The sequence below is a fragment of the Leuresthes tenuis genome, unplaced genomic scaffold, assembly GCF_036924035.1.
Source record: "Leuresthes tenuis unplaced genomic scaffold, fLeuTen1.0.hap1 SCAF_6, whole genome shotgun sequence".
Taxonomy (NCBI): domain Eukaryota; kingdom Metazoa; phylum Chordata; class Actinopteri; order Atheriniformes; family Atherinopsidae; genus Leuresthes; species Leuresthes tenuis.
The window spans coordinates 10,963,838-11,092,587 of NW_027325360.1; the positions used below are offsets into that span (position 1 = coordinate 10,963,838).

Genomic DNA, 128,750 nt, shown 5'->3' on the forward strand with positions numbered 1-128,750 from the left:
ATCTTTTGGGATGGTTTTGCAAATGAAAGAAAAAGCACATTCTTGGGTTGTCATAGAGGACGTAATAATTGCTCCGTTGTAAATTTTAAGACAGTAATTTGTAAAACACACGCCCACTTTGGATCTAAACTCTGTTTCTTTTTTAAGTTTTATGACTTGTTGGCATCGCCCTGTGTCGGAGGAACAAGTCCCTTTTATTGTTTTGCTTATCACATTTTTTACATTTCAGTCACTGCTGAGAACTGTAGAAAACTGTAGAACTGGATGACCACAATGCAGGAGGCAGGCAAAAGGAAACGAATAATCGTATTTACTAAATCAGAGTAAGTACAGAGTCCGAAAACAAAGCAAAGCAAAGCATGGTAGACTTTGATTTTGAAGAAACAAGAAAATGCATGAAGAAATAACAAAACATAAGGACAGAATAATGACAAAAGAAGCCCTGCTTCAAGTTCCAAAACACAAAATCCAAATAGCTTGTAGAACAGGAGCATGCAAATGAACAGCTACTAACACAAAGCAATGACAATCTGGAGGAGAACGTCAGAAACGGGGGAGTAAATGTATAGTGAGCAAATGACTATGACTGGGTGAGTATTACGGGAGCAGAACATTTCACTCATCAACTAAACACAAAGCAGCTGAGAGGGAAGCAAACGTGGGAAGAAATACAAACATTGCAGAAGGAAGAACTAGTTTCAAAATGACACAGGCAGTAAAGCCAATAAACACCTGATTTATGGGGTCTAAAAGACAAAGTAGGACAAAAATGAGGAACATGAAAACACACAACAAAAACCCATTATGCACGACAGTGTTCACGATTGAGCTTCAACAGCAATTTTGTCCTATGGGTTACAAATCCATACTATTCATACATAAACCCCACATCCCGAAAAAAGCTGGGACAATGTGCAAAATGTGAATCATTGAACAGAATTCAATGATTTGGCAATCTCATCAACAAAATGTTTTATTCACCATGAAACAATAATGTCACACATTTTACTATTCCATTAAAAAGGAATTGCTTAACCTCGGCCCATCTTTACCCCTGAGAGACTCTGCCTCTCTAAGGTGCACTCTTTATACCCAATCAGGACCTGGCCTGTTGCCAATTCACCAAAGTAATTGCGGTAATTGTTCCTCCGGCTGTCTCTTTTTAGTACCACTTACTTTTCCAGCCTTTTGTTGGCCCTGTCCCAACATCATCATTATTCATTATCATACAGTATCAAAAGAACATAGGTGAGATGATGCGATGTGAAAAGGAACTTGAGCCAAAATAAAGGCGTCTCTTTGACGATCACGTGGATTTCTTTTGAACACTCATTCCTTCAGCTCAAACTGAATTTTAGACATTCCTCTCCATGATCGGTGAATCTGTGATGCGAGAGCTTCTGAGGAACAAAGGCGTACGATCAGAGGTGTGTCTGCGGTAACTCAGGAGAGGTCGGACCACCGGCAGTGCACGCGAGCTGCTGTTTAATGACGATGGTCAAAAGAGGTCTGTGGGTGGTAGTGGACAAAGAGCGAGTTTAGCTGATAAGCAATCTGTGTGTGCTTCTGCTAAAAAGGCTGAGTGAGCTTTGTTATGTTGTGCCAGTACAAGTAAGTGATAAAACTCTGAAACTAGTAACTTCTTGATGAACTTGCCTTCATTGACCCTTTAATGTCCGCATAAGGAATGCAGCAGAACGATGTTTCTTTGATGTTTTTTCTTTTTCATTCCCTTGAGGCAACAATAAGAATATTTAGTCCTTTCAGCAAATAGTTGAGCTGATGAAATGAACATATAACATCACATCATATCCTATATTTTAGCATTATATATCTTAACCAAGTGATTGAGGCAGTTCACGTGCGTTTTACATCCAAAAATACTAGATAACATACAGTAAACTCACTAAAAGCTATGCTCTATTAAATGGTAGAGCAGGACATTAAGGTTTAAGAGGAGAATTTTAAAGTTTATATGGTCAATCTCAGCAAAGACAGACATGCTCGTTGTGTACTCGTATCATAAGGAATGATAAAAAATGGATCCTCAGCCTGAACTCTTTTTTTTTCCTTTTTGGAAGTTGACTGTGAAAAATTCAAAGAATGCCTGCAGAAATCACAACAAACAATCAGATTTTACAGCTGTGATAAGTGAGCAACCAATCCACCATCTAAGAAATAATCTTTAAAACGGAAATATAAAAAAGCAAGTTTGTGGTTGATGGATTGAAATTGCTCCACCACTGACAAAATCATTGTGCGTGCAGGGAAGTGGCCCACTCCCTAGATGTTCTCACTTGTTTATTGTAATTAGAGCTATAAATGAAGCTCTCTGATGGGGGATGGGAGAATGCACACTGGCCCACAACCACGAAAAAAAAATGCATGTTGTGTGTGTATCTTGGAGAGCAGCCAGAGAGGTGGGGGTGGGAGGGCAGTCAGCGTTTTTCAGACAACATGAATGAGGCCCCACCGGAGTGAGCTTCCTGTGTGAGGGCTATAAAAACAAAACCGGGGCTAAAGAATGCAGAGTGCTCCCACATTCCTGAACATTCTACCAGGTACGGGACGCATAGCATGTCCTCCACTCTTTCCTTGAAAAAGAAATGGGAAAATGCACTGACGTAGATATATTTTCGGGGTCAAAGTAGTACAAGTATTTAAATTGTCCATGAGTAAAGACTGACAGCACAGCTGGTGGTTCTGTTGTCATCATTAGATCCCACAATGTCAACGTGTTGCACTGGACAAATACACAAATGAAGTTTTTGTTCTCTAGTGAATTGCATGTGGGTCAAACAGCAAATGTGGGAGATGGACAACAATGCGCTAAAACAAATTTTGTGACCCTTATTGTGACAGCAGCCCCTAAAACAATAAAGGCTATCGCATAGTGAGAGTCATGTTTTTAGACCTAGTTTTGGCGTCGACTCAACATCCTTGCAACCTGGTAAAGTAGGGAAAGACCGAGTAGGGGAAATTGTGCTTTCTAACATGTGGTTAACGTGGTCAATGTTGAGAAATGGTCTATTTGAATGCAAAACATTTTCATTCCATAGCTCAAAGCAGATTATTTTATGACTAAATGTCACCAAGCAGCTACGCACAAAGTTAGTGCAAAACTAACACAAACTAAAGTGGGAGAATAGTAGAAAAAATAATGATGACTGAAAATTAAATTAACAGTCATACTTATAGTGGGTAAGATGGAAAGAATTCATTTCATGGATGACAGCCCAAGACTTATTGTCTTGTTACCTCTAAGTCTGGACTGTCAGCCATGTCTTTTTGTGTTTCCACAGTCACATGACATCAACACAGTAGAAAGGAAGAGACCAAGAGAAGTAAGCATCTTGCAAAGATTTTGATAATAAGGTTTTACCTGATAAGATAATGGGTATAATATTTTACTGAGAGGACTCAGGAAGATTTGAAAAAACTAAGAATGTCCATAAAATCTGGTCCAGATTCCGAACACTGTTGCACATTCACACAGATTCTTCAAGTGAGATGCATTCTCACAACTAGAAATACTCTCGAGTGGCACATGGAGCATACAGGATGCAAAAAATGAGACATAAATGACTGTTGATGGTGCTCCCGCTCCAATAGAACCGCATAACCTCATTTTGTCGACTCTTTGTGCTACAAATTAGGACAGGGAATCCTTTCATACTAGATTTAAATGTGCTGTATGAAGCAAGTGGATCTAAACCTAAACCTGACCAAGTAGTTTTAGTTCTTAAGCCTAACTGTAGTGAACTACAATCTAAAACTGGTCTTGAGCCTTTGCTGTGACGATTCAAAGTACCTTGGTTTACCAGCGACCCCTCCAAACTCCCTGCGGTCCATTTCTACTTGGTTGCTGACGTGCACGCGGAAAACTGTGGGCTTTATTGGTACGTGCGGTTGGGTTCAGGTATGCATAAAAGAATGAAAAGCAAAGTGCAGACAAGCAGAGAAAAGCAGGAAGCACTGGTCGTTATCAGCATGCATATTTACACACTCCTGGGAGAGGTACCTGCTTTATTCACGTGTTTTAAGACTATGTAGCTGTCTGGTTAGATGCCCCAAAAAGTCAGGTGTGCCTAATGTGGGCATTTACATCCTGGCAAAACGCCCCTCCAGCAAAAGGCTTGATGTTTTTTTTAGCTGAATGGGTGTGACTGTGCCAGGATCCTGATTCTAATCAAATGGTACCAAAGAAATCATTGTTTGTTGTGTTTCTCCTGCTATTTCAATCCATGGCCACCAAAGCAGACTGTATATACTACTATATTAATTCTAAATCAAACTAAGCCCGGGGATTTTTTCTCTCCCTCTCTCTCTCTCTCTTTTTTTTTTTTTTTAGATAAAGAAAATGTGATCTTTGCCCAAAATAATGTTTATAAGCAGGGTGTAGCTTGTCAGAGTCTTTTCCAGTACAAGTGGCCTCACCCGCGGGAGTGGGCAGGGTGCTGTAGTGCTGAGGTCAGTCGATGATCTCATGGGAGCTGCTGACCGAGCCCACATGGCTGTCTAATCACACTTCCTGCAAGACCAAGATGTTCTTGTAATGCCACTGTATTAAAGCTAAATAAAACACCGCACATACATTTACACCCAATCTGCATGTTGCCTCACAGGAGGAGACGCTTACTTTACTTAATGAGAAAGAGTGACAAGATAACTTAGGTAAAACAACAAATGGACATAATCGTGAAAATAGCTTATGTTCACTTCACTGACTTTTATTGAGTTTGTGTTGATCGTAATGCTTCCAGACTGGGAGCAACACGAGTGCTTGTTTGACTAAATGAACAGGTGAGGAATGACACGCGGCGGCACATACTGTATTCTGAGTCCACGTTTAGTTTCTTTTAGCAACATGTCAGATGACATCAACCAAAGAAGACAGGGGACTGATGTTATCTTTGTTTTAAAAGGGAGGAACACGTTTAACTTCATATGACCGACCATGATCATATCCTCCTGCATCAGCAGATACTCACACCAACCACACTTTCCACTTCGAAGAACACAGGTCTCATAGACAAAAACCAATAAAGTTTTGACCACACGAAGACGCAGTGCTGAACGTGACTTAACAAGTGGAATTTGGTTTGTGTGTTATTTCCTCCATCTGGGATTTTTTGTAAAATCAGACACGTTGAAGTGGTGATTATTGGCTCTACTTTGAGTATTCACTTCAAACCAATATAAATGTGAAGAAGATTAAGAAAAGAGGAAACCTTAATGAAAAATCCACAGGGGACACGCTTAACACAAGTCTCAGGGGAGGCCAGAAGCGTTTCATACATGCTTCCTCTCAGTGATCCGCACATTGTTTTTCATGAAAAGATTGCTCTGCTGGGACTGTAACGTAGAACCATTGGCCTTGTGTTTTTTTGTTTTTTTTCTCATTTGAGACAGAAAATCAGGCTAAAACAGCGCCTCGGTGCTTAGAATTCCCCTCTGCACCTGAATCTGTCAGCTGTGTCATGGCAGGTTCTCCCCTCTTCCACAGCACAGGATCAAAGGCCAGTAAAGGCCAGGCTGTAATTGAAAACAGATCCAGCCAGAATCCCCCTTCAGCAGGAATATGCTGAGTGCAGGCAAACGCCTCACATTCCAAAAGCATGAACGAGGAGGGGGAAAAAAAAATTAAACAGACATAACACTTAAACTTTTTCCTCTGCTGTACCTGCATAGACACAGAGAGGAGACGGTCATGAAGTACATGATTATTTTGGTCTGAGCGCCTACACACAACTGACCTGAATGTTACTGTTTTATATCAGTTAAATAACTAAAATTCCTGGCATTATTGGGCATTTTGATCAAAGAACTGATGAGATGTAAGAGTTAGAATTAAGCCTGAGCCAACACACAATGTATAATTCACGTGCTTCTCTTAAATGGATACTTGAAGTGATACATTTGCCTTCATTTGCTCACTATTATATGATACTGGCTTTGAGTTTATGCTCGCTGATCCTTATTGAAACCTCAATGAACCAGAAATATTTGAAATATCTCACAGGAGTCAAAAGTGTCTCACATTATTTTTAAGTTGCAAAGGAGAATATTTCTTATTTCTAACAATCACAATCAAACTGTTTAGAAGGACCACGGTGAATTCCAGGCACATCCAAGACCAAACATTGCCACAGAAGGGAACACAATGTTGAAAAAATGAAAAAGAATAGAGAGCCGGGGTACAGATCGAGGCACAGAACCGCTAATGAGAGCTGTCATGGGCGCCTGACTCCAACAACAGTGGGCTGCTTGCAAAAATCTAAAGCTGAACAACAACGGGGCGACTGAAACAGAAGTTATCAGTGGAAACAACAAGACAACAAAACTTTTTTTGCTCTAAGACTGAAGTTTGCGCAGTACCATGGAGAGGCCTGATAAACATTAGGAGCACATTCTTTGGTCAGATGAGGCAATGAATTTTAAAACTCAGATAGAGTCCAAACAAAAACGAATATTCCAGCATGATAACAATCCAAAGCATATGGCCAGTGTCAGAGTTTCTCCAGTAAAAAAAAAAGAAAGAAGAAAATTGTGACCTGGCTAAATATGTTTCCTAACTTGAATCCAATGTAACACCAGAGAGCAAACAGACAAAGGATTTCAAGCCACATGCACGAACCTCAAGTTTCATACGAAATATCGTCCAGCCATCTAAAACAACCCATTTCCTTTTAACAGAAATCCTGTTTGGTTTTGTACTTCCTTTTTTGATACAGGAATACTACGAAACGAAATATGACGGATGAAATCTTTGCAGTTTGCCTCAGGGCATTTCCTGCCATTATAATGTAACAGGCTTTAATCTGCTGAGGCAATGAGGGGAAGTCAGGGTCAAACTCACTCTGGAGTGAAGTGTGAAATTATGTCCTGAGAGCGTAAGAGCTCTTAAGAGGGAGGTGATGATTTGTGTCTGTAAACTATGTTAAGTGACACACAGGGTACCAAGGTCTGCACGGGGATTTTGCCTGTCTGATTCAGTCCTTTTATAATCGATGCGGTCAAATGCAGCATCAGTGCTTGCTCATAAGAAGGAGAACCACCGTTCACTCAACTACTGTTCTGCCTCTCAGCACCAACCGCTGAACAAACCCCGACTCTTATGAAAACAGAAAAGTTACTCACAAACAAAAACAACCAAGCGCACGCTGCTTCTTTGCAAGGATGAAGGTAGGTACCACCATATTTTCCTCATTTGTGGGGCGTCACAAAGCTAACTGCTAAGGTACAGGATGTTTCTGGGTTACATTCGGTGCATTCCAGAGAGCCGCTGCAAGTCCAAAAGGAAGCGAGCCAAGTCTCATGGGAGCAGTGATAACGTTCGAGGACATCTGATGTTTCTCATTAGCACTGAAATGTGTATGACTCTCTTGTTTACACGCATTTTTCAGAACAAATCCAACAGAAAACCTTGTATGCTCCCTGTTTTTCACTCATTAGCTCACAGGCTACCCTGCGGAATCTTGAAGGTATTTCCAGTGCTTGTCTTGTGGTTGCTCGTCTCAGACACTTGACAGACGTTTGCGTCTGTGGAATGTGACCTGCTGCTGACACTGTTCTGGCTCATGAATAATCAAAGTTTCTTGTCAGATAAACGGTGATAAGAACAGCCCTTTTTTTCCCAACTTAAAATAAGTGCACTGCACTGAAGATGATGGCCTAACTTCGTACTGTCTTCAAACAGTTAAGCCCACCTGCACAATGAAAATTATACTAAAATGTTATCAATCAAGTTGAGGTTAATATGAAAAGTGGAAATAATATCATGTTGATTTCAACCTTTCACAGCAAACTAACTCAAGTAGCAGTCATAAGGTTCACAATTTAGAGCAACCAAAGCTTCAGGCCGGGAAGAACAATATTGTGAAAATAGGAGCACCCATTTCCTCGGGCTTTGGCAGTATCCACGCAAGAACCGAGGGATAAGAATTCAAAAGGCTATACATCTTATGTAGAAAATGAAAAGTAAAGACTAGAATAGAAGAAATGAAAACTGGAGGGCAAAATGAGACCGCAGACAAAGCTATTATCAACAATGACAGCAGTGTCACCTCACGGGTGGCAGGCTGTCAGAAATAAAGACTGAAACATCTCAACAAATATGGTATTTATTGTCATGAGTCAGGGGAATAAAACAGTTTGAAAATTGCACAATTCGCTTTGCATGACCTGTTGTTGTTGTGCGTTTTGTAACGTTTAAAAAACTGCAGAAAGAGTTGCTCTGACAGTTGGTAAAGATTAGTGACCTCAGGCCAAACACTTTGGTGCTGCAGTGGCTTTTCAGAAATATCAACATGGAACAGTTGTGTCATATTTCCAGAGAAATTTCTTAATACTTACCTGACAAATTTGAGAAAACCACCATGAAAAAAGCACTTTTACGTGCAATCCTTTGACCATTTTGTCTATTCACCTATTGGATGAATGGTGGAGACATTTACGTTTCCTTAAAAATTAATTGTATCCTACAAACACTGATGATTAAATAACTTTCCATTTAGCAGCTAAAATAAAACCCATCGTCACAACTTTCCTCCGCCGTGGTTTAAATCTGCAGTACAGAGTTATTTCTTTTACTCGTCATCTGAGGCGAACGAACGTGAGAAAACCGAAGCTTCAGCTCTGTCTTCAGCTCCACTAATTTGGATGGACTTGCAGGGTTTACAGGGTGACAAACAACAGTGTCGTGTGAAGAGGAACTGTCCTCATGAGAAATAAACATGTTTTCCTTAAGTTAATAACTACACTGTTACTCTAGTGAAATCAAACCCACAAGAGCACACCAATGACAAATAAAAAAATAAGGAACATTTTCAGTTGCATCCACCGTCTGCTGTTAAGTTTTAAACAACCACTTGGGACGCTAAAACGGACTGTTATCGCGTTGTTGTGAGAAAACTGTGACCTGTGAGGTCAGCTAGACTATATCGCAAACATTTTTGCGCCTAACCCTAACCAACAACGACTAACAGCAAAGTTCAAAAGTGAGAAAGCTTTTATCAGGTCAAATGAAGCTCAGACTGTTCTGCAGGATGACAGCCCAATGTGTAACACCAACCTCCACCCCGCCAGGTTTCTGTGCAAGCATTTTAAAAAGTTCTGAGATAGTTTCATGAAATGTAAATTGTAGGGAACATTTTTGGAGACCAGAAAGCATAGTAACTTTACAGTTTGGGGCCTAAATTGTGAAGCTACCATGCTTTACATTGACACATTTTGGTGTGCGACTGCATCGGTTATGGTAGCATTGCGTGTGATTCTAGTAATTTACTTTTTCTTATAAAGTGCCTTCATCTCAGCTATACGGTTCTGTCATAACCCTTCAGATATTTGTAATTTTCTGTATTCTGGTTTTAAGCAGTAGCAGATAAGCACACGTTCTCAAGTTGGGAGGTCTTGAGGAAATTACGAGGACAAATAACCAACATTTACTTCACTAATGGTGCTCACATACAAAGTGTTTAATGCTGTGGTTGAACCTGCTGCAGTTATCGTCTTTCCAGCATTACTGACGATGTCAAACTGGATTGTTGTCTTGCGAAAATTCTTGACAATGTAAGCGCCATCAAGATAGTAAACAGAAGCCAACATGTATGGGAAACATTTCTCATACAATCTGACATTCTGTGCAGGACGAAAATCTAACCTCCGATAACCTCTTTGTTAGAAATGGTGGCGGTGATGATGGCTAATGAAAAGCTGTTATTCTGACCTTTTTCTGTTCTCTACGTGTTCACTGTCATCCTCCCTGACATTTTTAACATTGACCAGATGTCCCAGATGGCTGTGCTGAGCTCTGTGCTGTCAGCAGATCTGTGAGCAGAGCATGAAACACAGACACGGAGCACCAGTCCTCCAGGGACGCAGCCAAGGAAACCTGCAGAATACAGTTAGCTGTCTTTGTCTTTTTAGCATTGTAAAATAGATCAGTGGCTACACTACATTAGTTGCATGACCTCTACTTATTTGACTTGTGTTTGAAGTACTTTTTGATCTTCCCCCTACTCTTTTTTCTTAGAAACACTCTGGACTGAAGCGATCAGTCACAGGCAAATTAAATGACCAAAAACAAAAGATGTGAATAGAATATGTTTACATGTTTTCATGTGTAAAAACACATTCATTTACAAAAAAATCACAAGAGGACTGAACTCTGTAGCATGTGCATAGCACCTACATCCATTAAGGTCTAGCTGAGCATATACATGCAGAATGATTAGCTCTCCAGATATATTATCTGGGTGTATTAGTCCAGTTTTGAGAACTTCAGTTTCACACAATTTTGCTTGGACAAACATGTTTGCTTTTGGTCAAATTGTCACATCAATTTGTGACAATCTGTGACACTTCTTCTGGTGTCATTGTGTCAAATGTCCCGACGAACTTTTCTGGCCGAGAATAATTCCTTTTTGTTGTGGACATGATATCACCTCTTCCTGTTTTTGACAAAACACACAGAGTCAGCCAACATTTTTCTGTGGAGGATGAATTTATTTTGCATCTCTGCTTCTACATTAATATCTTTATAATGCATCCAGCATTATAAAGGTTAAAAACATCAGTATAGTTGATCTGTTAAGAACTGTGCTATCAAAATGACTGCATCATTAAAACCGGTGAGGGACCTTATACCCTCTAACAGCTCCTGCCCCTGAACGCTACGCCAAAACTGAGCCTGGGAAACTGGGAAAGTTTTGCCAGCACAAATTCAGGTAGAACATGGAGCAGGCGTTCATTACACTTGTCCATTAAATTCTACATGCTTAAATCAGCACTAGCGCTTGCTGTGCACGGGGTGAAGAGAGGATTCTAATTGTCAAAGCAGGTAATCCCTGATTCTGATGCCGTTACACTGTGTTAAAAATCAATCCCGGAGCCACTTAGAAAACAAACGGCACAATCGAATAATATAATTTCCCATAAAAACACTGCCCTTGTTGAAAGCACAGTGATCTTTTTACCCCAAGGCTGCAAAGATTGTAAAAACAAATAGAATATATTTCAACATAAAAAGTACATAGAGCTTTTAGTTACTAGTAACGACCATAGAAACATAATCAGAAGGCACAGTGAGACAGTGGTGACAGAGGCTGCTCAGTGAGGAGACTGTAAACATTCTGTCCTGTTTGTCAGAGAGAAATATTCCTGGAGGAGGCTGAGTGTGACAAGAAGGCAGCGCGTTGGCCACATGAGTATCACTGCTCCTGGAGTGGCAGTCACTTCAGCGGTCATTTAGAAACTGAAGCGCTGTAAGGCTAAACTCTTGCACCAGATGTGTAAGCAGCAGTAAATGCAGGGTTCCCTCTCTGCAGGTCATAACATGATTTGATTTAATCCACCCATGCCCCAAACCAAGAGGTGAACCATCATTATTACTGATTTTCCTGAAATGTTTGTTTGTGTTAAAAATTGGTCTAACTTTATAAAAGTCCACTCCTTAACAAGGACATCCAGTGCCTAAAAAATATGTCCAACAAACAAAGAAATATGGATTTTTTTTTCAATTTCATAATTACTGAGGTGTTCTTCTACTTGAAAATCCCGCCCTGCAGCATTCATCAGTATGTAGTACTGGCAGTTGTTTGCCAAAAATACCACTGTCTAGCCATGGAAAGTGCGTGGTCATTCATCACGAGGGATACAACCAATAGGATGAGACAACTGATCCATTATGCATTGTCATATTTCTGCAGAGCCTCTTCTAGCTTGCCTGTGATTTTTTGGAAGAAGGCAATCTGCTGCTGGAGATAGTGCCGCATCTGTGCCTTGAAGTCTCGCACACGGATCTGGTGGAAATGCTGGATCTCAGCCAGCGTGGCAAAGGAGATGATGTTGCAGCGGTCGTTGATGCCCTCTGCCTGTGCCCGGTCCATCTTGCCCTCCTCCACATGCTTTTGGCTCTCTTTCACCTTTGTCAGGGCTCCTGTTTGGAGGTGAAAAAAGAGCATGAATTAAGATTTACTTATACTAATTGGTCTATAGTCACATATACAGAGGTAACACACACAAAAAACTACTTAATGGGAGTTATGAGTCCATAAAAAGGCAGTCGAAAGGCAACATCCAGATACCAATCTAAAAAAACACAACATGAAAAACAACTTTCAAGTGGCATTCATGTTTTTAAACTACTTTTTAAGTAATGTAAAGCTAATTCGGTACTGTAAACACAGTTCTTACTTACGTTATACAGTATGATATGATTTTGTGAAGAATGAAGGTTAAAGGACTGCAGACCTATCACGAGAACTGTAATCACTAGAGTAACTACAGCCAGCGCTTGGTGGACTGTGTTGAGGATCACCATCAACACCTGCCTAATTTTGAACCTCAGTTTTATAAATCCTTCACCAGGAACAGCTGGGATTGGCAGGTTTCCTCTGTGATAACTTATCATTGCTAGATTCACCTTATCTCATTCCTACTAGTATTCTCATCTTCAACCAGTGTCTGATGCTGCAAGACACGCCCACCTGAAAGTAAACTGCTCAATTTCAAAAGGTTGGTAACTTAGTTCCAAGCTGGAAGGTGATCAAAATATCTAATATCTGCAGAGTATGTTTGTGATTCGGCTCAGTTATAACAACTCCATTCCTTTTATTGTGTACTAGTGCAGTTTATTGGAGCTGATCTGAGATCTGTCAATTAGCCTTCCGCAGTGTCTCAAGCTAGAAAAGCTGTTTTTTTCTGATGATTTTGAAACCTATTCTTATTTACCATTTTAATTGTTCACCTTTGGCTGGCAGGGTTAATGACAATTTTTTCTTTAATGCAGAAAACTCAAAACACATTTTTTTCCAAGGCACTGGGACCAAAATGCAGAATGACTTTTGAGTATGACCACTTTGCTCCAAACTCCCTGGGAACTGCAGCCACATCTGTATCTAAAGTTAGAGAATGTGAGGGCCCCCGACTCTAAAAATATCTATGACATTATGTCACTTGAAAGCCTTCTCAAACCATTTAGGGCTATTCTGATCAGTGTTCTGATAACAACAACCAAGGCTGTGGGCAATTTTGAGAACATATAACAACATTAGCGACTGCCTCCAAAATGTCAGCATGTAGAGCTTATCAGCTCCCTTAATACTCATTTCTAGGATAAGCAGCATTTGTTATTTTGAAGGGTTAAATGTCATCACGTAATAAAACAAAAGATGTAGCAACTAATCAGAGGGCAGGGAATTTCAGAAGTTCACATTCAAAGCAAACAACATCTGCTGCATAACACACTGGTGAACGTCTATCGCAGAATATTTTCTCTTGTTATATTGAAAGACAAGAAAGCTGAAATCCAACCTCAGGCATACATGTCCAAATATGTAACTGGGTTCTCTAAGAATTAAGCGTCCCAAGCAAGTGAACGGGGCTACAGTTTTCCTTGGGACATTCAGCTTTATTTCAGGTTATTCAGCACAGATAATATAAGACGAAATCATCTTATCCTGCAGAAAGCTTTCTTAACTAACCATGACAATGCAACCATTTAAATTTTGTTTCATTATAGCCTTCAATTCCTAATATGAAAATAAGTTAATCAGGCATTGTTCTCCATTCTGTTCAGCAGCAAGGCTCTTGTTTTTTATAAGTTTGGAAAGATTTTAATTTAAGGAATCCAACTACATTTTTTTTTCAGGTTCAATAAATACTCAGTACTCAAAAATAGTCGGTGAGTGATTGTTTTACAGTAATCATGATTTCATATTTCATCGCTGTGATTAAGCTTTTTACAATTCCTGAGCAGGTCTCAAAAGTAGCTTCACCTCCTAAAACCTCCTAGAAAAAGGTGCCATTTCATGAGGCACGTAGAAGCCAACCTTAAAAACAACTGGGAATACTGTTTAAAACATAATGACGTGTTCCGACCATCAAGTTCAAGATGAGCTCCTATTTTTCACATGTCCCACCTTCAACATCTCATGTGTTTTCCGTGTTCTATTCTGAATGAAATGTTGGTTTCTAAAATGTGTAAATCATTACATCGTGTAGCTGTTTCTTTACTGTTTTGGAACTGGAGTTGTAGAAGAAGAAGACTGTTCTTCCCTACATGACCTAGAAATCAGGGACTCATTGTTTAAAAAAAAAATTACAAATAATTTCTATTATATAACTGGCACCGATTTTGTAGACTTTCAAAGTTCAGTATAAGCAATTAGCTCAATGATTCTTTCATGTTATCTCATTGAAGCATGTCTGCAAAATAAATGGTGACTGATTCATTTGAATCACTTCTTGAATTTAGCCTTCTTTTTTTTTTTTAAATCTACAGCCGCTGTAGCAGAGAAAAGCACCGTTATAACACATCTGACAGCGCAAATCATATTTTAGAACTCCTGGTAGTCACACTCAAACTGAGAGTATCTGTAGCCTGTTCTGAACTGTCACACAGCAAAGAAGTGCCACTGTCGTCACTGTGGTGGACTCTTGTGGTGAAGGAGGACAGAGATGGTGGTTTATAACCTTCGCGCTTTTTGCTATCTGCAGAATAAACCCTGAGTCGTTCTGGTGTAAATCTAAAACATGTGCTATCCAGACAGATGGTTAGATGGGAGCAGAAGGCATGGTCACAACACCAGAGGCTCATATCTGATGAAACTGCTGACGTTTTCTGGACGACTGAAGCAAGAAATATTTTGAGCAATAAGTATTTGGTTGTAAAGCAGCAGAAAGTGGCAGGAAGTGACAGATAGGCTGGCGATAGGCAAACTGGTCAGGATGACAACATGCAAGCTAATGTATGTCATTTACATAACTTGGTGTTTTCTGTGACTCTTTGACTTTGTTCTTGTCAAAACTAACTCTCCAACATGCAGCTAGTTTTCTTTACACAAAATAGAGGAAGTTGTTTTTTCACCTCTACTGCCCTTGCTACATAGGAAACAGCAAGCATTTCTGAAAAGATACCCAATATTTATATTGACAATTTCTCATTTAGTTTTTATGTGTTTTCATTTATGTGACTTTTTGATTCTGTCTTTCAGGTGTTTTTTTTTAAAGTTTTTTTACATTTTACATTTGACAAATAGGAAAAACCTTTGTAGTTTAATTGATTGTGTAAATAATTACTGTTCCTATTTGATCTAGTTCAGTCGTTAGTTTGCTCAATACTGGGAAACACGGATAGCCACTGCTGACGTTCAACATAGGAACATGAAGTCACTGATCGTTGCCACTTATATGTTGTAATTGTTTGAAATACACATTAAGCAAGACTACGAAAATGTCTTGGAAGGTGTGACTAGCTGATGGTCAAATGCAATCCACCTGGATTTGTGTGGAGAGGAAATTTGTGCCTGCAAGGCATGAAGCAAAACTTCCTGTATTAGCATGTGAAATGTTTTCTGAGTCACCAGCCCTCCTGAAACTCCGACCCAGACAGCTTGTTTTCTGAAAGCAACCACAGAGGACTTAGTGATCGAACCCACCACCCTTTCGGCTTCCCCTTACAGTTCACAGGAACACCTTCTGACTGCTCTTTTTCCTAGTCAAGCACACTTTGTAGACAACATTTACAGAGGATATTTTTTCTCTTCAACCTGTCCCTCAGAATCTATCCAGTTTACCTTCTGGTTGTGGCTCCCTCAGTCTTGCAGATCTTTGAAATGAACGTTGATGTAAAACAGACCTTGAAATTGGCCGAAAGAGGGCAAAGAGAACAGCAGGACAAGTGCTGAAAAGATCAAACGGAAACCAACACAGATGTCCAATGACCTGAATGAAAAATCCCAAAGGTGTTTACTGTAAAGGTCTCTGGCTTCCTGTGTTTTGAAAACCCACCAAGAGAATAAGGAGGAATAATTGTTACCATAAAGACTTTATGAGAGGGGCAGAGTCGCCTGAAGATAGTGTCAGCAAACTGTAACGTGCACATCATTTTCACAGCTGATGCAAGTAAACCTCACAGCCATGCTGTTAGAATACAACTACTAATGACTAATATTACTACTGCAGTTTCAGAAAAGCTCATATGCTATATTTCACACTGATGCATTGCTTTCTCTATGAAAGACCAGAAAATACAGAAAAATGTCCATAAAATTATCTTAGAGTTAAGCCTTCATAATCTGAACCACAGTTCGTAAGTGGATGCCATTTGTTTTAAAAAGCAACAAATTCAAACATTGAAATCAACAAGTTGAAACTAACAAATAGGTTGGTTGAGTTAATTTTTGCGAATATATATCTTTTCTCATGATGGCCCAATACTAATTAGGCTCTTTCACTTGGCCCGATCTCTTCAGTTTTGTCGAGGTAAGGGATATATGACCTCAAAAGGTTGAGGTCATATATCCCTTTAACTGTGGTGTTGAGGGTCGTGTGGATGGCTGGATGGCCACAACCTGTTGATTCCCAAAAGACAAGGGGCCACTATCCTCTGCTAACTGCAGGGTATAGCCATGGGGAGGAATCTCGATTTGGTCTAAAAGTAAGCGTCTCCATTCATTCACCTGATATCCAAACCTTCCAGTAAGACACTGAGGTATTCCAAATCCAGCTGAGACATTATCTTTCCTGGTCAAACATGCCTAAAACACATCCTTAACTGATGCCCAAACCAACCAAGTAGCTTTACTCTGAGATCTGCTTGGATAAACTGATCTCTAAAAGTGTCTCTAACAGTAAGCCCTGACATCCTTCTGAAGAAGCTCAATTCGACATCATCTTTTTTCTTTTGGTCACTAACCGCAGCTAACATCTATAGGAGAATTTAGAAAATATCAGAAAAGCAGAAAGCCAACATTATGCATCCTTACTGAAATACATTCATATTTACCTTTTTTGTTGGTAGGATTTTGGTTTCCAGATTCTGTAAAGCTTAAAATCATTTCAGCAATTTTAACAGCTCAGTTATATCAGTAAATAAATAACAAAACAATGCAACAAGTATGGTAATTAAAAGATTGATTCAAGATTTCATCCTCATAGACCCTTTTATGAGGCTTAATTGCATCTGACATCTTTCAGTGAAACCCTCACTTCTGCTTCTGTCCTCTTTGGCTTCCAGCTGCCGATCGTCTATGAGATAGACAAGTATTTCAGTCATATAAATCTAAAGGCTTTCAGGACATAAAGCCACTAATTATAGCCCAAACCCAGCTTCATCGATACTGACAAACATGGCTTACATTGTAGCACAAAGCAACACACTATATAGGAAAAAGTGTCGATAATGGCCTGCACTGAAGTCTTGCCTGGGTGTACTGAGGTGGCAATGAGCCCTTGTGGGCTCACTGGAGGCTGTCGTTTCAGCTCTTACATAATCCCTTGTTACACAACACCAAGTTAGCATCATCACTCCACTACCTCTATCTTCCACTTGTGTGGTGGGGGGGAGTTTTAAATACACTGTAACGTTATATCAGACAGACCTGCAGCATTTCAACAGAAGTGGGAGGATGACTCATTAGGAAAATCTAACAATCTTGTAAATTGGTACTTCCTTTTACTTTTAACCCAACTTATTGGCTTTACATATAATGATGGAATTAGTCTTCTGCATGCAGCATGTAAGTTTGCAGTTCTTTTTATCAGCCTTATGTCTGAGCATTTTGATCATCGAGGAAGAAAAAAACATTAACTGAATGCAAACTGATAGGAGTGAGTAATGATCTAATAAAGTTAAAGAGCTTGTTCCTGACTGTAGCTAGAGCAGAATCAACAGATATTTTTTATTATAAGAAGCGCTTAAATGTCCTTTAATGTCCCAAATGTAGCATATCAACTATTAGAATATCATGTTCACACTATATTTTAAGCTGCTGGATCACACTTTATAATAAACTTTAAGCTTAAAAAGACAAATTCACATTTTTCTTGCCTCACGTATCAGTAGCTGTACTGTAGCGTCTTTGGCAGTAGGTCAAATCACATTTATCTACCCTACTATCTTGGAATTGGTAGTAAAGTGGACATTTAACACATCCCGCACCTTCTTGCCTATTTCTCCAGTGCTCAAAATACAAGATACATTCAACCCTAGTGCTGTCAATGTCTAAATACCAGTTTGAGATAAAAATAAAGGGTGTAAAGACCTTTTGAAAGCAAAGCAAATCAATAGCACGAGCTAGCATAGTCTCTGTGAAGCTGCACACTCATGGCTAATGGTGTCCCTGCAGAGGTGGAGATCAATAAGTCCCTCTGCTCACATTTCACTGGCAACCAGGACAACCTGCCTGGTGTCTGCAGTCCTTATGAGACTGACATAGAACGCTCAAAATGTAATCCAGCTATCAATAAGTCGGATATACAGCTGCTTTGACATGTTTCCTTTTTTCACCACAGGGAGCAGCTGTGATATGACTGCAAGACCACCTCCAGGGACATTCTAACAGTTGCCAGGTTTTCACCATTCTTTGCCCGGAGGATTCAAAGCCATGAAAATTGCTCTCCCTATTGAACAGATAAACAGTCTTTATGTCCGAACTAACAGCGAGTTTCTGTGCACCCACTTCGGCTGAGGAAATGTGTACTTTGGTTTACGACAACTAAGGATGTGGCCAAATGTCTGGCCAGGTGCATAAGTGAGTGCAGAGAGCAATAAGCCTCACTGTGCAAAAGGGGACTGACACTTGAGTGGACATTTCGTTTGCATGTAATCCAGCTACAGATGGGGCCGAGCTACAAACTGTGACATACGAGACTTAGAAGAAGGCAAAGAACACAAAAACAGAAACAAATCCAGAACATTTGTCAAGTGGTGAATGAGAATTAAAACACTAAAACAAGTAGACAACATGAACAAACTTTAGTTTTTAAATGCGTTTAACTCTCTGGACCTCAAACAAATCCCATCTTGCTGTCAATGTGGCATTATATGTTTATAAGCTATTGCAGGGTGAATTTATCTTTTTCGCTTCCATTTTTCCTATAAATAGACGGGATTTGTGAATGTTTCCTCCCTTGCAAAAGATCCAGGGAGAAGGAATGCACAAATGTAAGCAAATAAAAACTCTCTGAACTTGACTGAAAATAGAGGGACTGAACAGCCTAAGACCATTAAGAACAAGATGTCATCAAAGTATTTTCTTATACACTATGTGCCAAGTGGCTCTCGTCATCTCAGTTTCCAGCCTATCATTGTGTGCGTTTCTTTTTTTCTTTACATTATGCCAGCAGCAAGGTCTTCCAAATCTCTTTTATCTGTGGAATTAGGCTGGGCTTATCGCACCAGACTGTGTAAATGGCTTTGTCACCCTATTTGGGTTGTGTGTGGCCTACGTGGCAAACTTGATTTGAGCTGACTGGGAAGTTTGTGTCCCACTGCAGCCTAAACACAGCCTGTTCTATTTCCCCCTGCTCAGTCTATTGTGGCGTGAATGGATCCAGTGTCTGTGGGGACCAAAGCAAGATGTCCACAGGCACCGTCACCAGCATGAAGCAAAACTTAACTAGTGTGGCTACATTAAGCATTAGAAGGGCCTCAGAGTTGCAAATAGAAGGATAAATTTGCAAGACACAGCAGAGCACAACTGGGAACAACACATGCAATGGGAAGGAGTAAATGCAAGCATACACTGGCCCATGTCCTGTATCCTACACAGCATATCTTCTGGTCTAATATAAGAGCTGAAAATGATACCACAAAGGTACATATTTGGGCACATGTAGATACTCAAAAAAGCTGTTAGTCAGGTTTAACTTGCAGGGACGGGGAATGGTTTGGTTTAGTTGCATGTTTTCTTTTATATTTTGTATGGATGTCTGAGCAGATAATATCACAGTTGAATGCTACCTTCATTCTCAATGCATACTGGGTAATGAAAAACATTCCTTCTGCTTAGTTATTAAAGTTTAGTTTTGCACATAACATAATCATTCACCCATCCATCCATCCATCTTCTAAGCCCGCTTAATCCAATTCAGAGTTGCAAGGGGGCTGGAGCCTGTTCAGGCTGCCATTGGGCGAGCGGCAGGCTGCACCCTGGACACATGCAGGTCTGGTCGCCAGTCCATCAAGGGGCCAACAGAGAGGCAAATGAAACAGACAATGATGCAAGCAAACTCCTATGGACTATTTAGAAACACCAATTAACCTAACATGCGTGTTTTTTGATTGGTCGGAGAATGTGGAAAGAACCCACTCATACACGGGGAGCCAGGCAAACGTCACACAGGAAGGCTTCAGCTGGGATTCCAACCAGGAACCCCTCTGCTGTGAGGCAAGACACTGCAAACCACCACACCACCGTGCAGCCCATAACATAATGAAATGGACAAGAATTACCCACTGACAGAAAACAGTGTGCTCACATGGATCATAAAACCTTACAGATAGTTGAAAACAAGAGCACCACAAGGCTCAGCTTTAATCCCCAACTGCATTATCTGGCTGCGTTAGTCCAATTTCTCATCCCGTGGGATTTCATCCTATTGCGGTTGGACGACCGTATTCACAAGCACTTTAAAATGATAGTTTTGGTTAGACTAACACAATAACAAGTTATTTTTCTAGTGTCATGGAAACATGCGAAGTGCTGCAACAGTATGAACATTTGGGCATAATAGAGTAACAGCTCCCGTTATGAGTACAAGTGAACAAGTTGTGAGCAGAATCAAATGTTGGGTAAATGTTTGACACATAATAAATAAATAAATCTCTCCGTTTAAACATTTTAAAACCATGGCATTGTTCTCTCACACAAAGACGACTGCCCGGCCACCTGAACAAACATATTACACAGTAAACACTTCCTACCCAAGTTTTTCAGAGTTTTCTTATGGAGCAACTCTGCAGATATTTTGTGCAAAATATTTACACTCTATGGCTCTAGTTTGCCACTATCACAAAATTTTAGTGGACCATTAACTTTCATAATATTCACAATTAACACCACAACCTTTTCGGCTCATTTTCTACGAGTATAGCTCCTGTTTCAGGCCAAAGGTGCACACAGTTAGGCTGTGGTAATTGTGATTAAAGATGTTAAAGTCAACAAATGCTTATCAATATCCTGTCTGCCAAAGATTAGAATGCAGTATCTTGAGATAAACAGCTGGTATCATTAAACCACTGCAGAGAAACGGAGAGGAAAAGGTGTATATTTTCTATTTCTTTAAATCTTTACCCAGATGTTACGGCTTTTGAATTTTTTTATCCAGCTGTTTATATTTTGCCAAATGGAAGTGACTTTAATGATCGTGGAAAATGGTCGCAGGCAAATCAAATTATTCCGATCGGGTGATTATGTATTATTGTGACTGGCCTACCCTTCGATCAGTTTGTCCAATAAACCAAATTAAAAGTGGTCTGCCAGACCTGTTACTGCAAATCATTTCAATAGCAACTTGCTTTTGAGCAGCGAGCAAATACCTTGAACACAACACGCAGAACTAAAAGCTCCACATCTCTCAATTCATCCACGAGGAATGGAACACACTGGATAATCAAACATGGTGTCATAATTTAGGGTCGTCAACTTGCCAGAGAGAGCAGATTGTGCAGACCGCACAATCTTATTTACTTTGTCTGGGCTGCTTCTAACCACTATTGAACAGCCACATGTCTGCAGATGAGAGCTGAAGGCTTTGTGAAGGAAGTCCTCCTGGATACACCAAATTTACATGTTGCACTTGTTTTCTGTTTAATAAAATAAAATATGTTACGACTAGGTATTTCAGAGGAAGTAAGCAGCTGTTGCAAACTCTCAGATAGATAGCATGTCCCCTCTGAGCAGTTCCACAAAGCTTTTCCTTGCCTCTCACAAGCGAGTGGCACTTTGCCACACAGTGATAACAATGAGGGGGTCGGGTGTTATGTAGGAGGATGGCCCAGATTAGTTTAACAATCTTGTTTGTCGGTGCAACGGTGGCCATTTATGATGGATTATCCTCCCAGTCTTGTTTTGTGGAGAAGTAAGGCAGGACATTACATGTGTCAACACCTTAAAAAAAATGAAGACGCAAACAAATGGGCACCTCCCAGTTCAGCCAAACAGTGGCAGCAACCAGTTTCCAAAGGCAAACACACCTATTTGTTTGACAAATTGACATAAGCCTCGTTGTAAGCTGCCTGCTGCCAGCAAACACCTCCTTCAACTAATTGTTTGCATGAGATTTGTCCCCAAGCGTCGGTCTGGGATTTCAACTTGTCAGCTTATTACCTGAGGAGCTCAGTTTAGTTTAGGTTTATGCTGACTCTATATAGCCTACTTAATTCACAATTGCCTTGCCCTGTGTTTAATAATTCAGTAATAGTCCAAAAAAAATGCAAGCAGCTGATTATAATAGACTGGGCCCTTATCTGTGATTCCTGACATTTGGAAAACATGTATTTGACATAAGAAAGCCTCCTCAAAGAAACTGACAAATCAGTGAGAGCAAAAAGCTGAAAAATATCTGAGTATTGTTAGTTTACCTTTCTGGACATGGATGATGTCTGGGTAGTTTGCCAGGTGCCCTTGGTAAAGAGCTAACAAATCCATGATTGGGTCAAGATCCTTGCTGGGCTGCTCAGAAAAAAGCTCTCCAATTGCTTCGTATGCGTCTCCCGTGAAGCAGATAGCCTGGTTGAGTCCTACAGAGTATGCCTGCTGATCCATCTCAAAAGCTTGGCTCAGGACCTTAAAAGACATCCCCACCTTTTGATACTCCTTCTTAAAGCCACCGATCTGCTTGCGCGCAAACTCGTTGACGGTGGCGTTGAGCTGCAAGGTGCCGTCGTCCATTCTCTTGGTGAAAGTCTTGAATCCGTCTATTTTGCTCTCGACCTCCTGGAAGTCGAGCGGAGCGGGTGGAGGGCTGATGGTGAGGAAAAAGTTGGCTCCGACCATGTCGTCCTTCTCCGCCTTTCTTTTCCCCTGCTTCCAGGCTTTCTCGTCTGCGCTGTTGCAGGTGAGGAAGTGCTGGAAAACATCGCACCTGGCCAGGACAGGGTGGCTGGTCATATGGTTCATCCACCATATGAGGCCTTTCCTTCTCTTGGAGATGAAGTCTTCCTCAAAGCGCCCTGTGGCCTGCTTCTCTGGGATGTGTGGCACTGAGATGACGGGAAACTTCTCCACCAGGCGAGCATACAGCCAGTCGAAGTGCTTGTACCTCCTGTTCACCGGGTTCTGTGTGTGAGTGGGTGTCAGCTTGTAGGACATGTAGCTTTTCATGCCCTTGAACTTAGTTTGTTTCGTGGGGTCGTCGATCGCGCAGATGAATGGGTAAGGGTTCTCCTGCCACTCTGGACCATACTGTCCCATCACCACACAGATCTTATCTCCATCTTTAACAAACCCCGACGCCTCCCCAAGCACAAACGCCTCTCCTCCGGACTTCACAAAGGTCGAGAACCTGTTCAGGTTTCTGCTGACTGTGGCTGAACTCTTTGCTTGCTGTGCGTTCCCTCTAGCCATTGAGGATGTTGACACTCTGTATGTGGAGGGCCCATTGCCTTCAAAGTCACGATACCTTCCTCCCACAGTCCCTGGTTCGTCTGCCACAGTGGAGCTGTCATCCCAGTCATCATCCCAGTCATCATCGCTGCCTTGGCTGGGCTGCTGATAAGTGTTCAGCTGCTGCTGCTGCTGCTGCTGTTGCAGCGGAACTGAGAACGTATTCAAACCCGGAGGAGGTGGTTTAGAAGAATTTTCAACTTTGGGAATATAAGAACCGTCAAACCCTCCTGATGGGATGTTGGCGTATCGCGAGTCCTTGTAAGAGTCCCCAGATGTGCTGCTGTTGTTGTTGAGCGTGGACGCGGCGTCGCTCTTCAGGATCTCCACATAAGAAGCGGGGAACAGTCCTCTTTCTCCTCTGCTGTTCGTCCCCTCGAACCAGCCCTCGATGTCCTGTTCGCTGTACAAAGTTAGGATTTCATTCTCCTTCACCGACACCTCCCCCGGGTTCTCAGAGTTGAAGTCGTACAGCGCTCTGGCTCTGAGCGCCATGATTCGCAACAGCTGGATGGGAGAGCTGGACAGCGGGCTCACTTAAGGCTGGCTGGCCGGAGCAGGAGAGAAGCGCGACGGGCGAGCTCAGTCAGCTCACCCCAAAACGACTCCTAAAACTCAGCGTGCAAACTTCTTACAGCCCGTCAAGATCCTGACTGCACCCCTCTCTGCTCCGTCCCGCTCTTGCACAAAACAGAGAGAAAGCTGCGGTGGTTTAGGTCCAGAGGTTACAGTCCGTGGACATGGGCTGACGGTATTTTTCTGCTACACTGTGAGCCTGAGCTCCTCTTCAGCCTCACTCTGCTCTCTCAGGTCGGACTCTTCTGCCTTTGAGCGCTGCGCAGCAACAGCGCGTCAAGCAGGCCGAGTAATCGAGGGAGGAGCGACGACGTGCTGCAATCCACCCAGACAGCATTAATCAAGCGTCTGAGATTGACCCGATGAAGCTTCTCCAGATCTATTGGGTGCTTCATAGCCCTAATAAACATTTCAGAGCAAACACATAAGCCTGCCAGGGAGAAGAATAGCTTTTTATGAGCTGTGGCCATGGCAGCGCGTCATTACAGGCCGCTAATGCTAACAATGCCAATGACTTCTTGTACTTTTCACTCGACTTCATACACATGTCACAAATAATTTACTTTAGATAAAGATTAAACATAAAAAGGCTATGATTAACCCCCTAAATACAAAGAAAGTTTCAGCTCCACATCCACCACATTCAACATAAGGTAATCCATGACACAGTGACTGAATGATTGACCAGAGAAAGGATTCACCCAGCTGTGTTTCTACAGCAGTTTTGTGGAAATACTCACATTTCTATTATTAAAACTCTTATTTGTAAATGTTTTCTGATATGTAGATCTTATAGCTTTAAAGACAGCTATTAATGTTTAATACACAACATTCTTTATGTAATTTTGCTTATTTTGTATGGCATTTGTGACGATCTCTTTCATAACATTCTTTTTTGGTCACTGCTCAGTCGAACAAGTCATCAGATGCCTCCAGGTGACACTGACGGGAGTTTTATGTCCAGTTGAACCAAAATGCCTGCAGTTCCTGCCACATCTGTTGACACCGTAAAGTCTGAATGTTTTAAGAAAATGTTAAAGCACTCTCCTGACCCCAACCCACTAATCATTTCTAATAGCTCAAATAGCAAGAGAAAATGCGTTGACAATAAGTATCGGTATACGTCTAATGCTTTGATGGCTTTAGTTAAATGGATGTGATGCAGTTTGAAATATTTCCCTGTGGAATTTTACTGTGCCATCATCCTAAAATCAGCAGGCTGGTCAAACTTGTGAAGCAAGTTTTTACCGTTTTCCAATAAGACTGTAACTGTTATACTGGATTTCAGATGAACTTGGGTTGTTGCCAACCATTTTTCGTCATCCAACACTCTAAAGGAATGCCATCTACAAAATGTTGACATCATACTTGAGCCATAGACTCAGCTTGATACTTGCATTGACTGGCTGACTCGCTTACTGTCTGTATATATATTAAGCCACGAGCAATTGCATCAGTTGTTTATAACCACCCATCTAAATAATACACAAATAAACCTGTTAAATAGGTGTGCAGGCAGCCGCTGTGTCTCACTGCAGTAACAAATTTATCACTGATGTTTTATTTGTCATCAGATTGGCTCAACATGTGCTAAATTAATCTCTGCTTGCAAGTGCGACATATGTTATTTTGTTATGCAAACCAAGTAAGTATATTTAATCTGAATGCTGGTCAGCTTAGGTCAGATTTTGCCTCAAGCAGAAACTCTTTAATAAGACAGGAAATGTCTCCTAGTAGTCTAAATATTTAAAAGCCTTTTCAGTGGGAGGGCACACACTTTTAGTCTGACCGCAAAAAAACCATATTCCCTACCCAGTTTGATATGAGGCCCAAATAGCTAAAAATGAACTAAGAGCAACATGTAATGTTCTTTGAAAGTACTTACATAAGTGGTTGCAGAATGAAGGTGAGTCTTATTTTTGTTTTTGCCTGTCCTCTTCAACCGGATATAAAGTACTTTTTTGCATTGATGCTTTGAGTTTCATTTGATCATTTACATAGCGTAAAATGCACAGTTGATGGTTTTAATGCAGCTTTTGAGCTGGTTGCTTACAAAATCTGCAATGAAAACCTGTTTTATGGGAGTGGAAGGACTAATTAACCCGTTCTTGACTGCTTTCTGTTCATTTTTCATTTTCATTTGTCAATTTATTTTGAGGAAGCATCAAATTCCTTATATTACTTGATTTTCTTTAAATATAACCACAGGATGTAGATCAGCATATCTGTGTGTATTTTAACAACAGAATAATGCACAATTAACAGCAAATTAACGCCTATGATTAGGTTCAGTGGGTTAGTCTGGTAGATACTGCCACCTAGTGGCTATTTTCTGTTTCAGTAGAAGCATGCAAAATTCTTAGAACTACGTACAAATAACATTAAAAAATGATCAAAATTTTAGAATAAAGGCATGGTTTGATTTGGAATATTGGTTAATTTGTAAAAGACAGTTTCTTGGATGTATTAAAGTGTGCATTTGTCCATAATCTTCCGAAAATGTATTCAGATTAAGCATTCTTGTTGCTCTCAATGGGAAATGCGGCCACATATGTGTTAACATTATTATGTGAATCATGAGGATGAGGGTGGTTGCAGCTCAGGTAGTTGAGGAGGTTGGCCCAAAATCAGAAGGTTCATGGTCAAAGGTGCCTACTTTCTGTATGCTCAAGTTTCCCCAAAACATCGAACCACCCAATAACTCCTGATATGTATGAGTGTGAGTGTATATATGTGTGTGTGTGTAAAATGTTTGTAAAAAGCCTCCTCCAAATGAATTGGGTCTATCACGGTTACTCAGCCACGGTGTTTCTTCAGGCCAGCAGAGGTCCCTGCTCTCACATTTCACTACATCAGATGTGCCAACTACAAGACAACTAAGCGAATGTTTAAAATACTGTGAATTCAAATGCATGTCATTACTTCTGCACCTTTCAGCTCTCTCTGCAGGACACCCAGTTCACCTTCTGCTTGACTGATTTCAGGGAGATTGCCTGATGAAATATTGAGGGCAGTTTCCAGGGAACAGTCAGGTCTACAGAGAGGTTTCTGTGGACACTGTTGAAGGAGGTGTATGCCACACTAGCATCGTGTTAATCAGGCTGACACACATCAGCAAATATGAGTACCTTATTCTACTTCTACTTATCCAATCCACCTTCCTGGGGCTGGACCAGCAGTGCTTTTCACTTTGATCAGTAATTGCACTTACTTTATCTAATTTAATTAATCATGAACTGCATAATATTTATCACAGCATGTAGCACTGAAGCCGTATAGTTCTGTGGAAAAGAAAAATGCAGCTGCATGGATGTGTAGGCTACAAATCCGACTTTTGGGGGTTGGTTGGCTTTCTTTAAATGAATATCAAAAATTGTAATTCAGTGGCAAACATTTTAAATTGTTCACTATCTTGACGCACAAATGTATTACTTTTCAATAATAAATAAAGGGGTGTTGTATGTGAATACCACGATATAAGTACAAAAAATGTATAGTTTTAAGATACATCCTTGCGAGTTTGAAAAACTTCACAGCTCCACTACATTTAAAGTATAAACATACTTTTGTAGTCCAGTACATTTTTGACAGCTATCTGACTTTGCTGGCTGTGATAATAGACACAATAACGATGGACATAAGACGTTGCTGCTAAACCGAGGCAAAATCAAGATGTTGCTTAGACAATGTCTTTTGCCAATTACCCATTATATTATAGAGCACTAACATGGCTTAAATAAGGCCACTCACTCTTCTAGACGGTCTTACTTTTTATCTACATATTAAGGCTACACTGGCTATTACATGACGTTGATGGATGTCAGGAAGTCCTCTTCCTCAACGATAATAATAATCACGACGAAAAAAATCCACACTCTGAAACTCAGCAGTCAGATGATCGGGAATACTAAAGTTTTTTTTTTGTTTGTTTTTTTAAAAAACAAAAAAACAAACAGATGTTCAAACAGAAAACCGTTTTAACGATCATTCCCTCTCTTAATGAAGAATGAAAATAGCCACCATGTGTTTGGTCATGTGACCACGCTGCGTGCGCAAAACGACGTGCGTGACGTAACGTGGAAGCCTTCGTTAGTTTCCTCAACCAAACACTCAACTGATATTGTGTGATAAAACTGGAAGTCAGCCGGCGGAAGACGAGCAGTTTAATCAGAGAAAGAAGACACGAACACTGCGGTGCTTCTCGCTGTAAACAAACTCCGTCGCCTCTGTACTCAAACTTGGCTCACAAGCGAATAAGTCGGCGAAAATTCTTGCTTTTAAAGCCAAAGAAGGAGCCTGTTTTTCTTTTCTTTTTCTTTTTTTTTTTTTTTTACCTTGCTGTGGCTGTCTGGAGGCGGGGAATACAAAGCGACGTGTGCTAAAACCCATCAATTTTGGATTCATTGAAGCAAAACGGGATTACTACAAAGCTAGGTCGTGCTGCTGTGACTGGTCACCGATAGTACATGGATTATCTGGTGAGTAAACGAATCGAAGTGCAGCGGTTTTGCCTCTGCCAGTCAAACCCTGGTTTCAAGGTTCGTATTCCAGGCTCGATATTGTTGTCAGGTGTGTGACTATTGACAACTTGGGTTAGGTGTGCTGTCTTCTTGGGTGCAGTACCCCTTGTTTCATGCTAATGTGTCAGGTGAAGCCTGTAGCTCTTCCCTCATCAGTGTTGTGTGAGTAGGTCTAACTGGTTGACCCAGACCCCGATCTGTTAACATGTAAACCACAGTAAGTTGTTACATATCTACAAAACGAAGGTGTTTTTTTTCCCCCTCAAAATGCAATGCTGTCTCTTATCGGGTTATGTGGAATCAAGATGTCATGGCACTGGTTTGACATATGAAATCCCTCTCTTATTATTTAAGACACATGAACAAACGACTGATTTGAAATCAGGCCAGTGCTCCAGCTTCAGGCCGGGAGGCCTTTGCCCACATTAGAGATTTTGATGGGTGCTGCTAAAACGGAGCAACAATGGAGAGGAAGCTGTAACTGAAGGCTTTCCCTGGGAATTTATAAAGCCAGAGGAAAAAGTGTACACAGACGTTGTGCTGTCATCTCACAAGGGGGACAGGGGGACATTGTGAAGTGCAAAGGAACTTGCCCACCCAGTGTTATCAGCTTGTTTATACTTGGGCCTCCCAAGATGTGAGACCTAAGGAAAACTTTGAACTTTGCCTTCACTGTGACAGTTCTAGAGTCAGAATTACAAAGTCCTGTCCGGTAACTGCTGTACGATGTGGCCATGCGTGGATTCTTGCGTGAGAGTAATAAATCTGATGGAGGACCAAAGTGGTAGATTCATGGCTAACTTTGAGTTACTCTGTAAACTCTGTCAGAAGTGAATGGAAAATTGTTGACACTAAAGAGTAAACCCCAGAGCGGACACTGTCAAAAACGGCACCCATGTGACACGAAGTGAATGTAAGCACTTTCACCATATAGCCTCTTATTTTTCTGCTCGTTGTGGAAAGGGCAATTTGAATTTCTCCTCCACCCAATAAACCACGGCTTCTCACATATTTCGGGTCAATGATATGCAAAGCATATCAAATCTCTATATGTGCATTGAATGGACGTAACATTTTAGAGTTGACATGTTTGGGGGATTCAAGGTTTTCCGTGACAGTTTTGTGTGGACAGCACAGCTGTAACTCTGTGGACTGTTGGAGCAGAGCGCTTGTACGTTCCCTGAGGTCAGCCACTCAGTAGGCGCTGGGCCTCTATTCCTGCTGTGCAACACTGGAGATGTGGTGCAAAACTTGGACCACAACTATGTCTCTCCAATTCCCATGAACCAGACAGAGCATGTTGATAAGTGTTCAATAAGTAATAATAGCCTTCTGTCCCGTTCATGCTTTTAGCTGGGGCTTTAGAGCGAGTTTGTCTTAGAAAGGAAGCCAGGATTAAGTGGGATGGAAGGAGGTTATTATTGCACATTACTGGGCATTAACTGTGGTTGGACTTATGACAGTAGCTGAGATCTGATCTGTGGTGGATTCTCTTTCAACTGGGAGGTGGGGCATGCCGAAGGGACTGAACTCCTGCATGGTCAGCGCAGTGTTAAAAAAGACCATTCAAATCTGCAGCACAGAGAGAGGAATTTGGTTCTGTCTGTTGCCATGGTACAGCCTTACCAAATTACAGCTGCACCGTGTGGCCATCTCTCGGGCCCTAACCTGTTGGAGATTCAATCAGGCAAGACAGTGACAGAAATGAAGACAAGGCACTTGGTGAGTACACAACCAAGGCTGTAGTCACGACATCATTTCCTTTCCTGTTAAACCGTCATGCTTTATGCATCATTTGTGCTCATTCCTGTGTTTAGTAGGTTAAGTTACAGCCTGTAGACTATTCATCAACATTTAGACAGTATTTACTTTGGACTACAATCGAATAATAAGACCCTCAAAATTATACTTGTCTTTTTGAAAGACAGACGTCTGATGTTTAAAAGAAAAGAAAGGTTGTTTTTTTTCTTTTTTCTTTTTTCTTTTTATGGAATTCGAATTATGCCAACGACCCAGTGACAACAACTGCCAGGCATTGGCCTCAAGCCATGGTAATGATGGGAAAACCTACAGAGCCTCATCTGCTAATAAACTGGCCCACTTCTTAATTTATCTGGGTGATGCTTGGAAACAATAATCAGGATCACCGAGGGAAAATGAACTGAATTGTAATTCAATTTAAAATTTCAAGTGTTATGTAATGAGTCTGCTTATGCAACTAGTAACTGAATCTTTATGTACCAATTTGATTCTATTAGTTTTTAAATGCTTTTCGGGTTTCACAGGGAGTTGTTGAATTATTTTGGCATTGTTCTTCCAGTGAAATGACATCTGTTGTGAAAAGATCCAAGTTAATGAATAACATTTGGATTAAACATGACTAGTTACGGGGGAAATGCAAGCTAATGTTCAAACCTTTTTTCCTTGTGTAGATTATTCATAGAGAGACACTTTTGCTGAAACTGCAGTTGAGAAATGATTTTCTAAAAGCAGTTATTGTGCACAACATGAGCAGAATGGAAAATCTCCTTTGAGCAACTTTGAAAGCGGATATTTAATGATACATTTTTCTGATGAATATCTTTATAAAGAGATCATAGAAGATACTGGCGTGCTCTTTTTCAGTATGTTTGCTAGGTTGTCATATTCTTTCCTTTTTTATATAATGGATGTAGTGGTGCTCTGTGAGATATTCAGAATTTATGATATACCCTTAACCCAATCTGTACTTTTCCACCACTTTCTCTCTGACCTGTTTGGAGAGATCCTTGGCCTTCATTGTACTACATGCTTATTGGTGTTGCTCAGGCTGCCCCCGACTAAAACTATTCTTGGTCAACCAGTAGTCTCAGTTAAAAGCAAATAGTTGCACTTTTGCAGTAGAAAAATTTAGGGTTTTCTATATGAATGTTGGCTGCAGAACACATTGAATCAATACATAATCATGTATGGAGGAATACGTGTTAAATCACACTGTTGCCAACTGACTTTGAGACTTTTTCAGACCCTTTTAGTCACGTTTTTTACTTTTCAAAAAAAGCACCTACCAAAAATATGGCAACGTTTGTCCGAAACACAGAGGGAGCACAGAGGGTGAGGCTCTGTGTCGGTGCAGCACATAATGATCAAATGAGATAATGATCATATGAAGCTAATTCAATGAACAAGGAGCCAGGCGACAACTGACGAGGATGTGAATGCGAGTGAGGGAGAAGAAAATGAAGGTCTTCTTTCACCCATAAACGAGTATATGCACATTTAACTGTTGTGCTGCAGATTCAGGGGCCTCTCACAATTGGAGGGGTGTATTCTGAGTTCCTGCAGGTAGGACTCAAAAGTTGTGATTATGGGACCTCTGGAGGTAATTTGCAGCACAAGATCTTATTTAAGGGCTTTGTATCCCGAGAGATGATTACATACACACGGTATTTATTTATTTTTTACTTGTAAATTTTACACTTTTTTGTGTTGGTCTTTTTTTCCAAAAATATAGACAAAATGTAAGAAAATGGCAAAACTGCAAAGACGGGTGGATACTGTTACGAAACACTGTATCTCCCTTGACTGACATCAGTTTTTCCCACACAACCAAGTTGATAGCTACGGACATGCGACCGAGAGGTAGTCGAAATGATGTCTACGTGTAGGGGAAAGCTGGCATCCAGGAACATGTCGTTTTAACCAACCATGTGTGTGTTGCTCTGTGTAGGCACACAGCGATGAGGCACTGAGGCCTCTCTGTTTGGTCTGTTACCAAACGGGAACAGTGGCAGCCTAATAAGGACATCTTATGTTAGAAGGCACAACCACTGAGTGAAAAATCATAATTTGTTCCAGAGCTATCGATGTATTTTCCCAAAATCAAAAATTCTAGTTTTTGCCTTGCAAAAATCAGCAGAAAATATAATAACATACGTATCTGCTGGACGACTTCTTGTGTAGGAGTCATCGTTGCTTTCCTTTCCTCAAGGTGTTTTGTGTAGGCTTTCCACCCATGGGTGTAAATTACCACCCAAATATATTTATGAGCAGATACATTTATTTATTTATTTTTTTTAATATCCAAAGTACTGAAATCTACTACTATCAACTTTTTAAAATGTGTAAATGTATGTTTTTCTCTAGTGATTGCTCACCTTCTGGTAAAAGTTGTGTGCTAACTTATGGCTCTGCGATTTTTAGAGACGATAACAATAAGTGATGCGTTTCTTGGTATTTTCTACAAGTATTGAACATTGTTATGATAATATTACAGAAACTATTTTGAGTACTTAACCAAAATTACATTTAAGTAGTAAACAATCAGGTTCAAACACTAATTTGTTATATGGCAGTTGAAGGAATGAAGGGAATGACGGGTGCAGGGTTTCCCAGACAATATTATTACTTGTATGGCCACCTGAATGTGTTTGTCCATCCACTTGCATAGTTTTATTTTTCACAGTCCAAAGTCGTGAAATCTGTTCCTGTACGTGCATTGCTTCAGTTCAGCCTCCTGTCCCTCTTTCTCACACACTGTACATCAGCCCCCTGTTTAATGCTATCGCACCGGATGAAGACGCAGTCATGGAGGGAATCTTTGCTTTTGCCAGCAACTTTTAAACCGCAATAAGCACATTGAGAGATAGCATTGTCACATACCCCTTTCAGTCTTTGATGTAGAGTACGGCCCGATCTTATATCTTTGTTTGAAAAGGTATCAAACTATACTAAAACATTGATAAACCATCCAGCACTGTCTTGATTAAACAGGAGTCTGCTTGTATTTTGGGTGATCACCTGTATTTCAGAGTATGTTTCTTGCTCAAGGGCACACAGCAGGCCGTGACAGATTTCCATCCTACATGCATAACACAGGGGAATGAGAGATGCTTAAATTAATTAGCTTGGAGCAGGTGTGCTGCCAGGCTGATGTTACTTTTCCTCTCAGCATCCCCCATCTGACCATGTCACACATCTCGCTGATACAGGCAGAGAGCTCTGCCAGATTCTTTTCAGAGCCAAACAAAAACGATCTATTGGATACACGTAAGATATTTCATCAGTGTGTATACTTTTTTATTGGCGGTTAGATAAAAGTTTAATCATTTACTTAACCCTGTGACCAAATCAGCTTTCCACAGCTTTGAATGCTGTGAATTGATATTTATCTAAACTTAGTTGGAGTTGACCAGGGTTCTACAAACCTGCCCTCTTACTAAAAGTGCATAACCAGTGCTAATAATACCCTTCTGAGCACAACAGCATTCTTGAACCCCTGGGAGTTTTTTTTTTTTTTTTTCACTTTGTAATAAACATGTTTTTTGCATCTGCTGGTTCGCTGAGTGCAGTGGTTTCCTTGTCTGTTGAGAGTGGTAATGAGCCAGCATCTTGAGCTGGTGCCACATCAGTGTTACTGTTGAAGGTAATGGGGTTTTATGATGCTATGGACTGAGCACAAGCACTCTTAAGTTCTTTTTCATATTGACATCCATATAAGTTCATGGACCATTGCTTTAAAGAGGCCTTTTAAGAGCTGTTTTTAAAAAAAAAAAATTTAATTCTCTTTGTGGGGTCCTCATTTGAACTGAAAATAGCAATTCTAAGCAAACGCTTTGGTGTTAAACCTAATGAAAAGTGGCTACAAAATGTTGTCTTTCCTTTTTTTTCTTCAGCACAGATCTAAAACAATAGCTGTAAACACCAGTGAGCTAAACTGCTGTTATTTCTTTTTTTATCACGAGCACATTTCCGCTGTAAATAAAAATGGTTAGCATGAGCTGAAATATTACGTTCTAATTGTATCTAAAAGAGTGTGAACCATCCATTGTGGAAGTTTAGTGCTGCACAATTGGGTTTAATGCATCAAGGGCCTCACTGCCTCCAACTGAGGGACTGTCATTATTGCTTCCTTCCTCGCAGCAGAGCTGGAGCCCTTTCTCTGTTCTCTGTCCATGCACTCAGAGTAGCACTCTCTCAGCGGGAAGCCTGGCACTCTCAGAGTGGATGGACACAACCGCCCTGCCCCTCTCTCTGCACAGAGGGTGGGTGGGGCAGGCTGGTTGGCCTGCAGAAAGGGTTGTGAAGACAGCGTTTATTTTTCTAGGCTTGAGGCAAATAAGTCTGATCTATTGAGGAGTTCTGCTGACACTTGTTTTTCGACAAACAAAACTATGTTTCTTTTGCTAACAAATCTTCCTATTTGCCCTTTTTTCCATTGTTTTGTGCACATGCACAGCCTGCACGGCATTATTTACAGACTCCTTGTGTGAATAAAGTGGAATATAAAACAATAACTGCTTAATGTTCACAATAGAGTACATTATATAGTGTCTCAGAGAGCCTTCTCTTTTAGGTTAGTCATGGAAAATGAGATTTCCTTTTGTTCCAAGCATTAGAAAAAGCTGAGATAGTTTGCCCTCCATGACAATGAGCATTGTACACATGCACATTATAGTGTTGATGTTGAACTTATTCTCCCGCTCAGCCTCCTGTTCGGTTTATTTCAACAGAAAGTGGAGGTGTAACCAAAAAAACCCCAAAAACAGACAATTATGAAGTTCAATCCGCTGTACGATAATAATCTGTATGAATTTGGCGTCTGACTTTTGCTGCTATAATAGAAATAAATGAATATTAAACCTTCTAACTGCATTATGTTGGCAGGTGGTGACCACAACTATTACTAAACCCGCTGAGATGACAAACAAGCAATTTGAACATGACTCACAGTTCTCAGGGAGACATCCCACAAAAACGTCCAGCAACATCTATTGAAATCCCTATGACCGCTACAGGCTTGAGTGGTCAAGCCTTTCATCTTCCTCCATGCAGAAAGCATTGGTTTTCATACCTGATAAAGCTGTGTATACAGTACGGACATAGTGTGTGGGTGTGTAATGGTGACTAATCCAATTTTCAGTCTTATTCTGGATCTCTTGTTGTCAGTGAGCCCTTAATCTCTGTGGAGAGAGAGATCCTCACAGTCTTAAGCTAGTCTCTGTCTGCTGATCCTTGTTGTTGTTAGTTTTTTTTTTTTTCTTTTCTTATCTTTCAATGAATGAATATGGGGAGTAAAGAGTAAAGACAAGGTCTTCCTCATTTAAACGCTTACAAAAGCTGTAAAATTTCAGGTTTAAAATTAGCTCGAGGCTATTGACAGCTGACTGTTAGACACTGAAGGGCTGGACTCATGTTGTTGATCTGGCACTGTTGTGCTCAGCTACCCCCTGATCCTCCTCCATCCATTCATTTACTCCTGAGGCTTGGGTTGTTTGTTGCCGGGGGTTACGCTTGTAGTTGAGCACAATGTCGGAGCACATGCAGCTCTACCTCGCCTTGTGCAGAATCGGGCTTTACACGGTAAGGAAAAGCAGATAAGCTCCGTTCTCTTTGTTTGATTAACAGCCGGGGTGTGCTGTGCGGGGTTGAATACTCGTATGTATGTGCTCGGTTGAACACTGGAAGTTTCACCAGGGTTTAATCTTTCCCTGTTGCGTTTTTAGACAGATACTGATGAAGCAACAGTAGCTTGTTCCTTCACTGATGGTTGGTCCTCATGCTGAGTTTGATTTGATTAGTTCTCGGTAATAATATTCAGAGGGGAAAAGGTGGTCGTAACACAAGCATCATTTATGGTCCCTGTCTTCAGCAGCTCATAGCAGCTGGCTTTAGACAGCCTCATTATTGTCACTTTATCTATGAATATTTAGCTAAGAGGCCACAATGGAACTATTGTTGGAGTTTTTCGTTTTACTCCTACAGTTCAGTTTGTGTTTTTTGTTTTTAATCAAGCTTCGGATCGAATGTTTTGTAACGCACAGTTTCTAAAAGGTTTTTGATTGGTTGAAATGTAACTAGAGCGGATGACGTATTGTATATCGTCAGGTTCCCCCGTTATACTCTGACCAGCCGCTCTTATCTTTTTCTATGTCCATGAACAGAGATGCATCATTTAAATAGAAGCGCTTGACAGTTATCGTTTCTTTAGTGTACGATGGGCACTTGGTGTTGTGTCTCGTGTGTGACTCATCGTTTTAGTCATAAATAAATCCAGTGTATGACTGAAACATTCATCTGCTTTATTCTGCTGGGAGTATAGCAGATGGGTGATAGTTCTGTTGGAAGTGAAGCCAGCAGAAGGTGTTTACAATAGTCACAACTATACTGTTTCCTGTACTGCTGCGAAATTATAGACAAATTATTGGGAACCGGGCCTACTTGGACGGTGTAACCTAACATTCTTTGGACGTGCAGCTTTACATCGGTGCATTTGAGTTTCAAGTGAAGTTTTCCTCTGTGCTTAACTAACGCTACCTGTGAGTTCATAAGTCAGTGTGCGTCCTTCTCTGGGAGCCATCAGTGCTCATACAGAGTTGACAGAAATGGAGTAATTCTAGTGAGCGTAGATGGAATATTGTAGAATATGTTTATTTTTTTATTAACTGCTTTAATTAGTGCTGCTGTTTGCTCACATCACATGTTGATGAAATTATTCAGCCAATGAACTAAAAAATGATTTTCTAAGGTGTAATTCTCAGGGTTTTATCAATGATGTGTATGGAACCAGGCTGCTGTTTTCATTCCAAGGCCCCGGCCACTGTGTCATCCTCAACTCTGTGCTTCTTTGTTAGATCATTGCCTTGTTACACCCTGGTACTGTTGGATTTTCTTAGCTCAACAAAGTCACGATTGCTATTATACAGTGAACGTGTCCATTTTTAGTGGCCTTTGCTTCTACTTGACTCACCTCTCTTTATTTTCTTCCTTTACGTTGGCCTGATTTTACCAAAGCTTCACTTTGGCTTTGCCGTCTAAGCTTATTTGCAGTTCTGACCTGATTCTGTATGAACAACAGAAGTTTGCTTTCGTTACGACTGTGTTTGATTTGGGTTTCTTGTGTTCTTGTAGTTGTTTTCTGTAAAGTCCCTCGACCACTCTGTGGTTACAGAGGTAACACCGTGTTCAACTCTGGCCAACCCTGTACGTAATTTACCAACTGTATGAATCATCGCCGTGTTTGCTGTTCCTGTGATGTCAAAATACCACAAAGTGGGTTGTTGGCTGAATTGACCTGATTCTCAATCCAAATATGGTACTATAATAGTTTTTTTTTTTTTATTTTTCATTACTGAAGACAGACGGTTTAATTTTCCACAGAGCACAGTAGACCTGTTGCTGCTCCTCCATTTCCAATCCAATCCAACTTTATTTATATAGCGCTTTGAATCAGAAGTGCCATACACATATATAAGACACAAGTGAAACATAAAAGCATAGAAATAAGACCAAATTAAAAACAATAAAAAGTCACAGAAAAAGTCAACGCCTCAGACTGAATTAAAAGCCAATGAGAAAAAATGTGTTTTAAGAGAGGACATAAAAACATTAAGTGAGTCAGCCTGCCTGATGTGCAAAGGTAGTTCCTTGCACAGTTGTGGGCAGATCAGACAGATACTGTGGGGCAAGGCCGTGAAGACATTTAAAAACTCAAAGAAGACTTTTAAAACCAACTCTAAAACGAACTGGAAGCCAGTGAAGCATTGCCAGAACTGGAGTAACGTGCTCACGTTTTTTTTGTACCGGTTAGAAACCGAGCAGCAGCGTTCTGAACCAGCTGTGGACGAGCAAGTGATGCCTGACTGAAAGCATAAGAATAATGCGCATTGCAGTAGTCTAAACGAGTCGTGATAAAAGCATGGATTAAAGTCTGAAAGTGATGCAAAGAAAGAAACGGTTTAGTCAGGTGTTGACTTAACAAGCCCGAGTCAACAGGTACTGAATATGGCTGCTGTCTGGTATTTTTGGTCTTAAAAGGGTTGATTCGGTACTGAAGCGTTGCACCTGCTGCAGCTCTTGCCATGTGCTATTATAAAACATTCTCAGCATTTAACTTGAAACCTGCCTTTTTAGTACTTCTTCACAAGAGGTTTGCTTCTCTTGTGCCGATCGTTACAATGTTGACAAAATGCAGCCACATTGCAGTGGTTGCACTCTTTGTCACAACACAAGTTCTGCAGTTGAAAAGAAAATATCGGTATTTTCCACTGGCCCAGCATGGAGTTGTATAATGAAGACGACTCACATGATCCAAAATAAAGAGGCCGTCTTTTCGATGCTCAGTTTCCAGCTTATTTAGCTTTGTGGAAGATAATCTAAGGCACGACAGAACACGACTCATTTCTGCTGTTAGTTAGACATTTGATTTAACTGCCATTCAGCAACTGCACAGAGAATCAAATGAGGTATGAAGCACATCTGTCTGATTCAGCAAATGATTGATGAGGGCGTGCGTTTGCTTTCCAAGGTTAATTCAAAGCAGCATGCTGTCATGTAAAATGAATAAAAGTCTTCATGAGTTTTTAAAATTTGGGAAAACAAGATACAAAAGCTCTGTTTTAAATTCTGTACAAAGTGGTTACATTAGCACGTGTGTTTGATATTACAACAGGATTTTTCTGGGTTATAAGAAAGGTCTTTAAGGGCTAAGTTCCATTGGACTTTATATGTGACCACATGCTGAGGGTAGCACCACGTCTGCTCTTTGGACCCTTAACCATTAAGAGTCTTAAGTGATTGTATTAGCCTTTTTGTGCTCTTCTCATTATGTTATTAATGGAGTGGAAAATGGTTGCTCTGACCCGCAGGCCTAGACTTTATCATTCAGTTTAAGACTCTCAAGCCTGCTTAATTAGGAAAGAAACCATAAAGTGTGCACGCTGGCATGACCGACTAGAAGTTAAAAGGCCCATTCAAGCCCCATAGAAGGTGGCCCTCCACCTGAGACCTGAATCAGCAGGCAGATTCTGCAACATCAAAGCAGAACAGGCAGAAATCAGACGTGCAGAACCAACATTTTATCGGCGCAATTAAGGATCAGGATGGAGTCTTTATAGGAAGCATTAGATAAACGAGTCCAATCATTTCAGGTCACAGCACACATTACTTTATTCACTGCAACCACTGAAAAAATGCAGCCGAGCAATGCATCGAAAGTTTGAAAGTTTGAAATGCTCTGTCTTAGGAGTGTTGACTGTCCTGGAGCCTGTGGTGCGGAGCTGTTTAGTCATCTTAAAGGGAACATTTGATGGGAAAATCACTTTTTTTGTGTGCTTGTGATTATACATTTGGGTGTCTGAGGTCACTTCCAACAAAAAAAAACAAACAGAAAATACACACCTTTGACATCTTCTGTTGGGTCCCATCTGTCTGAAAATGGGATATTCAGTCGGCTGTTCAGAGTCGCTGGGAAAAAGCTGGTCACTCTACAGTTATCCAGCCTCGGCCCTCTGTGATGATGATGCTACGTTGTCTGCTTTTCTATTAACATTAAATCTCATCATTAGTTTGAACATATATTGAAGAAATAAATGAGCTAATAGCGCTCCACCATCACTGTTCAGTGATGTGTATCCTGATAAGGAAATCTGGCGTCTAATTTATCATTCTTTGAATTTTTACCAATCAGTCTTAAAAACAACAAAAAAAAAAAGATTTCCCATTTGTCACTGAATGCACCATCAGTAAAGACCATTAAAAAAAGAAAAATGTGTAAAATATTGGCCTCGTGAGCAACAGTTCTTAATGTTGGTTGCTAAGAACGTGAAGAAAACTCAGACCGACCAACAGCTGTTACACTCTGTGGTTACAGGTTTTTACAACTTGGGTTGTTCAACACAAGACTTGCAAAGAGATGCTGCCTAAAGGATTTAGGTGGTCCAACTGCAGACAAGGCAAACGTTAATATTTGAGAATAAAACATTTTGGGTCAGTTTAGCATGCAGCCTGAGCTCTCAGACTATTTACTATATGCCTTCTCTTACCTTAAAAATGTACTCTTAGCTTCACTGACTATAACAGATCGAAATAAATGCAGATCCCAAGGAGGAAAGAGGCAGATTGGAGTGGAGTGGGTCACTGCGTCCTAAAATGATTTGTTTGAATAGAAAAGAAACTGGAGCTGCTGTTTTCTCTCTGTTATTTGTAAGCATGTCACAGACATTAGATTAAGACCTCAGGAGATGGTTATCGTCTTGTGAAACGGGGCATAATATGTCTCATTTAAGCTGTAATGTACTGTCCATATACTATATTACCAATGACAGTAGAACTGGCATAATAAAGAGGAAAGTGGTTACAGAGAGTAGTCAAGCAGGCGGTCTTTCATGATTTATCAGTCTGTTTACCCCATTAAGTTAAAGTTATTGTACCCGATAAACCACATTTTATACTTTGTATCAGCTAATGAATATAATTTATAACAAAAAAGTGAAAAAATAAAAACACCCCGCCCAAACATTTCACTTTCAACTGAAAAATGATGCACAGTGATGTGCAAAGTGATCCACCTAAGCTGTGTTCAACCTGGAAATATCTGCTGGGCACGTCTACCTCTTTTAGAAAATGGTACCGAGTGCCAGTGTGTCACTATTATTTTACTGCCGCCTGTCATAAGTTTGCTGCTGAAGACTGTGTTTGACGCATGAATTGGTTTTGTCTTTTGCTTCTCTAAAAGCTTCGTTGTCTCCTCCTCTGCTGTGTGGCTTCATATGGCCGACCGTTTCCTTTCGCTTAATGTTATCTTTGTCCTCAGCGATTGTGTTCTCGCTGCTTTTTTTTGTTGTTTTGCTCAGAAGTTTGCCTTTGAGACACGACCACCGTGTTGTAAAGCGGTTCTTTATATTTCTCAGGCAGTGCATGTATGATTTTTGGCAGTACTGTCATGATGGCAGCTACAGGCTTTGCTCGCGTTTTGCTCCTTTAATGTTGAGACGAATTCAGGCAGAAGCTTGATGGCAAGATGCAATAATTATTACATTAACAGCTTTTAGCGCATTCAGAATCATACTAATCGGTTTGACCTATGCTCTGACTATTTTTAATACTTGGTTCATCTTTATAGTAACGCATCTGTTGAAGTTAAATCCAGCCTTTAACATCTTTGACCTGCGGTAGCAGCTGCCACACGATGCCAAATGGCTTCAAAGTTCATACACCCCACATTTCAAGTTAAGCACATATTACAAGTTCCTGCTTTATAGCAGAACACCTTCATGTCCATAAGCAAGACGGCAAATCCCAGTTTAATTTGCACCTTACAACTGGAACTTTTTCATTGTACAACTAAAGTTGAAGTGCAGATGGGTGGCAGTATTTTCTGCTTTATCTTACATGAGCGATGGCAGAGGAATCTTTCTCTGGAGCTGCACTCCAGTCCCAGGGGTGCCGTGTGTGGAGGCTGAAGGAGGCCTGCTGGATGTTCTTTATGTTGTGCAAACATGACGGTGATTTTCACAGCATGCTTTTTCCATCAGGTTCTGTCTCCTCTGCGTCCCATACGGAGCTGGGAGAACATCTCTCTCTCTCTCTGTCGTAAAGTGCTGACGTCAGCAGCCTGCCTCAACGCACAGCTTTCTGGGCACAGTTGCATTATCTTATCAGTTCACATCCATTTCTTGTTTTGGTATGTATTTTTAACTATGAATTAGTCTGAACCCTAAATAGTTTAGTGAGAAAAATCCAAAATCAGTTTTTAAAGGAAATCCCAAAAGGTGTTTATAGTCGGACAGAAAGGTCATCCTGTTTTCAGGAAGAGCTATTTTTAGCTAACTTATCTGGAGATACTTCAGGCGTTGCTTGTAATCCACTCATCTTGTTACGACTATAATGTTTCTTGCATTCATTTCAACTCTAAATGTCTTGACGCCTCTTGGACGTACGGTATGTTACAAGTTGATTAATGAAATTACTCTGGGATTATGCCTTTTCCTGTTGAATTCTGTTCTGTTTAAGTTTGAATTTCTAGCTTGAAGCCACTGGGACTCGTAAATTCAAGACGTTATTGTTTCTGTGATAGCCATCATGTCATAGAAAGGTTTTATAAACCTGCCTTCTCCCAGCGTGTGAGCGGCATACATTTAAGACGAGCTTCCGTCTTTTTAAAAGGCAGGATGGGAGCAGTCGTTGCCCCATCCTGGGCCATGAATATCCCACACTTCAAAATAACTATAAGACCTATGATAGGATGATGACTGAGAAATTACCGAGGGCCGCCCTCCGGCTACTGAGCGCTGCTTCCTAAAACCCGGCTGCCAATCCTCACTGGTTTTGTTTTGTGGCGTCAGAGCCCTTTTTGAGAAGGGATTTGGCTCTGGTCATAGGGAAACAACAAAGACAAACTTCCTGTCGGAAATATATTGGCTGACAGAACAGGGCGATGCCGCATTTGGTCTCTGTGTACCATGCAATGCCAGGAAATTGAAGGTTTTTTTTTTTTTTTCAGGATCACACCCGTTTGCAGCACACGTTACTCAGAAGTATTATCTATCACACTGCAGGACATTTAGTAGATCATAGGAAGGATTGTTCTGTTCAGTGAGACCTTTAGCTCATTTCAGCTGTCAAAACCTAGGTTCAGTGTAACTGAACGGAAGACAGCGGAGAGATGAAACTATATATCGTATAGTTGCACCTACATTTAGTTTTGTTTCACAGTGTTCAGTTGGTTTCACAGGCCTCATTTACATTGTTCTTAAAAGCAGAACCTCCCCCTACACTTTTGTTTGGAGGTCCCTTTAAGCGTCTTTTTGTTACACACTGGCCTTTGTATCCATAAGTTAGCATGAACTTATCTTCACGCCAAACTCTGAGCCTTCGGCACGTTTTGTAATATGCTTATCCATAAGACATTGTAATACCGGAGTGAGTTTCAGATTCCTTGAGTAATCCAAGCCACAGGGCCTCTTTTTTCTTTTTTTTTTTTTTACTGTCAAACCAAGTGAATGCAGATATGTGTAACTGAAAAGAGATTTTTTTTTTACCCCCTATTTCGGGTCCAGTTAAAGATTAGCTACAAGTTATTACCAATGTTGGTTAATTCCTCCATATTGCAGAAACACTAAGCATGACTTGGCATGGAAATGGGATAATTCTTTGTCATTTTTGTGAAGGCAGAGGAATTTCTAAGTTTTAGTTTCTTTATACTCTTATATATTGATCTCTTACAGCATTAAGGAAGTGTGGCATTGAAAGCATTAATTGCAAGTGGGTTGAAGATGAAGCAGTTTCGAAGCTGTGTTTTTTTTTTTTAAGAAATGTGACAGCAGCAGGGGTGTCGTGCCCCTTGAAATAATCAGCTTTTTCCGGGACGTGATTGTTCCTGCAATGCACCTGACTTAATGTCCTTGAACTGTAACAGTAAGAGAATCAGACCTCTTCTTCTTTTAACAGGTGGCAGCAGTTTGCACTCTTGTATCTTCAGTCTTTGAGGTTTTGGAGAACAGAACAGAAAATATAGGAGAAATATAAGTTTTTCTTTGTTTTATGGATTTCTTTACTTACTGATACCCTTTTATGATCAGCTAACAAACAAAGATCTCCATGGATGTATGCTGTTAAACCAGGTCTGCGTAGGCTGTTTTACTTTTCTGTACAGATCTTAGGCCCAGCTATAGAGCCAGGAACAGTTTAACGCTGGCTGCCGGCGTCACAGTCAGCCCGGTCTCTGAGGAACTCCTAATTATGACAAGAGAATCGGTGCAAAATGTGTTCCATTTACTATTTTTGATGGCTTTGCAGTTGTATAATGGACATTTGTCTTGAAGCTCAAGCGAGTCCCACTTTTCAACAACGCACCGTGTCTGGATTGCGGAGCAGGAACACTTGAATTTAGCGTCAGGCCTGTGAAATGAAAACATTCTGCATTTCTTGGGACATATCGTCCATCGAGGCCTGTTCCACCCACACATGTAATCCTCTTTGATATGAATTATGAGCGAGCGACTCAATCCCATTTAAAAGGGGCTTCCTTTTTCATCGAGTGCAGATATTTCTGTCGTCGTGTGGAGGACGCATGAAGTGATGTGGGCAGCTGCGTTATAAATGTCTTTTTTCAGTAGGTCCAGGTGCATTGAGTCAGATTCATGGTGTTCTTTAGTCTGTCCGTTAGTGATTTAAGTCGCATTTCTGTCCGTTACAGTGTGCTGCATTCAGGTAAAGTTCCAATAAGCATGCTAATGTTGACTCTGCATTTATTTTCTGTTCTGAGCTATGTAGGTCATTCAAATATATTATTAGTGAAGCTGCTATGTGTGTCACTATAGGTCAGCTGATCTCAGATCATCTCTCTTCTTTTTTCCATAATCTCCTTTTTGTGCTCATAATATAAATCTTCCCATGACAACACTGCAGATTTAGGATAAGTTTTACGGTTCTACATGGGCTCAGAAACCGTGGAAAGGGATTGTCAAGATCGGATCAGATTTCCAACTCAGGTGTGTGTCACACTGATGTTATTTAACCGGGTAAGAACTGTCTCAACATGCTCTGTTTGTTTGTGTGAGCTGCTAATTTGAAGAAAGGACAATGGCGCCCTCTTGTGATGTAGAACAGACACTACTGGGGCTGAGGGAGACCGCTAAGGGAACAGCTAAACTAACTGGGCTCATCTGTATCCTTTACTTTACTTCTTTCTTTTTAAATATACAGATTAAAGCGCACCTTATAAGAGGAGGGTGTTTTGCTCAGCTACTTTTAGCTCTATAAGAATTTAGGGGTGTTCTGGGAAAACTGTTTGTCACCATCCAAGGAAAAATGTCACTTATGTGACATTATGACTGTTACACAAGAAACAATGGACACCAACAGATAGATTTTTTTTTACATCTTTTATTCATTGTTGGGACCTCTGATTATCACTTTTTGTGTGACTTTTCACAGGACTTCAAAGAAATGATTAAAGCAGTGAAAAATTTGACCAATTTTGATACCAAATAATAAAACAGTCAAAGTGTTAAACTGGCCTTCAGTCCAGACCAATTCCAAACATTTAGAGCACCACTTCACATATTATATTTGTCCCATTTTCAATAACAGTCAGCATTATAATGATTCGCAACTTGTTTTTATCTAAGTGGATTTCAGTGGGTTTCCTTGAAAAAGGATTGTATCAAAACACCTGTCAAATTACTCCCAAACAAGCTGATGACACGGCTGTAAAGTTGCATGAAAAATCCTCTCCCATTATATTCCTGTTTCCCTGATTGAGGATTTCCTCCTTGTTGGCGAGTAGACGGGCGAGACATTCGTCTTGGAGTTCCTCCAGAATTATCAGATCTACGGTTCAGAGTTCTCACAGAAGGCAAATTAGGCCCAATGTGGGCAATTTAGTGTCCAAATTCCCCTCTGTCAAAAAGCCTGAAATATTCTTTCTTGATAAGTAGCTTGATACATATCTAATTTATTTTACCAAAGCTGTAAATCTAGATATTTATCTATCAGTTATTGTTTGCCTAGCTGTTAAGTCTTCAGTGCAGCAATAAATATGCTTTAAAACTAAAAAAAAAGAAAGAAAGAATATCCAGTTTCTAGTGACAGAAAACAGAGAAAAACAGGAAATTCTTGTGTTTGAGTAGCTGGGAGTATGAAATGTAATACTTGTACTTGATGAAAGACCTCAAATTCAAACTGGAGCAGCCAGTCTACCAATAAAATTAGAAAATATGTTTCAGCTCGAGAGCCAGGTTTTTCTGATATACGTAAATACAGACAGATTTGTCATGATTATTCATTGTGCATGGACGTGCCCCCCCCCCCCCAGTCGACTTTGTCTTGAAGCAAAACATTGAGTGTATAAAATTCACTCATGCATCCTCTGGGTGGAGCCATGCAGTCACTGTTCCACTCATTAGTTCTCTTATGACTCCCATGAAGCACACTGTTATTTGGGCATGTGTAGCTCTTCAGTGCATTCTGCCCTATAACCAACGCTACTTACCAAATTAATCTCTGTGTGCGTGAATTTTTTGTTTTTGTGTGTTTCATTGGTGATAGAAGTATTGATATGAACCATCATAAACCAATGACAAGCTGCGGACTTACAGATATGTTCTACTTTCCTACTGTCCTGTCTGTGGAGACACTGGCATGGTTTTAAAAGAATGAGTTTTTATTTTTGTGTACCATTATAGTTTGTTGTCTTTTGATTTAGCTCATTTATTGTGCACTGCCACTTTTATTCTTTAAAAGCTAAGGTGAAAGCGGACAAAATATATGAAAAGTTTTAAAATCCTGAAATGGTCAGCCTTTATTTAATCTTTTTATGAATACCTGCCTTAAAATCAATCAACCATGTTAACTTTACATTGGGATCGAACTAAACTCAGATTCTTATCCTCTTTTTCCTCCCTAAAGTCGCTTGTCTAGATCACTAAATCACCTTCTCATGTGCAGATTACTACCCCCCCTCACACACACTCAAACATTTCACATTTTTCATCTGGTTAGATGTTTTTTCTACAGGGAGGCAGGTCTCAGGCAGGGCATAGGCTACCGCTGCATCAGGTTGTACTGTTCACTGTCACAGATAGGCCTGGGATGGATCATGGCACAGTTAGCCTAACTATTCTTTTCTGTTTGACTAAGTAAATGTTTCCCTCTGTGCTCAGTTGTTTATGAAGGCTCCTTTGCGCAATCCCTCCATACGCATAACATCTGTCCATCAGGCTCGGCTCTTAACTCTGTGTGTGTGCCTTTTTTCTTTTTGTCTTGTGTCTATCTCCTCTTCCGGTAAAGCATGTTTTTGTTATTTAGTCCTTGGCTCACACTGCCTGGATCACACAGCAGGCTGTAGTACATTTCTCTCATGGTGTTATTCTGTTCTATCTTTAATGTTTTCATTTATTTGTCATTTACTGGGGGAAATAGCTTTGTTTCCCTACTAATATCATTACTCTGGGCACCATTCATGCTCTTCTGACCGAATGAACAGACTTTTCTGTTTTAAAGTGCAGCTTTGGCAATAGTAGTTGTCTGTGAGACCTTGAAAGTTTTTAGTCATCCAGTAGGTGTCAGGATAATGCAGAGCAAGCTAGCACCAAAGACTTGGTGAGGAAGAGATTGCATATAGCTGATCATTAGTTTTGATGGACTTTCACCCAGCTGCTCATCATTGTTTACATTCGTAGTAAATTGCTATCTTCTCTGTAGACGAAAAAAAGATTGCTGTTGTGTGAGGCGGTCAAATTCTTCGATGAATTGCATGATATATTAATTTATTTCCTGTAAAGAAGGAATATTGCGAGGAAGGATCTGATGTTTTATGTCCTCTTTGAAGTAGCAAAGACATGTGGAGTCTATTGGCTGGAGTCGAACGCTCCCCGTGTGGGATTTAGTCATACATTTTGCAGAGCAGTAGTCAACACTCTTATAGGCGCTTGTTCAGCCCTCCATCTTCTTCGTGTTTCACACACGTGCTCGCAGCTGTTGGCTCCACATGTTTTTGTGATGTGGACGTTTTATTCCAGCACACCGCTGTTAAAACCGTCGCTAAGAAGTTCTCCGTCATTCTCCGCTCTCATTGTCAGCTTCGACTGGTGAAAAGTTCACATGACAGAGGACCAGCTTTTGTCTCCCGTCTGACCCAGTGCACAACTTTTGCTTTCAGCTGCTGTTTACTTCTGCTTTCTGTTGTTGATTGGTTAGCTTTAGGCGTTGAAGACTTGACTTTTAAGTTAAAACATCGATAGTTACTTGGTTACGTTTAGGCGTTAAAACTGGGTGTTTTGGTTTATGCGTGGTTAGGTTTAGGTATTTAAAGTTGGTGATTATGTTTAGGAATAAAATACTTAGCTTTATAAATGAATCAGTTGTTTTTAGCTTTATGCATTAAAAACCAGGTGGTTAGTTGAAGGCATTAGCAACGAAGTTGCAATGTTCTGAGCACTCAAAATTAGGTGGCCAGGTTTAGGCATAAAAACTAGAATAAAAGATTACAAAAGTTTAAAAAAGCAAAAGGGTATAAGAGATGGCTTGCTTGAAAACACCTGTATAACATCTGTTGCATACAGATGCTCTTTTTCTTGTTCAGCGTGCCATAAAAGGCCAAAATCGTGGCGCATATGTGGAAGAAAATGTCCACTGAAGTACAATACCTTGAAAGTTGTGCTGTGTGTCATGCAGAAAATGTTCTAATCTCATCCTCAACTAAATATACAGTGATTTTGTATTCATGCCTATTTCAAATTTTTTTTACAGACCTGATTGGACTGTAATTATACTTGGACTACATTTCATGCACCTGTCGGCTAAATGTTGGCAAACACCACTGACTCGTTCTATCATTTGAGTCGTGCTCCCTCCCTCACCCTTTATTCCATATGGATATGCGCTACGTAACACCTTCCCATCACACACAGCACAAATGAAGCATTTATAATGGAATTGCTTGTGTAAGCATGCCACTGGAATATCTTGAAGAAAACCAGTAATGCAGGCAGTATTGCTCAATTTGGGATTTGAACGTCTACTGAGGAATAGACTGCTGTGGGTCTGTGAGGTTGATGAAAGAATTTCTTTCCCGTATCAAAAGAAAACATGACACCTGCATCATATTGTGAAGAAATAGAGCTTTGCTCCCAGAGCTTCGCTTGGTGGGTTTGGACTCGTGGAGGCCACAATCTGGTTATGATTTAGAATTACATAAACATTTTGAGACTGTTGTTTTGGAAAAGTGTTTTTTTTTTTCTTCCTCTTTTTTTCTTGGTTGGGGAATAATGATAAGGAAGCAAAATAACAAATGAGAGAGATGGTTTGTAAACCGTTTGTCATTGGCAGGAGAGACTCTGGCTTAGACGAGAAGCTGGGTAAAATGTACGCTTGTAACCGTCTCCATACTGCCAGATGAACCCCTTAAGAGATGGCGAGAGACACGTTAGTGCAAAAGATGGACAAAAATTAGTGACGTTAGGATGGCAAAAGGTAGGTGAAATTGGGTTTGAGGTTTTTTTTTATTTTTTATCCATGCCCCTCCAAAAATATGTCAGTCACAAACTGAGGGTTCCAGAGCATGTGATTAATTAATTACTGATGGCTTCCCAAGCTTTGAAAACCAGTGGGGGAGCAGACATCAGATGTGTGGAAGAGGCCTCTCATTACCATCACAGAAACAATGCTCGAATTTGGCTGTCATGGATTTTTTTAATTGACTGTTTTGTTTCAGTTTTCTTTTCTCTCCTTTTTGTTTCGAGGGGGTAAGGATGCCCCTCATTCCCTAGTCTTGATGAGGACAACTTAGTAGGCTCTTAGTGTCATACAGCAAGGACCCTTGGGAGGGTCTTTGATGGCAAGAAAATCTACCTTGGGGAAGTGGGGGGGAGGGTCTTAGAAGCGTAACACTCCTCTCTTGATCCCTGACAAAAATGCGTGAGGAGGAAAAATGTATGAATGACATGTCAATTGAATCGATACACTATGTGGGGTGTACGTGTGGATCTGCAGGGGCGTATGTTTTTGTGTGTGAAAGGGAGAGCCCAGGGATCCACTAACCACATGAGGGGTCTTCTAATTTGCATAATTAACTGTTGACACTAACTGTGCTTAATGAAGGCCTATTGAAGTCATTGACCCTTTTACACAGCCTGTCCCTGGGAATGAGACAGGATCGTCCAGCAAAGGTTAAAACAATGTGTCTGCTTAACTTCCGACAAACGTGGCGCAACGCCCCAAAGTCCCAAAGCTTCATGTTCAGTGAAAAAGGTTATGGCACAGAATGACCTGCAATTTCCCAGACTTAAATTCCCATCAGATGTTTGGCTTTTGTGCCTCGTCCCTCATAACTTTGTGTCCTAAAAAATTTGCCTTTGTAATGTGTGAGAAATTTGCTGGCGCTGATGCTACGGAACAGTGAACCATGGCGTATTGATCACTGCTCTACTGAAATGATTTGTGTTGGTGTAGTTACAAAGAGTTTATTCACAAAAAGAATGTTTTTACTTGTACGGTAAGATCAAAATGTTCTGGTAAGATGTTTTTTTTTTGTTTTTTTTGTTTTTTTTTAGGTGGTCTTATTAATATTTTTGTAACCTTTGTGTGTGTCTTGTTTTCATCTTAAGACATTATTTCATAGCTATTAGCTTTGAATATTTCATAAAGTTGTCTTTAGAATAAAACTCAATGAACCATCATCAGAAAGCGAAACAAACCTCACCTCAGGTTTGTTTTTTCTTTTAGAGAACAGTGTGTGTTTGTGTGTTGTCTATTAGAGTTATTAAAGAAGGGCGGCACCAGCCACTTTTGTGAAATCAAAATGCCAAAAATGGAAAAAAAAAAACCTGTAAACTGGAGCCCTGCAGTCTGACAGGACTGTGGCTGGTGCTTCTCTGGTGGAAAAACAAACTAAGACAGTCCATTCAACTCATTGCTGTCATTCTTTCTTACTACCTTTTATTAAAAAAAACTTTTATTTTGAAAGGAGGATAGAAATTTGAATCGAATGTAAATGATTCAACTCTATTGAATCATTAATCACGTAAAAGACACTGTATAAGAAGAGATAAACTGCTGTTTTTGTTTAAGTTTGAATAGAAGGTTGCAGGTATAAGGGCAGGTTTATACTCTAACCTTTTATAGTTGCTAACTCCAACGCTTGTCTTGGGCAATATCTTATTTGTCTGAAAATGTCTAAGCTACAAACCTCTAAGCTACCTCCTTTTCCCAGAAGATACTTCCTGCTGAGCTTTTGAACTAAAACAGAGTTGAATAATGGCAGCAGTAACTATCTGATATGAGAGACGAAAGGGTTAAGACTAAAACATGTATATAATAAGTTAAACAGATGAAGTCTGAGTCTCTGAAATGATCCTTCTCCTCTTCGATGCCCCACTGTTTGAGAGGACTTGGCCCCGGTGGAGAGAAACTACAGAAGCATTGGGATTTTATATTGTGTATAGTATCCACCTTTGCACCTTTGTGGATATTTTGTTCTTGGAACACAGCTGTTTCTTTTCCTTTTAGGATTTAAAGCATTTAAAAGTAACTTACTGTGTCATTTAAAGATGAATGAGAAAAAATCTCAATAGAAGTGGAATACTTGAGCCATATTGTCCAGCCACAGAATTTGAGGCGGTCAGTGATGCATAAAGTTGCATCGTGTGCATTAATGTATGTCCTTTTTGTGAGTATTTTAGATGTAAAGTACTGTGTAGTTCAAAGAGATCTCCCAACGCACTCGGTCGGATTCAAAGGCATTGCTCTTCACTGCCCTTCACCTGCTGCCATATGCTGCCATAAGCTTCCAATAGATCTGCTCACAAGGGGTCACTGAAATGTATTCTACCATGTGTGAATTAGAATATCTCTCAACTGGACACAGACGGTCCATCTGGATCCAAAACATCGAAGAAGTCTTCCTGACCTGAGACATCCTGCAGCAGTTGCACACATGTAGACTTTAACCTAACTCTTAAGTTCTCGTTGCATATCGTTTATTGCAATTACTTGAGTTGGAATAGAGCTGTGTTTATGGAATAGAGCTGTGTTTTTGGTTGTAGCATCGCATCGTCTCTTTCAAGTCAACCGTCACAGCACTGCACTTGTGACTTCTTTAGAATCGAGCCCATTTTTCTAAATTCCCGAACACCTCTGTTGCTAAATTTCAGCCTTTTTAACTGCATTGTGTTGCTCATTTATTGATGTGTGCTGTGGTAATGAATATAGCTGTAAATGCATCAGAATGTAATTAAAAGTATGCCATTACACATGCACAATAGTACCGTGATAACGTCATATATTCTCATGGTATTTCAGAAACTGTGAAAATATGTAGACCACTTAAAAAGTTTCCAGATTGTCCCTTCTGCTAATGTACATTTTCTAACTTCAATATGATCTGACTAAATCGCCATTCAAGTCATTTAAAGACAAAGTCTTTGCAGGGAACCGGTCTATACTTGCATGTACAATGATATGTGAAAACTTAGAAGCGGCAGAATGTTTTATTTGTTCCCTCCCACAGTCCACGGCATCATGGCGTTGAACAGACTCGAGTCAATGCGCTCTCTCGTGCATGCAGTCTCTGGGCCGCCCTCGTACAAACGGACACGGGGAGTAACCGTAGCTCGACTCGACTGTGCATGTAACGGTGCCGATAGATTTATGTGGTGGGTTTTAATAAAAACTAGTGTTTCTGGCTCCCCACTCTGCCACAGCTGCTGAGAGACCTGAAGTGCATCCTTGAGTTGTAGTTTATAACTTAACTTACTTGCAGATGTTGAAAGCTAAAATGAATGTGATTCAGTGAGGGAGTCTAAAGGCTTAGAATTTGATACTTCGTTCAGATCGGATAGCCAACCGTAACGCTTTTCGGTACTCCTAATGGTTTTTCCATTTTGTTGCTCTTTGAAGTCTCTAGTGGTCTATTATCCATCCCTGTTCTGTGTTTGTGGAACAGAGGGATGTGTTATTTATGTTTTGTTTCTTTTTTTTATTTGTCATAGTCGGTCCTTCTCATTAAAGATGAATATCAAGTTTGGCCCCTCGGCTCATCAACCCAACTCTCTATTTCTGCACAATGTATACGTTTATTGTTCATTCTGGTTCCTATTAGTTTTTTTTTTTTGTTGTTGTCATTTTGGTATCAGATGAGCCTTGAAATGGACGATGGGAAGGGGTCTTTCACATTTCGTGTCAATGTTCTCAAGCTTGAGACTTTCCCACACTTTCTTTCACAGAGAGCACAGACCCTGTGATTTGTTTTTGGAGGAAATTGAGTTAGCTGTCAATAGAGATGCTGTATGAAAATGAGCTACAACTGATGTAAGTGAGACAAGTACCCTCCCCATCCACCCATCCTTTTTATGTCTGTGAGATGGGGCGCCCCGCACCCCCCTCGGTTCTTGCACACTAGTTTCAGGCCCTTCAAAAGGGGGCCCCTCGAGCTTTGATCCTCTACATGGGTGCAGAAAAACATCTTTTTGCCATGCACTGTGCCCACGACAGCAAAGTGTTCGCTGCTGATGTCGCCAAGCAAATTACTATTTCCAAAATTTAAGTGTTATATGCCGTAAAGGCCCCCCATTTGTACACCCCCCCCCCCAAACACCTCACTCCTCTGTCCTCCTTATCCACCCTCTGGATGCCCCATCGAGTAAAGGTGTCCTCTGTAACTGAATGCAGCTGCCTTGCCACCACCTCAGCCTTTCACTTTCTTTTACAAATAGAGGGTAAAATGAAAACAGCCCTGTGGGTGGGCCCCTTAATGCCGTCCCTGTCGTTCTCCATCTAATGTACTTTTCCAGTAAATGTCGTGAAGCGAACAGTAGCTCCAACGTAGGCTCCAGACAGATAAATGTGTAGTGGGGGCGTTTGGGGGTGGGGTTGGCTGGGGTGCAGCCTCTCAGTTCGCTGCTTGGCTTGTATTTTTCCTATTGATATCATACTCATTTAACCCACTTCTTCTTCAGCCTATTATATTAGTGAGCTCCCTTGGTGTGACTGATTTTTTTTATACTTTATATAGTATAAATATATATATTTATATTTTATACTTATATTTTTATACACATCCTCATTTATCTTCTTTTCTTTTTCTTGAGGCTTTGAACATTTTATTATCAATAGTGTAGCAGACAGGAAGTTATAAACTATGCTGCTAAGGGGACATTAGTAAAAAGAAAAAAAAAGATGGAATACAATTAAAAAAAAAACAAACAAACATCAACTCAAAAGATTCTTCACCCTAAGCTGCACTGTGGCCCCACTTCGCGGGGACAAACATGGACCCTGTGTAGTGCTGGTTGAGCTCTGGGATTGGTTCCAGACTCTCCTCAGGTGAACTCTCGTCAGCCCCCGTTGAGTGTAAGTTAACTTCAGACACAACAGATTGGAGTCACACAGATCCCTGTGTGCTTCAGAGAGGGTTGTGGATACTTCGATTGGAGTGCTATTAGCTTGTTTAGGAGATGTGCTTTGTTATTTCCCTTTTATGAGTCTTTTTTTATTGGCATTATTCTGTCTGAGATACAATCAGTAGGTGTCTTGTTAGATACATTTGATCACTGTATTTGATTAATCTTTGCTTATCACACGAAATACCAGAAGAGGCAATTGAACACTTTATAGTTTATAGTCTAAAGTGCTACCTGCTACTGTGTACTCAGCCTTAGAGTCACAGTTTGATTGTGAAGGAATGTTGACAGCAGCAGCACCTAGAAATACTGTGTAAATGAGTGGAGTTGTTGCACTGTAATATAAAAGGGGCCTTTGCAATTGTTTTGGGAATGTTGCACATTGTGTACTGTGTGTGTGTGTGTGTGTGAACCATAGCAGCGGGCACTTACTGCCACATCCAGATGGTGCTGAAAACAAACAGGGCTTCGCTGTAGGACCTCTCAATAGGACCGTCTAGACTGGTCCCTGACCAGACAGATACAGCCTCCCATCAACTTAGTGTTTGTCAGATTTATGGTAATGGTCCTGCAATAGTCTTCCTGTCAGTGACATCAAGATTTACAGCACTGACACCCACCCCCACCCCCTGCCACACACATACACATGTATACCATCCTCATCCCAAACACTCCCTCTATCCCACACACTCGAACAAATGCACCCTCCCCTGCCCAAGCTTCTTTTTCTCTGCGTCCTTCTTTTCTTAGACCCCGCATGCTACTGCACAACTCTTGCCAGCCAGTGTGCCTTGTCTATGTAACTGAGAGTTGTGGAAGTGCTTCAGTGTATGTGCCGGTGTGGTTTGTAAGAAGACTGAGGGCATGAAGTCTTCCAGTCTCCTTTTCTAAAAGCATCACAACCCTGGTGAAATAAAAGACCCTCTCGGGGTGGCAAAACCACCCAAGCCCCCTCTGTCTCCTTAACAATAGGTTGTGTCAGGGTTTCCTGTTAATCCTCTGTGATGAAGCTTGTGTGTTTGGGAGCAGGGAGAGGTGGTGATGCCGAGAAGCTTGTGGGCATGTTTCGTTGTTGTGGTTTGGGGGTAACTCAGAGATACTGAGTGGTAGAGAGTTTAGAGGGAAAGGAGCAGAGGGGAAGAAGGGATACATTATTGGTGGTGGAGTGCAAGTAGAGGACAGACAGAGCCCCATGTATGCGGATTAGAGCGTGGCCCCCTCTTTCATGTCGGCGTTTTTGGGTGGTAACCTGATCTCCGGGCTCTAGCAGTAGTGAGCCCAGTGGGAAAGGCTTCCTGACAGATATCCCGTCCATTCTCAGCCCAAGTGTTTTTCCAAGGCTGCTTCTCTGCCTTTGATCTGGCCTCCTCCTCAACCACACAGGGTCACAAGCTACCATGTCAGCCCAGATAGGAGAGAACTAACCCTGAAGCTGTTTACTAAAAATGAGAAGCACAGAGGTTAGAGGGAAGCATGATAGTTGCTCCAATCTGTTGTTCAAAATCACGCCCAATTATCGAAGCCTTTCCTGGTTGTTGTTAAAAGTGACCCGAAGGTTTCAGACAGTCAATCTTTCAGCCAGATCAATGAGATGATGGCATGTTTTGGTCCTAAACAGTTGGCAGCACTAATGTTTTCTTTTAGAACACTTTTTTTAGGGCATGTGTAGCATTTTTGGAAGGTCAAAGGTCCCCTTGTTGTCCTTTCTGTTTCTGTTCAGTCAAAAAAGAAACCGAAATGGTGTAATTGAAACGCAAGATGTTGATACATGGAGCCGTTTGGGTTATTTATTATGTTCATCCAGTTACAGTTACTGGGTAACAGCAGAGCAGTGCTTTTCTGTCTGCAGTGCAATAGATATGATATGTTCCAACAGGAAAGCTGGGGGGCGCTCTAACTTCACTTTAGACTTTGGAAGTGCGTGTATGTGTGTGTGTATGTTCCAGCTTGTCTCCTTGTCCAGACACCTTAGCGTCAGGGCAATAGTGTTGGAGGTCTGAAACGAGGTCCAGACAGACAGAAGTGGGATGAATGAATTGGTTTGCAGCGGTGGTAGGCGAGAGAGAGAAGGGGAGAAAGTGGATGTTGCCTCAGAATAAAGAGATGATGTGCCTGCAAAGCAGTGACAAGCAAATGGGTTTTAAAACGGGGCCTTCCTTTGCGCCCACAGACAGGCAGGCGTAACGGGTTGGGAGTTGTTGTGTCGACTCGAGTAAGACACGGTCTACTTCACCAGATAGGATGTTGAGCTGTTGCAGACAGGCTCATCTTATTATTGCTTTATGACTGTTATTTCAGTCCAGTTGGTCTTCGTGATATCATGTTTGAAGCTGTTGAAATCAACAGCAGACATACGTTCACTCCATCAAATAACATTCCACGTTACTGGACGTACATTGTCGAGGCGCGGAATGGGAATGATGCGTGTGTCCCAGCGTACTTTTTCAGTGTATGCATGACTGTGTGTGTGTGCGCGCGCATTTGTAGGTGATCTATTTCTGATCTGGTGGAATGAATGGCACCTGTTTACTGTCCTTAACTGGCCATCATTTTTGAAATGCAGTAAATCTTGTATTTCATCACCCGCAGCTACAGTTGAAAGCACGCGAGAGTCTCGCTGCCAGATCAACGTTTAGTTTTATTTTGCTATTCAGCTTTTAAGACAACACGCCTGTAGTAACAAGCACGGTGTCAGTGCTCCTTCACCCTCAGGGAAGATCTGCTACCAGGCGTGTGGCGATCATGATGGTGGTAAGAAAAATGCCCGGGGGGGGGGGACCTGAGCAACCAAACTTGCAAGTCTTTAATGTGTGTTGTGTTTTACAGCTGAAAAAGGGTGGTAAGGATCTTGGCCTGAAGCAGTCTGTGGTTGGCGTGGTAACATCTAAGCATGGGAAGAGTCCAGCAAACAGCCTTGTGTGTCTAGCATGTCTCTCTCACCCCTTAACGAGAATGGCATGCAGCGCGCCCCACACACCCCCTTCACTCACCCCCTTCCCTCACTGTACTGAGCCATACTGTGCCCCACTACAACCCCCCTCCGCCCGGCTTCAAAGCGGCAAATAACAACAACTGAAGGGGGGAGAAGATGAATGAGGATGAATGAATGTGGCTGCCCCCCTTAAACCCGCACGCTCCCTCCAACTCCCCACAACCCCCCCCCCCTACGCTTCCTTCATCCCTGACAGGCGGCTTTCCTGTATGTCCATCTTCGCTGTAGGCCCGTGTTATGACTGAGGACGGTGTGTATTACACACATAGCTGTTAGCACTGCCTCTCCGTTGGGACGCCCATATAAAGGACTGTCATTTCCAAAGGTCAAGAGTGAGCACTGCACGCAAGTGTTGTCCCGACACTTGGTCTGGAAAAATAAAAACAGCCCGCTTGCCCCTCCGTGTCCCATGTGGCTGTCTACAGTGGCAATGACTACCAGGGGACAGTGTCTTGGATGTCCTCTCCCTTTCCTTGTCATCGTCTCCGCTTTCTCTTGGTAGATCCGTTGTTGTCAGGAAGTCTAGATATCCAGCTTATGTGAACTGGCAGCCAAGTCGGAAACAGTTGTTTGCTTCTTGGTGTGCCTAGATTTTGGAAATGCCTCGAGGTAAATGTGATACAGACGTTTTTAACAAGCAGTATTTCTCTCATTAGCACCATGTCTTGGCTCAGTGCAAACTTTGAAGCTTATCTGCTGATGTGTAACCTTCCTGTCAGGAGGGTGTGTTGGAGGTACATCGCATGGACGTTTGTCTTTATTTTCTGGGTAAACAAAATTTACATTGTTGTGGGTCATCAGAACATCCGTATAAACTATTATGTGCCAATTGAATTATGTCATAGTTTCCCAACTAACATTTCTTGCAAGATTTGCAAATAATGGGTCAGATGTCCTTTTTTAAACTTCTCAGTCTTGCAGGAATTTCCTTTGTCTCCTGCTTTTTTCAATATAATGGTAATATAATACATAAATCCCACCCACTTAACACCTTCCACGTCACGTGTATGCTTTATGGACCTGCCTTGCTGTCAGAGTTGTTCATTTTGGAAATAAATGTGTAATTACTCATTTGGTGAAGCATCCGTAGAGTTTAATGTTGGCACCTTTTGCTAAACGGCGCTGTATCAAAATCCTGTGGAATTTTTTTTTTTGTGGAAAGTTTGGATGATAAGGCCAAACATCTGAATAAACAAAATATGATTTAACGATGTTAGCGATCCAGAAAGACAGCTTTGTTTTGGGTTTTTTTTTTATATCTGGGCAACAAATTGCATTAATTATGTAGCTGTCCTGGGTGCTCCAGCAGCATCAATAGAGGTTTCACACCTGTTTAGAAGAGTTAACTCAGCTCTGAAGCAGTGATTGGTTTGCTATTGTTGCCATATCTCTTATTCTATAAAATGGATATGGAAAGGATAGCAAGAAGAAAAGCAGGGGGGGTGGGGGTCTGCTGCAATAATAGTAATAACTATTCACAACAGAGGCGAGCAGAAAACTTGTTTAATGCAAACTGGAAACCCGTCGGCGTGCCTCAGTTTGGAACATGCCGTCATGCCGCTGCCTGTTTTCCTGTCCTGTGATGTCTCGGCAGTAGCCAGAGTATGAGAGTGAAACATGAACCGATCTGCTGCTGTGGTGGTTGCGGCTTCCCTCTAACCTACATTTATTACGTCTAAAAATACTGAGTGGCTTTCTGGAAGAGCCTTACTCCCATTGCTTCCAACTACATCAGATAAATGTCTATCATGATGGCTTGTGATCCACTTAGAACTCCTTCTGAAGCTCACCGTTTCTGTCAGCTGAACTAAGTGTCTTGATCCTTTTCCATGTAGATGCTGTCCAAAATATTTGTGGATAGGAGATGTGTTAATGGACACCAACAGTTACCAAGCTCCTGGGACTTTGAGCCTCGCTCGAATAAAAACAGTGGGGAGAAAAGAGGCCCGCGGCAATAATTCTTATGCCATCAATATCCATTTAACTCTTAATAACATGCTCTCCTATCGTTTAGGTGAGGCTGCATCTTAATAACTTTGGTGTCTTCCTGATCTCTGGTCAGTTGCCAGGAGGCCTAATTCTGTCACCCATTAAAAGTCTTCACTTCTTTTTCAGACTGGAGGCTGTGAGCCCATTTCCTTCTTTCCGTTTTGCATCTTTTTCAACAGGCTGTTGATGTCCTAAATGATTAATTTACATAAAGCTTTACCAATCTGGTTTCTCAACAGTGAGGTAACGTCTCGCCCGGTCTTTCAGGGAAGCGTAGTTCAAACATGTCCATAAGAGGCAGCTAATCAATAATGTCTAGGAATGGCAGACATTTTTAGGCAGAATAGTTTTTGGCAGGATGGTTGTTCTCTCCTTATAGCACTTTGTAAGAGTTTTAATGGTACCTTTTATTGAAAAATAATTAGTAACTGAGACGCTAACATTGGCTCTTGATTTTTATATGATGATACATGAGAGATTTTGATATTCCCGTGTACCATTTCTGTCTCAGCTTTCTGTCTGGCTGAAGAGAGTTCTGGAGGAAGTGATCATAGAATAGACTGATTTGAACCCTCTGTCTCAGTGACACAGCATACTGCCTCTCAAATCATTGAGTCTGTGGGGATAAAGGGGGGGGGTGCGTGTCTTGAGGTGAGCAAAGGCCTTTCGACATATTTATTTTTCTCCTGTGAGCCTTTTGACCAGCTTTCCTCGTCAATCTTGAGCTGTCAAAGAGGGCCAGAGGTGGGAGCTGATATCTCTCTCCCTCACAGGGGCCACTGTGTAAATGAAGGACCCCAGGGTCAGGCCCTGGAAGCTTCTTTGGTAACTGTTGTGAAATCTCTCTGTTTGCTCCCACATAGGCAGTGACAGCAATCTCTTTTGTGGCCTTTGTTATCATGTAAGGGGGGTTGTAACTTAGTCATCCAACTTTCTGCAGCATCATTGCTCCATCAGGTCTTCCATCACTACTTATTACAACACCTTTCTTCCAGTAAGAGATCAGCTGTCGGCTCAGACGACTTACAGATTGATATAATCTTCTGCAGAATCCTTTGCATGCAGCTTCGGGGAAAGTGGGTGGCAGTTACAGGTGCAAAAGAAGGGAAGTGAGCAAGGAAGTAAATATAATGACCTAATCAAACAAAGTTTGTGCACGTGTCTCCACATCTGACACGCGTGTGTTTCTGATCTTAGCGTTTTTTGTTGTTTTTTTTCTGGAAGAGGTGAATGTTTCCTGTTTAAGCAGACTGGTGGGTTCACAGAGATGTCGGGGGGGTCGGGTTGCTCAGCCGACGTCTGGTTCTGCTGAAGCAGACCCCCCCCCCCCCCAATCTCCATCAAACGCTGAAAACTGACCCTGGCTATCACTGATATTTTGGGGTCTGAGGAGGAACTGAGTCTGAAACACTCTTTTCTGATCTGTTGTTCCCATCTTGCTGAAAAAGAAGCAACAGTTGCCTCTTGTAACAAATGCTAACATTTATTGTCTTTGATTGAGACATAAATCTGGAACATTTAGGAAAAATGCAAGAACAATGCTACTTTTTTTCTTATCCTCTTGCACTTTGTGATGGCTTGGCCAGAGGATGCATGCATCCTTAAAAGGTCATTTGTTTCTTTGCTTCTTTCTCTGGTTTAACAAACAGTGACGGCAGACGACGTCGAAAAGGAACCAGGCATCCATAAGTTAAGATCTCACTCAGTTTACATTTATTCCCTAATATTGCTAATTAGCAAATGTTCACTTTATAATAATCATACCATTACATCAATCCAAGCCTATCATTCAGATGCGCAGCAGTTCTTGTGAGTTTCAGTCCTGAGAGTCTTTGGTTGAACAGCGTAACAGTGGGTTGAACAGGGTCATCCGCTAACATGAGGAGTACAAAGTCTTGAGTTGATGTTCTTCCACCTGAAATGTGATATACAAGATGGGTGGGAGACTGTGCGTGTCTGTGTGAGTGTGTCTGCCCTGCCTTGTCCAGACTGGTTCCTGTCTTGCTAATAAAAGAGATCTCTCTTTAGTTTTGGATACTGATCTCTCTACACAAGTTTAAGGATCTCATTCACGGTTCACACCGCATTTGCTCCTTAATGTCTCACAGCAGGCCCTCGGTCCCACGCCGTGATTCATGAAGTGACAGGTCTGCCTTTGGCCACCATAAGGGCCCAATCAGACAGGGTACAGATTCAGGAAAAAAACAAGTTGCAACAATACTGAGACGTGTGCATCTGAACGGTCTACTTGCTAATTTTTCTTTTTATGTAGACACTCACCCTGAATGACATAACATTAAATCATACAAATTAAAGTACACGTTGTACATTATTCCTTTTTTAAACCATCTTTGTTATTAAAAAACCTCCTCTTCCATAAACTGACTTGATGACTGCATCAAAGGAATATTTATTTGCTTTAAATGTAAATACAAAGTATTAATCACTGCCTCTCTCTCATTTCATTTGGCTGGCTTTACATTCAGTACTTTGTATGCTTTGTTTTAGTGTTTTCGGGCACTGTGCTGTAAAGGACCCCCGCCGCCAAGACCAGAGTATGATGTGGTGTGTATTGGCCTGACAGGTTCTGGAAAGACCAGCTTGCTCTCACGCCTTTGTAGTGAGGGCAGCGACGGCATCGTTCCTACAACAGGTATGTGTCGCGGTGATGTCACGTATGGATCAGTGGAAAAGGAGGCATTTTACTGGATAAAGAACATTGTACTTGCATAGATGTGAACACCCCACTACAGTTCCAACTGTCTTCTTCCCCCTACGTGTGCCTGCTAGCTTTCTGGGCTACTGAAATGCCTTTGTGTTGTCCTTCAGATTAGGATCACAGATATATAATATTATCCAGGCTGTACAGCTTTCCTCGAGGGGGGTGAACGCTCTCTCGATGTACTCAAAGTCCCGAAGTTTGTGCCGGAATGGATGTCAGGATGTTACCGGCCAAAGTTTAGTTTCTCTGCTCCAGTCATGTTGGAGGCTGGTGTTAACTATGTCCAGAACAGCAGGAGGCTTTTTTGTTAGTACATAATTTTCCTGGTAGTCCTCACTACTTTCCATATATGCAGTGCAGTCCCTTAAGAACACTGACATTCCTCCTTCCTCCCCTGGCTTTGACAGCAGCGAAGTTGAGCTGTTGCAGAGGCTCCATTTAAGATTTAGGCTTTGTCTAGTTGAAGCTAAATATAAACCAACCTCCAAATGTGCTGCTGATAACCGTAAATGTGTATTTCTCTGTGGATTGAGCACTTGTTCGTGCCTGCCGAGGAGTCCTCAATGAGTAGAATATGTCCCTTACTTACCTTATTATTTTAGAGAACTTCTCTGAATTGAGAGTTAGCTGTCAGCACTGTCTGCGTCTGCCAACATCTACAAAAGGATGATCTTGAAGGCCAAAAGAGGAAAACTCTCCTGTGGCTTCCCTCACTATTTACTTCACCATTTCACTCTTGTATCCTGTTTAAAAACCACACGTTGCAATTAATTTAGAGGTTTAGAAGATTGTAATCTGGGGTTTCTCGCATCTCTCCTGCCATCTGTGAGTGTTACCAGGAAGAGAATTTCCATAAAGACAATGTAGCATAATTTGAGCTAAATCAAATCTGTTTCCTCAGTGGGTTTACTTTGCATTTCCCACCATTTCCCAAATCGTAGCTGCGAAAACAAACCACATAGTACTGGGTAGTGCTTTAAACATAAGCTCTGTTTTCCATTAAATCCAACATGGAACAAAACACTTTTCTGTTCAGCTTTTCTTATTTTTCTGTTTTACTAACCCAGACCACACAGTCTTTTCTGTGTTTATAACACAAATATGTTGTCAGTCCTCTGTGTGTTCACCAGCTGGTGGAAAAGGTAAGCCAAATATCCTCAGGAAAATTGATGATGAAAAGTTATATTATCTTTTTTTTAAAAACCATTTTCTCTCCGTTTAAAACTGACACAGCTCGAATTTGTACACAGTGACACGCAGCACTCCTGTCAATGTCCTGCTACACGCCTGTTTTATATAATTATGATGATGGATTTTCATTTTTCTCCTCTCAGGTTTCAGCATCAAAGCAGTGCCATTTCCAAATGCCATCTTGAATGTAAAAGAACTTGGAGGTAAGAAACACAGGCCCTGTCTGAGGCATTGTAGAGGCCTCCAGAGGCCTCTAGAGTTTCCTCTCTGCGGCATGAATCAGTGGAACAGAATGAACCTGCAAACTCCACTATTTGTATGCATGTTTGGGTCAAAAATAGCAGAAAACTGACATTTCTCCTGTTTAGCAGGGTTGTGTGTGTAGTCAATGCCTTACCTGCAGTAGACATTGGTCAGAGAGCTTTGTTTGGGGAATCAGAAGTTTTTCTAATGAATGAGCTAAAACTAAAAGCCACACAGGACAAGGCCACCAGAACAGAGAATATTTGGGTTTTTTGGGGATTTTAATTGGAGCTCACACGCACGCCATATAGTGGATATTTACATCGTGTCAGTTGTGCATCACATGGTTACACCAAGTGTGTCAAGGTAAATAAAACATGTGACATAACTGGGTCCACGTAACACGACCTGCATTGCCACGCTGCGTTGGGACTGGGCTGTAACTTGGGACTGTTTTTAAATACACTACATATGATCTCTGCTGGAGGAGGTGTAAACAACAGTTTAGAGTAGAAATGATGCAGTTTAAATTTCCACATTATAGCTTAGGTTTGAGTTGTTTCAGAGAGTGGGGGAAAATGCACGTTTCTGGGGTCTCTGTTCCGTGTAGCTTTTAGCTTCAGCTCGCCTGTCTGTGTGGCTTCTGGCTGTCCAAACAAAGACCGCTTTAACCTCTGTCAACTGTGTGTCAAAAACACCTCGTACAACCTCGAATATAAATAAAGAAAATACGTTAAATATTCTGATAAATCTACACATTCCTTTAATGTAGATTTTAATGTCATTTGCAACAACACCCACATATTAGGATGCACATCAAAGCGATTTCAAGAATAAGTCTAGAAGCAAGAATAAATTGAGATTACTGAGTCACAGTTCTTTACAAGATGATAAAGATACGCAAAAAATGTGGGTTTTGCTTTAATTTAGCATTCCGTTTTTCTGTCTTTTGTTAGGTAAAGAGGCTAACTGCGTGTAAGTTCACCACTTGTTTTGATTTGCTTGTTAGCTAACCACAGATCTCACCCAGTTTTCCTCCTTCAAGGATATTCTTGGTGTTCTTAACCGATTAAAAAGCACGCGCTGATATTCTCTGTTGAAACGTTTTCCCTTTTTTTCATAATAAAGTGTACCGTGTGCGTCAGGGATGCTAAAGTCTGTTTGTTTTGTTTTTTTTATCTCCAGTAGCAACACACCTTTCTATCAGGCACAGATACGTGTGTACATACGTCAGACCCTGTTAATGTTTTTTGAAGTGGCTGTCCAGTCTGCACCCTGTTTTTCCTGGAATGTCCAGCACTTGAGGAAGCTGTTAAAGTGCAGATGAGGGAGGTGGAAATACACGAAAAGAGCAAATGCAATGGAGGCTACTTCCTCTAAAGGCAGCTCAGTCATGTGAAATCATGTACATTTGTTCAGACTTAAAGTAATTGATTTTGTTTTTCTGTGCACTGTAGGCACATGACAGGTGCAGAGCATGTTGTTTAAGGTTTCCCTCGACCTACCCATCTGAAATGATGAAACTCACAGACACACACACACACACAAATCACATGTACACAAAGAGGCACTTGGGGACCACCAACGAGGAAGCTACCAAATTTGGACAGAGCACATCAGGGGGTTTTCAAAAGAGGTTTTACTGGATTGGGTCAAGCCCAGTCTGGTGGTAGTAACATTATTGTGGTTGGAAAAACACTCGTCCCACGGATGACACATTTGATTTAGAGATGTTGGTATAGGCTGCCACCGCAGCAAAGGAAGATGAAATCTTTTCTCCTTTTCTCTCAGCCCCCCTGACTGAACACTGACTCTCCTGCTTTTTTTTTTTTTTCTTCTACACACGGAGCACAAGAATCTGAGGGATTTATGGAGTGTTGGAAATTGTAGAAGCAAGGATATGATTCACATGCGTTTATGCCTCTACTGACTATATTTTCATTTGGGGCAAGGTATATTAGGTTTCTGTGTTGTGTTGACATCTTTTGCTGTGTGAAAAGACGCTCTTAGTCCAACTGTATGTGACGTACATGTGGAGTCGAGAGAGTTGGTGCTGTTGCGTAATCTCCCATCAGTCAGTTTTCACAATGAGCTCCTCAGATTGTTTTCTGATCAAAGCAGCCCCTTTCCACACAGTTTCTTTCTTGCTCAACCCTTCCCATTTCCGTCAGTGTTTTTTTCCAACCTGATCCTGATGGCTTTGGAACAAGGAAACATGACTGGCTTAGTTTTATGTTATTTTGCACTGTGTCAATGATGCAGAAAAATGACACAAGATGTGACGCACAGATATCAGTATCCCGGACCCCATAAACTTTGTTTTACACAATACCTTTGTGGCTTATTCTCTTTACTCCACCTCAGCGAAGGCGAGGAAGCAAACACTTGTATGGAAGGATGAGGAAATGAAGGTCTTGCTGTGTATTGTATGTCCTTTCTCTTCCTCAAAAGACCCTATTGAATGTCAGTGATGTACTCTCCCTTTACTGTAAGAAACTTAAAGAAAAGCCCTTTTTGAACAAAGTATTTGCAGATGTCTTTGTTTGTCTCTCTATCAATCTGTAAAAGTGACTGCTTTCAGCTATTGAGATGTAGGTCACTTTTTTGTTGATGTTCTTCACGGCTTCTTTCAAACATACCAACGAAGGAGAGAGCTCCTAGATCGCATGCAAGAATGGACGGTACATTAAGTGAGGTTTAATGCCAAACTCCTCTGTAGTTTTCTTACAATAACATATCATATTGACATAACAGTTCACACAGTATATTAGCCTGACAAGTTGGCTGTGGTCATGTAACACATATTGAGAAGAGCTGCGTGCTTAAAAGATATTATGGTTATGAAAAACATTGCATGTTATTGCTCACAGCGGGTTTATTTCTAATACATCTGTCTATATGTAACAGGACAGTTCTGTCAACTCTAGAAAAACTCAATAGTTGTTTGCAAGTCACATCAAAGCATAAAAGATTACTAATGATTTCCAACCTCACTTCAGAGGTTTTGGGTAAATGTGAGAGGAGAAGCTGCTTCAGACAGCATTTAGCTTAAACTCTTCTGTGTTGCAGCTAAGAATGACAAGGAAATCCATTAGAAGGGGAATTTAGACTGCTCTGTTTGTTTTATAATGTCTTCATTTGGTTTTCTCTGAAAAGCAGATCGGATTACCTGTCAATCTCCATTTACTGTATGTGGCTGTCTGTGAGTTTCACACAAGTTTGTAGTGTTCAAACTAAATGTTAACATGCTGAGTGCCTGCATAGCTTTCCATTAGCACCAGAATCATCATTCAGACATGACAGTTGGGCTCAGTTGCTGTCAGGAAAGAGATGCATGTCTGAAAGTCTTTCAGTCGTTAGTTACCTTGAATGCTGTTGAATGTCTCTAAGAGTGTTAAAATAAGAACCTAATTGTTAGTATTCACACTTCCTCTCGTAATCCCAAACCTTGTTATTTACCTTGTTACCTGGCTCGGTAAACTGGATTAATGCTCCCACATTTCATGTAAAGAAAAAACCCAAACAAACAGAAGAAGAAAAGGAAAGTGAAGTTTTCTCATCCACTTCAACTTGAACCAGAGAATCTTGAGGTGAACACATTTGGCGAGACGCAGGGGGTCACCCTGACACGATACTTGGAGTTGGATCAGACGCCTTGTCTCCCCCATGTTATTAAAATGTTCAAGGTGTTAAAGTCACAAAGTGGAGCTGATCCGTAACTGTTTTCTATTAATACAGAGAGCATTTCAGCAACAGATGTGCTTTGATTTAATCCCGCCAGCTGTCCACACTGACAGTATAACGACTTGTCATTTACTTACGCAACATCCCTATTAATGCAAGCCAAGGTGCATTTAAGGACTTCAAGGCTTTTCTACTGTAGTTTATGCAGGTAATGATACTGATTATGCATTAGCGTCTGAATGCTTCCAAGCTGCACATGTCCTGCTGTCCAACCTGCTGAACACTGAGCATCAGAACTGCAGCTATGCTGCTCTGTGAGCGTGCTGCTTGTGCTGTGCCCACCAAACGAAATAGAAGCCCACATTATATGCCTTTTAAGGCTCTCTGTCCTAAGCGCACGCGGCCAAATTGTCATATGTTGGCTCTCCTTCAAACGAAAGGTCCAACACGGTCAGAGCACCTCTGATGCTTGTTATGTTTCAGGCTGGGCTCTTTTGCTTAGATTTGTCTTCATCTGTAGTTTCTGCTGTAATTTACATTTTTTTTTCCTTTTTTTATTTATTTATTTTTTTAAATGTCCACAGTTCCGCTCCCACAGTCAAACTTTCTTATACGTTGCAATTAAAACACGCCCGTCCTTGATAATCAGCACTCGTGACTTGTCTGTGTTGCCAAGAAGTGTGTTTAGCATGTAAATAAGCTACGTGTTCCCAAGTTTCTGCAGTGGCCAGGTTTATGTACAGCAAGGCAGAAAGGAGTAAGAGGAGCATGGTTATTGTAGATAAACTTTAAAAGAAAGGCATTGTCCCTTGCATGGCGGCTTATGTTACTTTCTCAGAAAGAAATTGGTATATTTATTTAAGTTCAGGTTAAAATTTTCCGAGAGTATTGTGCATGCCTTTCATTAGGCAAAACAACACGGCATTATTCTTTATATTCATCTCAATGAAGTGGAATGTGACCTTTTTATTTGTCTCACTGAGGATTTTGCATCTGGTGATCTTTAGTCTGACAAGCGTTTGTTACATGGCTGGTGTCAGGTATAAGGATTAGGCGGGAAGGGCACCTCTGGTGTGTGTGTGTGTGTGTGTGTGTGGATAGTGATATGACGTCAAGTCTAGACGGGTAATTTCACAGTGTGCATTCATGTCACGCAGTGACAGCTGATAAAGTGGTCCTAATAATCACAACACATTAGTGTTTTTCTGTAGTGTTGTGGTTGCGAGTTACGGCTTCAGATACGAAGCAGAGGGGGACACATCTGTGCATGCAGTTGTCTTGTTTAAACAGACCTCAGTGTTTGCACGTGGCCGTCCAAAATATTTCTTCATGTTTCTTTATCTACGTTAGAAAAAAACTAACTCTTTAATGTCCTGCTTTGCTATTTGTCAGACTCATTCTATTATTTCTTATTGAATATTTGTGGAAGTAAACTTACTTAAACCCAGCTGTCCCTCTCAGTTTAGGTATGCAGTGCTAAAAATAAGGAATGTTGAGTTGCTGCTTTTTCACATTTGGATCTGGCATCATGGCACTGTCACCACTCAGGTGATTCTGCAACACCGCTTTGATGTGTGTTTTTATGCAGGACCCAGATGCCTCTTTGACATGTGCCAATTCAATGATTCATTACTGGCTTCCTACAGAACGGTAGGTCACGGCTTCAGGGCCGCAGAAAACTGAAACGGCAGTATAGCACCAATCCCAGTCCCCTAGTTTTACAGGTTTATCCTGCTCAAATACTACTTTCTCTTTCATCTGGACTACCTAAAGTTATACGTTGGTTAATTTCTGTGGACGGATATCCAACAGTATGCACATATCACAGAGTGACAGTCAGCAACTCGTCAGCCTTAAAATAGTAGAACTGTACATAGACGGACAGTATATACGAGAGGTGTTACCATGGGGTAAAAATGCACATTAAATGAAATGAATGATAGTACGTAGTGCAGTGCAGGAAAATATAAATAACAAATGGCAGTGCAAAGATGAGCTCACACAGAGATGAGTTGTTATTATGTCCTGAAATGTTCTTTATGACAACTGACCTGCGGGTCTGGAAAAAGAACTCAGCTGTCCCTATAGTGTGTCGTTTAGGCGGTTTGATGGATTGTCCGTGATGGAGAGCTGCTTGTTCAGTGACCTCCTGTCTCTAACTGACTCCAGGTTGTGTCCAATGATTTTACCAGCACTGTGTATGATTTTATTGATCCTGCTGGTATCTGTTGCAGTGATGCTACCCCAGCAAACCACAGCACCGTAGATGACCACTGCCAAAATAAAAGATGAAATTATATGCCACGGCCTTTTTAAATAGACCTTAACCTGATATTTGAACACAGGATATTTCTTTGAGACCGTAGAACCGCTCATCCATCAGTTTTGTGAAACCACTTAATCCTGTTTAGGGTTTCAGGTCAGGTGCAGCCTTTGACACTCGAGGAGACAATGTCTCTAACATTAGCTCCTCATCAACATATGGGTGGAAATCAACTGCTATCATTGAACAAACTTTAAGGATATATCCAGAACTTAACTAAAAGACTTTCTGGTTCTCTGTCCTGGATTTCTGTAAGAAAATAGTCAGTAAGACAGTAAGAGTCTGTGTGTGACTGATATGTCTACAGAAAAAGGTTTTATTAAAAAATCTAACTGTCTAATGCCACATTACAAATGAACAGCAATGTGGTTAGAATGGATCCTAACACATATATAGTAAAGAGGTTGTACTTGGCTCAGTCTTTGTTCTTTAAATCTAGAAATTCTTTTTGACTGAGTGAGCGCTGAAAACAGTCTGACTGTGAATTAATGGTCGAGTGAGTGATGGACCTTATTCTGTTGGAGAGAAAGTTCACTTTTTCTTATCTGTAACAGGGAGGAATCCAGATAACTTGTGGCCAAAAGACAGAATTATATTTTTTAAAAGAAATTGATTAATAGAAAGTTACAAAGAACAAAACTTGACCAATCCACCCCGGCATGTGTTCCCACTTACGTTAAGATCAAACCCTTACTGACTGGGTTATATATTAAATCAGGTGTGGTTTACTCTTGACTGAATCGCTACTTTTTTTAATCGTAGTTTTTGGCTTGTGCGATGCTACATTGGGCTCTTTCAAAAAAGAAAGGAGTTTATTCTTGAACAAACTGATGTCTTTTCATGCTTTGGATGGCTAACATTCAGTTTGTTGTGTAATTCAAGATGCCATAGTCTGTTTTAACGTTAAACAAATGAAACTTAGTTTACAAATACTCGCTATCTGATCGCTGGGAAGGATCGACTGAAATAAATTATTTCATACTGCAGCCTGTGGCACTGCAAAAAGCCTCCACTCTGAACTACTAAAGAGGAACAGCAGTGGGTTTTGTCACCAATAAGCCTCGACCAACATGTGAAAGGGATTTTGATTCTGATTATTATTGTCACTGCAACATGAGCCACAAAGGGCACAGGAGAAGATGAGCAAAATGCACGAACATGGCAGAACATTTATCAGCTGTCTGTAACTAACAAGCAAAGGAAGTGTGCAAGCTCCTCTTTAAACAAAACCAGTACGTAGCAGTCAACGCACATCAAATGTTGCTCTGAGTACTATCAATTATCCCCCTGCAGGAAAAGCTTCAAATCATTTGCAAATTAGACATTTTAGTTCAAAGACGCTGATGACAGTCACTGCTCTGATTTTGGCATTCTGCGGACACCAATATGGCTGATCTCAGTTTGAGGCTTCATCCAAGGATGTCCTCCTTTTTTTTTCTTTCTCATACAGTTAAACTCTTCTTTTTTTTTTTAGTTTTGATGAGGGATTTGCAAAGCTCTACTTTAAGAATGTCAGGGAGTGTGTGTGTGTGTGTGTGTGTGCACTGGATATTTGTGTTCATATAAATGCAGCGGGCTATGTTTAAGATGGTTTGGTAAAGTGTAATTTAAATACCAAGAATGTGGTGATTAATCATTACACTTGCAGCCAATCACATTACGTAACTATAAACAGCTGTGCCAGTCACAGTGGCACATGTTAAAAATGGCTCAAACCATGCAGAGTAGGGTTTGAATGGCAAGGAGTAATTATGCAGCCAAATTGTGTACATACAGTAACAAAACATATTTATTTCAGTTTTTCACCAGGCTGCATTTGTGTAAACAGCTGTCACCAATTTGATGTATAAATGAGAGGGACTGATGTATGTTTTTTAGCTAAACATTGTACAGGAACTGTTTACTTGAGACCAGACGTTGCTGAGACTGCAGGTTGTGTCTCCAGCTGAGGTGTTTCCCACTTTTCTCCAGCCCCGGCTCATTCCTCGGCGGAATTACAAGAGCTTTATTACAAGAGCCTCTCTCACTCGTCCCGGCCACCCTCCCATCACCCAATCGTAGCTGTTTGTTGAGAGAGCAAATGCTGTCTGTTTTTTGTTAGGTCGAGTTCAAAGAGTTGCTTTCAGCGTTTAACTTTCAACACTGAAGGGAAAAAAAGAAAACCGTAAGCGCCATGTTTGTTCAATGTGAAAACTGTCAAAAAGTGCGAACAGTGGGAGGCCTGAAAGTTGGAGGAAAGTACCGTTTAATCTGACTGCGAATCTGAAACCTGATACCTGTTAATGCCCAAACAAACAGAGCCTCGGAAGCTCATTTAGAACAAAAAGAAGTGGAGGTTTAACATCCCTGAAATGCAGACCATCGCATGCTGTTTGAATTTGTGTGTAGATTCAGGAACTTAACAATTAATCACTGTATTGAAAGATAATCTGAATGAAAGCAAAACAATCTGTTCTTAATTCTTACTGTATAATTGCTTACTTACGTATTTACTGGCATTTGCGCCTTAGTTGGGTTCATTAACTCTTAATCACACGCACAAAATCAGTAACCTGATCACTGAAACCACTTGTGTTTGTATAACCAACAGATGTCTGCTTCTCCTGTTCCCTACTCCACCTGAACTGTCGGCACTTCTGTTCCACTATCTTCTTTTGGCACGATTTCATTTCAGCCCTGTCCCTCTGTTTTGCACGAAGCTAAGCTCGAGGGTGTCCCGAAGTGCAAGGTTCTGTCCGGTACTAAAAATTTCCAGAGGTACATTCCCAAAGAAGCGTTGTTTTACCACAACAGTCGGCATGCTGTTCAATAAGGGAACTCATTAAGTGTAATTTGCTGACCAGCATGTAGCCTAAAACATTTGCAGTTTATCATGCATACAACAACATTGATTCATTGACTTAATTACTAATTTGTAAGTGTCTGGTCTGTAAAAGGTAAAAAAAACAAAAATAATTATTAGAGAAAATACATGTTATCACTTCCAAAAAGCTCAAATAAAATAAATAATTTTTGTTAATGATTATTATCACAATGAATGAAGATTTGCTGCAGATCATCCAAAGTCAAATGTTTCTGTTTGAAATACGAACCATAAGTTACTTTTATTACTTCTCAATGTTTTTTTTCAGCTCTAAATAGTATTGTTGTTGCTGACATCTCGTCAAACAATAGGATTTGCAATATGGACGAGGAGAATAGGTCACATCAGTGGTCCATGGTGTTTCACATAACAGTGTCTTGTAGCAGTTTATTGTGTCAATAAAGCATCGCAGAGTAAAATCATCAAGAGACAGACTAATATCCAGGAGACATGAGCCTTGAATCCAGACCTGAAACCATGCTGACATGTTGTACATTCAGATATACTTTTCAGTTTATGCTGTGTAATGTCAGCATCATCTGCTACAGAGACTGTTTCTGTGCGTTTTTTTTGTTTTTTTTTCCAGATAAAGTCACTAACATTAGACTCGCACCTAACACAATGCTTTCAGGAAAACGACGATTTCATTTTCATTTCTGTATATTTCTATATTTTCTCTTGTTAATACAAATAACGGATATATGAACCTGTAGCATCTTGATAAAGAGCTGCTGTGGACTTTGGTGATAAAGTAATAACTTTGCACAAACACAGGTTGATGGTTGGTATGGAAAAATAATCCTGCAACCGACACATCATTGCAGATATATCTTATACAACTCACCAAGGGATTAAATCTATCATAAAAATTTAAGAGATACTAATTTCTTTGGCAAAGGGCAGCCTCGCGAGATAGTTATGTAATGCAGGCACGACATATGTTTTACGATACTTTGTCCTGACTGAAAATTGTTGCTCTCTTGCCATTACTAACATGATGGCTTCCATCGTCTCTCCCTGCACTTACCCTTTAAAGCAGCAGCTTATTGTATGAAGTCAGGACAAGTGAAAAGGCTTTTGAGATGTACTTTAATATAATGAAATATAAACATACCAGGAGATTTGACTGTAATTCTTTTACTGAGCCGATTGCAGGGAGTTCATATTTCTCCAATTTGTCGTCATTTCCCAATAGCAGTTCATGTCTCAGTTAATCTATCATAATAAATCGCATCATTATAACATTTCTGTCGTCCAGATTTGTACGTGGAATGAAAGAAGCAACAGGATTTCCACACCATTTGTCAGTATTAGATTTAGATTGTCTTGGTGTCACCTGGAAATCCAAAAGAAATGTTTTGCAAGCTACATTTTGAGGATATAAACTTGTGTCAAAGAGTCAAATCAACCAAGCAAAAGAGGTTACGTTAAGATCTACTTCTGGGATTGTGATGCCGCAAGAACCATGACATCATGTTTAGAGATCCTCCTCGTCAGACCAATAGGTGGCAGGAGTTGCCAACGGGATTCAAAGAGACATGACAGACATTCCACCATTTCCAAGCAAAGATGAAACTTCCTAGACAATCTCTCAAGTGCCACTTTGTCTGATAGCTTTTCACTCCAGTGAGAGGTGTGAGTAGATCGACTGGGGGAGGAAGGGAGGGAGAGCGTGAGGGAGGAAGGTAAAATGTCACAGAGAGAGCTCTACGTGATGTCTAAACATTTGCCAACCTCACAGTTCGTCACTTCTGGGCAATTATACAATACTTTGAGCAACGAGGAGGATAATTCTAACCAGATATGGCACATCCTCTGAAAGTAAATCAACACACTTGCGTATGAAGCGTGATAGGACACTTTGTAATTGCATGCAGTAATGACAGGTTTAGTAAACATTAACAACAAACACTTTGGACTAGTTAAGAGAAAAAATGTAGTGAGAAAAGTCACATGCCTCTGAGTTGATCAGAGGAAGCAGAAACGAGTATTCCTTTATACCAACAATTCATTCAGTGGTTGTGGCCCAGCTGGGTTCAGTCTCTTATCATAGAGTTCAGTTGTTACAAATAAGGAGTATGATGTTCCTATGCTGAGGGTGCAGGAGTAGCATTGAGTATATGGCGATTATGTCTTTGTTTGTGGTCTTCACTGAGGAGGTGAAAGCAATCATGGGCCTGAGCCTATCCAGGCCGATGGGCGACAGGCGAGAGGCGCGATACACCCTGGACGGGTCGCCAGTCCATCACAGGGCCACACAGAGACAACCAACCATGCACACTCACTCTCACTCCTAAGGTCAATTTAGAATAATCAGTTAAGCTAACATGTGCGGTGGGAGGAAGCCGGAGTACCCAGAGAGCACCCACGCATGCACTGGGAAAACTGTGTGAAGACTGACTTATTTTTGGAAATATTAAGTTGGTCCTTAGTTAGTTAGGTCCTAGTTTTCAGAGGTGGATGCTTGCTTGAGATTGTCAAAGGACAACATTTTCCTGAAATTAGAAGAGTTATTTTTCTTGAGTTTCTTATTTGTTTTAATGGTCTGTTCTCATACAGATTACTGTGAAGTTGACTGACCGAAATAAGACTTTACACTCTAAGGAATGTGTGAATCTGAGGGGCGTCAAGGAACAACCATGCACTAAGACCTCTTCTGAAAACTCTAGTGAAGACAACCAGACTTACTTTTACAGAAAATGATCAGTGGTAGCCAAAAAACACCCTGCAGAAATAGTTTTTTAAAGAATATGCAGCAATATTTATCCTTTCAAAAACCCCATGTAATCACAGCATCAAAAGTCACACCAATATTTAAAATGATACGCTTTTGCCTCTTATACAGATGTGCAGTATTTATTTATTTTTTTAAAGATCGGATCTGATGAAAATCCTTTTTTAACCGTAACTTGTCCATGCTAACAGCATTTGTGAACCGAGCACTCAACATCACGGCCGAGCGTTTCCCTCTTATAACCGAGTGCACCGTTGACGGTCTCAGAACAAAAATGAAATTCATATATATTCATATTTTTTACATTGATTGGTCCTTTAGCGACACGCCATTAACCGTGTTCACAATAGTTCAGCCAACAGGCTCGCATTGCCTGTGTGTGACTCCCACAGTGTGTGTCTGCATGTCATGGCTTTGGTCTGCAGTGTGTCTGCACTTCTCAGCTACATACTTGGTGTGAATCCACTCTGAATCCAGAGCCACTCTGTGAATCAAAACACCAAGTGGTTTTGTGCACTTGTTGCTCCACTGACGAAAAACACACACCTAAAGGTTCAACGGTGCAGAGACGCATCAGACAGGGGAGAATAAGAGCTGCAGAGAGTCAGAGTGAGCTGAAGTTAAGCGAGTGCGTAGGTGAGAGACAAAACCACACAGTCCAGCAAAGCAGACTGCGTGTCTCGGACGAGTCTTTGCTCAAAAAGATGATAGCAAGCAACTGGGAAAACTCCTGTCTCAACGAAACAAAGGTGTTGTTACTAATAAGCCATTTTAAGGCATAAAAGGATTCTTTACACGGGGAAAAGAATGTCATTTAACGAACAAAGATGAAGGGTTATTGGGGGCCTCAAAGAGCCTTATGATGTTTTTAGTTTATTGTAGAGATATACTTTTTCTTGCTTTATTGATCAGAAAACCTTCTTTTTTCTCTCAGTCTGTAATGTATATGACACCTGTTTTCATCGTCTGAAAAGCATTCTTTAGCCCATTTTAAGGCTTCCCTCACAGGTAAAATAGATTAAATGTAATAAAGGATTTTGGGTTACACTGCTGAAGACTACTGATAACATATTAATATAACATATTCTTTACTTTGTTTTCATTTTAAAGTCCATAAGAAGATCGTCGGTATTGGCACTAAAGAAAATGGTTGTCAGGTGTCAGACATGGTAGGTATTATGCAAATGGATTTGCATAGTGACATATAAGTGACAGAGGACAAAGCTAGACTGCCAACAAAGCTTTGTAGTTCAGGAGCTTTCTGATCTCTCATTCTCTGACAAGTTTGTTCCAGGGATCTTGGAGGACTTGCTGCAGTTCTTCTGTGGATTTAGGCAGTCTCAGTTGCTTCTGTCTCCTTTCATAATCCCAGATTGACTCAATGATGTTGAGATCAGGACAAGGTGGGGGCCATGCCATCTGTTGCAGGACATCCTGTTCTTGTTGCCGAACATGGTTCTATATAACTCTGGTTGTTTGTCTGAGAATGAATTTGGAGCCAATCGGATGCCACCTAAACACAGAGAGGATCTTAAAGTTTAGAATAATGCTGAATGGGTACAAGTGACAGCAACTAATGTTTGGTTCTGATATCTAAAAGTCAACACCATCGTTTAGAGGGCGTCAATGCCAACAATGGTAAATTATTAACTGTTTCTGTGTTTAAAATGAAATTTTGCCACAATTGCAGAATATAAAGGTGTATATATATATATTTAAGTTAAAGCAGTGGGGTTAAAGTTTAACTTTAAACAAGTTAAACTTGTGGGGTCTTTTCCAGTCCCACGTTATTGTGTTCTACCTGATTTAAAGTGGAATATTATGTGTTATTGTGTGTTATGATATGTTCTGTGCTTGGATTTATTACTAACAAATTAGATCAATTTTATGAGAAGCTCTTGGCATTTCTCTTGTTTTGAAGTTTTCACACGCCAGGCACAATTTTATTTATAACAAGGATTTCACTTTGATGGTGACGCATTTAACGGCATCACATCTGTCTACAGGAGCTGACAACATCAAGAAATACTGGAGTCGTTACTACCAGGGGTCACAGGGTGTAGTCTTCGTTCTGGACAGCGCGTCGTCAGATGAGGACCTTGAAGCAGCACGTAATGAGCTCCACTCGGCTCTACAGCACCCTCAGCTCTGCACACTGCCTTTCCTCATTCTTGCCAATCACCAGGACAAGCCTGCTGCCAGGACTCAAAATCAGGTAAAATGACCTCTTTTACAGTTCTTCTCCCGTCTGCTAAAATGATTTTGTCTTTCACACTTAAACACGGCCCTAAAGCATTGGCATGTCGCATGTTGAACACATGACATTTTGTGACACATTTGTCCTTGAATTACATATGCATACATGGATGAATCTTTTCATTTTCTCACCAAAATAAGTAATTGTATTCGCAGGCAGTTTGGTCCCCTGTGAGGAGCAATAATTAGAGCCACCAAAAGACCTCTGTAGAATATTTTTGAGAGGAAGAGAAAGCTCATCTTGAATAGGAAAAGCAGCCCGTACTCCTGCAGCCAGGCCTTGAAAAAGAGCTTACAGAAAAGTCCTTTGTGATTGGCCCCTACAAATAGGGGGCAGATAAGGCTCAGCCCCTGAAGAAATAACGCAGACCTACTGCCACGTGTAGCTGACCCCTCAGAGGTTAGAACTGGGATCATAACGCCTTGCTGGTTGGGTGGCAGATCAAAGTGGAAACGCTGTTGTACCCCTTTAAAAAGAGAAGAACCTAACTTTCTGTGCAAAACTCTCCAAATGAAGTATTTTTCCCAAGGTGAAAGGTGCTAGATTTATCTTTGGATTCTTACAAGCCTCCAACCTGCTACTGAACAGTCGTTTTTTGGTTTAAAAAAAAAGAAAAGAAAAGGACAGTCGTTCAAGGTCTCTGTCCAAGTCTTTAGGCAGGCTCATCAAAGGGGTGCAATCTTGGTGCTCAGTAGGTCTGCAGGATTCTTCAAAACTCAAGTGGGTTCTAGCAAAAGGCCTTTGGAGAGGGACGCTAATTTGAGCCTTAGTTGGGTTTTGAAAGTGAAACATGTTTGAATATAAGTTCAGTTGCTGATCAATATTTGTTGTGGTGTGTATGATGGGTGTTATGTTGGGATATCCGACTGAGGCCCCTTTGCACATCATTTAGCTCTCACCTCTGGTAAAACTTGTAGCGCCTCATCTCCTCATCGAATGATGTCCAAGTCTCCATGTTTGATGTGTTTTTTTACTCGTACAATTGGAGAAACTTTCTCTATTTCTCTGTAAGAATATGAAACAATGGACAGATCAACTTTTTAGTATATTGACTTTAGGGGAAACTTAAGCCCGCACTTAATTAGAATATTTGGGCTGCATGCGGTCAGCTGCAGAGGGATCTGGTGAACCCTCGCAGCATTGATGAGGATGACTAAATTTGCATCCCACGGGTCTTGCGACAAAGAAGATGCAAAAAACACAAAGCACCTTTAGGTAAGAGGTAACATACTTCTGACTGATCTTCCCAGCACCGGCCAATGCAGAAGTATTTGACTTTTTTTTTTCTTTTCATCATTTAGTTTGTTTCATTTGCTTTTGCCGAGAAAACTGCAAGCGTTTGCTACTAAAAAGAACTGGATGACAGTCACAAGATTGAAAATATATCTTGTTAAAAGTCATAGAGTAGCATCTGTCCTCCGAGATATGATACAGTTAGGCCAAGTTTACCCACCTTTTTTCCCTCTTTAGGCTCCTCTGTCTTCCTCTTTTCTAACTACTCTAATTCCCTCCCAGAGGGAGCACCTCTTTGTAGGATGTTATGGCTAGCATTCCCTGTGAAATGCTCCTTCATGTCTCAAAAACCTTGAACTTTCCTGCACACTCAGGAACTCCCACAAGCAAACCTATATATACACACACACACACACACGAACTGTGAGCTGGCCTATTTAATATTTCTGATGGGTTCCTGGTGAGAAGGCCATCTGCGTTACGTAGGCTAGACCACCAGCCTCGTGTTGTTAGTCCTCAGTGATGGGGAAAACGATGGTGGGAAATGAGAGAGAAAACTTCTGTGCCATATTCTGAGTGCAATTGCTTAAAAACGTTTACCCCACCTGACTTAGGTTAAGTTAGTTTAAATTGTTGGTATAGAGAGGATCCATTTGAGCACAAGCCACTATAGTCATGGAAAGCCCCTAATCTTATTTATATTTCAAATGGCAACTTTTTTGCTTTCAACCCATTTACACTGGGCTTTTTGTCGGTCCAGATAATGCTGTCGTTGACTTTAGTCTCTGGAAGTATTGACTTCACTGCAGTGTTTGCAAAAACTGGTGACACACGGAACTAAAGCCTCCTTCACATGGGAGTTTCACCTCATCGCCGCAAAAAAGGCGCCTTCATTAACCCGACTACGTCGGCCGTAGCCACCTTTTTAGTTACCATCTAGTACTACGCTGTATAGCTTTAGCATCTGCTGTCATTGATGACCCTGAGTTAGAGCTCTGGCTTGCTGCATGAAAACATCAAATCCACTTTGGATACAAAAATAAAATCCTTTTTTTTCTTCTTTTTGGCTGTGCTTTTTACAAGTTTGTGTGCGGCCATTTTAACCAGTTTGTTTGAATTGTATTTCGATAATAAATGTTTCTGTGCTTGTGTAAATGCTTTATCATCTGACTCATTGCTTGACACCGAAGGAACTTAATGTTCAGTGACTCATGAAACGTTTAGAATTTTAGACCAACTGTGAAATATATCATCTTCTTCTACCCTTTGTTTCTTTCTTTGTCTCTTACAAAAGCATGTGCTTTATCGTTTTCTGGTGCTACAAGTGACGATGTTGATGATGAGAGAAGTTACATCAGACTCCTGCTTAGGGTCATTTCATTTTGATTTTAGATGATTTAACACAGTGGAGGTATTTTTTCTTCACAACAGCTTTGTATGTTTATTGGCTCATTAGAAGAGAGAGGGTGGAACAAATGCAGCTGATCTGAGAGAAGATGATGATGTCATTAGGTACAATCCTGAGTTCAAAGTTTGTTTTTAGACTAAATGCCTTTACTATAGGCTGTAGCTTGCTTTTACTGTCCAGAGCAGTCAGGAGGTACAGAGACACCTTCGCATTTTTGCATCCACCAGACATTTATTTCTCTTTCTGTGGCAATGGACAGATAACTGTTGTGCTGGAGCCTGGGCCTACACACTGTATGGCCCATTCTAAGTAATCTAATCACTTATGTCGGCATGCACTTTACAGCCGCAGTTAGATTCTGGTAGCATGACTCACATACGTCACTCTGAGAGAAAGAGCCGCTCACTTCTTACAGCGACCTCACACTGAGACGAGAGCCCTTTACCAAAGGGCCGTACTGATTCCTTTATGGCTTTTAATGGTGTGAGCAGACTAATATTTCTACAGTGGTGTGTCTTCATCAGACTCTCATGGAGACACACTAGTGTTGAAAGTCTATTTGTATCATTAATGATCAGCTATATTTCCTGATCTGATTGAATGTGTTCTTAAAAACTGTAGAACAGATGCTGACTGGATATGAATGTTCCTTTTTTTTAAGTACTAGATGTTGTATACTGCTGTGGTTCAAGACTGTAGAAAACCACTTTCTGAGTGTCTCTGTGTGACTCAGATTGTTTTATTACATTGGTCCGTAGAAGAATGCAATGAATTACTGATTTTATATCCCAGCATCTATGAGATTTTGAAAAGGGTTCCGGTACAGACATCTTACTCCTCCAGCTCTGTAAAATTTCAGAGACAGCAGCTGCATTGCAGATTGTTGCTTCTTGTGAAAGTTTGACAAGCACCATCCATAAAACGAGCCCAAATTCAGTTGGTCTGAGTTCCGTTGGCAGCTCTTCTGACGATGACACAATGTACGTCTGACGTATTTCTGTTGACCCTCCCCTCACAGCAGCCGCTCTGTGGAAACAACAAGGTGGCTCATTTCCTTAACACACCAACATAGCTGCTTTTCCAAGTGCCGTTTTCTGGGGTGCTCCTTGTTTGCGGTGTCATGTTAGGGACTTTAGGTGTTTGTGGCACTGAAAGAGGGTGGTAGTGGGGAAATGTTAACGGAGCTGTTGAGGCCTCACTGGGGCCCTCTGTGCTGGAGCAAGTGTTTTTTGGGTGCAGGGTGGGTCTGGAGGAGGTAGAGGGAAACGTGGGACAAAATTCCTTGTTGACATCAATCTCCTGCCGTTGGGGGGCCCAAGGAAGCTGGGGAGGAGTAGAGGGGAGGTCACACTGTTGATATAACACCTCAACAAAGCAGGTCTGTTTGTATGGCAAGGCCTAATGGACTGCATGCATGAGGGGCTCTTGTTTTAGAAAATGCTATCAGTGTTGTGGACAGAGGTAGAGGTCTTTTCAGTTCTGTTGGCATTTGGGTTATCTGAGGAAGAGATAGAAGGCAGAATGAAACTGATGATACACTGCATGATGAGTGGAAAAAACAATGGAGGCCAGGACTGAGTCACGGTGTGTGATGTGGGAGTAAAAACAAACAAAAAAAATACTGTACGCAGAGGAGAAGGGGCAGGCTGCAATCTCTAACCTTGAGAACAGCTTCCCTCCAGGACTGAAGATAGAGGCACCGAAGCAGTCCCCGAATGACTGAATATGAAAACTTCATACTGTCTCTTCCTTTCTCCTCTCCTCTTGAATGTTTTTTTCACACTTTTAATTCCTCCCTCACACGAACAAACACTCGCAGCCACACTTAAACTCTAGTAAAACCAGCTCGGAACATTTGTTTTATGCTTTCGCTCACTGTGTGGAAAACGGTATCTGCTGTGAATTGGAGCACATCTGTTTTCAGTGTACCAAAACTAAATCTGATGTGACTTATGCACTGTGACAGTGTTACAACACACTGATAAGTGGCCACTCAAATGAGTAATGCTGTACGATTGTGGCTGATGTTGTAGTTAATAAAGTCAGCCTCAGAAGGTTTGTGTTGGATATTAAATTATGTTTAAATATTGTTTCAGCTCTCGCCCTTTTCTTTCTTTTTTTTTGGGAAAAATCAAGACAACTGTACCATGAAGCAGAAGTGAGACAGTGACAGACTTTCACTTCACCACTAACCAGCATACAAACAGTCATTAATCATCAATTTGCCATGTTTTGACAAAAACAGACAGGAAGACACACGCATACACTGAAGACGCATGCAGGCACATTGACGCAGACATTGTTAGTTTCAAATGTCGCTGATCTGAGAGGGTATGAAATTAGCTTCTTTTGGCTTCTGTTAAACGGCATTTAACAGTTGAAAATAACCTCTCATTCTGTCATCTTATTTTTCATTTAAATTTAAGTTAAAGAAAAAGTCTCTCAGACGTTCCCATCTCCTCTAAACCGCTACACCTCTTCAACAAACCTTCCTCAAACTGTGATGGTAAGATAATCTGCGTACATCATGTATTCATAGATCTTTTTGTGCGTATATTATACTCTATATGAGCTTCAACTTTGCATAACTGTTAACGGTCCAGTTAAGGATCGAGGAGGCTGGTTTTTGAGTTCCACTAACGGTGGAAATCCCACCCTGACTCCTGCTGCCTCCGGCTGTTGTGGCCTTTTCCATTCACATGTGTAAATGTGTCTGCATCTATATGCTATGGTGTAGCACTTACATACTGTGTATGTGTGAATGTGACACACATGCTGAAATGCTGATAGACAGCGGGGGAGAAAAAAAGCGTTACACATGTACTGAAATGCCATCTGATGAGTGGTGAAGTGAGACTTTGCATCTGCAGTGCGCAGATGAAGTCACTGTTGGCTCTATGCCTTGGTTTAACCCCCTCTTTCAGACGCTTACACTCATTTCGTACCGGACAGTGTTTTGCACTGGTCAATTATTTTGGTCTGTGTGTTTTTTTATTTTTTTATTCTCATCTTAATTCTTAATCCTTTGGAGAGGTTCCAGTGACTGACAGGAAAATCATTTTAAATCAAAGACATTTACAAAGAGTCACCATGTAAAGCTGTTTTTTAGTTCCTTAAAATTGTTGTACAAAAGAAGACGCACAAATAAAATCTCTGACTAAAAGTGCATCCATTGATGAAGCACCAGAGACAGAAAGCGGCACGTCCTCTGTCTCTCTGACTTCATACTCGCTTCCTTACCTTGAGATTGTCTATAAACTTTTAACAGCTGCTTTACTGTGAAAATGTTCTGCTGAGCCTGTGGCAGTGGCTGCATTTCTCTTCACTCATGATCTCTTTTATTTATGGACAGCCTGTGTGCCTTTATCGTGCATCAGTGTCCTGTTTGCAAGCACAGATTCAGTATGTGGTGTCAGAGTTGATTCACCACCGACACGCCAACGAGCCAGAAACAGAAGAAGTCGCACAGTTGAATTGGTGCATTTGCTTTACATGGGCGTTGGCACTGTGTAGCACACCACCACTCACTTAAGACACCGTCGTCATTCGACTAACTGCACAGCGCCAGCTTGCTGTATGCAACCACTCCGCCATGCAGCACCAAGCTGAAAAAATTGGGGATGGAAAGAGTGACGAATAAATGAGGACATTGCACGTATGAAAAGGGCTACATTCCTCCTGCAAGTCTCTCTGTCGCTGGGTTTGTGTTGTCCTGCAGTATTCAGAGAGGCGCAGCACCATTCCACACTTCCAAGTGGAAAGTGGATTCTGCACAACTGTCTGGGGACTCTCAATGTTCCACAATTTGTGTGTGTTTGTGTGAGGAGCAGAGGGGAGATGAGTGAACTTGACAATAGCTCATTACGTTTCTGTAAAAGCTTTTTTAAAAATGTCTTTTTAAAAAAAAAAAAAAAAAAAAAAAAAAAAAAAAACACCCACTGACATCTGGCTCTTGAGTTGGAAAGTGTTTAAGGTAGCATTCAGTCAAACGACTCTATCGTGGACACAGTTCCAGTTCAGCTCAGTATCTATGGTAACACAACACCTGAGTGTACACATTGATTTTCTTGAGGATGCTTCGGTTGGGGGCAACAAAAACAGGCCCAGCTCTCATTTTCTTTGCAGAAAACTGCATGTTAACAAGCTAGAATGTCTCATGTGGAGGCTCTGAAATTTCAACAACTCACAGACAGGTGATTGAATATTTTTTTCTTTCTTTTCGTCTTTGTCATCCTTGTCGTCCTGTCATCTGTTTTTTAAGAGTCAAAGGTTGCAAACTAGCCTAACTAAGATGCAGTGTATTGCCTCCTTCATGTTGCTGTAGTGACACACCTGTCCTCTGGGAGGAAGTGGTATACTGAACCTGTAGGTTTTAGCCCTCAGAGCACTGATGATTAAACGCACTCCTACCAGGAAAGATGGTTTATTTCAGCTCGTGTACACAGGTTTAAACAGCCTGTTTAAACACGCTACTTTTGGTGTAAAAAAAAAAAAAAAATGTATTCATACATCAAGCTCATACATCAAGCTGATGTATGACGCTTGGTGCTCTGAGGGCTCACAGAAGTCGAGTTTCATCTAGTAACTGTCTCTGTGCCTAAGAGCAGACCTTGTAAGCTCCTAACAAGAAGGGATGGCTTTACAGGTCAAGGTCAATCACAATATCTGATGAGCAAAATTTTCTGTAGGACTCCTGAGAGCCAGTTCGACACGTCAGGACTGACGATCAGCTGCCAGTCAGAGTGTAAGATTGATCGTTCTCGTCTGTTTTTGCCTGGAAGTTGGAGCTATCAGTTTCTATGGGCCTCCATGGGATGTAAAAAGAAAAAAAGAGAGAGAAAGTTGAGATGAGCACACTTTTTTTTTTCAATTCCTCGGCGTGTCCACCGGGGGGTTAATGTTTGCATCACAGCTGATGGGAGCCGCAGCCAGTAGATACCCACAGCTTCTGCAGAGTCATTTGATGCTGGACCGAATGCCAATTGCTCCCTTTCCATAAAAACAGATGTTAGTGGGTGGTGTTTTTTTTAAAAAAAAACAACAACTTTTATATCTCTTTTTCTTTTTGTCCAAAGTGAAAGGGAGCAGTAAACTGCTGTTGATGATGTTTCTCCCTGTTTTTCGAGAACCACGAGAGTAAGTTGCCGAAGTCGTTTGCCTGTTTTGCTGTGAGTTGAAGCTCCGCTCCGACACAAACACACAAAGCACAGCCATCAACTGAGCAAAAACAGTGAAAACGGAAAAAATAGCTTTTAGTCAAAATACGACATCTCATCCAAATGACTTCATTCTTGGTGCTGCAATCCCCAGGTCCTCGGCAGCACACCTGCCAAGTTTGAAGTAGCTCGGATGGACGCTCGTCAAGAAAAGCGAAGAACACGCTCTCTGGCCAACATGCAGACATTCCTGCATTTGTTAGTGAAAAAAAAAATCATGTAATTTATATATTTTCTTCTTCTCCACATCTTCTTTGCTCCTTCCTCACATTTAAACCCTAAATAAAAGTGCCTTAAGTTTTCCTCCAAAAATGTTGAAGTCGCCTCAGCAAAACGCAATAATTCACAGGGAAGCAAGTTTTTTTTTGTTGTTTTTTTGGGGGGACCATACTCGCCAACCCCTCAGCTGAGTGGGTTACTAAGCAGTCAGTTTGTGTTCTCCTGTGGTCCACAGGAATGCAGCTCACACACTAATGGAAAACCCACAACCAACAACTTTTTCTTCCCATGTAAGAGGTTTCAGTTGAGCAGTGCCCGTGAGCCCCCTCTGGACGGACACAATAGAAAACAGAGAGCACTTACACTGCAGGGGACTTCAAATAGATCACTGACTGACAGATGAGTCTGTTTTGTTTTCTTTCCCCATTTTTCATGCTTGACATCTTCATACTGGGATGATGGGCTGTGGCTTTACAGATGTTTTGTTCTGTTTCACGATGGGCACTCGTGGAAAGATTGGAAATCTCTAGTAAATTCAAAATGTAGTTTAAAAAATATGTAGTTCTGCTCATAAATTGTTCAGAATAAAACAGAAGTGTGGCATTTCCAGTCTAATATTTTACATGCAACGGTTTCATGATATCGCATCCTATTTTTCCTCATTCTGGCTTATTGTGTTTGAGATTCTCATCCTATGGACTTGTTCTGATTAGCACTTGGTGAAACTGTCGGTGACGGCTATAGACGAGGCCACCTTCAGAGACAAAGAGGGGCGGTTGGGTCGTGACGCGGGGAAGTAATATTTAGCCAGCCTTTTTGTCTCTATTATCAGGCTTTTTGAAATAAAGTGGGTGGAGTGGGGGCTTGGGGGCTGGTCCTGGCTCTCTGTTTGATCATTGATCTCCCTGACCCCATTTGAAGGGTCTTAATCTCTCTGTTGACCTCTTGGAGGATTTTTTTTAAATTTGTTTTTTTTTTTTTTTTTGAAGGAAGGGTTACAGGGGGTGTATGTTGACGGGTAACTATCAAGAGAGTGGGGATGCTGCAGGGAGGTTCGGGGGTAGTGTGCCTTTCCACTTGAGTGGGGATGGAAGGGTGCAGTGAATGTGGAAGACGTGAGGATTTGTGTGCACATGCACAAGTGTGTAGATGTGGAACGACACATTCTATTATGTGTATGATTACTGAATGACAGGCACTCACATTTCAATGAGACATGTAAGTTTACAGAATCATCACAGAGTTAAACACATGATTCTCTATAGCCGCACAGTGCTTTTCATTGAGCATTTGATGGCGGAGAATGATTCTCCGCCTCCTTTCACAAAAATACATACCAGTGAAATCACTTGTATAGAGCTGGGATAAATCCTATTTTCTTTCCATTCCAGTAATTCAGAGCCTTTCTCCAAGTATCTTCTTACATCATGCAAACGCTATCCAAATTCTGTCTAACTCTATCCATAAAGAAGATTTAAGGCTAACTTTCCTCTGCAGCTTTTAGGCTCACGTGTCTGTAAGGCACTACTCTCCAGTAAAAAGGATAATACTGTTCTCAAACTAAATATTATGACAAGACGACAGACTCTACGCTTTCACAAATATCTGCACTACAGTTGAGCCGCTCCATCTATTGAAACATTGGCATCGTTTGTTTCCTCACTGTGGTGGTAATTGACTATGTTCTGTTAAGATATCATTTCTTTAGCCATTTGATTTTTATTGGTGATGCTCTGTAACATATCCTGTAAGATATTTGTAGGCTGGGGGTGTTGATTAAGTGAAGTAATGAAGTGATAAATCAATATTCAGCGAGGTTTATTGGACAGTTTTCCTTAAATATCTGTCATTAAGAAGATGGCTGTATTTAACCTCACCTCAGAATGTCTAAAATAGAAATACCGATTAGATTTAAGAGTTTCTGTTGATCAGAATACAATCCTGATTGCTGTCTTTGTGCGTCACTTCTCTTTTAGTTCAAAGAGCTCACAAAGAAACAACGAAGCAATAACAATTAATACCATTACTTATTGATTAATAGGTTATTACTGAAGGCAACAAATGGATCGTGTGTTGTGAGTAATGAAAAACAGGTTGAGACCGGACGAAAAGGAGGCTGCATATTCTCTGACAATGGCTGTCAGTCTTTGTAATGAACTTAATGAGGTGACGGAGCTGCCTGCTCAGAGGATAGAAGACCATCGCTTTAAACCGCTTTTCGCTGTCCGATTGATTAGGGTCAAAACAAGACACTCAAGTGCTGGTGTGCATACATGCTACTGTTCACATAGTAACTTTGCTTACACGGATCGGTTAGTTATTTGACTAAGTTCACCTAATTATAGTTTTTTGAAGTCACAGATCTGCTACCACAAAGTTCTGTGTTTGATACATTTTCCTTCAGAGACAAAAATGAGCCGCACCAGAGTTTAGAAGAGAGACGAAACTATTGAAAATACGAACTGTGTTTCTGTCAGGCCGTTTTGTCCGTACAAGAGTTTGATTTTCAACTTTCTCATCGTCCCAAACATGCAGCACCTGATGGGCAAATGGATCAGTTTGTTTCAACCAAACCATGCAGGAACACAGGAACAGGAACAGAGGGTACAGACCATGAATATATTAAAAATACAAGTTTGTGGGGGGGCTAGATAAGTAAGAAGTAAGAAGTAAAAATAATAAGTAAAGATTGTATACTGTCAGCTTTTTTTTTCTTTTTTTTCTGATCATACTTTACACTTTCTAATCTGTGAATCCTTTTTTTTTATATACACGTCTCTCCATTAGCCAACTTCTCTTTTATGCCTCACATCAGTCAGTTGGTGAAAACAAGCAGATTTTAATCTCTGGAGTCACAAAAGAAACTAGTTGCTGACACTTTCGTGTAGATTATGGGGTTGTCATTTACATGCGTGCATATTTGCAATGCATTGAATGTGGTCGAGCACAGAGTCCAAAGTTTTTCTTAAAGCTACTAACCTGCACTCACCATTGCGCACTGTCGGCTAACATTTGGCACACAACTAATGTTTAAGATAGTTCAGGGTTAGAGCACCTGAGTCAAGTGGGTCATTTGATTTGACTGCAGGGAATCCAGTGTGTGCATGATTATTTCTGATGGGATTTGCAGCGCCCTTCCTTTGATTTTTGTTTTGCTGCCATCAGTCACAGTTGTGCATTACTGCTTATTGAGGTCACTGCGTTTTACTTTCTTTGTTTATCATCTCCTTCCCAGAGCAATTTAACAACTGGTGATTAGGTGTCAAAAAGTTTATTTTGAGACTTAGATGTGGATTACAAGAATCTCTTTCTTTTGAGAGAAGTTGCAGCGTGACAGGAAGAGTGGAAGAAGAAGAGATGGGAATGTTTTCATTAGAGTGTCTTTGGTGTTCAGGCCAGATAATTAAGTTCCCTTTTAACTCTTCTCTTCTTCAGGACCTCCAGATACGCCTGAGTGTTGTCAGACAAGGTGTGTCACAACACGCCCATCCATGAGCAGCTGTGCGGATGTGCTCATTTATGAATGAAAGCGCACACCCAAAGAAATCAAAATGGTTTCTCATCAACAGACCTTTTTACTATAATCTCTTTTCCTCATTCTATCACACTCTCACACACAACATTATGTTACGTGGTCAATTTGCTCACCCTCAGATATGCAGCTGCACTCTGACTAAACCACAAGCAAATACCTACATACGCTGATGGCACGGTCCCCCTTTCCTTTACTCTCTTCAGCTGGAAAGGCTTAAAAAATATATATAATAAAAATAAGTCTTGCAAAGTCTCGAGGAAGGAAACCATAAAGAGTGGATCTGATGTGAGAAGGAAAACCACAGTGCTGGGTGAATTGTGATAATGACAGATGGAACACTTCCTGGCTTCTTGTTTTGAGAGGAGATACTGATCTCAAGCAGTGTTACCTAAGATACTCAGTGTAGCCAAGCATAGAGATTACACTGACGAGGCTGAGGGAAAGCGAGAGGGTTAAAGAAACGCAAAGCGGCAAATAAGAAAGGTATTGTGACAGAACGTCAGTGCCCTAGACCTCCCCTTCTGTTTATCTCTCTGCCCATCGTCTGGAGCTCTTTTATCCGCACACCAATTGTATCCAGGCCACAGGATTTTGCCTGTGGTTTTGTTTTTTTTTCTTTTTGTAGTTTCACTTGGTAGACATGCATGAACACAGTCTTTTCAATCTGTCACATCAAAGATGAGGAATTCATGGGCAGATCTGTTTAGTTTACATCAGCTCATTTTCACAGAAAGAAGGGGTTTCTGATGCTTTTAGGCGCAAGAGACGGTGATCACCAGTCATTGTTGGCTGTGGCTTTATTATCCATCTCTGTTGGCTTCTTCACATCAGTTTATTGGGGAATACCAAATGTCCCATTCTTCATAATGATCAGCCTTCTGGCTTATGATTTGCATTAATTTAGCAATTTTCAAAGCTATATGAAAGCAGTGTGGCAGATAACAACAGAGACTCTTTGACCACCTTCCTGTCAGAGTTGTTACTACATAATACAATGATTGGCTTGCATGTGTTGGCCTGCAAGAGTGTACTTTTGTTGCACGTACTTTATACATATTCATAAGACAGTCTCACATTGATACAATGATGCTCATTTAAGCACTGCTTTTTTAGCATTTGCATTCCTTCAGATTATGTCCTCCGACACTATATGTTCTTTATTTCTCTGTAAGAGCAGGGAACCCTCGCTAGGGTTGGATTTTCCTCTATAAAGCCACTTTATTTGCCAATGTTTTTGAGCCCCTCAACCAAGCATTCTGTATATAACATTAGGGACCAACAAACTGTGTCCCTGACTTAGAAAAAGCAAATGACAGTGTAGGATTTATGTTTTCTAGAATAGAAAAGAGTTCAACTTAAGAAGTCCATTGCATGACCAACTCTTCTTCCAGACAGTAGCCTGACTTTATAGTGATTGTAATGGCTGCCATTTTTCTTTTCTTTCTTTTTTCTTTCTTTTTTAAACTCAGTAGACCACCTGCTACTGCATTAGTTTGGCTTTTTCTGAGCCTTCCATCATTGGTAAGATATATTTCATAAGGAAGGAGTGATGTGGCGTCCATATTCTTAAGCTGTCAGTAATGGTCCACCTAACAGTTCTTGGATGGTTTCTCCATCAGTGTGTTTTATCTTCTTTTTCCTGCTCATGCTGCAACCAACTTACCTTCTGCTGAGGCAGCCATGACAGATCTGCAGACTTGTCAGGTATCATCAGTGCAAAGCTGGTGCCATGTGACGCCTCCGGCGGCTTGCCAAAAGCTAATTGTGCTAATTGGCAAGCGCCAATCCTGTAACGAGGCTTTGAGGGGCAACCCACCGACACAGATGAAAGCACTAAGATTTGCCTTGTGTCAAGGACTTGTGGGTAATCGGCGCGTCCACTGACCTGAAGGCTGGGAGGGCAGGACCACAGTGCTGTTGCCTGTCTGTGCAGAGATGGACGTGCGTGGGGACATAAAATTGGATGCTCCAAGAAATCAGGATCTAGATTTAAAGGGGTTGCATCTTTTGATAGAAATGAGTGATTTCCCATTATTTTCCCTCAAAGCATAACACATAAAACATTTTGAGCACAGATATATTTGTACCTTTTTATCTTTCTTAATCAGTAAAACAAAATGCAAACAGCACCAACTGTCAAATCAAAACGTCCTTCCTCATCTGTCCTTTGCTCCACTCTGTGGAGCAATGGTCTAGTCTCAGTATTGATAGACGTGCGGAGAAACCAGACAAACTCTCCCAAGGGCTTTACCAGTCACCAGGTCATTTTGCTTTTGCAGCTTTAGCTGTCTGATAGCCTTAGCTTGGAGTGGAGGGTGGGGGGTATTTGGTGCAGTCTACGATAAAGAATCGGTTTAAAAACCAATGAACATATGCCTGTGTTTGTTCCTCGAGCTGTTTGCTTGTTTGTTGTCTCACGCTCATTCAAATAGCTGTAACATCCTATTTCTGAAATCCATTAGCCAATTTTCACACTGTCTGGGAACCTTTTTAAGGATTATCACATTGTCTTAGTGTCCTGTGCAGGATTGGTCAGAGTTTAAGCATTACACAAGCCGGACTGCAAAACATAAAGAGACCTAGACGTGACTGGAAAAAGCTTTTTGACAAAATGACAGACGGTCATGAAGTTGTATTTTTAGATTTTATGAATTGACTCAGAAAAAGTACGCTTCTGAAGATCAAGTCATCTGCATAACGAGCATTTTAGAACACACAGCTTTGTGGATGGATGCTGCAAATGAACAGACATGAAGTCCAGTTCAGGCAGAGTTTTACATGAATCATTCTTGAATTTTTGCACGACTCACTGCTAAGTGGCCATGCAAATTAGCAGTGAGTATATTAAACCTGAAAAGTAAGCATTCTTGCAACAGTTTGAAACTTATTCAGCTGCATTGAGATTTCTTTGACTTCTGTTTGAAAACCTAAACGGCACTCGTGAGTTTTATGTAGCACCTCCAGCATGCAGTTGCATGGTTGTATGTACACACCATTTACCTTTTTGACTCTCATTTTAGATGATTAGATTAGACAAATGAAGCCTCCTCCATTAAGTAGGTCATCTGGGGGTTGTTTGTGGTTTTTGGATCTATTAAACTTTGTAATGTCTGACCTTTTCTTATTTACTGAACAAATTACTGGTCTATGTTTATCTTGCCGCTTCATTTTATCTTGAACTTAATATGATTACCTTTAATACTTGCTGGGGAGGTGGCTTCATACTTGCAGTTACTGTAATACACTGGCTCTAATAATGCTGCAGCTTCACATACTTTACAGTATTTGACTGAGACCAAACTGTCAATGATTTATGTTTTTTGACTTCGTGTTGAAAAGATTTAATTAAAATGTTTAATCTAGATGATTGACATGTATTTAACTAGTTTCCTTTGTACTGTAATCAAGCGTGAAATACAGTATTACAAAATTTTTTGTTGGAATCCCAGCCTTAATAACATTTGGAACAGGATACGTTGCTATACGCTGACGTAACAATTATTACTCTGCTCCTCTGCTCTAAAACAGTAAACGACTGAAATAATGTGATCGTCAGATGCACTGACCTTCACTCATTTTATGCTCAACTAAATAAAGGTAAAATACCCCTCCCCCTTTGACTGCCTTACACTTTTGACAGCTCTTTTTGAGAGGTTATAAAATGTGTGAGCCAGAAATCAAATGAACGCACAGGATACTTGGCAATTCAGACTCCCCCAGTGCAATGTAGCTACTGAACATGTAAACTGTCTGAGTTTTGCAGACATTGCTGCAGGGCAGAGGGAATTACACTGTCACAGAGGATATGGAGCTGCCGTGATATCCTCTTGGCACATAGTTGAAGATCATCCAGGTGGAAATTGGTATGCTCTGCCAAGAGCGAGAAGGGGAGTGAGGTAGCTGCGTGGGAGGTGCTCATCTGCATTGGCAAGCATAGTCTTTCATGTAAAGAGCATATGGATTTATGTGTATTAGCTGTCAGTTTATGGTGTTGGGTGTTGAAGCTGCAAATGTTTTCATTTGTGTGTGAGACGCCTTTTCACACCTGTACATTTTTTCTTTATACATCTGTCAGAATGATTAGTATTAGGGCTAAATTGCTTTTCATAGCCACTTACAACTTGCTCAGTTGCTCAAGGGTGTTTAAGTATCATAAAAGTTTGATTGAAGTAACTGAAATCTGTTTTTTAAGTGTCTTTTCTCTGAAACCATATTGAATGGGATTATTCTTTTATGAAGTATGAAAATACTCTTAACCCCTCTCACCCATGAGCTCCAGTATATTCCATTGTCCTCTGTTGTTATATTACATCTTAACAAAGCATAAAGACAACAGTAATTAAAATTTCACCTATTCACGGTTTGGATCAAAATGTTTGTAAAATCCCCTGAAACTATACTCTCCGATAGCATCCTGAACTGACTATCACTATATGCTGCCTTAAAGCATACCACTATCATGCTACTGTCTAAATAACTTCTAATGAGTCCATGATTTACAAAATGGAAAAAAAAAGGAGTGAAACTTGTTATTCAAATAAACTCATTGGGCAATTTTATATTGAGCTAAGGGGAGAAGCTAAGGGGGAAGCTCAGGGTACGTATGGTAATTTTCTCAAAGTCTGTTGACTTTCGTTTTGCAGCCAGAGGAGTCGCCCCCTGGTGGCCGTTAGAATCAAAGCATATTTAGGGCATTTCCACACTGGCCTGATTTTTTTTATTTTTTTATTTTTTTCCTTTAAATCCAGTTACTACATCCAAGTTCTGTACTGAACCAAATATAAAAGCAATACTCACCTGCCAACACTGAACTATTGCAAATACAATAACAAGAAAGGAAATTAGATGAATTTGGTCAGGATGTCTAGTCAGGATGCTCATACTGCTTCTGCACCAGTCTGTGGCCGATAAGTTTTAGAAACCAGGTGTCTTGAGCGGCACAAGCCTGGCTTAGTATGATTAAAGCTGCAGAGTTATCGCAAACATTCCTCAAGCAAGATAAGAAATCATGCTGCAGGGGTTACTGAACTGTACTGACCAATGCTTTCTACTTGCTGAATCTGTATGCCATTAACGAGTCCTCACATCATTTCCAGTTGGCAAATGGGCTTGGAATGGTTGCGTAATGTATATTTTGATGAGAAATAATTAAAAATGTTCCTGTATTTAGAGAGCATTTCAGTGTGGTCTCCTTGCATGTGGTTTCTGTTTTCAGTTGGCCAGTACACATGGACCCCACACATCCACTGGACTGAAAAGCGATGTGCCTCTGGTTGTGCCATTTGTATATCCATTGATTCAATCACACCATGTGTGTTTACACAGATTATTTATGTGCTGTGTTATGCTGTATTCGTTTTGATCATCCCTCAGTTTTCATGCAGACCATAGAGGAAGGTGAGCATGAAAGTGGTCTTTTCAACAACAAGATTGGACACGCAACATGAGACCTGATACAACGCTGACGTTTTGTAAACCATCATTCACATATTTGTTGCAAGGAATAGCACTGTGACTGATGTCAGTAAACTGCTCAGAAAGTTTACTTTTCAAACAAAGGCGATGTATGCTTTACAATTCTAGGGAATTAATGCTGAAAAGAAATGTGTTATCTCACGTAATTATATGTTTAGTTACGTTAACAAATTGATCCAAAAGCACATGAAGGATCTGAGTAATTGACAGATAACTTGTTTCCTTTTTATACGTGTCGACATCAAAATTTCTCCATCGAGTCACCTGCACAAACATCTCAAAGGCTCAAAGGCTCATCGGCGCCGTTGCGGGCTGTGTTGGGCCAGTGTTACTGTTCCTGCACGATTTGTGTCTTAATCGCGCCAGATGACAGACGAATCCCCTGGGCTGTCTGTGCCACATGAGACAGTCCGCCTCAGCTTCCTGTGATCTGGATTACCCTCCCAAAGAGCTTCTGAACAAAACAAGACAGAAAAGTACCACGGCAGTCTAACCTTTACAGATAATTTAAGGTTAACTTCACCACATCTTTAACTCAACTGATTTACTAAACAGAGCTTACTGTCATTTTCATTCAAAAACATTTCAACAGAAAAAGCTTTTGATGTCATAGCTGCACAGCTTGAATCCCCAATGAAAGCAGCTTGTTATTACATGTTCTGTTATCAAATTTGTGCGTGTGAAATTGAAGTAATCCAATCAAAGATGTTCTGTAAATGATGTACCTTGTAGACTTGCACTCCCGTCTGTTAATGAAACACTCACAGTTATCATGGTGGTTTCATATCTGAACAAGTTTTCTGCGTTACTTTGTCTGAGCCACATTAATGAGATAAAACTATGCTGAAGTTTCACTCCCGTATTTTCACTGGCAATACTACAGCCCATCTCCTTTGAAGCACAACAAGGATGTGGTGGTGGATAAAGGCCGTGCTTTTGTAGAGGTTACCACAGCTATGCTTGTTACTGTAAGTGCAGGAAAATATTTGTAAGGAAAAAGCCGATCTACCTCGCCCATCACCTGTTGAGCAAGGTTTGACTTGTCAAAAGCATTTTGTCTTGCCGCCTTGCACAAGCAGTATTTGTTTGTAGCCTCTGGGTAAACTGATAGGAATTTGATGGACTGATTAATGAGTCGTGAAGCATATTTTAGCTTTTATATTCCTCAAAAGTTGTGACTTCAGGACTTCAGCTCAGTGCTGTTTGTTGGAGCTGATATGATTGGTATGAGCTATGCAATCCTGCCACCCAGCTCCAGTGTCCCATGCCTGTCCATGTCTTGCCCGCCCTCCCCTCCTGTTTCCCTCCCGCAGTGTGCTTTCTGAGGCCCAGCTCCTCTGGAGCCAAACAACAGCACTATTTGTTCTGCCAAGGCTGGGAATGTTTTCAACCATCTTTAGCTATGTTTCTGCCAGTCCCAATAGATGCCAAACCTGTAGACCTTGCGCCCAGTTCGTCTTTTATTTCTTTTCCTGGCTTTTTTTTGTTGCCTACACGAATATATGGAAGTATATGACAGGGGTGCAGGTAAACGAGAGGAGGCCAATCTGCGTAGCGATGCCACTGAAAGATTTAGATTTAGCCTGTATTCCACAGTGAACGAATGGTTAAAATCCCAGCGATGATGTTGTTGCGTTTTATATTTCCTCTACAAACCGTTGTCGAGTTTAGTCTTTCATAAAATGCCAAATGTTTTCAGTTGGTGACGAGTCTGGACTGCAGGCATGCCAGACCAGCACCCAGACTCCTCTCGTACAAAGCCATGCTGTTATAATATAATAGTGTGTGGTTTTGCATTATCTTAATGAACTATACAGGTCCTAAAATTTGGATTTATAGGAAACAGAACAGTTTTCCACTTTTCCTTAGTCTATTTCTAATCAATATGGATTTGCATGGGCTGAGCCTGTGCAGGGATATCCATGACAGAATCATCCCTGCAGTGCTGCCCGGAGGCCCAAAGGTAGATTTTTGGCCATGTCCCGTTGCACAGAGATGTCTCCAGATTCTCTAAAGAGTTTGATGATATTATGTACAGTTGATGTTGGAATATCTAAAGTCTTCACAGTGTTATGTTGAATCGCTCCACAATTTGCCGCCACAGCTTTTGCAGGTTGCTGAACGTCTGTCCATCTTTACTCCTGAGAGACTCTCCCTCTCTACGGTGCTCTTTTTATTCAAATTTTTTTTTGTTCCTCCATATGTTTCTTTTTTTTCACCGCTTACTTTTCCAGTCTTACTGGAATACACGGGAAGAACATGCAGACTCCACACAGACAGACATTCTTTACATACAGATAACCTTTGTTTTTTAGGAAAAAGAATTCTTCAACTGTTTGTATTTAGGAAGATGCTGCTCATTGGAGACAAATTAGCCATGGATTAGATGTGAATGCCTCATTTCACAACACTCCTCCACCACTGTTGTGTGAGAGATGGATGAGTGAGTGTCTGTAAACACCACGTAAGGTCTCAGCACTTCTTATAGTGCAGAACCAATGCGGAGCTCTTCAGACTGCTCTTGAAGGACTTAAGAAAACACAGCTCACTGATGGCCATCACTCAGTCATAGAGATCCGGTTGTAACCATGACTTCAAACAGTCCCGGCTGCTGAGTTGTTCACACAGAAACACAGCAGTTAGAAATGATGGCGTTTTTACTCTGCTGTCCTGGTTTTGTTTAAACATACACAGTTTAATTGCTATTTGTTAAACAATTGGTATGAATTGCAGGGACCTGTTTTGGTCTTCTTGAGGCGTGACCTCCAAATGAAAAAGCATCAACGTGGCAAATAAGACAGCAGAGTTGGTTAAAAAAAAAAAAAAAACAGCTTGGGAGGGCTTCCGTGTTTGAGCAGAGGATGAAGTATGAGGAGTATCTACTCTCTGGTACATTACTCCTGAATGAGGCCTGAGGACATGAAGGAGCTCATATGAGATGCACCCCCTGGCCATAGGACACAAAGGGAAGGTTTGGTCTGTGGTGTTGTAGCCCCTAATTCAACACACTTGTTTCCATTTATGATTCACTTCAGTGATTTCTGTCTCTTTAAAAAAAAATGTCCCCTCTAACATCTGGTTCATTTCCATCTCAGACTCCTTAGAAAAAATAAATACAAAAATCCACATAAATATGTGGCTTTTTTTCATATTTTCCTCTTCATTATAATCTGTGTCTTCAGAGCGAGGCATCACCTGCTTTCTTGTCCATGTTAATGGAAGCACACCTTGTAAACAACTGGTCATTTGATCCCATGTCCCGGCCCTCTCCATTTTTAGAACCAAGTGGCCTTTTAATGGGGATGTCCCGGCTGGCATGTCCAGACTTGTCGTACTCTTTTGCTGCCCCCCCCCCCCCCCGTGAATCATGGACACATCTTTGAAGGGTTATGCTCATCTTTCAAGTAAATTGAGCCGTGTTATTTTCTGGCCCTTATTCTTGACAACAGTTACCACGGCGAACATCTTATTATAGTCATATTCTAGGTGCTCGCGGCTAATTCTAAGGTCACGATGTCATGAATACAAAACATGTACATGACCTCACTGCACTATGTTTATGTGTTGGGCTGCAGTCACCCAGGGCACCGGAGAGGAATAAAATGTTTACATTTCTCTGTTTATATTTCTCATGATGTGCAGCACTGCTAATACACTGACATCTTTACATGATATAAAAATTCCTTGCACGCTTCAGGGAAAAGAAAACAAAGATTGTGACTGTCAAAATGAAGTAATATAGAGATTTACACTAAACTTTGTGATATCATGCTCTTACTTCCAAGACTGAGGCTATATGATGCCACATTCAATGTTTTAAGATAGTTTGCTAATTAATAGTTCATTCATGCTTTTTATACAAGTTTCATGAGATGGCTTTAAAGTAAAAACAGCAGTGCTTCGACAGTTTATGTCCTGTAATTCCTGTGTGTAAAGAATAAGCATCTAGTTCACCTGCAAGCTTGTTGCATGGTGCATGTTTGCATCGTTTTTGTTAAGACGGCGTCGACGAGGTGAGTTACAACAAATGGATGCAGGAGAAAAAAAAAGACATGTGGGGTTAACTGTTAGACCGACACAGATTCACAGGTGAGTCGATGTGTAAGGGTCTTAACAGTTTTACAGTTTGCCACAAGTTGGAATACGAGGAGCACGTTTACACCGCTTCAGTAGATTTGACCTGCCTTAAAGATGCACCAAGACGTCTTAACATATTCTGTTCTGCAGTGCAATGCAGCTGCAGCACAGACATTCACTGCAGACAGTATTGTGTGGGACTTGGCAGACACCCCCTGAAGCATCTTTTGAAAAAGGTTACCTTGTTTGCCCCTTGAGCTATTTTCACTCTGCCTCTCTGTCTGGACTCGCAAGTCTGTGAAAATACTCCTTCCTAAGCTTCCCTCCTCTTCTCTCCTGCCCCTCCCGTGTCTGCCATGACATCACAGACGGCAGGTATCCAAAGCAGACAGCAGTAAAATGGATGTTTGTTTAATAAGCATTATTAACACACCTGCTTTGCATCACATTCCAGATTACATGGTCTGATGGGATGGGCACTTCAAGCAAAATTAATCGAGCCCGAGGGCATTCACCTGAACGCCCTGCTCTTGTATGCAAATACCGAAACGATCTATTATCCAGCTCAAACAAAAAGAGCTGCATAAAAGTAAAATCTGGATGAAAGAGTGTGTTATGTGCTTCTGCACTTTGGAACCATAAAGAGGTAAAAGGCTGACCCACAAACCAATATTTAGCCTTCGTGTTCTTGTCATGTTGTGATTAATTGGTGTTGTGGATGTCTTCTTTGTCCAGAACAACCACAGTTAAATAGATTTGGCTGAAATTAAAATAGGAATAATAATGGTAAACAATATTCAACTCGTAAAAACATGGTTCTAAGTAAAATCTCCAAAGAAATGTAATATAATTGTATGCTAATGTGTGTAAATGTGGTTTTACAGGAGTTTTACGGCTCCTCGCCATACTCTGTTTTGTGGAGTTTTGTTAAAAGCTCCCATAGAACTACCCTTTATAGATAACCTGCTGAAAAACCTTGATTTATTTGGGGCGGCTGTAGCTCAGGATGAAAGAGCAGATCCAAAGTTTGGTGGTTTTAATCTCAGAAGGTGCTTTGTGTTTGTGAGAATGTGGCTTGTAGTGTAAAAGCACTTTTAGTGTTCAACTTGACTAGAAAAGCGGTATTTAAATGCAGTCCGTTGACCAGTTATTTGTGAGCACCACTTTAAAGCATTTCCTGTTGTGTGACTTGCTACACCCTGGGAAATGTTGGTGGTGTTGGGGGGGACTTTTGGATGCAGGTCCATTAAAGATAGATATGCCATTAAACAGTTTTAATTGACTGAAATTACTTACACATCATGTTTAAAGTCAGTTTTTAAGTTTAGTCGTTGCCCCGCAGGTCTAAGTGATTATCAGGGAATGATCAAAATGATTAGTGATATGACCCCAAGTCCCCTAAGACCTAATGGAAGCTGATGGTGAAATGTTTCTTGTCTCTGATGTGATCAGAATGATCAGAATGACCCTCTGTGGGACAGCTGGTGGGGAGTGTGCAGTGTCTGCACTCCACTGGTCCTCAGTGCTGACAACTTCTCAGAGATCTGTGTTTCTCATGAATAGTCTGAGGACTTACTGTCTGGATGTAGATGGAATAGTTTTGGGTGCTGCTGTCATAGCCTCCATATGTCTGTGGTCGTTCTGCTTAAGGATGTGGATGCACATTTGCAAAAAAACGACACAGACCCTTTGCTATGTGTTTGAAATGGAAAGGAAATCTTTTGGTCGAGCGAGATGATGAAAGCCTTTTCTTCCTTTCTGTTTTTATTTAATGACTCCTTCAGCATCTGTTATTCAGAGAGGACTTGCTGCTATTCAACCTGGTTGGTATTGTTTCCTTTTTCTTTAATAATCCTAGCCTGTGGAAAGTTTGAATCTGTTTTTCACCTGTGGAAATGAACTGCCAGTCACTAACAATAGCGAGGGTTTCATTCCAACCCTCACAATTGTTGCTGAAATCTAGCATGCTTAAGGAAAGCCTGGTAATAATCTCTTGTAATTGAGTCCTTTTGAAGCGAGAACTGTGTTGAGGGCTCTTATTATTTACTTGAAATGCATACAGAACAATTATGCTCACACCTCAACTGATATCACTTCCTGAAAAGTATCCTTTAGAGCCATTTGTATCTTTTAAGAATAGTTTCTGACTGTTAGAATGGCGGAGGTTATAATTATCGCTGTAGTGTTTCTTTTAAACTGTCACCAAATGTGATTAAACTTTCACCAAATGTAGACATTTTTAAATCCAGGTTAAAAACATTTCTTTTCTCATGCGTCTATGCATGAAATCTGCACGGTATTTTCTTTTAATTTATCTAGACTGTTTTTAATCATTTTAATTTCATTTGAATTATTTTATTTATTTTTCTGTATATTCTATTATGCGTTTTTAATGCTTCTTCCACTCCCCGCTGCGATGCTTTTATTTTATGTAAAGCACTTTGTGCTATACAAATACATTTGACTTGACTTAAACTGATCTGAATAGACAGACCCAAAGGGTTTCGATAAAGAAAGATAAAAGCCAGACAAACAATGCAAATGAACAGTCCTTTGTGCAAATGAATTAGCCATTTACACATTTCACAACAGATCCCAGTGCTGTCATGGCGCTCACTCAGCAAACTATGTTTTAACCAGTTTGATTTGACTTTTTCTTCTCCCATCCGTAATGTACTAATTCATTTCTCCGGAGTCACAGATAATTAGCGGACTACTTCTAGTCTTTTAGAAGTCCCCTTGCTTGTCATCAGGGATTTCCTCAAAGAGTAGATATATGGCGCTGCACATTTGCATTCCATTTTTCCAGTGTTAAGACAATGAATTATTCATTTTCTCAAACAAAATTGGCAGGAATTTTTGGAAAAACCCACACATGATAGTAACAGATGTCACTAGGAATTTAGTGTCCCTGTCATATCAGACCCACATTTTCACTGAACTGTTTCATGTTTCTGTCAGGGTGGTTTTGCATCTTCGTGGATAACAATTACACAAATGTTGCTACATGCATGAATTGTTGGAATAGTTGCATCACTTGCCATGTGCTGCCCCCATGCAGAGTTTGCCATCCGTGTGTTTCCCACATTTGCAAAGGTGATGACAGAATCTTGACATCACCCTCTCCACTACATTTGTTTCTGTGGATCAAACTTTGCCAAGCGTGTCAATAAAAGTTAATCACAGTCATGTGTCCTTCCTACCTCTCCTGGACAAAAACGGCAACCAGCCACATGTTAATGTGATGCTGCCGACAAAACAAATTAATTCAAACAATCCACATTGTTGTGTTTATAAGCGCGTCGAGTCAAGTCTTAGTTATTATTAGCAAAGTTTATTGAGTTGCATTTAGGTCTGTGTTTAAGTTCTCAGTCAGAGAAGAACCACGGTTTCTTAGAAATGGTGATACAGACTAACAGTTGTGTCTACTATAGGCTAGTGGTGTAATTACTCCTAGGTTCTAAAGAACAGGTCCACATCAGTTCCAGTTTTGGGCTATTCCTTTCACTTACTGGGCAGCGGACTGTTTGCTGACTCAGCTCAACTGCCTGTACGGCAACTCTTCCGCACATTACACGTCCCTTTTTATATTAAACTCTTCATGATTCCAAAAGATGAATAACGCTCCCTTAAGGAAGGATTTATTGCTACAAGCAGTCACATGAGAGCAGCTTGAAGCTACCTTGTGTTGTCTTCTCATAGTGTATCACTTTACATTGTGTACAGGGTCACATTTTTGGCTGATTGAAATCATCTTGCAGCATCAGATTAATGCATCTCATTCTTTGCATAGATGAAAGTAATGACTGAAAGTCTAGACAGGCATAGACGACAGCTGAGTGAATGGAATCGCACAGCGGATATTAAATGAGTAGTTTGCTGAAATACTGGCTTAATTGGTTGGTCTAACTGATACAAGTTGTTAAAATCAACTGATGTTTTCTTTGAAATATGACATTTCTTTCCATGCCACATAATGCTCTTACTCACCCTCAACACGCGGTAGACATCCAGATGGCTACATGAATGTTGCACCCAGTGCACCTCTTGCTTTTAGCCATCAATAAGTTCATAACTTATCCGTAGGTGGTTGCGCTGCCAAGTGAGTTCTGCATTGCTGCAAGTCCTACCCTGCACCGCTTCTGAAGCTCAGCACATGCTGAATCTTGCCTCCTGCCTTTAAAGCTTCAGCGCACAGCGACCTGAATGTGAGCAGCTTCTTAATAAATGTTGGCTCGTGATCTCGCTGTTATGATCATAACAGGTAATTTGTTAAAATTGAGGTTACTTAATGTTGAGTTTGATGCAAGGCCACGTGACACATGTGTCATGTTGCAGTAACCATTGACCTGAAGGAATTTCTAAACTTCCAGACTTGTGAGGTCCGTTGCAACTGTTTTTTTTTTTTTATTGTGAAGCTGCCACAATACTACTTTACTTCCAGAAAGAAAGACCCTGTCTCCTGAAAGTCATGGTTTCAAACAACCTGATTTACATAAGCCAATAGATTTGAAAGGAGATGTAATGAGATGTTGTTACCTTTTTTCTTTGCCTGCGCTGACGTGAGGTGTTTCTCATGTTGATTGTGTTATATGTTCAGCTGTTAGCCCCCTACAAATCCAAAGAAATGACATAGATTTTGGATCGAACACATACTTGGGATATCATTCTCTTTTCAGCATCTACTGCAGTCTTTTGCCATTGCAGAAAGTGCTCTAACTTTTGATCAAATCGTGCTGCAAAGTGTCCAAGACGGAAGTGGCTAGTCAACCACTGTCCTCTGTCACATTTTGCACATGGTGAACTTGCAGGTCTTGGCACACATTGGGTGGTGGCTGTGCTCAATGACTCATGCGTCACCCAGTGTCTGAAACTTTCGTCAAACGTCTGGCACATGGTGTGTGTGTCATTGTGGCCTGTGACGCTGGTGGCTCTAAATTACCCAGTGGCTGCTGATTGGCTGTGAAGAAGATGAGGCACAGGTAAGGACCAATCAACGAACCTTGAGAAGGAAACGACACAGTGTGAGCAACTCCGTTACCAAATGGCTCCAACTAACTTGTTAAGATCACCCTTACAATACTTTGCACTTGCGTCATTACTGAGTGGAAATATCTAATTATTACCGGCTCATTTAGAATAATCGTCAGAATGAAAGCTGGATATCAGTCACAAATCTTTGAAAAAGTGTTTTTGCAAAGCCCTACTTTCTTTTAACGTTCTGCACCGAATGCTGGCCGTGTCGGCTTTCTCTGGCCTTTAAATGGTGTTTGGTGATACGTTTTTCAGAGCACTTAAAAAAATCTCGCTCTAAAGTGTGAGATTGATCATTTGCCCCAAAGAATATTCTCTCGATCGTTTTACAGAAGGCAGTTTCATTCGTTCGAACGTAGCAGAATGCAGTTCATGAGAAATGTGGTCTTCCTCATAAAAGAGACATGGCAAGGAAAGAGAACCATGTACAGAGACTTGGTGTGAAAAATAAGCAAAAGTATTCTTCACAAGGAGGATAAGTGTCCGTCTCCCACCACGATTGTTGGAGGTGTCTCCGGTATGACGCTACCACAGCTTTTTGAAAAGAAAACTTTGAATCAGTCACAAGTGTGGGGTGTTTTTGTATACGATGATCTCAGATGGCATCATTGATCATTGACCAGCTTTCGTGACGCACGTCTTGAAAGGTGATTTCTGTCCTCTCTCTGCTTGGTTTGGATTTTTTTCTTTTTTTTGGGAAAAGGCAGAGCGGGTGATATTGAAAGGCCAAGGAGGGGGCACGGTTGCTCAACTCGGCTTGTCTGTAAACACTGATGCTCATGACAAAAGTGATGCTATGCTTATCGCTGCACAGCATGTCAGTGTTGCGTTGGCTTGTCCTTTGTTTTTCACATACCTCATTGCCGGAAAAAGCTTTGGTCAGTGCTTAGTCATCACGAGGGCAGTCTGTGAGACATGACCTATCTCAGTCTCTTCATTTGCATTTAATTGCAATCTGTAACAGAACGCTCTGGCTTTGTTCTGTGCAAATGAGTTATTTGTGTTTGTTATCAGAGAGTTGGGTAATCTTGCAAAAGTAAAAGCGAGCCAATTTAATTTTTCTTCTTCTCTCTGTAGAGTAATAATTAAGAGAAATTCCAAAAGGGCTCGTTGCCAGTCTTGTAACGATGAGATCATTGTACTATGTCAAATAATTTTCATCAGCTAGACTGTGAAAGATTGGGACTAATGAGAACTGCAACTCAAGTGCAGTCAGCATTTCAAACGGACATTCTTTTAAAACTCTACTAATTTCCCGATAAAAGCTTTCTTCAGGATGCCAAATGAAGATGAATGCGCTCTAAAGTTTAAATGTCCGGCTGCTGCATAGAAATTTCTAGTGTGTGGTGACACAGGATCAGCAGAGAGAGACCACAAGCATAGTGTTTTCATTTATGTGGGCAATCAGTGGTGTATTTCATAAGTGAAAAATGTTGAGGATCAAATGCAGCTGGGTGGTTGCTTGTTCTCTGATCTCTGAGGATAGACATCGATCAAATCAGTCGTACAGTTATAGTATTAGGATAGAATATTTCTGCCATCACTTAGATCACATTTCCTCACTGTGTGCTGAGTGTGCAGATGAGACTGATGGAGGCTCTGTGCAGGAGGACAGGGGATGAACAGCAGGAAAGCAGACAGGAGGGAGGGGGGCTCCGCGGCTCACTGACCTTGACAATGGAGCCACAGTCAGTGACTCTGATAGCTCTCTCTGATAGCGTCTCTTGCTTTCCCTCTGCCCCTCTGTTTCTCTCCGTCATTGTCTCTTTCGCTCCCTCTCTTTCCCTTTTTCTCTCATCCCTCCTCTCTCTGCTCGCTCCTAGCGAGTCTAGCCTGCCGGCTATGGCTGCCAAAATGCACCACCGCCACCTCTCTGCTGCAGCTCACCCCCCTCTTACCTCACGTCTGCTCTTTTTCCAGACAAGCGGGTTTAAAAAGTCAACTGCGTATTGAGCCGTCTAGACTGAAGCTGGTCAGCAACCAGCCCTCCCCACCCCCAACTCCCCTTTCCAACCCCAGACTTGTGAGTTGCTGGCTACAGTGGAAAAATGGACAAGGAGCAGGTGCCCTTGCTGAGCTCTGTCCCTCATTTCTCGCCAAGTGCAAAATGGCTTTATGGCCACATTATACAAACATATTGACTGCAATGTAACAGTAAACTGAAAGCCAAGTTCAAGCTGGCTCTGGAGCTATTGACATCATTATGTAGGTTTTCTTTGAGCATAATCTGAGATGTATTCGCCGCACAATCCTTGGATATTTTTATTTTCAGGGCATTCATAAAATGTATGTCAGAGTTGAACTGTTTGATAACAAAGATAAATTCTTCTAAGGCCTCTTTCTTTACGAGGTGTTGGCTTTGTAAATAAGGGCACACTGTCTTCAACATATATAAAATCTAAGTGCTGGCTCCAATGTGAACTTCCCACTTTACTCTTTTGATCTTGAGTTTTATGAGTTATTTTTAGCTTCCTGTTTTGGATACCAGCAGCAACAAACTGTGCACAAACAAATAATTTGGTTGGGGAATCTACTATGAGAATCTCAACACAATCGAGAGATAAAATCAGTTTGAAGTCCACTGCTTTTATGTCTCAGCGGCCCCACCAACTGAGAAAAGAATGTGCTAAATTCTGTAACGTGCACTAAATGAAGGGCCTTATCTGACACAGACATGTTTGCAATCATTTTACACGAGCTGCAGAATATCCGGGGTAGTTGTGTGTTTTCTGTTGCCTCCTGTCAGTTGATTAGGTGTACTGTGTGGCACCCTGAAGTGTGACATTCCATGTAAAGCAGCGCGTGATGGTTTTTTAAGAGGTGCCTCCAGCCAGCCAGCGGCCCCGCCATATGCAGTTAGATGGCTCTATACTCCCTGTTAAAATGCAGTGTTGACAGCTTGATTTTTCCAACAGAACACGTGACTCTAACAATTAAGCTGTGTTTAAATGACAGTCCGCCTTTCAATCGGGCCTCATTGCCTCTCTTTATGCAGTTTTATCACTTCAAAATGTAGCTTGATGGAGAATCGTTTGATCCCAACGAATGCTGCAACATTTACAGTTTTTTGGTTTGTTGATTATTCATTGCGTTTCATCATGAGAACCACGTGATTCCGCAGCTTTTGTTCCTTTATAAACGTATGAAAGTAGTGAAAGCAGTTTGTCTTGGTGGTCGCAGGAGAGAGAGTAAAGAGGGTAGTTGGTGATGTGCTGCATCAACTAGACATTTCTTTACTATCTTCCAAGGTGGCCCTATATCAAACTGCACTACTGAGGGGGGGCTGTGTCCAGATGTTTTAGCCAGTAAATATAACTTTTGATAAAGTGTGTGCCATTTTTTTTTCTGGTACATTTCCACAGTGCCTATAAACCTCTGTTTTCATATGTAGTTTGTGAGTGACCACGAAAACAACTGCAAGCTCTAAATGTCAGAACAGGAGAGATCTCGCAGTCCCAGTGCTTCATCCAGCCCAGCTTGGGAGGTGAGGGTTGGAAAATCAGTCAAGATGCAAATACTGATTACCCTCTGGAGAATGTGCGCTAGACCTTTGAAGCGCAATATGTGAAGTTACTTAGAATCTTCTTGTTTCTTTGATGGTTTATCTCTCTTATATCTTTGTCTACACTGCCAGTGCAGTCTTCCCGCCCACCTTCTTCCCTGCTTTCTTTCCTTTTCCCACCCATACAGCCTTTCTCAACCTGTCATTCCTGGGCTGGTGGTCTGTCCCTCTGGGAGGTTAAGGGGCACTGTGGGTGAGAGGGCAGTCGGCAGGTTGTGTGGGCACTGTGCTCGGCTTTTCCCATAGCCCGCGTCAAATGCTGCTGAACCCTGACCCCAGTGGGTCCTCACTCTCAGAATCAGTGTGGAACGCAATTCAGCAAGCCAGACCCTATTCAGGACTGGACTTTCCACTGGAGGAGAAAAGAACGCCCCCGTTGCAATTGTGATCAGTGGCCCTCCCTTTGTCTACTGGTCAAGCAGGGTCGGACGACCGGCCGCCACTAGCCAGAACAAGACTTCCGAAAAGCCTATTCAGCATGTGATTTGACCCCAGGTTCCAATGCTGACTCACATGGATCAAACGCTGGGAATCTCTGGGGGTTCTCTTCCATTGAGGTTTTCAGCCATTGAAATGTACCCTTTCATGACTCAAAATGACAGATTTCTTTTTTTTTTCTTTTTTTCTTCAAGTTTGATGGCACAGCACCGTTTAACAAATGACGGACTCCTAGAAGAGTTCCATCCAAGCCTTCCAGACATTTCTTACATATCTCACTGGTAACGGTCAGTAGGTTTATGCAGAATTGATTTTTTTTTTTTAAAAAGGGGAGAGTGAGGAACAGTCTCCATGCTTTACAGCTGTGGTCTGAAAGTGTTAATGGGTGGCTGCTTTTGCGTTGTTTGTACCCTCATGAGTTTTTTTATTTTATTGTGATTAACAGCAGGCAGAAGCAACTCTCTTACAGCGTAAGCGATTACTGTACTGTACCCATGCATCTGTACAAAGGCACCTTCAGTGTTTGGACTTTCAATTTCATGATAATTACTAAAAGTTATGTTGAGATTGCTGGAATGCATGTCGTGGAATGTGTGTTTTGAGCAAAAGCCATTTTATTATATCCCTCAGACGTTTTACTTTTTATTCGAAGTCTGAACATCTGTTCAGATGATTGATAACTTTGAAATGCAATGACCCTTTTGAATTAGGGTGTGCTTCAGGTCACAGAAGATTGCATCGGCCTTTCAGGAGTTTGCCTTGTCATTCGTCAGAGGACTCTAATGTACGCTTGACCAAATGCTCTTTCGACTTCATAGCAAACTACAGTGATCTTATAATTTTTTTAATTGCTGTGAAAATAGAGAAAACTAACAAGTAAAGCTATTCTGAGTGTGGGTGGCCGCCAGAAGTGTAGTGGCAAATGTAACCAGATGTTCGACTTTCTTAATCTGTACATCTGCAGTAGAGCAGCTGTTTCTTTTTCTGTCATCGACTTAACATGGACAAAATACGAACACCTTCTGCTGTCTTAAAGTTCATTGTTTACGTCCTGCTAATCCAGACGTTTTTTTTTATTTCTCAAGCGTGCTGGTGTGCCCCCTAGTGGAGTCATCTGGTAACAGGTGGCGTACAAGGATGTGAATTGGCTCCAACAGAGCCAACTGGCTGCTTGAGTGCGGCGAGTAAAGCAAATGTATTTCTGACCTAAGACATTATAAACAGTGTGGTGTGGTGTAGTAAATGTCTTACTATTATGATTACACCCATGCTTTGCGTGAACAAAAGCATTTGAACCATGAAATAAATGTTGGTATCGCTGTTTGTTGGAGGGACATTTGCATACATTGAAGGAATGAGCATGTCAATTGAAAGTCCTCCTTACTTGAGTTTTGGAAAGAGTGACAGCTCTATCACTCACAAACATGCAAAGAGACACAAACCATGCAAATGTGTTGTCATGATTACCAATATATGAGGGTTTGCACTGCAGATGCAGTCAGAAAGTCCTGCAACCTTAAATCTAAAGTCTTAAAAATCTGTGTGAAAGTGTGTACAGACTCCAACTTGACGCATGCTTTAACTCTTTCGCAGAAGGAGGGAGCACTTTGATTGTAATGCCGCGTGCTGTGTGCTAAAGCGGGGCCCTGCTGCAGCTTTCAAGCTGGTCAACTGTCAGGACTGGAGCGTGAAAGGAGGGCCTCGAAGTGAAAGGGGTGGAGGGTCCCATTAGGAGGGGTCTTGGAGGAGGAGGGGTGGCTTGTGACAGACCTCCTGGGCTTTGAGGGCCCTCTGTGTGGGCTGCTACAGCAAGGCAGGCCCCTTCACAAGAAGAAGAGGGAAAGGGCGGGCTCAGGCAAAGTTGCCGGCACATTGGCCCCTCCAGCAGGGAGCATGGGCAGAATGCCAGCTTACTCGTTCAAGTCCCATAGACCAGATGTTCCTTGTCAGGGAGCTTTTGGCCTTTAATAAATTGAGTTACTCTATCTGTAATAAGCCAGGGCAAACATGGGCACCCTCTTCCCCCTGATACACACACATCCTTGATACTCTGCTCTCTCAAACTTCTTTTAGTGTCATAGAGGTCAAACTTTGGTGAAGGGGCCATGGTCAGCAACTGAACCTGGCAGTTATTTTCCATCCTGCACAAGAAGACGGATGTTTTCTTTCCCCTTTCCCCGTAGCTCTCACACTATAGAAAATGCCTTCATGCTTCTTGACTGTAACGTCATTTTCAACCCTCAGTCCTTGATATCTGCCACTGCCTTACCCCCAGACCAATGCATTTTGAGATGATTTGGTTGAACAAAACTCTTCGCATCACCGAAAGTGTGGCTGATTCCTCCATCAGACAGTTCCTTTGTAGAGCTGGTTGCCAGTATCAATATACAGTCGATTAAACAAATTTTAACACTAATGTTTGAGGTAATAAACTTCATTTCATTGTACATGATACCCAATGATCCTTTGCTAAACATTTATTTTGTTTTTGTTAAAATGTACAGAAAGGGAGAGATAATTTCATCACATTATGACCCTGCTGGACTCTGATGGGAGCGAATAAACAGAGGTTCTAAAAAAAAAAACACCCAACATCTGTTGCTGCCTTTACAAGACTTAAAGTCTTGATTATTTATGCAGCAGCCAAAGTGTTTGGAAGTCCTCTGACCTGCTGCAAGAAAAATTACATTCAAATAGATGCTTCTGAGCTTGTAAAAACAAAGCAAAAAGGTCCTACCTGTTCATTGTCCAAATGGGAATCTTCCCATGCACATCTTTCAGATATATTTCTGCAGAATCCTGCGTGTGGAAAGAACATTATCACTGTGTAAGCTCTTAAATGCAATAGCATTGTTTCAAAGACCATACTGCGTGAATGTCTCCTGTGCATCCTAGATTTACAGCACCTCTGAGGATGGCTCTGATCTGGCAGCGATCAGTTACCTTTGAAGAAAAGTGCTCTGCGAGTGAATCACTTTGAACCTGTGCTGAGCTGAACCCAAGGGAGCACCGTGGTCTCACCTGAGTGGAACAGGACAGTAAATCTGAAGGCTGCACAGTTTTTCTACTGTGACACGGGGACTTCAGTCTTAATTTGTTGGCTACAGAATCCCTGTTTCGACAGTTTTTCAACTCTGGATGGATTCCAGGGTGGCCTCAATGCTTTTTACATGCTGGCAAGGCCTGGACTGTTTCCACATCAAACGAAAGGACGAGAATTCAATTTATGCACTTCCCCTCTTCATTCTCAGACTTCATGCTTCTTGTCTGTGTTTTTGAACCTGTACATGCATCATACATTATCATTCTGCATTTGCATCTAATATGTGTTGCATGTCTTTGAATGGGCCTTTGCATTCCACGGCACCCCCTCAATCAACAACAGTCTGAAGAATCAAGGTGCTAACTGTTCAGCAGGCCTCACTGACGCTTGGCTTTGTCTTCAGCATAAAGCAGCTGACTGGCTCCTTTTCCACCTCTTACAAAAACCCTATATATGTAATTTTATGTTTTAGATTTCATTTAATTTGTTTAGGTAAAAATTGTCTTGCCATAATTAGTCAGTGAACAGGAAGAGGGATGGAGGAGGTGAAAGTGCTACATGACATGCAACAAGGGCAAACTCTCATATTACTGGGGCACCCTTACTGATATCTACACAAAGAAACACTATGTGAATCTTAGGGGGCACTATTGTAATGATGTACAGTAGCAACTTATAGCCATATAGTTTCATAACACTTTTAGAGACTTAGAGACTAGAGACAGCTGATCTACTGTTGTTGACCTTGGAGGAGCAGTCCTCCCATGTGGTTGCTATAGATTTATTAGGAGGACCTCTTACATTGTCAGACATCAATAGCTATGTCTTCATTATTGTTTTTAAATAACATATTAGAAAAGGGTAGTAACATTTCTGAAAAAAAAAAAGTTTTTTCATACTTGGTTTATATTTTCTTTTTCTTTTGAGAAAACTGATCGCCTTCATAGGAGATGGAAACAGCTGTTTCCACTTCTAGAAAGAAAATCTTTAATCATGAAAGAATAATTGCAGCCTGCCCTGTTAAACTAACTGACTGACTGACATGTCTCCCAATACTAACTGAATTTGTTAGTTTCTTCTTCCATAAGCTTATATTTTTGATGAAACCACGCGGTTTTCTGTGTCGTTTGGTTGTTTTATTGTGCACACTTGCTCTTCTTGTGATTGGAAGTTTTGAAGTTCTTGTGGGTTCACTTTACATAGCTGATCAGTTGTAAAAAGGTCACACACTATACATTTTTCACCAGACTTGTCCTGACTAATCTCTATCAAGCAGCTCCAGCTGTTACGCAGACAGTTCTGTCACTCTCTCTCTCATCATTAATGTTACGCTGATAAAAATAGGTCCTGGTCATTGATGGTCTTTGCTCACCAGTTAGTTTAAGAGAACAGCCACTTTCTCTTCCCACATTTCCTCTTCAGTCTGTTATGATCTTGCATGCTGAAAATATAGAGGAAGCGCAGGTGTCAAAGTTCAACCCAATTTTGCTTAGTGTTCTGACTCCAAGCAGATCGTTGTACGCTTGTTTGTGATATTCCTGTTGCAAGTCCCCCCCCCCCTCTCACGTCCCTTGACCCCGTATCTTGCATTTTCATTGGTTGTAATCCCTCTCCCATTGCTCACTCAACAACTCCTCCCCTACTGACTCCATCAGCCATCTAGCATGGTAGATATTCAGCATCTGGGATGTGTTTGCAAGCTATACACATCGCGTCTTTGAAGAGCTGTGAGACAGACTGATGACTGACTGTAGGTCGAGCACCGATTTGGAGCAGATCTGCACCTTTTGTCTGCAACCTCCAAAATCCGTCTGCAACATAGAAACCAAGCCCAAAACCATACAGTGTAAACCTTGCTTTAGCGATGGTTAGACCTGTGCCTGCTGCTTTTTCGGCACCACCATAATCCAATGTTTTGTTTTCTCATAAAGGAGTTGACCAGCCGGCATAGAAATATAATAATAAAGACATTCATTTTAAATTATAATTCTACTATATTGCTATTTTACAGTTATTATCCATGACTAGTTATCTTTCTAATTAGTAACCACAGCTCTGGTTATTACACCGCATAGCCGAGATGACTGAAAATGAGCCTGTTAAGTTGTTTCTGTGAAGCAATATTTTTAAAAGTTTGCTTCAGATTTGCTCGACATTTGGACAGAAATGCAGTTAGTCCCAAGCTTCCACTGTGAAACGCCCGCTGTTGACAACAGAGGAAACCGTGCGCCTCTATGTCATTAAAAGAAATGGTGCCTAAAGCAAGTAGAGTAAAGTTGAGCTGTACAATGCAATGGAAAAACGCCAGAAGGTGGTACTGTTACTGTATATGCCTCGCTTATAGACGACACTTTCACTGAACAGGTGATCGGGTCATTATCTACCTTCAGTAAGGCCTGGGGAAGTAATCCCCTAAGATGCAAAACCTTGGGTCTATTACTGAAGGTGTTACACCCTTACTTAAATAGGCTTTAGGTTTTACTTACTGGCCAGTAGGCTGTTTCATTTGACACCTCCCACAGTTTGTGGTGCAATGTTTGTTTTTTCACAGGCTTCCTAAGTGTTCCTCTCTTGGGGACCTCCAGGCTCTCTCATGTCTTTAAGGCTCTTTAGGTAAGCCGGAAAAGCAAACAAAAGCATATCTATTATAAGGTGAGTGGATCTCACATTACCCTCCCATTTCATTGCAGTCGCCAGTGTGGGCCACTTTCCAGGTGACTGATATCTTCACAGGGGCTAACATGTCCAGGGATGGTGTAATTGATTGTCTTGGATATTTGAGTATACCACTTTCCCTAGTCGGGAGACCCACTAGTGCTTCCTGCTCCCGTTATATAGCTCACTTGTGTGAATAAGTTTTGACATGACAGTAAAGCTTGACAGACACGTGGTAATAATACATGTAAAGACCAGGGAATCAGAGGCCAGAGGCATGAGTCTCATGAGGCAAGTCAGACATTTTATAAAAATTCCAGTAAATATACAGATTTATCTTGTCTGCTGAAAACATATATATACATAAAACCTGTCTGTTCAAGGGAGTCTTTTTTTCCAACTCTTATTCAGGTTTTATCTTTTCTTAAAGTTTGCTGAATAGCTAAATAATATTTCCTGCTCTGTCCTTTGTAATCTTCTTATTTTTACAGGAAGAGATTATAATCTTTGATACTGAGTGTACTTTCTATGCATTTTCGAAGCTTTTTTAACCTAAAGCATCTATCACATCTAGACTGTCTAGATGTCCTGCATGAGAAATTGAGAGCTGACAGTACAGGTCATTTAGTTTTCTTTTGACGATACTTATCTACTGCAGGAGTTTATCCACAAAACCTCCATCTGCTCCATCTGGCTTTGCTGTTAACTTCTGCTAGAACTGACTCTAGATTTTCCCAAATCTGTGGACATAGCGCAAAGCCATTGAACCAGAGTAAGGGCTTTTATCAGAATTATCCTGGACATGGTATGTTAATGTCACTCTGTGTCCTTGGACCACTGCCATTGCACTCCTGAGAAGGCACTTAACACGAATTACTCAGCACAAAGTTGACTGCATGAGGAGCTGTAGGAAACCTACAGAGCAGCGATAAAACAAAAAGAATGCTCCATGAAAGAAATGGCTTTGATTTCGGAGTTAGTAAATCACCAGTGTGGAAACACTGCAACAACCCTGGGTCGCGTTTGGCTGCAAACCAGTTGCTGGTATTTTTCACCTGCCCATGTACTATTCTTGTGACAGTGTTTAGACGAAATCAGTTTGTAGGGTTTTTTTCCCCACAGATTTGATCTTTAGTTTAATTACTTATAATATAAATTCCTTCATTGTGTACATTTTTGGCTGCTTGACAGAGAGACAGTGCGGATTTAGAATCCACTATGTGTAAATGTAAGCATTGGTGAGTTAGTTGATTTTTGTCTTTGTTCTGTCCCTGTATGGAACTGGAGACCTGTAGTGCAAAGCATGCTGGGATCAGCTGAAGCTCTACTTATGGACCTAAATAGAAGGACAATGAGCATATTTAGTCGCAGATGAATAGTTTCACAACTGTTATTTGTTCTTGTTTTTCAGGCAACTTTATATAACAAGAATAGACATCTGAGCACTCTACCACCTGCTCACTACTTTGAATCTGCAACAACAGAACAGGATATATCTTTGTCTAGTTTTCTCTCAGAAGGCAGCGTCACAAAACTCCAAGTCTAGAACTGGGCTTCCTGTCCAGTCAGCCTTATTTTTCTGGCCTGTCTGCCTCCATGGTTAGTTTAGTTGGTCAGGAGGCCAGAGCGGTGCTCTGTAGACAGCTGTTAAAGCTCTTTTTATTCTGCAGGATATCCTCTTGACTCTGCATGTTGCCAGCAGTGACCATCACATGTTGTAATCTGGCATAGGTCATGGAGCCACGGGTGCACGTGCCATGCATGCCCATCCGCTGTCTTAAGGAGCATGAAGCAGGCTTGCCAGAGTAGAGTCTTAAGCTTAGATGACTAGCTGTGTAACAGCTGGGTCACAAACTGTCAAACCTAATAAAATATATAGCGACTGATCTTTTTCTATAGACTCATTTTCCAGAATATAGTCTCTGAATCCGCCCTTGTAATCAACATGTGGAATTTATATTGACAGTTTAAATAACTGCTTCTAGAGGAAGCTTAATCTTGTCAGCCAAGTTGATTTTGGTTGCTATACAAAGAGTCTAAGTAAGGCTCTATGGAATATTACTTTACATGCTTTGCTAGCTCGATCAAGTTGCTCAGCACCTCTTCCTCATTTGGTGGTTCAGTTGTAACAATACATCACATTAATTTAGCTGATGCTTTTATCGAGAGCAATTGAGAATTGAGGAACACGGTTTGTGGGCAACATTGGGTTCAGTATGTAGTCCAAGGACACTTTGAAATGTAAATCTGAAAAGCAGGAGATCAAACAAGCAATCTTCCAATTAAAGGACAGCCACTCTTCTTCTTCTTGAGCTTCAGTCTCCCCACATCAGTGGCACTTATATACTTCATCATCGATCTGTAATAAATCCAGCCAGTCTTCTGAATTAACTCCCTTTTGTTGCTTTGTGACAGGCAGCTTAGAATAACCTACAAAACTTTAAAAAGCAGCTTTCATATTTTCAATACATATGGGAGGAAAACAGAATATACAGTAGAGTTCAAAATAACCTCGTTTACAGATACTGTAAATAGGAAATCTGAAGTTTTCTCGCAGCACAACTATTTTGATCCACACCAACTATTCAGGGCTGTTGCCTTATACTCCTCTTTTCCTGACTTTCTGTCAACTATATGTCTGTCAGTAACAGTAGAGGCTGGTAGCTGACATGACTAGACTCCAGCAGAAGAAATATAATCGTTCAACTCAAATGATTAAAGATAGTTTGACACCCTTGTGCATGTATAAGCCGCTTTCTCCCATGTGCAAGACGAGGCCCCCGTTCTCTATGACCTAAAAGAAGCTAGACTGGATGACCCAGTGGTCATCCTAGAAGCCATCTGGCAACCCATGTCTTGTGTGGCTTACCCATCCCACTGCCTCACGCAATTCCTTAAGCAAGCATAAGTGTACTTAGGAGGACTTAATCTCAGAGAAACTGGTTTGGGCTACACTTGTTGACTCCCAGTGTGGATACACCCGGCTGTTAGGTCATGGGGTTCCTTTAGTCATGTAACACTGAGGCAGCTTTTTTGGCAGCATATCCTGTCTGTCTGTTGTGGGAATTAAACCTCTTTATTGGCCGTGCCTTGTCAATAAAATATAGCCCATGTGAAGGTGTTTGCATCAGATAACTTTTCAATAAATAGACAATTTTTTTATATCTCAGGCTGTTGGTGTTATGAGAGCACAAGTGCCAAGCTTGTCCCTAAACCTAAGATGTCATGTGGTATAGTATCAGTATCTCTGGTTGGATAGGTTGTTGGACAGAGCTAAAGAAGGCATTCGCCACCTTGTGAGATGTTCCAGGGTGTGTTCTGCTGGCCTGTGATGCAAGGAGGCAAAGTGAGAGAAGCTCGAGCCCGTCTGCACTTGCACGGAGGTCACTCTTGGCCTTTTGACTGTCTGCCAGTGCAGAGGCCAGTGTCTTCCAGAAGAGGGCCTTGGCTACAAGCAGACATGTAAGCCAGCCAGACAGGCAGCCAGCCACATCGTCTGCAGTCTAGGTCTGGGACTAGAGCCTGGACTAGGGCAGCTCAAGTTACCCAGACAGATTTGTTAACACTGTTTGGGTCCACTCGGCTTTCTAGCCAGGCCTCTGAGCCAAACACGGCTGAGGTGACTTAATCTGTCATTAAACTCACATTACACCCGGACAGAGACTCTGCTCAGGGGGGCAGAGACAGCACTCACTCTCCCACTCACTGGCATGGCTGGCTGGGTTTAAGCAGACACAAAGAATACCCCCTCCCCTCCTCCTTTCCATCCTCTTCATGCCACACACCATGGCACAGCTAGACAGCCCAGCACGGTCTAGACAAAAGCAATTTCACTTGAAGTTGAAAAGTCATTTGGCTGTGTGATGGGCATCCTAGTGGATTTCTTGGGGTTGATTGGGTGCACAAATCTGTGTGCATCCTGGTGCTACACACAATACTTTGCTATCTCTATTTTTTTGTTGTTGTTTTTGTTTTTTTAAATTGCACAAATTATTTATGAACACCAGAAAGGTAAAATGAATAAAACGCAAATCTCATGTATGGCTTTAAAAAGTCTAAAGCCATATTATAGATATTAGTGCAGTGACTGATTTCCTGCTTCCAATCTGTCAAACACTAAGCGTACTACCAATCATCGAGACAAGAAACAACTTGGGAATGTGTACCTTATATTCCTATTTCACCTTTTAGAAATGTCCATATCCAGTTAGATCTAACTTTCTACAGTTGTTACATCATCAGTGTGATTATTTTACTGTCATATCTGTCAAACTGAACTATCTTAATAAATATGTTGACTGTAGTTTTGTTGCATTTGTAACATTAGAATAGTTCCATTTTCTGTCTGAGCTCCTGACAGTAAACATTTGTCTTGTTGTTGCTGGCTGTCAGAGAAACAGGAGGAAGGGCCTGAATTCTGCTCACATCAGGCAGGAGAATTACTTCCATAACTCTCAGCTTAGAAATGTCAGAAACTCTTAACGACCTGCAGTACCATCAGTGGAGGTCTAAGACATCGTTTCCTTGGGCTGAGAGTTGTTTTTACGTTAACAGCTGGTTCTGGTTCCTCCCCAACACCCCCCTCTCTCCACTGCAAAGAGCTGCCAAAAGCCAACATATGAACTTTATATTCAACTGTAACAAAGACCAGTGCCAAGCCAACAAGCCAGATATTTCTTAGATGAAGGGGCCTCTTTGTTTGGTTTACTCATCATCTATTTAACACCCTCCCCCCCAGATTTTACACTGGTTTATATCGTTGTCAAGATTGTGTCGCAAAAATAACACCTGATTTTCCCTCCTAAGTGGACAAAAAAATGAAGCAATGCTGATAAACTGCTTTTTGTGGGTAACTGAATTCACCTGATGAAATATCTGCATATCTCCTGTTGTATATCTGCACATTAATATAGCATTCATCTTGCACTACAGCTCCTTATTTTCTGAGATTCTGTATATATATATATATCTATATTGTCTGCACCAATTACACCAAGTCAAGTGCAAACCTACTTGGCAGTAAACTTGATTCTGATTCTGAGATGCTTGTGTAAGAAGAAAATGAGCAAATTATTAGGTGTAAATGGCACCTGAGTGTTGCTCCTTTTATTTAAGTAAATTATGAAATACAAAATTAATTTAAAAAATATCCATTTAAATCAACTGAAACGATATGGCGTAATTGTTCCCTAAATGCTATATCTGGTAAATGCTGACGTGTGAATAATTCAAGTGACCGTGTTGTGCTTTTGGTTTCAGATCAAGAAGTACTTTGAGCTGGAGCCGCTGGCCCGAGGAAAGCGCTGGATCCTGGAGGGTAGCACCACTGACAACATGGATGCAGTGAAAGAGAGCTTTGGTCAATTCATTAACCTGTTGGAGGACAAAGACACAGAGCCTGCAAGGATATGATGCTAACACTGCTAATGCTAACGGATATTAGCGGCTAACAACCACCATGTCCTGCTGGTCCCCACGTACACACACCCATGCACAGACACAAACATTTACACTCAAGAGAATACAACAGCCGTTGGCTGCTGTTTGAGATGTATATTGTATGTTATACTCTCTTCACCGTGGTCTCAGTTTTCAAATTGGACGAGTGTTCACAAGCAACAGTCAACCACTACAGACTGACAGAGGAGAGCCAACATTAAACCCCACCAGGTTTCAAGAAATATCATCAAACTGTGCAAACAATGAAAGTCTTGTTTACTACTGTTTGTGCCACTGTGATGTGATCAAAGGTATTTAGGACATGTGGTAATCCTGTAAGCATCATTGAACACTAACACACATTCACACTCTTACAGACGCACACACGTAATGGAGCCCAAATAGTCTGAAGATATGTTTAGCACCTCCACTAATTACTTTGCAGGATGTTTTGGTGAGCATGGTTGGTGTTCTTTCCACTGGGAAGTCGATGGCTGTCAAGTGTGCTTCCCAATTTGACTCTGTAACAACGAATGTTGTTGTGTGATTGGAGCGCATAGTTCTAAGCCATGTGTGATGTACGGTAGTTACATATCGGTGTGTCACACTGTGTCTCGATATCTAATCTGAATAGCGTAGTCTGAGTAGCTCATGGAGTATTAAGTACATGCAAACAAGCATAATGCTGTGTAGCCTCCTGTGCAGCCGTACAAAAATACGTACTACTAATCGTGTGACTGAGTGCAAAGTGACTTTATGGAAATTTGAGTCCATGTGGACAAAGTGGGAACAAGTCTGAAGGCTTTTATAAATGTGCAACTTAGGTTATATTTTATAGCTCTGTATGTTAACCTAGTAGAGCAATGTTCAGAGTTTTTATATGTAATGCATACATGTGTCACACTTACGAATTCTTTCAAATCCCCCCCAAAAAAAGCTGATTTACTGGGCTGGATGTAGCCACAACATGGAGTAATGTAATGAACTTTGTCTTTTCAACATTGAGCAAACGTCATGTTTTTCCTTTCTTTTTTACTGTAATTTTTTTTTCTGTTAAGTTTGACATACTCTCTCAACACCGGCTTGTGACTGCAGTTTCCCATCAGGGTGGAAATACAAACTATCAATCAGCCACAGCAACAGCTGCATCTGACAAGTCCCTGTCCGACACCCTAATGCCTTCCAACTGTCTGGAGACCCCTCCCTGTCTGCTGTTGATCGCGCACCCCTGCCCCACCTCATCCCGAGCTCCACTGCCCCTCCATACCAGCTCCACTTCATATCCCCATTACTGCTCAATATGTTTTTTTTTTTTGTTTTTTTGTTTTATTTTTATCCCTGATGCCATTTCAGCCCAGGAGCCCCTCAGCATGTCTAAAATGAGTCTGGGTGGATCAGTGATTGTGCCACAGGTGTCTGATTGTCCCCAAGATGTGATTCAGTAATGGAAAGTGTTCAAACATCCTCTTTGTTTTTGTTGTTCTTTCATCAGTATTTTGTCAAGCTTAATTCTTTTTTTAATATATATATATATCTGATGTAAGAACTGAATAGATCAATGCATTTATTGGCTTGAATGCAAAATAAATGTCAACCGGGGATTGTACCAGCGTTGGATTTTTCATATCACCTGCTCACACAAATCACTATTGAGTTTTTTTTTTTATTATTATTAATTTAATCAGGAAATCGAAATTAAAGCTTTGAAAATGAAGACACTGTCAGCTGTTGTTTCGTGCACATTTTGTCCACTTTTGCTTGGTAAACTGATATTTAGCCTCTCAGAGTATCACTTTGAGTGCTGTATAATGTATCTTTGTTGTGACAAAGCTCAACAGCTTCTGTGTTTGTAAAATTGTATTTTTCCTCCGCAGATGAATTCTCCATGTGCCGTTCATGTTTTTTATCGCAGTTTTTAAAGTTGGAACTCAGTCAAACCAGATAGAGACAGAGTTCGTAGGTGCGTTTGAGGGAAATATTCTTCCAATGCAATATTAGTTTTTTAGCGCAGACTACGTGATCAGTTGAATGTTTTCAGGTGTTCATAAAGATGTTTTCTCCAGTGTCTCCCGATTTGTGAATTAAGATAGCCTTTGGAAATGTGAGACTCTGGAAGATAATCAGGAAAGCACAGATGAGCTGGTGGAGTTTGAGCCAAAGTTTGAAGGATAAAAAGCGATCAAAGTTCAGCAGCTGAAGAAAGTTTTGAGTGGAAAGTTAACCGAGTGAGACAGGAGTTCCTGATAAATATACTCTACTCTGCTACCTCTGCCTCCCCTTTTCTTCTCCTTTTGCCCTTCTTCCCTTTTCTTTCAAATTAACCGTGTGGCTTTAATACAATGTGTGTCATGCAGGTTGCCCTGGCGACTCTTTGATCCTGTTTTCCAGTCTCTGCCTCTGGGGCAGACGTGCTTCTCCTCAGTCTGCTGCACACCAGCTCTGGAAGCTGTTGCAGCCCTGAGACAAACCATGGGCTGCTGCGCTCGTCTCGCTTCCTTTTATTTCTTCCCGTTGTACTCACTTTCTCTCTATTTTAAGCCCTTCTTTCTCCCATTACTTTTTTTTTTTTTTTTTTGCTCAACTTCTCCATCTTTCTTTCTCACTCTTACTCGCTCTGCTTCACTTTGGTCACACACCAAAACAGGCCTCGCTCAGCATGAGCATCTAGGGCACCTAGGAGAAGGGAAGAGGCCAGGACCTCAGTGAAGCACCAGCCTTCCTTCCACAAAGAAGAAGAACAAGAGACATGAAGGCTGTCTGTCTGTACATTTGATTTAATTGGCTGAAGAAGACGCAGGCAGTACGGTCCTCCCACACTAATCCTTTACTTGCTCTACCTGTTTTATTGCTGGCATCTCACTGTGGTGTTCAGGGAGTCCATGTTGGAAGTAGAACCCTCAAGAAGCTGTTTTATTGTGTGATAATGCAGTTGAGGCTTTTCTAATCCGTGTCACAGTGCCTTATAATCAACAATAATTGATATATGCTGTTTACTGTGAAGGATACAGTAAGAAAAGCAAGAAAAATCAAGTCTCTGCAGGCTTTTTGAGTGTGTGTGTGTGTGTGATTCACTGAAATGATTTATAATGGTTGCTTTTAGGACAGGAAAACACTTGAGTAAGCTCAAACCTATGGCACGTCTAACTGTTGGCAACAATTTGATGTGGGAGTGAGAATTTATACAGAAGCACCAAAGTGTGCCATTCAGTGATGAAGTGAGACACTGTAAAGGAGCAAACGGAACGTACGTAGAAGAGATAAAAACCCTCCAACCGCGAGCAATTAACCACCGTGCAATTCTGCGTCCTTGATTGTAGTTTATCATTTGTCTCTTTGGTTTTAAATGTCTGACATCAAGAGCTCCAATCCACGTCATTTTCAGCCCTTTTTTTAAGCTTGTATACAGTGTGTACAGAGCACACCAACGCTAACAGTCAACAGGAAGTCTTCTATCAAGTGTGCACTCATTTTAACGCTTTAGAGTTTTTTTCTTTTTTTAATGTAGGGACCAGACAGATGTAGCCCGGTGGGATTAAAACTTTATCTCAACTTTACTAAATTTGATCTCTTTCAGCTCGACCACAACCGGATTAAAACAGAGGTAGAAGCAGCATGAGTGTTCACTCACACATTTCTTTACCCCTCTTCTCAAAAACAGAGACAGGCTTCTGTCTTGGTTTTAAAGGAATAACGTGTATTATCTGCTGTATATGTCCTAGTTGCCACCTGGTGAGTGAAGGAAAAGGAAGAACTGTGTGCATCGTTTGTCAAATGCCAGTCGAAATCAATAACTGCTGCGCAAAAGAAAAATATCAACCAAAATAAATTAATTTTGGTACATCACATACTTAAAACATATATTTCTTAAGCAAGCATTAATGCATCTATGCAGATGCATTTTTTTATGGACTGTAAAATGTTTGAACTATGCCACATTGTAAAAGCAATTCATAGGAATTTCAAATTTTGACATGTGGCAGATTATAGAAATATAAAGACAAAGGTGTGCCAAATGGGGTTTAGTAGCCTCCAGAAGTAAAAACAAATGCAATGAAACACCACAAATTGAACCCTGAGAACTTTGTGAAATGCAAATGCGTGACCCGATGGGGAACCCGACTTTCGTTTACTAGACAAACAAAAGCAGGCCTGTTTCCTTAAACTCCGCAGAGAATGCCTTCTTCTCTTCATCCAGTGTGTGTGTGGCAGCATTTCTCCTGATAAGACCCAGTCAGGAGGTAGAACAGATGCTGCCCTGACATCCATCTGGGCCCTGTACTCCTGCTCTGCTTCCCACAGCTGATGCCCTACGCAAGACACTTACCATTGTTGGCCCCTCACAGCGAGGGACTGCTCCCACAAAAAAACAAAAAGCTCTCCTCCACGGGATCTTCCAGCAGTGTGACGCTGCACAGAAATCGGCTCTGGTGCTGCTTTCACTCCCTGTTGCATGTGAAAGAGATACCCGTCTGTTATCTGACGGGACCTCTGGGTTCTTTCGAGGTGTTTCCTCTCAGTTTCAACACTCTCCTGACTCCGTGGCTCTCTCACACACACACACACACACACACACACACTCCTTTGAAAAGCAAACACAAATGACGGAAATGCATCAGAATGATGCAAGCTAGCGAGGACGTGTTCCCTTGACTAAGTAATTATTTCCAGATATGCGAGTTGGTGGTTTCAGCGGGTCAAAAGAAAAGAAAGATCTGCAGAAGGTCTGGATTCTGACTGGCATGTTTTTATTCAAAAAACAGATTTTACTGAGTCTGAAAATGTCGCTTTACTTTTACTTTGATGGGTTCGCTCACATGTAAAGCAGCTGCTGGTGTTTTTGAGAGGCCAAACTGCATTGGTGCACAACATCCTTTATGCACCAGTCTGTGACACATCCTTGTTGACACGTCCCGCATACGTTCAGATGTGAAGATTTCAAATCTCTATCTGACTTTGCAGAATTTGAATGTTATCTGACAATGAGGTGTTGATGACGTTTGTAGAAAAAACAAAAAAAGACAAATGAGAAGAAAAAGTTGGAAAATCCAAGTCAGATGCTGTATATACTACACTGACTTTACTTCCATTACAGACAGTATAACTTAAGATGTTTCAGCAGAACATCAACAGAAATGTTTGAAAATGTTGTTCCTCAAAGAAAGGATGCAGGATTTCAGTCCATAACGGGCAAGTGTCAGCAGGACATCCGTCATCTCCCGGGCCGCAGACCGCACTTTTTCTTCAAGAACCGTCGTTCCTCCACGGCTGAACGACCGCACAGACATGGATTACTTTGGGAAGTCGGCATCAAGCACCACAACACGGAGTTACATTTGCAAATGCAGCTGAAAACCTAACAGTGCAGAAAAGAAGCCTTATCTTCGCCTCCTCTCGTTAGAGCTTCGACTTGTCAGAGCTCAGAGGCATCTGTGATGAGCCGTCACAGTGGAAACATGTACTGCGGTCAGACCGATTAGTGCCGAGGATCTTTTTTTGGAAAAGAGACAGACGCTGTGTGCTACTGACCAAAGTTCAAAAGCCAGGCTCTGTGATGGTATGATGAGCTTTTAGAGTAACAGATATGGCCTTCGAGATGATGCATCCTTGTCCACAAGATAATCCAGAACCACGTTCTGCTCGCATCATAAAGGCGTAGAAAAAAAGAAAATACGAACCGTACGATGCAATGCAGCCACAAGTTTGTTCTTTTTCATGCCTTAAGATATGTTTGTTGGAATAATGAGACAAAATAACACTTGATTATCCACATCAGCTGGTGTTCTAAATGCTGGAATGTGTTCAAGTGTACCGAGAAGTGCAAAAACCTATATTGTCCCATTACTTATTTAATTCATTTTAAAATGTGTTGCAGGCTTTAAACACTAAATTTGATTATATTAACAAATCAAAAGATTATTTGCACTCAACCTGTCTGCAGAGAAATAAGTCAAAGCAAAATGTGGAAATTTGGGTTTTTTCTTTAACTTCTTTTTCCCTCTACAGCCATAACTTTTCCTCTGATTCCCGATACTGACTTCATGCCTGTCTTCATTTTACTGATGCGCTCTCATATAAAACGCTGAGAGAAATAACCCAAAGAGGTTTTTCCCTGTTTGTGCTTTCAGATGTGCAGCAGGAGATTCCTCAGAGTCGACGTCTCTGACGCTGATTGCGAAGACAGAGGAATCCCTTCTGTTGTCCACATAATCTGCAGAGCTGTAAAACTAATGACTGCCTCAAACCTGACAAAATCTTAACGAAGTGAACTCCTGCCAAAGTGTGAGAGAATGCGCTTTGCAGTGGCACAGCATGATTGGTATTACATCAAATGAATATTTGGCTTCTTCTGGCTTTCTCTTTCCATTTCTGTGCTTTATGACTAACTGTTCTTTCTTTCTTTTGAACTTCCCTTAACCTTGAAATAAGTTGGTATAAGTATTAAATTAGGCTGAATTTTAAATAAGTGGTTTAATTACAAAAGGAAGTTTAGGAAGCAACCCAGACAGCTTCCTCTCCAGTCAATCCTACGTGGACAATGAGGGCTTTCTTCACTTTACTTTAAGATGGTCACACTGTCTTTCAGTTCCGAATTCCATTAATGTAAAAATGCAAACAAACCCTTAGAAATATATCTATTTCTGGAACAGATTTGTCTTGCTGAAATATCTGAGATCTGCCGTCCCGGGCTAAATTCACCACCTCAGATTTATGTACCAAGTCTGGACAGATTCGGGTTCATAAATCTGAGAAATTCCCCCACAACTGATTCCCAGCAGGTCTGTGTGAGTAAATTTAAGCTCTCGCAAGTGACAGTGAACTTCTAAAGCAGTAGATTTTCTGCCTTTGAGGTGTTCCTGGATTCTTTTTATGGTCCCACATTTGGGGAATAACACATTTTGAGAGTTAAATAATAATGAATTAGTCGACAAATGCAGATGATCACTGCTGCAGTAGATGTTTTTAGTACTTTAAGGTAAGATTATCAAGTGTCATGAATTAACAGTATTCATTGGGCAGTCAGATTTATATGATGGTATTTTAATAAGGATGGCTTTAATACGGATGGCTGCTTATAGCTGCTTTAAAAAAAATATTTACTTAAGTATGATTTGGGGTTTTCCTGTCAATAACATTGTATTGCAGTTTAAGAGAGGATCGTGTTTTGTATGTAAACCTTTGATCCAATAATGCAACTATGGCTCTTAAATAACCATAAAGTTATACATTTGCTGGTTTAATACTGCAAAATTTGAGATAGGAAGAAAATAATTTGAACACTGAAGGGACTCAACATGTGCTTAGATCAAACTCTTGCACTGAAAAAGATGAGGAAAGCATGCGGTGCGATTCTTCTCGGGCCCTTTGTGACCACCTAAGCGCCTTTAGTTTTTTCAGTGTGTTTGAATGCCTCGTCTGTTGGGTGACTTCCGTGGGATTCCGACAGGCTTGTCACTCAGATTGTTTGTCCTGGGGACGAGATCCGTGTGAGTCCTGTTTCTCTTCCTCTCTCCTCGGCCCGAGTGCTGACGGAGACCCGCATCCCAGGTGGCCCACACATCAAAACAAGAGGGATCGTGGCTCTTGGTTTTCAGACAAACATCACTCACTTTCTTTGTTGTCTGAGGGACAGGGGGCATGGTGTTTATCTCCAGAGGATCTCCCCCACTATCGCCTTCCACCAGCCCACTGCCCCATCCCACAGGAGCTGCTAAAAGCAAATGTCAGTCAAGGAGAAGGTGTTGCATTCCTTCCAAAGGTCAATTAGTGGTGGCCACTGAAGGATCTGTTGCATGAGTAAGTCAAAATACGGCAACTATTGAAAGTCTTCTTTTGGATAACATCCAGTCTAGTTACATCTTCATTTCTTAAGAGCCAAATTAGCCAAACCTCCTCTTATGAATCTCTCAGTATGATGACATCTCTAGCTGTCAGGTTCCTACAGACCCACCACACACAACTAGTTTAGCTCACTATGAGTTGTCTGAGGCTGAGCCTGATTCTCAATGCACCACATATGAAAGCCATTGCTGTCTCTCTGATGGGGGGCCAGTAGCAGCTCGCGACGCAGCTTCTCGTGAACCATCTGTGCAGGTGATTCCAGCTCAGATTTTCCCCCCTCCGGGCCTATAAGAAGAATTGTGTCTCGGGGACTTTTATGAGCGTGACCCTACCATGCCCGTCTCAAGTGGTCTAGACTCATCGCTTGGTTTACTAGAGTCCCCGTGCCACTGATGGCTGTCAGACTTTTTGCCCTTTTCATTGTGACTCGCTCTTGTCATAACTCTTTGAACATGCGCAGACATGACGCCATCCATTTTGTGGACTTTGCAGAATTTACTGTCATGTCTCTGAGGGTCAAAACAAAGGGGGTGGGTGGGGTTATCTGACAAGGAGTGCCTCTCTGCTGGAGATCGGATGAACATTTGCAGAGTACAGCTGTGGTTTGGCTGCACACAGAGAGGGTGGTGATCCTTTGATGAAATACAGATGCCAGCTTTGAATGACTATTATCACGATGTGCGAGTGTCAGGGCGGACGGATCTGGGTGTGAAGTTGATGGAATGAATCTTTTCTCTGAAATAGATTAGATTAAATTGCGGCTTTGCCATCATTTTCACATTAGCACAGCAACCCCTCTGTGTTTAAGTGCACTTCTCTGAACCTTCAAAACAAACGAGCGCAATGCCAAAGGAGATTAATCAGCTGCAAAGATGTAGTAAATATTTAATAGGTTCCTACACTGTAAATATGGCCTATATGTTATGGCCTGTTTTGCGTGCTGCAGGGCACTGGGCCAAGCTCTATAGCTGGATTAGCTCATTGAATCCAAACAGTTTATTGGGAAAGCAGCTCCAGTGACGACACTATGTGGGCAGCTTGCAACTCTCAAAATACAAACCTTCCCTGCAAAAGCGAAAAAAAGGAGAAAAAAAGTGAGTCTTTCGTGTGGACAATCGAGTAAACACAGTTGCTGCTCAGAGAGGGAACACCTGTGTTTTACCAAACTTTTGGCACGAGCAATTTGATCAGTGCCGGAGCCATTTTTGGTTTGAGTGCAAATTCGATGTCGTGCCCACAGCGATGACAAAATGCTCCCTGACTCATTCAGGAAACTGCAAAGTCAGTCACAAATAAGATCAGAGTGAACAGGAGAAATAAGAGAAGGTGCTGAGATGATTCAGCTGTGCTGGTGGCAGGCTGCAGACACACAAACACGAGTTGGACAGTGGGAAGAAGCTTAAAGCTGCAGCCAGAAATAGTGTTTAAGGTGTAGTGGATTAGGGTTAAATGTCAGAAAGGTCAAGTAAGACACCAGTTTAGATTGGCTTAGAGATGTTAGCTGGAAGGCGCTCACTCAGCATTTGCTCAACTGGCATCTATATTTCTGTACTTTTACGGTAACTCTGTATTTAATGCTGAGATATGTGCGCAGTCCAGTATTTCAGTGTGACATGGCAGCACTTCCCATCTGTTTACTGTTGTTCCCAGGATGGAGCCTAAACATCCTCTAATGGGATTAGCGAACAGGAGAAACACAGAGGAAGAAAATATGTCGTTTCTCTGTACCTGCCAGATGGTAACCCACTGACCAACAACTGTGTGGTCAAAGCCTGAAGTGGCTGTTTTCACACGCTACAATAACTTCTCTTTCTTTTGAAGATGACACAACAGAGCTTGCTTCAATTTTTGTTCCTAAATTGTTTCCAGTATTGAACAATGAAAAACAGAGTCGGCTAAATGCCATAACAGGGTTGAAAGACAACTGGATTGATTCATTTAGTGTGAAAAAGAATCCTCCCAGCTTTATGTCTGTAGTTTGAACCCTTCTTTTTCTCGTTCTGCTAACATGGCTTAAAATCGTCCGTATATCATTAACACCAAGTCATTATGTGGACTTCTGCTACAGAACAGATGTCCCCAGTTTAATCATTTCTAAACGACGTTTTCTGACACGTTCGAAGTTGCACGTTAAGATACTGTCTAAGCATTTACTTTCCTGAAGGAAAGTCCGAGCTTTTGATAAAGGTAGATTCCAAAATTCTGTTTCATTTTGTTGGCTTATAATACTGAAATGAAGTAACGAATTATAACACTGGTGTATTAACCTTGAGATACAAATCAATTTAAAAAGACATAAGTTGAGTGAGACCACTTTAAAAAAATCAGACATTTTAGCCCTGCATGTAATAGACCTTTATGCCTATGTGTGTATGCGATTAAATGCACCGGAGCACGTACATTTTCAGCAGTAAAAACGCAGTGAAGTAAAC

General features: G+C 41.1%; 2 protein-coding genes across 3 annotated transcripts; one reads left to right on the top strand and one right to left on the bottom strand.

The window, feature by feature from the left end:
• Positions 1 to 10,485: 10,485 nt before the first annotated feature.
• On the bottom strand, positions 10,486 to 24,242 carry snx18a (sorting nexin 18a). The gene is made up of 2 exons (XM_072387548.1): positions 22,370 to 24,242; positions 10,486 to 11,938 (listed from the first exon to the last, which is right to left on the bottom strand). The coding sequence occupies exons 1-2, from the start codon at positions 23,886 to 23,888 to the stop codon at positions 11,685 to 11,687; spliced, it is 1,773 nt and encodes a 590-aa protein (XP_072243649.1). The 5' UTR covers positions 23,889 to 24,242; the 3' UTR covers positions 10,486 to 11,684.
• A 3,795-nt stretch (positions 24,243 to 28,037) lies between these two features.
• Positions 28,038 to 120,085, top strand: LOC140309618 (ADP-ribosylation factor-like protein 15). Of its 2 annotated transcripts, none has more exons than XM_072387549.1 (5): positions 28,038 to 28,447; positions 61,637 to 61,781; positions 63,185 to 63,244; positions 76,895 to 77,103; positions 118,300 to 120,085. In XM_072387549.1, exons 1-5 carry the CDS (start codon positions 28,436 to 28,438, stop codon positions 118,450 to 118,452), a joined length of 579 nt encoding a protein of 192 aa, XP_072243650.1. In that variant the 5' UTR covers positions 28,038 to 28,435; the 3' UTR covers positions 118,453 to 120,085. The 2 variants fall into 2 exon arrangements, with proteins under 2 accessions (XP_072243650.1, XP_072243651.1); XM_072387550.1 differs by lacking the exon at positions 118,300 to 120,085 and adding an exon at positions 116,211 to 116,934.
• Positions 120,086 to 128,750: the final 8,665 nt, after the last annotated feature.

Coding starts and splice junctions, on each gene's coding strand:
- snx18a (XM_072387548.1), bottom strand. CDS start 23,888: ATGGCGCTCAGAGCCAGAGCGCTGTACGACTTCAACTCTGAGAACCCG. Junction 11,939..22,369: donor CATCATCCATGTCCAGAAAG/GTAAACTAACAA, acceptor ACCTCCAAACAG/GAGCCCTGACAAAGGTGAAA.
- LOC140309618 (XM_072387549.1), top strand. Junction 61,782..63,184: donor CGGCATCGTTCCTACAACAG/GTATGTGTCGCG, acceptor TTCTCCTCTCAG/GTTTCAGCATCAAAGCAGTG. Junction 77,104..118,299: donor CTGCCAGGACTCAAAATCAG/GTAAAATGACCT, acceptor TTTTGGTTTCAG/ATCAAGAAGTACTTTGAGCT.